This window comes from Dermacentor silvarum, chromosome 1, assembly GCF_013339745.2.
Source record: "Dermacentor silvarum isolate Dsil-2018 chromosome 1, BIME_Dsil_1.4, whole genome shotgun sequence".
In the NCBI taxonomy this organism is placed as follows: Eukaryota; Metazoa; Arthropoda; class Arachnida; order Ixodida; family Ixodidae; genus Dermacentor; species Dermacentor silvarum.
In genome coordinates, this window is record NC_051154.1 from 233,810,029 (window position 1) to 233,954,207 (window position 144,179).

The 144,179-nt window shown below is 46.3% G+C and overlaps 3 protein-coding genes and 1 long non-coding RNA gene across 4 annotated transcripts; 3 read left to right on the forward strand and 1 right to left on the reverse strand.

The window, feature by feature from the left end:
• Window positions 1-8,578: 8,578 nt before the first annotated feature.
• Window positions 8,579-66,560, forward strand: LOC119436934 (polycystin-2-like). Its single transcript, XM_037703977.2, has 16 exons — window positions 8,579-8,908; window positions 19,222-19,335; window positions 21,068-21,198; window positions 23,264-23,514; window positions 28,631-28,855; window positions 33,525-33,687; window positions 36,139-36,204; window positions 40,557-40,787; window positions 43,845-43,966; window positions 44,393-44,513; window positions 46,592-46,690; window positions 52,590-52,720; window positions 54,832-55,065; window positions 58,305-58,452; window positions 62,673-62,777; window positions 65,105-66,560. The coding sequence occupies exons 1-16, from the start codon at window positions 8,662-8,664 to the stop codon at window positions 65,123-65,125; spliced, it is 2,409 nt and encodes an 802-aa protein (XP_037559905.1). The 5' UTR covers window positions 8,579-8,661; the 3' UTR covers window positions 65,126-66,560.
• Window positions 66,561-68,657: 2,097 nt separating this feature from the next.
• LOC125942099 (uncharacterized) lies at window positions 68,658-76,891 on the forward strand. Its single transcript, XR_007464790.1, has 2 exons — window positions 68,658-76,580; window positions 76,616-76,891. It is a non-coding gene; the product is annotated as an uncharacterized LOC125942099 (long non-coding RNA).
• Window positions 76,892-98,055: 21,164 nt separating this feature from the next.
• On the forward strand, window positions 98,056-126,532 carry LOC125942236 (uncharacterized). The gene is made up of 7 exons (XM_049660408.1): window positions 98,056-99,294; window positions 100,936-101,134; window positions 117,733-118,095; window positions 118,160-118,309; window positions 118,382-118,500; window positions 118,719-118,884; window positions 126,386-126,532. The coding sequence occupies exons 1-7, from the start codon at window positions 98,240-98,242 to the stop codon at window positions 126,530-126,532; spliced, it is 2,199 nt and encodes a 732-aa protein (XP_049516365.1). The 5' UTR covers window positions 98,056-98,239.
• Window positions 126,533-139,225: 12,693 nt separating this feature from the next.
• Window positions 139,226-140,303, reverse strand: LOC119437846 (kinesin-like protein KIF18A). The gene is made up of 2 exons (XM_037704750.1): window positions 139,853-140,303; window positions 139,226-139,764 (listed from the first exon to the last, which is right to left on the reverse strand). Exons 1-2 carry the CDS (start codon window positions 140,301-140,303, stop codon window positions 139,226-139,228), a joined length of 990 nt encoding a protein of 329 aa, XP_037560678.1.
• Between the last annotated feature and the right edge of the window lie 3,876 nt (window positions 140,304-144,179).

Genomic DNA, 144,179 nt, shown 5'->3' on the forward strand with positions numbered 1-144,179 from the left:
TAAATGTATAGGAGAGTGAGAGAGAAAGAAACGTTTATTGTTGAAACAGTGTTCTGAGCGAGGCCCGGAAGCGAGGCCCGCTTCCCTGAGGTGGGAAGGTTCCTTAGTCCAGGAACCCTCTGGCTTCGACTGCCCTCTTGGCCCTGGCGACGAGTTGTCGTTGGTCTTCCAGGTCCCCGAGGGCGAGCTTGGCCTCCCACGTTTCGACTAGGTGGTCTTCCTTTGCTTGTGGTGCTCGGTTCGCGTCCATTTCCGACTGCATTTCGCTGTCTTCAGGCCACGGGCATTCCAGGAGCAAGTGTGCCAGGGTATCGAGATCGTTGCTGAGAGGGCAGAGGTAGCCGTGGAGCATCGGGTTGAGGCGGTGCATTATAGTTCCGTGAGTGTACGTATTGCTTTGTAGGCGTCTGAGGACCATGCTTTCTTCTTTGACGTGTTTTGGGTGCGGTGGAGGGTACACGCGGCGCTCGAGCCTGTAGTGTTGCAATATCGCCGAATAGTTGTTGGGTACGGCTTCCGCCTCTCCGGCCGCGGGTCGGAGAGCGTGTGGGGCGAGGGGAGCCCGGCTGACATGCTCGCGGGCAGTGGTGTGGGCCGCTTCGTTCCCCTCTAGTCCCTCATGTCCGGGTACCCACGTTACGCAGGTGTACGGGAGCGGAGTGCTACGTCATTTTAGCACCTTGAGTGCATCAGCCGAGATGCGGCCCCTCGAGAAGTTTCTACAGTCAGCCTGAGAGTCGATGAAAATGACTGCTGCGTCTGTGCATGTGGTGGTGGCGAGAGCGATAGGTGGATAGCAAAATGACGATGTCGTCAGCTAGCGACTTCCGGTTCGAGGGCTAGCGCTTCTGTTGCTTCGTTAAGCCTTGTCAGCAGTTTCTACAGTGCGATTTCCCGCTGTTCGCGAAGAAAACATGCTTCAGCAACGTGATTATGGTTGGCTGCTCGGCACTAGGGTGCGCGAACTCTTCCGTGAAAGGAAAAAAAATGTTTCGTTTTCCATGGAATGAAGCGCACAAACGTAAATGGGCAGTTGCCGTCAAACGAGCGACCGTGAACGGCGAGCTGTGGGTACCGACCGTAGGAGCCAGAATATGTGAAGATCATTTCGTCACAGGCAAGTGTTTTGGCGAATAACTTCGTCTACTAACGTTATAGTACAAATACCTCCTCTTTAAGAATCAGTTAAATACATATAGGTGCACCCAGCAAGGATCCTCAGCTCATTGATTATGTGCCGTCTTCATTCCGGTACAACGAAAAGGCAACTGAGCTAGGCTGCACGAAAGAGGGAGGAGAGGTAAGGTCAAGGTAATTCGTGTACTTTTCAGATACTTAAATCAGTGCTTTCTCTCTGCATGTTATACACGACATGCGTCTCTTGAGAAAAAAACGGGAGACTGCGAAGGCACAGCAGCCGACGACATGGCGCGCGCTGGGCACCGCTGCAGACAAAACAGCGGACGAAGCGATCGACTGCACCGTTGTTATGGGAAGCGTTACAAATAGCCACTTATTAGGATGACTTACCACTTATTTAAAACTACTTCTTAAGTTAACGAACGTTTATTTGCACTCGACAAACGTTTGCGCTTGATAAACGTTATATGACTATTTGACGCGACACAAACACGTTAGGGAATCAAATGCCTACACCTAAAAATACACGAGTCTAAGGGTGCCAACATAAGTACGAAGGAGCGATAGCTCACACCTACGTTTTGGAACTGCCCAGCGGTGCTTGCATGGTGGTTTTTCACCAAATTTCCGCAGTATATAACAGACAAAGCGCGTGATGCATGGGCATGAAGTGACGGCGGCACAGACGGCGTCGTGGTCTCGAACCGGAAGTTGTAGCAGAATACGCCGTACCCCACAATCCCTTGCGACAACTGAGATTTTGCTATCCGCCTATTGCCGCTTCTTCCGCCGTTTCCGGGTTGCGTGCCTTGACGGTTGCCGGTGCTACAATACTTCTAGTTCACTGTACCGATGCTAACTCGCGGCCTCGGGAGTCTACGACGCTGAGAGCGTACGCGTTTCGATGCGGATACTTGGCCGCGTCGGTGTAGCGGGCGTCCGGGTCTTGCTTGAATCTTCGTTTGATGGCGTTGGCTCTAGCTTGCTTCTACTCTTGTGGTATATGGAATGCATGTTGCGTGGGATGGGTGCAATGCAGAGGGACTCTCGAACGCCCGATGGGATTAGTTCTTTCTGTAGTTCAGCTGACGGAGTACTGATCCCCCGGTAGGTGTGAGCTTGAGTCGTTCCAGTTGGCTGGTCTTGTGCGCTTCGGCGAGCTCTTGCCACGTGTTGTGGACGCCCATCTTAAGGATACGTGTAGTAGAGGCCACGGGGGGGAGTCCCAGGGTGACTTTGATTACCTCCCTTATCATGATGTTGATATTTTCAATTTCTGCGTTCATTAAAGCTAGGTACGGCATTCCGTATGTGATGCGGCTGTTGAGCAGTGCTTGTATTATTCTTAGCGTGTCTTGCTCCTTGAGGCCGCTTCTTTGGCTTGAGATCCTCTTAACGAGGTGCGTGAGTTGCGAAAGGGTGCGTTGTAGTCTTGGTAGGCTGGCCGCTCCGGATCCGTCCTTGTGAATTAGGGGTCCCAGTATTCGTAGCGTATCGACTTTCGGGATTGGCATCCCGTTGAGGGTGACGCAGGGGTCGGGCTCTTCGTAGCTGGGTGGCTTGCCTCTCTTTCTTGCTTTCAGGACGAGATGCTCAGACTTCTCAGGGGCGCAGCGGAGGCCATAAATGAATAAAATAAAATAAATAAAAAATAACGTCATTTGTTTTTGGCAACCGATTATTTGCGGGGGTGGACACTAGCTAGTGTGTAATAATCACTCACTAATCGGTCAACTAGTATTGGCTAAATAACTTTTTAATTATGTTTGGGGGGGGCACTTGTTGGTCACAGCACGCGGCACGTCCACTTAATAGGAGTCTTGAGACTAACCAGCTTCTAGACTTTCCTCAAACTGTTTCACCAAATGCAATATGACTATTGAAAATGTATAAATAGTCATATGGGTTAGCGCTGCACTTCGTTTTGCACAGGTATATATGCGCTGACAGCTCATGCCAGGGCCAGTTTCGTTCGTCGTTGTCCTCGTCATCTTCGTCTAGGCGACGGCGCTGATACTTTTTCTCGACAGGTACGTAAAACGTTGTCCCCGGTGGCCAAAGCACAGTCCCGGTGCGTCGCGTTTGAGATCCGGGGCAAGGGAAAAGGGGTGCAGATTTAGGGAAACGACTTACTCCACCTTCACTGTATACTGTAGGACAGAGAGGTATAGTTGGAGCAACAGGGCTGATCTCATAGGTAACTGGAGAAACAATATGAAGCAAAATCAATTCGCGAGGCCGGCGTCGGCGGCACAACATTGCAGCTAGAACAGAACAGGAAGAACAAGGCCGATGCCCTTATACAGCCTTAAAATAGTGGGCCCAAGCAACTAGCGTACTCAAGCGGAACGCGAGATTTTTGCGTCCTTATTCTACAACTCTCTGTTAATAAATGTGTGCAGAGCAGGGAAATGCCGCTATTGCATTTGGCATGGTGGATTAGCCCGTTTATGTAGACGGAGATAACGGGGAAACAAGAGCATAAGGCCTTGCCAGCGTAAAGGAACGACTGGCACCCCCTGACGGCATAAGGGGACAAAAAGACTGAAAGAAGAGACAAGGTAAAAGAGAGAGAGAGAGAAAAAAAAAACAGAGAGAACGTGCGCATACCGCGAGGAAGCGCGCAACAAATCTTTTACTATAGTCTATCATGCGGTCCTTATAAGCGTGCATTGTAACGCGTTTAAGACTCAGTTTTCATCATTCTGTGTGATCAGGATTCTTTATTCTGAAAATGAGTGATTTTTCAGTCTATCTAACATGGTTAGGAGCTCCCTATAGCTTCTTCGCCCACTGTTGCGAAAGCAGTCAGGAGATTCTCGTCCCCCCTCGGCCACAGAACTCACTCTTTAGTAAAGAAGTTGAATGTTTAATGACCTGTCTATTTCTAAGTGGCAGTGGAAACAGTAGATGTCGTTGTGCAGACAATGGCAGGCGGCTGCGTCATGTATGATGTGCTGACCTGCCGTACGTTAATCCCAAACGGACCTTTCTTGAGTTTCTCCGGTAACATTTTGAGGTCTTGTAGCAGGTTCAACTTCTCCCTATGATGACGCAACCGCGAAAAATTCGGAATATGTCCATCTGCACCCTCTCTCTTACTCCTCCTCCTCCGTTCTACCACATCTCCACTCTCTAGGCAAGAACATGCGGTGCTCTCGCGACAAGCTTTCTGGGCATGTGCATATTACGGTACGTCCGGTCCAGGCACGCCGATGAACATGAGACGACCCGTTCACTTCCTAAGCAGCAGGAGAAGGCGGGCCCAAATAACAAGTAAACGATTCCCTTGTACTGACGAGCTAAAACTGCGTTTTCTTTCTCCCCCTTTGGTTTCTAGCAGCCGGTACACTGTTGCACTTCTTTTTTATATAGATGTATACCTGCGTGCCCGCTCACAGACGTGGCTTTCCAATGGACTTCACGTCGACCGCAATCGCGCCTAATCTACTTCGCGCACCGGGCTGCACGCGAACTCACGGTCCGGTCGCGCGCGCGCGCCCTGCTTGGCTTGTCATGCGCCCTAGGTCGATCCATTAGCGGAAATGGCGCAGCCAACGGACCCTGCGCCGCTGCCGCCACGACCACGGCTTTGCACATCAGCGGTGAGCAGGTCTATGCTTCCACAGAGCCAGGGGAGACTGTTAGTTTGCCTCACTCGTTGTCCCTCAGGTGGAACGGTCACCTTGGCGCTGCTGGTGTTGCTGCTGTTGCTGCCGCGTGGCAGCACTCTGTTCTTTCTTTCTTTCTTTCTTTCTTTCTTTCTTTCTTTCTTTCTTTCTTTCTTTCTTCTTTCTTTCTTTCTTTCTTTCTTTCTGACATTCTTTCTTTCTTTTCCCACCCGACCGTGTTGCGTTTTCTCGATTCGCCTAAACTGAGCCGCCACTGCGAACCCCGCCTTCCCCCATCTCTTCTATACCCTCGTCCTGCCCCCCTCACGCCCAGCTCGGCTCGCAAGCGGTTCTCGGAGTGTGCACAGTAAGAGCAGTACGTGTGCACACAGTTCATTTCGCGCACTGACAAAAAGAAAATAGAGAGGCGGGCTTGCGGTGCTACTGGTTAAATGGGGAAGAATGCCCTTGGTGATCTTTTAGCTGGCTGACACGTTTGATCCCTTTAAAACAAGTGGGCTTAACGCTTACTTTGTTTTAAGCTTTTTGATCTTGGCTATCGTTTAGACCCTTTTTCGTCATGCATCGCTGCGTCACAAATATTCTCTTGTTTCTCCCTCTCACCGTGACAGAGGCCTCCATTTGTGTTATTTAGTATAGATACTGGGTTCGCTTCGTGTAGTGGTGCTGTCTTTCTAACCTTTTTTTTTCTTTTTTTTCTTTTTTTAAGGCTATATAGACGCATTTTTCTTGCTCAACGAGCAACGTTCAGATCATAACCGTAAGCATGCGGCTGCACATAAATAACACGTATCGCAAAAAAAAAAAAATCCAAGTCGTGTACGAATACACGTCTACACGAGCGCTCGTGATGCGTGTATGACCATTTGCCAGGAAATGCCGTATTCTGCGCAATACAGCAAGCGCCGACTGTGGTGCCGTCACGATACCTGGAAAAGTGGGCCCGTATTTGAAAGTATTTCTTACGCCATTATATCGGTTCGTGTAACAACAGGCGCTGGTGAGTTGTGAGATATAGCGAACGTGACATATCAGCGGAGGCGCAACCGACCGATGAAAAACACTTCTTGCGAACGAAAATATTTGTGAATTCGTCACTTTGCTTACTTGTCTATTCAAAGAAACGTATTGTGAAAGCGCACTAACAAACTCGCCGGCGCTCGTTCATTCTTTTCCATTTTTTTTCCTTCTCCCAGTGCCTTAGTGAGTGCACGTTATGTAACCCCAGCCTGCCAAAATGAATACGGAGTTTCCCATTACGTGCTTGCCCCATAATAATTATCTGCTATTGCCCGTGAAACCCCAAAATTATTTTTTTCCCTCCTGGCGCCTGGCTCCCTCGTTGTCCACTCTGACTACCGACACAGCCCGCCAATGCTTGAGCGAGAAAGCGACCATGCTTTGTCTCGGCCATCCCAGTCTTCCCTTCAAAGTTGCTTCATGCGGTTGTCACACGATTGTGCACCCGCTGCTTCCTATGCACAAAATCACATCTCCTCCACTCATTGAGAATTCTCAATATTTGCTACCGCTCAGATAACAGGAAACATAATTCTCGGACGGTCGCTTTCGAAGACATCACTTTTAGTGCTCGCTGATTGGCTGGTTGAACAAGACCGCTCGAATCATACAACTCGCCGTGTACTATGTCACGCGAAAGTGATAGTATCGCCGAAAGCGATCAGTCCGAGAATACGTCCCCTGGGTTTTGTAAATTTCGCCGTACAATACCACCCTGGAAACTGCGCGGCGCACGCTATTGTAGAAAACCAGACAGTGGATGAAGTGATTTCCCTATAGCATCAAGTATAAATTGCGAGGTTTGATGTCCCAAAACTACTACTTCTTCTTTCTAGGGCTTTACGTGCCAAAACCAGTTCTGATTATGAGGCACGTCGTCGTGGAGGGCTCCGGAATAATTTTGACCACCTGGGGTTCTTTAACGTGCACTACAACGCAAGAACACGGGCGTTTTTGCATTTCGCCTCCATCGAAATGCGGCTGCCGCGGCCGGGATTCAATCCCGCGACCTCGTGCTCAGCAGCGCAACGCCTTAGCTGACTGAGCCACCGCGGCGGGTTGTCCCAAAACTACACGTGGTTCACGAGTGACGCCATAGTGAAGGGCTCTTGATTAATCTTGACCGCCTAGGTTTCTTTAATCGGCACCCCAATGCACGGTACACGAGTGTTCTTGCAATCTGCCCCCATCGAAATTCGTCAGCCGTCTCAGGGATCGAAGCCGTGACCTCGAGCTCAGCTGCGCAACGCATTGCCACTGAGCTACCTGTGGGTACCTCAGCCCCTTAGAGGAGGACTGCGGGTGTGTAAAAGCGTTGTCTCTGGTATTTCCTTTATTACCGAAACTAATATGCAGAAAAAAAATAGAAAGAATGGCAATTTTTCCGCATCTTGCGAAATCTGTCCTATGAAATTTACAAACGCGAAAGGTTGGCGCAAAATTCGAATGAGGGCTCTTTTTCTTGATTGTTTCAATTATGTCGCAGCCATTGATTACTGCTTATGGGCAAGATTTTGTTTTGCTTTTCTTTGGTAGTGAACCGGTGTACTGCCTGACTAAAAAAAAAAAGGAAAAAAAAAGTTTGTTATGTGCGATTGCGACTACACCGCACTACTGGGTATATGTGACGAATATTTACGTCTCCTCCAGTCGGTTCAAGATTGACCATAGACAAGCGCAAGACCAGACGCACGTGAGCAGCTAAGACAAAGGGGGGGGATTCGTGCGGCATGGGGATGGTGATGGGCAATCTAACTGTTTTGATAACAAACTGCGGTATTTAAAAAATGTATTGCTTCGATACTTTCTGTATATATACTTGCGTTACTTTTTTTTGAGCTATTAATTCAAGTTTTCCTTCAGACAGGCACTTTTAATGTCGCTGTTGCTGTTTTACTTCCATGTCATCGATAAAACGGTCGAATTCGTTGCTGATCAACAGCCCTCACACGCTACGCATTTTCGGCACGGAACTATTAAATCACTCCTCACAGATGCTCAGTGTATCTGGCGTTCTGCTGGTGAGCACGAGCTCGTCGGTTCGATTTTACCGGGTGAGGTGGCCGCATTCCGATGGGGACAGGATGCAAAAACCATCGTACTCTGTGCTTTCAGGGAAAAGAAACAGAGAGAGTTCTGAAAAATCTGACTGTTAAGATGCTCGCGGCCTTGTCCTCTTTTTTCTCTTCCTGTTTACAATCTATTGGAGCGGCTGCTGCTGCAAATAATCCGGAGTTCCACACATCGTCACCCTTCGTAGCCCATAAATCGCTCCGGAACTTAAAAGCCCCGTAATTGAAATGTTACCAACGAAATCTGAAGCGTTTCAAAAAAAAAAAAAAAAAAAAAATCTTGTCATAAGTTCATAAATCAGGGTCGTTCGCTGCGATCAGCGAGGATTTGTTCGCGCGGCAGCAAAGTAGTTGCGTTTCTTCGCAACCGACGTCAGATCGTTTCCAACAAAAATAAAACGAAGCGCAACTAGCGCAACTCAACCTTTCCCCTCACTCAGCCGTGGAAACAACGGGGACAAGCTACAACCGACTACGTGCAGCAATGCCCTCGCACTCTGACTAAATGGACCTCAACCGTGATCCCACTCCTAACAAACACGCCGAGCACCGTCAACCGCTCTCCGGAATGACGTCACCGCACTCCTGGCCAATCGCTCGTCGAGGGCAGCCAACCTCGAAGGAGCGAATGCTGGGCGCTCTCTACTGCTACATTTCGGTTTTCTGATTCAGTACTCTGCCACTCTCCTGACTCGATACGAGTTGCGTCGCGCCGAGAGTTGGGTTTCGTCTACACCCGAAACGCGAGTCAGTGTCGATCGCTGAGTATTTTCTCGTCGCAGGAGTTAACACAGGGTATGAGCAACCCGGCAAGTAATCTTACCGACTCATCTCGGCCGAACAGTGGACGGAGGCCGCGCAGCTCCGTCCGACCCACCAGCGCCGGTCGTCCGGCCTGGAACACGGCGCAGCTCACGCGGGAAGAGTCGCGAGACTTGGAAGCTTTCGGCGCGAACGACCAGTTCGAAATCGTCGACGACAGCGAAGTCGTTACCGTTCCCGAGCAGAAAGGATGCTTCGCAAGCTGCTTAAGAGGCCTTCGAGGTGAGTACACGTATCTTTTCCATGGCTGCCCGCATGCACGGCCAAGAAGCAAACGATCGTTCGCTTCTTGACCACCTTGCGTGGCGATAATTCGCTCACAAGTCGATACACTGCCGCCTTCTATAATAGCGAAAGCGATGCGCCAGTCTGACCATAGCACAGTTCGAAGAAGCGCGCTACCGTTTACGCCCCGGTAGCGATTCAACGATTGGCTGGCGCCTGAACCGCCGTTACCCGCCGTGTCGGTGACGCCCTGCGATAGCAAATGGCGCGGACTTCGAAGGGGGAGAAACAGCTATTGTTTTCGCGGAACAGTTTGTGTTAAAGAAACGAGATGGCGCTCACGGCGGCGCGCCATTCGCGCCATTAGGGACTTTACGCGCCATACATCTCCTCAGTGACCGCGCACGAATACGAAACTATTACCGCTTCTACCTTGCTTCTGTGCGACAGCTGTCGGAAATGCAACTGAGTTTTCGCTAACACACTGTGCTCCAATCATGCTAGATTGAATCATGTGGATTGAAGACGTGTGCAGTAGTTGGCTGCAAAAATAGTGACTGGCATGTCAAGGAATAGAATGAATGTGTGTAGCCAAGTTCGCGGACCGCTGCTGCAGCTGTCCGAACGTGTTACCGGCACTTCGTGATGTACGTACGGCTTTCCTCGAGGATACAGAAATTTGCTCATCCGCCAGCCTTGTATCGCTAACCTTCAAAGAGAGGGCTTCATCCCCAGAACGTCGGCAAGTGTGAGTACCACTCGTTAAACAATGACAAAGGGAGTAGCGCCGTTTCCTGTCATTGTAAGTTTCGCGCACGTTATCTATACACACCTGTCCCAAATGGCAGGAAAACTTAAAAAAAATTAAATTATGGGGTTTTACATGCCAAAACCAGTTCTGATTATGAGGCACGCAGTAGTGGGGGACTCCGGAAATTTGGACCACCTGGGGTTCTTTAACGTGCACCTAAATATAAGTACACGGGTGTTTTCGCATTTCGCCCCCATCGAAATCCAGCCGCCGTGGCCGGGATTCGATCCCGCGACCTCGTGCTCAGCAGCCCAACACCATTGCCACTGAGCAACCACGGCGGGTCTAGCTGTAATATATATTTGCTACAAGGTATTACAATGTACAAAACAGCTACGTTTCAAGCCTTGTGCGCAGCAAGAACAAATCTATCGGAACTGAGCACAGCCGCGAGCGATTAGGCAGAAAAATAATCAGATAGTGGCCGCACCAAGGAACTTCACTGATCCAGAAACTGACAAGCCACTGCTTCAAAATATTTGCCGAATAAAGAACAAAGAGCAAAACGCACTAATCCTGACTGAATTCATGAGCGGAATGTTTGGATAGCTTGGAATACATATTTAGCCCCGCTTTTAGAACAAGCACCATATACGCTGCTTGCGCCGTTCGGACATAGCTTAATTAGCTCCGAAAGCGCTTTTGCATGTTCTCTGAAGCTGTGATCAAAGCTTCGTGTCGTCCACCTAGTCACCGTCTACAGTATCTCCGAAAACAGAGGTTTTCTAAGCCGTGCTGGTGTCATACACTTCCATTGTAAACAAGGAGGCAACGGAGGCAGTTGAGGCAAGCAATGGACACGTCCCCACGTGATCAAACATGACAGCGCCCACGAGATTGCCACGAAAAGGGGAGATGCGCGTCACTCGAAAGCGCTGTGGTCGTTCAGTGATGCATAATGTACTGCTGCGCTCTGTATGGCTTCAAGAAGCGAGCTAGGAGCTTTCATCGGGTAATGTGGATTGTAATCGTAAGGAAGACAATTCCCAGCAGGTGTTACAGTAGTCTCGGTCACCATCGTCGCGTTACACCTATAGTACAAGCACGACAGCAAGAAACCTGCTGATGTCGAATCGCCTTAGTGTTAAAATATCCTTACGCATGCCAGCGGACATACTTGGGCGAAGCGAGAGCAAATCAAGGAAATGCAGGAATGTTCATGGGGTTAAGTAGAGCGCACGTCTGCTTAGCACTTGGTTAAATGGATAAAGGGGTAAGAAGATAGAGCGCGTGTCAAGCCTACGTTGTTGCACGCAAATTTCGACGGGATCGTAAAACGTGGCTGTATGATCAAGGGAGGATTTGGTGACCAAGGAAGGATGAACTGTTGCTCACGACTTGAATGTTTTAGATGGAGCACGAAGCCTATTAAATGCAGTATAATTATGGTCCCCCCATTTGGGCACATGCGCTGCTGTCAACGTTCACGAGAGATGTCAAAACTGTCACGACTTGCAGCATTGCAGAACAAAAACGAAGCTTGGCCACTGGTATGGGCCTCTACCAGATGCCAATTTTTTTTATTTTTCAGCGCTGACTGAAAGGAAGTTACGTCAGTGGGCAGAGTACAATCGTACAATTGGAAGTCTCAGCATGTGTGTGCGCGCGCACGTGTGTCTGTGTGTGTGTGTGTGTGTGTGGATTTGGTGGAGGGGGGGGGCTTTGTGTGTGTTTTAATGCTCGGTTTTCATGGGAGCCTACAGGTCTCTCTAGTGTGCCATGATTCACCTTTAACGTCACCATCAAAATATAGCCTCTTAAATGCAGGTATTAGTTAAATGCAATATTTAAATTGCAGCCCCCAGCGAAAGCCACTTTAAATTATTGCCGCAAAATTTGGTATCCGGTCTGGACCATTTTGGTAGAACCTGAGCACGACCTGAGCAAGAGCTTCGGAACTGCAAGACCAAACTGACAGACTCCTAGAGAGCAAATCAGGCAGCTCCCCTATATGTGAGGTTGCTTCGGATTTAGTTATTTTTTTTTTTTTCAAGTACACTCGGCAAAGACGAGAGAATTTTTGTAATTTCAAAGTGCTCCATTTTGCGCTAGCCATGCTAATTATTCCAAATGGCTACATGTTAATTTGCCAGTGAAGCGGCATGTGCTCAACAAGATAGGTTGCTCAGCGTTGCCACATTTTCATAATCTGGCAATAATTCTCGAAACCTTGAATATCTGAGCGTTTCGTAGCACTGTTCAGAGAACCGGAGAAAACTTCCAAATAAGGCGCTATCTTTTCGGGAATGAAGTTCTGTAAGTGTCCAGTATGTGTACTGTCAATTTCAGCGCTCGCTAAATGGATTGAGCTTGAAAGCTTGCGTTGACGATTGGCGCCTGCCCTATCGACTCCGGGCTCCATGCAATCAGTGCGCACTGAAATGTACAATCCACTTAGTGGACAGTTACAGTCTCCCTATTTCTGGAAATACCCGTCTGGTCTCTTGATATTTCTTTAATATTAGGTGCGAAGGTTCGAACAGGGTATCGGGGTTATATGGGGATATCCAGCGCCCGGATTACATAGCGTTGCTCGAACGCAAGCTGGTACGTCAGCCCATTCAATTCTCCGCAATTATCAAAGGCATATATGACTGTTAACTTAATTTTGCTGGTACTACAAGGTACCACGGCATGGTATAGGTTGCCATGAAAAAAAATTATTAGTAGCTTATTTAGTAGTACTAAATTATTAGTAGGGCAAGTAGTATGCTTGTTCGTACAAAATCATGCTGACGAACAAACATGTATATTCTAATCCTTGATCGCTGTTCTGTAATTACCAGTGGATTGATTCACTGGGTTTATAACGTATCGAAGTGGCACAGTTATGAGAGATGGCGTAGTGGCGGCGGACTATAGGTAAATTTTGACCATCTATAAGGTTTTTGTAACGAGCCCCCATGATGCTCGGTGCACAAGCGTTTTACAGACAGCCACTGAGCCACCGTGGCGGGTGATTACAAGTATACAGCAATCAGGTTCATACATGGAATACATTACTTTGTGGGCTATAGTATGAAGTGCTAAAGTGAAAATGAAATCAGACATACAATTTTTATCTACAGGGACGACAGCAATAGTTGGATCTCTTGTAAGCACAGTCGTCAACATTCGAAGCCTCTCTCCCGACGTGGCGCCGTAGTGGCTATGGCATTCTGCTGAACACGAGGTCGCAGGTTCGATTACTGGCCGTTGCAGAATGCAAAAAACACCCGTGTTCTTAAATTTAGGTGCGTGTTAAAGAACCCTAGGTGGTGAAAGTTGGTTCGGAATCCTCCACTACAACGCCTCTTGCAGTGGCGCACCGACGGGGGGGTTTTGGGTGTTGTAACCGCCCCCCCCCCCCCTGAGGCCGAGTTAATTCCCCCTCCCCCCCCTCACACGTCCAGCCCCACCATTAGAAGCTGTACCTTCAGTGCTCTGTTCACATTGTCATTACAATTCAAGAGGTGGCTTGAGGTCAAATCTTCCTGATTAACAAAAACACTATAACACTGTCTTGTATTTATTTATTCCCTCTCAAATTACTTTGAGTAAAACGCTGAAGAAATAAACATCGTCATCATCCTTGGTGTCATTATATTATTATAATTATTAGGCCTTTTATTTGCGGTTGGATTCCTCTGGCTAAAGCAAGGAAATTTCATATTATGCAAAGTGCTTGCTCCCCCCCCCCCCACCACAAAAATTCACCCCCCCCCCTCCCTGGCAGGGATCCAGGGTGCGCTACTGGCCTCTTGTATACAACGTCTCCATACAGCAGTAAATGTTTGTTTATTAGAGATGGCTACCAAAATAACTATTAGTCGTATGTATTGTTACTGCTCAGCATTGTCTTGATCTATTTTTAAAGGCACGTCCACCCAAGATGGCTGCCGTGCATTTCAAGACCCTCCGAACAAAAAAAAATTTCAAAATAAATAGAAAAAAGAATGGGTGCTCTTCCGGCTTGCACCACAACGTTGATTCAAAAGGGCAGTTTCGAACTGGTGTTCCACAGGGCTCCAGTGCACCTTTCACATTCTGTATGGGCACACTCAGACATTGATGCTTCGATCGATTTGTGAAGTTTATCGTCCAAAAGCGACACTACGGTACCTCCAAATATATCATGAGAACTATAACTTTTGTAACAGGAAAGAAAAAAAATCGTGCAGATCGCTCGCATTGTGAGAGTCTGTCTAAGCGAAGCTACGGTAAGCAGGCATGACGAAAATTAAGGAGCATCTCGACAAGAGACGCACAGCGGACTTGGCTGGGAAGCGCAACACAGGGCCACCACCGAGCACAGCTTCGAAACCTTGGGCCACCGTAGCCAAGGAGGTTTTGCCACAGCAAAGTTCTCGCTCGAGACCACGTGCGCTTCAAAGAGGTCCAGTTGGAGTTCACAGGAGAGAAGCGCGAGTACGGCCACATACTCCTCCGACCACGAAAACAGGAGAAGGGGTAATAGAAGGCTATTCGCTTTAATAAAGGAATGATGCGCTTGAAGGCTGTATTTGTTGCAGCGAGTATCCCCATAACTATTAAGGTTGAATTTGTTGTTTCATTGCATAATTGCGTAGATAGGAGAGCCAGCCACAGGTGCATCTAAAGGAATATTACAGATGGCTACAGGTATAAGGCGACTTGTTATGCGTGTGCCTGTCGAGTGGCGCCTGTCAACTGTTAAAGGGACCCTGAAACAATTTTGACGATTTTGTACAAACACACTGAGTCATTAGAGTAGGTCCTTCTGATCATTAATTGACGCATCTAAGCGCTTCACGTAAAGCGTGTAATTTATAATAAGGTTTTAAAAAAGTACATCGCTACCGATTGCAGCATGCCAAGCGGCTGATTTTGTGCCCAGATGACGTGATTTGCCCAGAATACGTCACTGGGCCAGCTATCCGATTGGCTGCCCAGGGCGCGTCATCGATAATTTTTCCAACATTATGGTGAACAAATGTTGTTCGTAATAGCTTAGATGTTAGTTAATTTGTTTCTTTAAAATAAAAGTAACAGAAAGAGAATGCACAAGGACATGTATCACTACAAAAAAAGCACTTCCGGCCCACAGCAAGTGTCGTCTGCTTGTGTTACAACGTGCTCCGTGTTGACGAGAGCTGCGCAGTCAGTGTTGGTCTTGTTCTTTCTTTTCGCGAACACCACGGTTCGCCCTTGTTGCGTTGTGGGCTACAAACAATCTGCGACATCGTGCCCCGCTGCAAGGCAGCAGACGAGCTGAGTGGCTGCAGCGCATTGGACTTACGGTATCCAAACCAAACGGCGCCAGCATCTACGCGTTTGCGGCCGTCGCTTCACGTCGAAGGTTTGCCACAAGAGAGTTTAGCCTGTCCGTTATTCAAGTAAACGCAAGCGCAATTGTACTGGCCGCTTTACCACATTTTACGTGATGAACGGAGGTTCAAGCATGAACTGCTTGCACGGTGCAGCCACCTAGCGGCACAAAGCTCAACCAAACACACAGCTAATATAGCAGTAACCAAGTTTTTTTTCTACTTTGCTGCTGGCTCAAATTTTTGGCAGGAGCATATTATTGAACACGTTGTCATGATTAAAATGTTTACACTTGGTTACAGGAATATTAGCTCTGTTTTTGGCTGGTTAAGCTCTGCACCACCAGATCGCTGGACCGCGCATACCGATCAGGCCGCTCACGTACGTCTACGAAGCTCCTTCATCACAGCGGTATGGAGGGGCAGTTTACGCCTCTGGCTATCCGTCAAAACACCCAGCTCGCCTGTGGTTACCGGAATACTGAATACGCTCGGCGCTGCGACAGAACGCTCACAACGCATGCTGCTTGATCGCATTCGCTGGGGATTGACGGCCGGGCGGCTAGCGGAGAGGTTGGCGAGCCTTCGCGCGCTGGCTCCAAGACAACCGGAAATAGACGCAACGTACGTCACAACATGACATAGAGCCAGCGCAGGCGGAGCTTAGCCCCGATCACTCGGCGAGCGAGTTGAGGAGGAAATGCATGGCTAGGGAGGAGGGTAACTTGTAATCGTCCGTAGCTCTTTTAATATGAGACGCTTCACTTAAATTGTGACGCAAATGTTTTACTGTAGCTGCACCCTACACGTCTACAAAATTTGTCTGAACCGTTTCAGGGACCCTTTAAATAGACAGCAGGGGTAGCCGTTAGCTAGTCGGCAGAGTAAGACGCTCTAAAATTCGTGGCGAAGGTCAGGTTGGGAGGCAGTGCTTGGCACTCCTTACCCCTCCCCTGTTTGTGACCCTCTCTGTCATCAAAGATCGAAGTGGCTTGAGCGTATACCGAAGCTTTTTTATGGACGGACCAAGGAGGATCGAAGCATCCACTTTTATGCCCTTTAAATAACTGCTGACGATAGTTAAGGAATATTGGAACAATGTAGTGTCTGACTGGGTATGAAGGTCACAATGTGAAATTATATTTCTAAGCTTTTCTTTGCACTTTGTTGTCTTCTTAAGAACAATGAACGTGTCACTCTAACTCGTGCCGATAAAACGAGTTGTTGGTACCGTCAAAAGTTGCTGACCCGACATCCGTTTTGGGGTGAGTCAACACCATGGGTGCCCCTGGGTGGGGTTAGGTGAGGGGATGCCTGTTTGACTATGTGCTTCGGTGAGATAGCATCATTACCACAGAAAAGCGCCAACTTGAACGCACAGATTTGCGGCATCGTTTCATTGATTATTATCGTTTTCTCATATTTTTTTTCTCAATTTTGCTGCTCGTTGGAACGTAGACGGTGGGTAAATATAGACTGAATGCTTTCACCAATTGTGCTAGACTGTTTAAAAGCCCTTCAACTTTCCTTAGAGTCTCAATCCTATCTTCTCGCTGACAAAAAGGCGCCGTGGCACGTGTGGTTTCTGTTCGTGCCGTCTATCTCATTCTGTGTTGTTGCGTGCGACTCCAAATGTCAACCGCATAGTAACGTGATGCTTCTTGTAGACCTTCCCATAAGTAGTTTGCCGGCATCCGCAAAGCTCCTCTTTCAGATGATGAAATACACTTCTGTAAGAGAAGTGGAATTCGTGATCATTGAGTCGACATATTGGCACAACCCTTTGCAGCCGAAGGAAAGTTATAAGGAAGCTGTATGCGTAAAAATTTACTTAAAAGGAGAATAGTCGGCCTTTTCCTTTGAATTAACTTCTCTCGCTTTTGCAAACACATCAGATCTTGCTTCATGTAGCGTCGCCATCTATCACGTGTGTGGCTCCTACCCACGATGGGAGATTGGCCAAGAAATGGGTGGATTATTCCAAATTAATATGGAGCATAAATTTCCGAATATCTATAGAGTTAGCATTGGTTCCTGTGTCGCCGTAGCTGCTTGTTCTTCATTGCAGTCATCTTCTTTCTTTCTCTTCTGTGCTGGTTCGAGTACACAGTATTTCTTTTTTATTTTATTTTATTTTATTTTATTTCCTTTTTATGTTACGCGAGCATGGTGACGTCACCAATTTTTATAAGGCTACCAATCATCTACTATTACACTGTTATATCGCATCTCCCAATCAGCATTCTATCATTTTTTATACTCCGCAATCCCAAAGCAGGCTTCTTTGCACGCACACCAGTGTGTACAACGAAGCTTTCAGGTGTGAAGCAGAGGCAAGCGCTGGCTTCACCTCTGCTGGTAAGAATCTGTGGGGGCTGCCACTACGATTTTTTTTAACCTCCTTGGGCTGCAGCTGTACGTAGGCCAGGAACAAAGCAGAGCAAAGTTCGGTAATGTCCTCCGTTGCGACCCTCAGCGGGCTTCGTTTCAGTAAAATTACCTGAAATATTAGGTAATCTTCAGCTGTAATTATGTGTTCAATTCATAGCATACGAACGAGCATGATGTTTAACTTATGCTTTTCACCGATGGTAGCAGCCTTCTAGCATGGCGGCACTGTGGCTGCTGGCCACTGGTTACGGTGCGCTGGTGCTGGTGGCTACTAATGCCCCTACATCTATGCGCCTCTGACACTGCGGCACATTCGCATAAATATTACTCTTGATGAGGCAAGACGATGGATTCAAAGATTTCCCGCGCAATGGCGTATCAACCGCACCACTGAATTTGGCTAAGTTTGCTGCGGCGCACAGCTGGCCGTCAACATGCGCGGTAACGTGCTGTTCTTCTCAACATTCCGCAACGCGATGGACGGCGCATTTCTTGATTGCGTGTGAGTAAGGGCCCTGTGCGAAAAAGAGGAAAAGAAAATGCGGGATAAAACGCTAGGGCATTTTTATTAGCAACACAGAACGTCAATTAGCCATTCTACGTGTACGGCCACAAAATTATCCGCGGGAACGAGACATCAAGTCTGGATCCAGTCCAGGATATTTAACGATGATCTATTTCAATTGATTCCATTTCCTTTCCTATTTCGCATTTCGTGAGTGGTCCGAACCATCCATGATCCGAACGGTGCTGCGCCTAGATAATAACCATGCAGGATCAGTCTGTCATGAGCGATGGATGATAAAGGCTCATTCACACTAGGCCGACACGACACCGATTTTGGTCTGCCGACTGTTGATGACAGCAGTTCACAGGACGAAAAACGTTGTGGCTAACGGTTTAAAGGAAGGAAAACGCTGTCGTCAACAGTCGGCAGACCAAAACCGGTGTCGTGTCGGCCTAGTGTGAATGAGCCTTAAAGGAGTACCCCAGTCACACGGGCCATTTTCAATCGTTGCAGTCCAGTGCGATCAAAAGTGTCCCATAAGACAGGTAGAATTGAATCTAGCGCAAAAAATTGGCCCCACTGATTGAAAGTGACGAAGGCAGCACATCAACAGAAAAACACAAATTGCTGCGCAATATATTCCAACTATATATTTATAGTATATGATATTTTCCCGTTTGAATCACTACACATAACGACTTTTTTGCTTGTTTGTTCCTTTGCTTGCATGCCACCACCACGACCACTAAAAAAGCATCTGTAGCAACCGCCCTTCCACACTCGCTGTCGCGGCGTTTGAACATTTCCACTTCCCCTAAATTACACAGCCCACAGCTAGCTTACGTTTATAAGGCTATGAACTTCTTGTCCTTGTGGGAGAGGGAGCTATATAAATCCGGGCCAAGGAAAACTGCCATTAAACTCTTGCCAAGGCTAGTCGCGGCACTAATCAAGACAAATCCCCTTGTCATTTTGGCTGGCTATGCTCCTAGCTGTGTCTTCCCTTGTTCACCCACTGTTGATTGTCTCCATCTTCCTGTGGCCACTTTGTCTTGTTTGAACACCTTGCTCCGGTCTTTAGATTCTTGTATTTTCAGTCCTAATGTCAGAAAAAAAAATCTGACTAAGGGCTGAAATTCGTGGTCTCCTTGCATGACCTTGCTTGTTGCTGTAGCATATATATAGTCCATCTCGCTTACAGTACAGCTGTTTATTCTCATCACCAATTAAGAAAGGATTTATTATTTTTTGGACAAGTACAGCCTTAACCACTGTGATGTTATTCCTCAGCTCTTCCTTCTTTTTTTCATTGCAGGACTCTGGTCCACCCGTCAACTTGGTGGGGCCAAAGCAGATCGAGAATGGTACATTCGAACGACCCTGCGAGAACTGTTGATTTACGTTGTCTTCCTCGTAGTGCTCTGCATATGTAAGTTGTTACACTTATTGGCTGATGGTTAAGGCGGTGACAAGATGTTTACTGTAGGAAGTGTTAATATGTGGTTAGCTTGACAGAGGATGCATTCTTTTGGTGGAAGCACATAAAATTAACACTTGTAGCCTCAGAACGTCTCACCTTCATTACATCTGTTTTCATCACTGGATGATAGAATCTTTAATTCATATTTAAATGAAACTTAAAGGGCCCCTCACCAGGCCCCATTGCAAATTTTGGTTATGTACTGGAAGCTGTAAAAAGTCATCTAAGAAGTGTTTAAAAAAAATTCAGATCGGTTAATTATTGGAGGAGATAGAAGGAATAGACTGTCCTGCAGCTGTTACCATAATGCCAGGAGGCTAGCGTCACTGCCAACGGAGACAATCTTTCCCTCTGCCTCTAGTAGCGTTCCCTAGCGGTGTTCCTTCCATGCCTTCTCCCATACCAGAGCCAAGGGACATATTGCGGTGTCGAGCCCCTTTTCCTTCCTGGCAGCGTTGCGCCTTCCGTATTGGATGGTTAGTAATTGTGAGTGACGAAACACACACTGAGAAGAGGCATGTGTGCATGTGACCGAAACTCTCTGGCTGGGAGCAGGCATCCTCAAGAGGGAAGGAGCGCGGCATTTGGTTTAAAATTTTAGCTGTTTTTGCGTTGTGCATCATCAGCACATCATGTATACGTTATGCTTGTTTGTTAAAGATGGGCAAACCTAGCCAGAGAAATGCCAATGTTCACATTGCTTGTTCTCCTTCTGTTCAGGTACAATTTTTACGCAGTGGAGCAGTTTCTTTTCATTCCTACTCATCTGCCCGGTCTTGTAGCATAGTAGCGCGGATAAATTTTGGTTGTGATAAAATTTTTGATTTAAATGTTTAAATTGGACTTCAAGCTTCTGCTTAATTATATCACATATCTGGTTCGCAGTAACAGTGCACAATTTTATTAATTGCTTAAAACTACGCTCGTCATTGTGTAATAGTTAGCAAATCAAAAAATATAGATGTTAGAAGTGATACCTTAACTACAAATTTTGATTTAGGAATTTATTTAGTACTTGCTTGGGTCTATAAAGTAAAGTTCTATTGCTTCTAACTGGTTTGTGTTCAAACACGGGCCACAATTCAGTTCAAATCAGTGATACTGATTTTTGATAAACAGAGCTACAGTTGCATAATCTTTGTTTTTCATTTTGTTTTTCTACCTGCGGGGAAGGCAGAAAAAATAGAAAAATGGAGAGAAATATGCCAATGCCATGTCAACATAAAGGAGTTACCAATTTTTGTTACGAAGCTCAGAGATGTTGGCTTCACGTATCTCAAAACCATATTTAAATGGGATCTCAATTAAGCATACTTGATTTTTATGCACATTTCTTAACACCAAACTACTCGGCTATTTACACTAAGAAACATGCTAAGTGTTCACGAGAGAGCTAAGGTATGCCCATTTACTTTAAACAGTTTTGTCTCCATACCTTGAGCTTCTAGTAGATTGCTTTGCACATCCTGTTCGTCAAAGGTGGCTTATTCATTCATTTAGTATTAGTGCAGGAGGAGGCCCTGGAGTCACAAAACTTTCAGGGGGACCTCCTATGAGTATAAACCATGTGTATAACATGGTGCAAAACACCATGTTATACATGTAGCAATATAATACATGGTGCAGTGCACCATGTAATAATACACTATGTTATACAGATGTGGATTATTCCTCTTTGCAGTGACCTTTGGCATGATGAGCCCTACTATGTACTACCAAACGAAGGTTATGAGCGACCTCTTCTTGGACTCTACCTACAAAGACAACACCAGCAACCTCAGGGGCTCGACTAGTCTTGATAATTTCTGGTCGGTACGTACACTTTTGTGCTGTTCACATCACATTTCAGTTTAGAAGAAATACCAGTTATATGCAAGTTAACAGAAGGATTCTTTTGCACAGGGTGTGACATGGGTGCAACGAAAAACAACCTAAGCAAATGCAGCATCATTCAAAGCCACATATAACCATAGAACCCTTATGGTGTTCAAACTGTAAGAGAAAATACTCTGCAATTTTATTGACAACTATTGCATGAACTTGTGAAATCATAAGTAGTGTTTGTATCCTTAGAGGAGTACTGACACAAAATTTTGATGTTCAAATATCAGTACTGTTAAGTTTTTCCTTGTCTTAAAGTCTGTGTAGGGTGGCTTACGTCAAACTGCAGAACCTCATGACATGGGCATGAACACAGCAGCTTTAAGGCATCCTGTAATGTAGACAATGTACCTTCTTCAATTAGTCTATGGGTGAGATGCAGGCAGGCAGGGTGGAGAAGACAGAGGTATATATGGATGCAATTGACAGCAGACCACCTGCTGCCCTCATCTCCCACTCTGGCTAAACAGCCAACCTATCATTAAATTCATGCCATTGCTTCGAACTTGGGTTGCCCCCTCACCTTTTCTTCCTTCAAAGGGGCCCTGAACCATCCCTTGGGCTTGGTGAAAAAACATGGTCCACAGATAGCACACGCAGACTGATGATATGTTTGACTGCCGCTTCTGCTGAACGCATTGAAGAACTTTTTGCGGCAAAGTATTTCTGAAATAGTTTAATTTAGCTTCAAATGCATTTCTCTACTTCGATAAAAAGTGGTTCAGGGCCCCTTTAAGGTGGCTTACCATGTCATTTCAGCATGCAAAGGAACTTGAATTGAAGCAACTGGGAAGAATTACTTGTTAGACGTGGCATGAAAGAGCTTGATGTGCTTAAAGGCCGATTGCAACATAACTTTAAGCCACGTGAGAAGCCAAGTTTTAGATAGTGTAGACCTAGGGGAGCTTCTATGCAAAATGTTATTTTTAAAATACGAGTAAATATGTCATGGAAACCTAGCAAATATAAATGTTTTTAGTTCTGAAACTAAAAAGAAACAAAATGCCATCATTACCTCTTGCTGGAAATAACGCAGAACCAGCAACGTCAAGAAACAGCAGGGGCAGCTGGGCATGATTTGTGTTATCGGGCAGCACTCATGGTGCACTGAAGATCTTGGAGGTCATATTCAAAGATCTGAGTCATTTTCACTAATGACCAGGTGCCCCCATTGTCTGCTAAGGTGCTATTTAAAGGATGTTAATTTTTATAAATCAGGCAATTACCAGCCCTGCAGCTTTGCCAAAATTGTTTCTGTAGTATATAATACTACTACTAATTATAACCAATTTGGCCAAAGGGAAATTTTATTGCAGTTGGTCTAAGGCACCTGAGAAAGCTAATAAGCTTGTACATACTCAGCCTTCTGTGGCGCAGTGTGGATGTGTCCCATGTGTGTCAGCAGTTTGTGATACTATGTATGTCATAACCTGAGCTGTATTTTCTGTTCTCACTTTTGGGGATATATCACTTTGGGGAAAACAAAGACTGGCTGCAATGAAAGAGGATGTAAATAATCATTCATCATATGCAGGAGAAAATGAGGTGCCATACAGTGATTACGGGTTTAATAGCTACTAATTGCAGCAGAAGAAAAAAAAGTTCTCTTTAACATTTGAGCCAGTACACCTCTAAGGAAAACCGAAATATCATACTGGACATAGTACAGGCAGCAAAAGCTACTGGAGGGCTCCAATGGTGTCTATATTTCAGCTAGAAATATGTTAGGTTGCACAATTTGTATCTACTTCAAGGGGCCAAAATAGGTGTTTGCTGCCTAGAACGAATACTTATGTCTCGAGATAAGTGAGCAGTGCTGTACCAATGGAATAGTTCTGTGCAGCAGAGCACTAATTCAGACCTTTGGTGCACACTCGCATAATGAAAGAAACATCACTTTTGGACAGGCCCAAAAGTCAGACACACATGAGGGCTGGTGTTACTTGTTTAATTTTTTTTTAAATTGGTTTCATTTTTGTCTTTTTCACAAATGCAGTTTGTGGAGGATGTGATGCTGGGTGCTCTGTACTGGGAGAACTGGTATAACAACCAGAGCACACTAGCCGATGACCGCAACATCCTATATGAGAATCGGCTTCTGGGGAGCCCCCGTATTCGTCAATTGCGTGTGCGCAATGACTCATGCAATGTCCACTCGGACTTCAAGAAGGCCATCACCCAGTGCTTTGACAACTATTCCCCGCACTTTGAAGACAAAGGGTCCTTTGGGCTTATGAACGGCACTGCGTACGTATTTCGGCATTTGTTCTGCCACTTCTCTATGACTTTCTCCAGTACCTATTTCAGTAGGTAGGCCCAGGCCCAGTCACTCTTTGCAACCTTTGACAAGTACCTTATTAGGGACACTGATGCCATAGACTTAAGCTAAAGTTGAGCTCCAAGTCGGGCTAGTTGGTTGACATGCATCTTATATTTTAACTGCGCTAACCCACACGGACAAAGACGAGGCAGACTTGTCTGCGCACGTCTTGTCTGCCTTGTCTTTGTCCGTGTGGGTTAGCGCAGTTAAAATATACCAGACTTAAGCTAAACTGGTTCAGTAATCCTTTAGAACTCCCTCAGAATTTGTTCGGTGAGCAAATTTGACTTTATTAGTGGAGAAATTTACAATCGAAGGTTGAACCTGGTCATATATAATAGAAGTGATGTCATCATTTTGTTTCTTCTCAGATTTTGCAGTCTTTTCAGTGTTGAACCCTGGTTGCACATACGATACACATTTTTTTCTCGCTTATTATGTGTTCATTACGATTGCTTCTTACAGCACGTGTCACATCCGTGGTTTCTGGGGCTTGTGTAGTTTACATTCAACAAATTTGGAACAGTAAAAAGGGGCACTAACATTGCTGTAGATAATAGAGGAGAGGTTTTATCTTTTTTTCTAAAATCTGTTTGATGATTTGTGTATTTTTTTACATTAGTTTTACAAGAAGAATAATAAAAGCTTATAACTTTTTGTAGGAGTTTATTTTCACAATCCGCCTTTTGCATTACCCTGTGGCGCCACCTTAGCGGGCTCCGCGAGAAACAATATGTACGCGGTACGCAGAGGCACGCTGCAAGAAGCGAGCTGAAATGGGTTTGTGCATTCGTCAGTAGTTATAATTTTCGTTTTGTGTGAGTGGCCGCTTGTTGGACAGGATGCCTAGGCCAGCAATGACTCTGGTGCGACTTACAACCACAATTCGTCGAAATATGATGATGGGATTTCGTGCAGCTACGCCTAACAAAACCAGTCACCGTTCGATGTGCCTCTGAATGAATACATCTCATCGTAACGCGATTGACACACCGCCTACGCTTGTATTCATGTTACTCATATTTACTCGTACCGAATATGAGTCCAAACATGCTTCGGAAGTTGAAATGCACGAACGTAAGCACTCGCCAGCCGCCCACATCAAGTTTAAGCTGGGGTCGATTCCGCTCAGCGGAGGTTAGCCGTATCGTATATAGCAGCAGAGTTCATGCATTTGCCACTGTTAGACCTGCACTGAACGTACGCTAATAGGATGATAAAAACTGCTTTTATAGCTGAGTCTTGACCACAGTGGCCATATCTCTTTGAAGGGGCGACACTGCGGCCAGAGTATTTATGCAACGCAAGAACGGCGCATTTGTCTACATCGGCACGCGTTTGGCCACCACTTGCTGTTTGCTTCAAGTACAGTAGAAACCGTGCACCACTAACGCAAAATAATGAGGAAATGTTCAAAGCATATATGAACACTTCTCATGCACATATCAGAAGCGATCACACTGAGACGAGAAGGCATTAACGTCCCGGGCACATCGAAAATGGCAACAATGACCACCTAGCCGAAACTGCCGATGCCCGCCGTACTGGCGTGGCAACGGGCCATGTTGTTGCTTACGATGCAGTATCGAAAGGGCCATCACTTGTTGCCTGTTTAGCATAAGAGGCAAACTGTGTTTTCGGTAACTACTAAATCTGGCAGCATAAAAATACACTCTCCGTAGTTACACTTCGTCCATGGAAGCGCCGGTGACTGCGACCGACAGCTTTCGTTCAAGAACGGTGCCTGTACCGCGGTATTAGCACTGCACCATGTCGCCGCTTCCCACTCTGTGTGTGCATCGTGCTATGCTAAGAGTAGTTCACTTCAAGTCGGTAAGGTCAGTACCGAACTATATAAGCAGTTTCCTTCGTCATACTTGCTTATCCTATATTTCAGGTCCGCCGGTAGTGGACGAACTCGTAGGCTGTGTTAGGCCTGATGAAGCTGCCTGAACGAGATCGACACCGCCTCAAACTTAATGTGGAGGGCTGTAAAGGGCTGGAAATCGTGCATATCAGTGTCGGAAGCACGTTTCGATTCAATTAGAGCGTCAATAAATACATACACGAGCACATTTGCAGCGATATTAACGTTGTTGGTGCGATGTTCTCACTCGGCGGCCGCTCGCACGGCGGTCAGCACACTGCTTTTGTCGGCGGCGGCGGCACGAAAGCTTATCACACTACGATCACTCGCTGTCGGCGGTTGCTTCTTCATCATATACTCGTATGAAAATATAGGTCTCCCACTGGCACAGTATCATAACCACAGCCGGCCGAGCGTTGGCGCCGGTGTGAGGTCGACTTCTAACCGACATCGGTGTCGTGTCGGCATATATTGTGATGTACCGGACGTTAACCGAATATCGCTGTGAACAGCTGAAGTTTCTACCGAAACACAGCGCAAATACCGCGTCGTCGATCGGCACAGCGCCGACAATAAAGAGTTCACGTGCTCGACGGCTATATGCTTCATACGCGTGTGTCGTCAGCTGCACAAACCACCGGCGCCGTACAAAACGTTTTCAGCACTCGCCGCTAGGATACAGTGCATGCGCACTCGGGACATGCAAAAGGCGGATTGAGGTAGAAAATGTTAATCCAAGAGGGAATTTTGCAACTGACATGTCTTGCCTTTCTTTCTTCTTTCTTTCCATTGTTTTTTTTTTCTTTTATATTTTGCAAGCTTTCTTTAAATGGTAGTAAAAGCACCAGACAGGAGGTACGTTGGCACAGAAAACTGGACCGGTTGTTTCTGAACCCCCTCTCCAACGTAATGAAATGCACTTGGCCCTAAAGTGAATATTAAAATGTGTTTCATAATTCATCTTAGTTAATTCACCAATTAAGTGGCATATAGAAAATACCCTGAAGAGTACCACTTGACGGCGAACAATATGCTGTTGCTTGCACCCAGCTGAGGCTTACCTTTTTTTTTTTTTTTTTGTTAATCCTTGGCTCAAATTACATGGAAGAACCAGTATACATTAGACTCCCGTTAAGACAAACTCAAAGGGACCATGAACATCTGTTTGTCTTAGCAGAAGTTTGTCGCGGCAGAAGAATTGATCTGCAAAACTATAAATATACTATTCTTGGTGCGCCCAGATATACACGACATAAAACAATAAATGAAACAGCATTAAAACAAAAAGCGCATGTAAAAAGAGACGTTTAGTTTAGTTGCATGATACAAGGCATTGCTTCATGCGCTCTTGTTTTGGCCATTGATCGAGTAATTGTTGCTTGGCAGCACTCAGCAAACCTGTGCATTGAGACAAAATGCTGACATTTCACCTTGTGATATTTCACCAAAAATTCTTCTCTGCATTCATGTTATTAAAAAAAATGTGCCAACTTATTCAGGGCATTACCTGCTACATCATGTGTAAACACCGCCGGTTGTTGTGACTACTTTGCTGTGTCCTCACCATAATGCCTTCAGAGGCACATTCGAAGACTTCCTCAATTATTGTTTCTATGGTGTCTGCCCTGCAGGTTGCGTGTCATTATCGACAGTGGCATTGCCATTCGCGTCCACAGAAACACCATTTGCTTCTTGTGTAGCTAGCAGAGTCCCCACCTTCAAAACTACCCATGGGGTCCTCTCACTGAGCTGAGTCGCAGGCATCAGTGACTAGAAGTTTGGCTTAACCGAATTTATGGTTTGGGTTGGAACAGATATTTAAATTTAGATTTTTTGCATTTTATCTATGGAAAATTAACCAAATAGATGTTCACACAACATTCCTCACATATGGCTTATAGAAGTACTGACATGATATTTTTGACTGTTCATTTTTTGCGTTAAATAAAAATTCTAGACCCCTAAACCCTAGAAAAAATACTGGCAAAGCTCGGAGCACCCTAAAAAATTTAATATACCGTATTTTCTGTACTATAGTCTGTGTACTGTACAAGTTGGAAAGAAGGAATTTCACGCAGTGCAGACTATACGTGACTTCGTTTCATCAGATCGGAGGCGCGCTTGAAGATAATGAGGTCAGATTGTTCTGTCCCGTGCTAAATCACCTAATAAATCGGCTCGGCAATGGTCGTCGTTGCACGCGAGCAATATTTCCGGCTCATTCTGTCAGCTCAGGATATTGTTAGGGTGTATGAAATATACGCCGTAAAATATGGAACACTGTTTCAATATTCAAGCGAATGTGCACCGTCACGGCATCGTTCAATCTCAGTGTAGTCAACTGTATGCAAGAACTAAAGATTCTGAAGGCGATGAAGACATGGAGGAGCCGTTCGTCGAATCCGACATGCTCGTCTTGTTTTTGTTCTGGCAGCCCCAACAAAAGTGATTTTGATGACTTTTAGTATTGAGTTCTATGTGCAGTCTAATAAAGAACCCAGGCTTTTGCTGATTGAAAATAAAAGTTTTGTGTACCTACTGTTTACTTGTTGCACACGAGCTAAAACACCTAATCTCTGTCAAAGTTGGTCCTTGCAGACTATATAGTGAGTGCAGACTACATCAGAAAAACAATTTATTTTTAAGCCCTAATTGGCACCGGATGCGGTCTATAGTTCGGAAAATACAGTAATAGCTTTTCTGCAGCCAGTTTCGCTTCCATTTTTAGAGTGTCATGATGCAGAAGGCTTTTACGTGGGAGCAGGACATTGCAACATCTTGACACTTGGTGCGGCTCGCACAGTCGCCTCCTATGCTGCTACTGAATGTGAGGGCCGATGTAGCAGCATAGCAGACGACTGAGCGAGCCGGAGCGTGTGTCGTAACATACTTTTTATAGGATTTTAGAGATCCTGGACCTTCAATTATATTGCAAAAAAAAAAAATGAAGAGTCGAAAATATGTCAGTATTCCTTTAATCAGGTTCTTCTTAACGAAAGTCTACTACTGTATATTCTTATGCCCCAGGATGTTGCCTGCACTCACTTTGTAGCCTGTATTGTGCTGTAAACAGTTTGTCAGACAAGAGTTTATAGAATGCATTACTACTGTATTACTGAGGAATGCAGCCAAGCATGGGTCAGATTTTAAGTCCTTTTTTTTTTCTCATCTCCCAGCTGGACATACCATACTGAAAAGGAGCTGAAAGGGGCAGACCACTGGGGCCTGCTATCATCTTACAGCGGGGCTGGCTACTATGCTGACCTGGGCATCACAAAAGAGGCAGCAACACAGGTCATGGCTGACCTCAAGGAAAACCTCTGGATTGGACGTGCCACACGGGCTGTCTTTTTGGACTTCACTGTCTACAACGCAAATGTCAACCTCTTCTGTGTGATCAAGTATGCATCTTTTAGTTCATTGTCTCACGAGGATAACATGAACGGCTTTTTGTTTATTGCATCTCATGTTAATTTCGTGACGCATGGCTTTCCTATCCAACCTGTTTCCTGCACATTTTGGTCAAAGAGCACTTCTGTGAAGATCTAACACTTTTGGTGAATGTGTTAAGTGTAAGCTAAAAATCCTAAAAATAATTCACAAAATGACTTTTTTTTTATTGTTCATGGATAGCAATGTTTTTGCAGATTCGGAATATGTGTAGCAGGGGGGAGTCAATTCACAACTTGTGCCTGAAAATACGAAATAACAAGAACCATGTGCGTTGACTAGAAATGTCAGAGTTGATAGGGTATAGGTTCCGTCGCAACAGCTCGATGCTACAAGTACATTTTAGAGCAATCATTTGCTGAGAAAGACTGGCAAATCCGAGAAATCAAAGTTCTCATAGAATTGCTGTGGAGGATTAGAATGTTGGCTTCGTATAATAGACCTCAAAACACGGTACGAGCGAGGCAAAGTTCCACACCACACTACTTACACCAGAAGCATGTTACTTTGGGGGCTTTATGATCAGTGTTGCTTCGACGTTTCCAACAGACAATTCACCACCTTGCTTGGCATTTCTTGCCTGCAGTAGATAACACAAAGTCCACAAGGTGCCATGCCGCCAGATGGGTAAGGCCTGCTTCTGAAGAACATGCACGCTTGAGGGAGCAGCAGCACACAACTGGCAGCCACTATTTTTAAAATCTTTGTTGGACAAATAAAGTCTGTAGGTGCCTTAGCAGCCAAAGAGGGAACTCGCCAGAGCATCAAAATGGATTGGACAATCCCGACCCCGTTACCGGTACTTAGAAAGAGCGCCCAAACATGTGAATGAGTAAGATTCGTCCACGGCACTTAAAGGGTGGTTCTGGGTGTCAAAGGATGTTAATTCTAGCATTAGCAGCTGAGTTCTTACAGTTCTTTCTGTGGCACTGTCGCAATGACCGGCATATTATATTTTGTAAACTGTTGGGAACAGAAGGGCAGTTTTATGTAAGAAATACAGTAATACCCCGTTAACTCGAAATAGTAAAAACTGGAAATAATTCCGAGATAAGCAGAGCTTAGAGATAGCCGAATTCACGAAAATATAAGCACAACTACGACGTAAAGCCAACATGACACCTTTTCAATATGGCGCCGGTAACCGCTGACTTCCTCACAAAAGCTCAATGTACCAGGAGCGGCACTTATAGTAGATAATTTTTGCAATATTATGTGCAACCCAGCAACCGACACGTCGGTCGTTTATAGGCAACGGCGAACCTCGCACATATCAGCGCAAATGCAGATGCATGTTGACACCGTGTTCGAAACCGAGTCATGCAACAACTGCCAGCAGCGCCCGAAATGCCAAAGCCACGCCTGAGCGACTGCGCCCTCTAGATAAAGACACAAATCTTGAGGCCATTGTTCACCTTTGGACACAAGGTGGTGTGCAAAGCTTGACGTCTACAACGTATTTCCGGCTTCCAAAGTCGTTTTCGCCATTTGCAGTCAGCTGAACAATGGCCTCAAGATTTGTATCTCTCGAAAGCGCCATGCTGCACGTTGCGAGCAAATGCCGCGAGAAAGCGTTCGCCACCGCCCTGCTGAGTAACGTGGCCACCGCCAGCGTAGCCACGCACAACAGCCGCCTCCGAGCACAGGGCATCGAGGCACTGTCCGTGCGTAGCTGGCGTGTTTACAAGTGACGGCGCGCTCGCCTCTGGCCACCGCTACTCTTTCGCGCACTCTTTGCGCACATCAGCGGTCGTAGCGATGCTCCACCCGCCTAATCAATGGGATCAGCCGGCCGAGAGCTGTAGCTGACGGTGACGTAGAATCAAACAAAAGGCATTGGGGCAAAATTGCAGGCCTGGGCTGGTATTTTGTAGTGATGCGTTATGCTTTATTCTATGCAAGTCTTATCATCCACCACTCACGGCCGGCTGATCCCGTTGATAACGTGAGCGGACCGTCGCTCTGACCACTGACCATGCACGAAAAGGCATTAGCATCGGAAAAGGCATCTCTACAAAATACCGACCCTGGTTTCACTTTTTGGCAATACCACAGCTGCGCAAAAAGGTTAAAAAAAAATGTTTCGGTACTGTCTTTTCAGCATTTTCGCAGTCTAGGTTTCGAGATATCCGGAGTTCAGTGCAGTGGCGTTTCAAGATAAGGGGTGAAAAGCCCGTAGAGTTGACAGGACAGGAAAAAAATTCAACTTATCCGATAATTCGAGATATCAGAGTTCGAGTTAACGAGGGTTTACTGTATGTATAATTCTGGTTTTAGACCATAATATTTCTGCTCTTTAGTTTATGCACTTTGGGAGAAACAATTTTCATGGACAAGCACAGTCCGCATGTGCAAAATTAACACTTTGACTGCCAAGTTTATTTTCCGGCTGCTATACAGCCCCTGCCGGGTTCTTTCCGCGTGTTGGTTTAGTGAACATTTCATGCTTCAAGGAAGCTGGTTTTTTTATTGCCATTTTCTCCTATTTCAGTATTTGTAAACAGTTCATAAATTTCTTCGTCTGTCATAGTCCACACGGATGGACATGCCAAGCTGGTCGTAGCCACGACTGACCTTCCGATACTCAGGCCCAGCCATTTTATTTTTTATCTTGTTGGCTCAGCGGACATTACTTGATACTACATACAAACTGGTTCTCCATCATCAGTTTCTTTTGAGTCATAATTCATCAAGTATCATAAATCTCTTTGCCTGTCAAAGTGCGAACAGACCTGCCGCACTAGTTGGTCATGGCTGCGCTGCCTTGAAAGAGCGACAGAGCACTGGGACATTTGCTGCACCTGCAATCAGTAATTTAACTTTCGAGGTTTTTGTGTGTTTAGAGGACCTCTCCGTAGATGGAACAACAGCTAGGGAATGTTATTTTTCGCACGGGTTGTTTCTGTAGAGGCAGGGAGTACGCTAAAAACACAAAATGTGTATACTTGGGAGTAGCAGGGGCTGTGTGAGGGTGGGTGCTTGAGTCATCTCAGGATTGGCAGTAAAAGGGTTAATAAAAATTTGTGAATTTACTCTTTAAATTTTGTCCGGATGGCACATATGCTTCGGTTAGAAATTTGAAGACCAGTTGTATTTGAAGACAACTCTATTTTTGTTTGGTTCTTCTAGAGCGCTTCTATTTCAAGATATTCATAATAAAACTTGATCCTCAATACGCAGCCAATTTTGTATTCAGAGGCTGGAGTCTCGACACAATTGACAAACCCAGCATGTGAGGTAGCTGATTTCGTATAGCACACCAGTCTAGAAGCTGGGCAGAGCTGATAACAGCACTGCTCTTGACTGGCAAAAACAAGACAGACTTTCTTCTTTTTTCCACAGTAAGCTACACACATGGTGGGTAGCTAATAAAGAAAATCAATTCTGATTTGTCTGCTGCTTGATCTTGACTGCAGACCATTGTGGGGCATGAAAACCGCCTGCATTTATCATGTGAGTCATGTTGCTGGAGTGCACAGCATGCCACAGGACAGTGAAAGTGCAGAAAGTGCCCACAATGGGCAGTTGGTGGCTGGTCCCGTGGCAGCTCTTATGATTACCAGGCTCCTCAATTGATAGATAACATTTTAGCATTGGGTCTGATTATTACGACTAGGTAGGTAGGTAGTTGCAAGATTGATATCTGAATTGGTGAAGTTCCTCTCATCCGCAAGCTAAGGTTCCTCTCAGTGTTCAATGGTCAAGGCTTGGCCATGCTGAAGAGATAGTTGCCACTTGCTGTACACAGCTTGAGAGGTTGGCTGCATTGATGCATTCCCACAATGTGGTGTTGAAATGGGCATTATCTAGCAGACTTACTTTTATGATTCCACTCTTATTGATTTTTGCAAGGGGATGCAGTGCAAAAAGCCCAGGGTTAAAGAGGGGAATAAAATGCATTACAAACTTACAATGGCACTGTGAGCATTGCACAGACCAGGTATGACACCAATGGCATTGCCCATTTTGGTTGCTCGAGAGCTTGGCCACTCATGTCACCACCTTTGGCCTGGTGAAATGTTGGTTTTGTAGATTGCGCATCATGCATTATGGATGTGAAATCTTGAAAATGTGTACTTTCCTAAAATTTGTATCAGTAGTAGTATAATCATACAGTCAAAATTCTGCTTTATTGCTCGACATCGATCACATCCTCATGAGTAGATACTATTACTAAATCCTGATTTCACATTGTTCACCTTATCAACAATGCTCAGTCATTTACGAGAGTTCTTATACAAATGTAGTTTTCACTGACTAACATCGAACCCTGGAACTCAGTAGCACTGATATAGAGGAACATGCCTGCATCCACGATTACAAGCGTGAACCTTTATTTAAAAAAAAAATTATTCTGCTTTTTTACCTTAATTGATGTGAGCTGGCACTGTTTTTTGTTCACAGGAGCTGCACCATTTTTTTAAAGCCCTATTTTACTTCTTTACTTCTTCTGTTGCCACTACCTTATGCAAATTAAGTTATGCCTGGGTAGAGACATTCGATTATCGAATAGTGCGTAACAATATGTAGACACTGTGACTGAGACAGGTGATGTGGCTTGCGTTTCCAGAATCATTTAAGGCTGTAGTGTGATCGAACCTTCTGTGTGTCTGTGTGCAGGCTGGTGTTTGAATTTCCCGCCACGGGAGGCATGATTCCATCGTGGAGCTTTCGCACGGTCAAGCTCCTACGTTATGTGTCAGTTAGTGACTACTTCATCATGGCTTGCGAGTTCTTCTTCACGCTGTTCATTCTCTACTACATCGTCGAAGAAGTCCTTGAGGTGAGTGTCTTGCTGCTGAAGTTTGCACTTGGCTAATTGAGTGTGGTAGTCCAAAAAATGTTTACTATGAATAGCGGTTAGTGCAGCAGTCCGCACCAGATCTGTCTAGCCATGCTCTTCTGATGAGATGTGATCAGCATCATGTCATCTTGATGACAATAAAATAAGACTTCAAGAAAGTGACTCCACCAAATTCAGTATTGAATGTCTGACCTTGTCCTCTTAAAATTGATGCTCAAGCCGATTGAGCCACTACAGCATTGATGAAGCATGAGGGCTCAAAGCAACAATGGGCCACAGGGTACCATTGTGGTACCTTGTGACCACAAATGCAGTGTAGCTGCAGTTCACGAATCCCTCAGCCTCCTTACTGAGGATAAAGGGGAAGTGCAGCACAGCCCTTGCTCCTCATTGCATATACAGTAAAATCTTGTTACAAAAAACTCTCAAAGAACCCGGGAAACATGTCTCTTGTAACCAAGGTCTCTTGTAACCGAAAATTGTAAAAACACTGAGTAGTCAGACTAGATCACTTTATTATACATCACCATCAAAGTGTGTTTGAACACATCTACAGAAAATTGTTCAGGATGGTAAGAAGTCATTCTAAGTCATTCTAAGAAGAATTGCTAAGAAGTCATTCATAGTAGTTTGCTTTTTAGTGACTGCAGATTGTATTAGCTTCCATCCCAACTTCTGGCGGTAAAGCACTTCACTTTCCAAGCCTTCCTGTTGCTCGCAATACCTTTGAAGTGCTTTTAGATGTTCGTCAGCCTCAACTGTCGACACTTTCTGCCCTGCAATGTCCTCGTTGCCGTCCTCCTCCTCTGGTTCATCTTCTGGGGCACATGTACCATTGACTTGCGTGAGGATATCATGATCTGTAAGCTCTTCGGAGCACACGAGGTCCACATCTGCAGACGCAAACTCCTCGAAAGGTTCTGGAATGTCTGCGGTCGCTTGGATGCAGGCCCAAGCTTTATCTTCAGGGCAGTTTTCCACAGGATCTTCTATCCTGTGTTGGATGGAAGATTCGTGTGTGGGTTGTATTTCTTCTAAATAGTGAAGAACTTAGTCTAGGGACCTAAAAAGTTGTCCTTAGTAACAGAGTGTCTCTTGTAATCATGTCTCTTGTATGCGATGTTAACATGGCAAACATAGGAAAACCAACCAAAGCATTTTCAAATGTCTCTTATAACCAAGTGTCTCTTGTAACCATGTCTCTTCTAACGAGATTTTACTGTATGGTGATTGAGATGGTCATAACCAGCAACAAGGTGAAAGAAGTTAGGTGGTACTGGCAGCTGGGGTATGGTGTGTATGATGTGCAGCTTGTATGATGTGCAGCTGCTGCAAGCTGCACAGATGAAGCCTGAAGGCAATTTTGTCGTCCGATAGGCCTTGTGCAACAGGCTCTTTACATAATGGTAAAGCAAGCTTTTCTCCGAGCCAATTAGCCAATTTATTGGTAGCTTAGTGGTTCTAGTCAGTGCGTATAAGCACAGTTGGCTTGTCCTACGACAAGGAAAATGGAGACGTGGCTGTCGTGATGAAACGATGTGCAAGAAACAAGCCTCAGCATGTGCAGCTAGCAGTTCATCTTCATTGAACCATGACTATGTGCCACGATTAGTTGTGCAAATGTATAGTGCAAAGAAGTGCACTTGTAAATTAGGAAAAAGTATCTATAATATTACTGAGAAAACTGATAAAACAGAGTGCAGCTGTAACATTCAATGCTAGGGGGTTTTACCTCCCAGAGCTGCACAGTGGGCTATGAGGGACGCTGTAGTGGAGGGCTCGAGATTAATTTTGGCTGCTTGAGATTCACCTAAATATGCGTAAAAGAGCTTTTTTGCATCCCACCCCCGTCAGAATATGGCCATCATAGCTGAGAATCGAACCTGCATTTCATGCTTAGCAGTGGAACCACATAACCAACCAAAATAAAAACAATCGATTCATGGACGCTTTAATCATTTGTTATTAGATTTCCTGCATGAAACAAATCAGTTTGAGCACTTGTAAACATATCTGTATTATGCTACTGGTAAGCCCCTGAAGTTTTCGAAAAAAAAAAAAGCTATGAGAAAGAAGGAAGAGGCAATAGCATGCTAGCATGTGTGAGCCAAGCACTTAGGCAGACCCTTCTTAGCATTGTCCCCTGTTCCTCATCCTACGTATCTACAAGTTATTATTTACACTTTGGACTCTTATGATTGTTGATATTTTGGGTGTCACTTGAGGTAGAAACAAGCTGGTACTAATTGTTGATTTATACTACTTATAACACACAAGCATGGAGTAGGTATAGTGCATTTTCTCGCAAGCAGGTAATGTACTTCTTTCATACCTCTTGACATCCTACCCACCATTTGTACTCGCATCTGTTTTACACAAGCATCATGTAATATGTCCACATGTATCTCTTGTGGGGTCTCTTTTCCTCAGATCAAGAGCAACAGGACTAGTTACTTCAAGTCTATATGGAACATCCTTGATATCCTTGTCATTCTGGTAAGCTTGAAGCAGCTCTTTACTTTCCTTTTAATTGCTGCATGTGGTAATCTGCTCCAGGTCATGTATCAAACCTCATTACTCTTCATTATGAGTACAAGACCTATCTGAAAAGTATCCAATCTTATTTATTTTAAGAGAAAACTATAGGGTGTAGGTTGGCCACACTGTGTAATGTGGGGTTCCGTGGTGTCTTTAGCCTTCAGTTGCATCGGTTTTTGTATAGAAGCCCCTATGTAGTGCACTGTCATCTCGTCTCGGCGGGATATTGAGTGAGCGAAAATGACAAAACGAATTTCACAAAGACACTGCATAAATTTATGTGCAAAACTTGGTGACTGCCAAGCAGAAACAATTAAGAAGGTCTGAACAGTGTTTGTAGATGACGGTATGGTTATTATTCATATTAAAATGAGGTACAACCACTTTAAGGAAGGCCAAATATCTGTGGAGAGTGAGCTGCGCTCTAAGAGGCCTTCAACAAGCAATAATGATGCAGTTCTTTATGAGTTGCTAACCACGATAATAAGAGATTATCGGCTTATTGTCAGAGAAATTTCTCAGCTGGGGATAGCAACAAAGATGCTATGGGTGCCTTTTTAAAGGTGACTTGAGTACGCAGCAGGTGCCAACAAAAATTTGCCAAAGATTTCGACCGAGGAATTCGAAGACCTGGCAACTGCACCAACGGCCCCTGTTCATGCGGCTCAAGTTATTCCATCTCTTTTGCCATGGCACAGAATCTCATTGGTTCGTCAAGCTTCATAGTCTCCAGACATAAGCCTGCCCAACATTTGGCTGTTCACAAAAATTAAAGGCAGCTGAAAGGAGCGCACTTTCAAACCCAAGAGGACATCAAGTGAAACGCGATGGCTGCTCTAGCCGCACTTCCTGAGGAAGGGTTCCAGAACTGTTTTGAAGAATGGAAAGGGGCGTGAAACTTCGTGTTTGGAAGCAGAAAGGAACTAGTTTGAAGGGATTAGGACAACGAAAACACCAAGTGATGCTTATATTTTTTGAGGGAGCATGGTTGGATATTTTTAAGACGGGCCTTGTATGTTTTCTTGCAAAGCACATGAATTAATGTTGTGAGAAATAGCAGTACACATGCCTTGTCTACTTGACAGAGGCACATTTTGTTGGTGGTAAGATCCTTTGTTTTCAGGTAAAACTTGATTTGCCCTCATTTGTGCACCCTCAGTGATCCTTGTAAGAACTAGGATAAACCCAATTCCTTGCTCAAAGGCCACCTTCATAAAGATGTAATTGTCAACATTAACACTTCCAGAAAAAATTGGCAGTTTTGCCCGAACGGCAAAGCACTGACTACAACAGCAAGGTGTAGCGTTGCGCTTGAACTTCTCGGACGATGTTCTAACTCAGGGGTTCTCAAGTACAGTCATCCCACGGAACCCTGCTAAGCTCCATAAAGTGCCGAGGAAACCCCCCCCCCCCCCCCCCCCGAATTAACAGAATGTCGAGTTATCGAGGGTATCAAGAAAACAATAAACAAATACTTCACTATGTCATCGCGCTTCTATTTACTCAATGAATCGTCAAATCTTGTTTCTATTTAGCACAAGACCAGTGCGGAAGCTGACATTCTCTTCATCTCATGACTGATTAGCGCTAGCAGCGGCGAAGGCCTCGCGACATCCTTCGCGGCGCGCGTTTTCATCTGAGACGCGCATTGCACACCAACGGGCGCACATCTCGATTATTTTTTCGCCACTCAGCTGCTCGCCAACAAATTGTCCGTCCATCGCGATGTAGCTGGTGCTTTTTATCTTAGACAGCTTTGCACTGAATCAAAGCGAAACAACCGCGGCTGCTATCGACGATCATGGACGGCGACTTTACGGTTCAGAAAGCAGGCGGCTGACGCACTCACAAAGTCAAAACGAAACAACCGTTCGCTGCAAGAAGTGCGGACGAAACTGCGGCCGGTCGCTATCGACGCTGCCATGGGAGGCGACTGTGCAGTTGTGAAGGCACGCAGTCGACGCGCGCATCGAGTGAAAACGAAACTACTATTTGCCGCAACCGCAGCGGACGAAACTGCGGTGGTTATCGACGCGATTAGAGATAGCGACTACGCACGTACGGAGGCACGCGGCTAGCCGCCAACGCGGTGTTGCGCGCGGCGATAAACGCAAGAATAAAGGCTTTAAAGGATAGGCACGAAGCGCTTCGGCGTTGCTGTCAGTCACGTGCCGCTTACGATCGCCGCTGAGGACCACGGCGATGCGGACTACGCCGATTCGTTTCGGTTGGACGCTACGCCGTTCTTGCTCTTCTGCGGCACGCATTTGCGGCGCTCCGTGCATTTTTTTTTTTTCCTCCAACGTATACGTCAGTGCGCACACTATCGGCACCGACCCAATCTACAAATAGGAGAAACGCGCATGGTGGTAAGCTACGGCCTCCGAGATTCAAGTGTGAAAGCTTAGGCGCGCTGCCCGTTCTCAGAGGTTGGGTGGCTAAAAGCTGCTTGCGTATTTATTGCGCAGTTCGTGCGTTGCTGTTACGCACTGTGATGTGCTTTTTGACACTCGGGCATGGGTAATGGAGGTTCTTTCGATCAAGCGCACCTCGTGTTCGCCGTTTTAGACACTTGTCAAGAGCGGGACCAGGGAAAATTTATCAGTGGCTCGCGGAACCCCGAGCAGGGGCCTGCGGAACCCGTAGGTTCCGCGGAACCCACTTTGAGAACCCATGTTCTAACTATACACAGGTCCAACTAGTGCGGACGCAACATAGAATGTCATAGGCAGCTCATAGAATGTGACTCATGGTCGTAGAGGTCATAAAACATGCTTAAGAGACACACATTAAAATGCACTTCCTTGAACTTCAGGCAAAGTACTTGTGCACGGAATATTACAGACACATCAAGGTCACATGCCAGCATGTCTTGTGGAGCGCTCAGTCCATCCTTCTCTTAATCCAATGTTCTGCATCCAGAAACAAGTACCTTTATGGCTGAGGCCTATGCAGTTCTGTTAGCTGTGAAAAATATCAAGAAAAGAAAGATACAAAAAGTCATTATACTACTTACTGACTCCTTAAGTGTCGTACAATCTTTAATGCCTTTCCGTAAACATAAAAGCCTTGTACTAAATGACCTGTATTCTCTCCTGTGCACAACATACATGTCTAACCAGCGTGTCACAATGTGCTGGATGCCTGGGCATAGAGGCATTGAGGGCAAAATGCTTGCAGACGAAACCGCAATATCAATAGTCACAAAAGCCGGCAACTTCTCTATAGCTGTCCCTGCCATAGACTTCAAGTCTTTCCTATAGAAAAGTATTAGAAGCATCTGGCAGCACTTATGGGACACTGAAACATCTAATAAGCTGCATGTCATTAAGCCACATTTAAGAAATTGGCCAACCTTTAACGAAAACATGACGAACTGAGGTCATCATCTGCCAACTTCAAATCTGCCACACTTATAGCACACTCTTATACCTCTTGGCTGGTAATGAACCACCTATCTGTGGACTTGAGCAAGCCTAAAGCCAGGTCTGGGAGAGCTTATTGAAAAACTTGGATTTTTCTCCAATCAGCTAGGAAAATAGTACTTAATATTTGCCATTGAAGTGTAAGGAAGTGTGGAACCTGGAAAATGAAGAAACCCTTTGCCATAAATGAAGATAGTTCGCACAAGTATCAACTCCCTCCACGTAGAATAAACAATATGTCTCACTGCCTACATTGATTCGTTATAACCGCAGAAGCTTGCTCTAAATTGTATGCAAATGAGCCCACATGTGATGCCTTTGCTTAAATTGCATAACAGTTAACAATGATGTAACAGTGCTGATGTGCTAGTTGACTGTCATACCTCATTAGGTTTCAGCGTATCATTGGTGCATGAACAGCTGCTTTTAGACTTGACCCAAACAATGAATATGCATCTATTGTGGCTTAAATTTATTAATAAACATGGAGTGTAAGAAGCAAACATCAAATGCTTTGGAAGGAAGATGCAGCTAGCACATTCCAGGCATCCGAACCATAAATCTCCAGCACACCAACCTCAGGAGAAGCAAAAAGGCATTTAAGGCGCGTTTTGCTTATGTCTGAGTTACTGTATGCTTTTTTCATGATTTTGTGCAATAAGAATGTTTAGAATGTTTATTTCAACATAAGCCTGCCAAATTCATGTTGTACTATTCATGTCGTTTACATGTGCCATTCTACATGTAAACCCCACCTCATATGTAGTGTTATTGCAAGGTGTTTAAGGGATTAAAAACTGAAGTGAAATACTATTTTTAGTAGCAAAATCTCAGAAAAAATTTACCAAGGTGACTAATAGCATGTCACGTTTGTCTTCTTCTTAGATCTCTCTGGTGTGCATCGGATTCAGCATCTATCGTACTGTTATGGTGAATAAGCTTCTGGCTGGCCTGCTGGACAAGCCAGATGAGTTCGCTGATTTTGGTCGTCTGGGTTTCTACCAGACACAGTTCAACAATGCTGTAGCATTGGCAGTTTTCTTTGCTTGGATTAAGGTCTTCAAGTACATCAGCTTTAACAAGACCATGACGCAGCTTTCATCCACCCTTTCTCGGGTAATGTTTTACCCATTTCACAGGCTACCACTTTGGGCTTCTCACCTGTCTTTTGTGCCTCTTTTTCTCTTTCTTGGTGTTTCAATATTGAACCATTAGTCATGCGTGCGTTAATCTAAAATCTTCCCGAAATGTTTTTCGCAAGTTGCCCATTATATGAAATAGTATGATACAATTTCAACTTTCAATCAATGAAAGCATTTTATGTCAGCATACTCATAGAAGCGTCATTGTAAAGCATCTGTTGCTTATGTGTAGCTAGACTATACATTTTGGATACCTGTTTAAGCATTACAGTAGGATCAAGGTTTCCTAAAGCTTTGTTCTTTCTTTAAGCTATTATCCATAATAACTAGCAATACTATCTGTGCACCCTGACAAATTCATATTGTCAAATTGACACACACACACACTCACAGTTTCATGAGTCTATGTAACTCATTCGTTACAGTTTTGCCACTGTCTCGTTCTTCACTGTCACTACAACATGACAATACAGTGGAATCTTGTTGATACGATTCTGCATATTCCATAATAACTAGCAATACTATCTATGCACCCTGACAAGTTCATATTGTCAAATTGACACACACACACACACACTCACAGTGTCATGAGTCTATGTCACTCATTCGTTACAGTTTTGCCACTGTCTGGTTCTTCACTGTCACTACAACATGACAATACGGTGGAATCTCGTTGATACGATTCTGCATATTATGTTTTTCAGGATAATACATTTCTTTTTCTTTTCCCAATAAAACAATTTGGTTGGATAATACATTGGATGATACGACTTTCGGATTATACGCTTTATTTTTCGGTTCCCGTGAAGATCGTATCAACGAGACTCCACTGTATACTGGTTGCACAAAAATGTGTTTGGTACTTAGACTTTGTAATGTTACAAAGAAATTCTGTAACTTCTAGTGGTGGACAAGAGAAGACTTGTGTTCAATATTGAACTCCTCAATTGGCTTAATTCAAACAGACTTTTAGTTGGGCAAATTACCTACTGTGAATTAATTTAAAATCACTGGTTTTACAATGCTGCCTCGTTCATATATAGACAGAGGTTGTTGTACCAGCATGGATTGTTGAATATATCAAAACACTGTAAAAGGTTACAAGTGAAACATCTGTAGGAGTATACTGCATAAATGTTTGAAATTGTTGTGTTACAGTAGAACCTTGATATACCCCTGGGACGTACAAATTGCTGGTTTATATGGTCATTGTAGGAAACATTGAAACTATCTCAGTTTATAATATTTTCCCTGCATAGTATTGTTTCAACTTTTTTTTTTTTACAAAATGTATAAATACTTTATTTTAATTGTTTACTAAACAAACAAATGCCTCGTGTACACTGAAACCTGTTACTGCCACTTACATGTGTTACGTGCCTGAATGTGTTACAAACTTACACATTCAGGCTAATGACATGGCAAATCAGTTCTGTGGAAGCCTGCAAGGTGGAGGAAAGATCATGAAAGAGAAAAATTTAATTTGAAGACTTCTGCAGAACTTGTCTGCCTTATTCAGTGTCCCAATGCTTCAAGTTGTCAATTAATTTGCCCTTGCTCTGCAATCTGCTAGCCTCCCGGTTAGCACAGGTGGTAGAGTGACCGTGCTGGAAAGGCATTAGTTTCAGGTTCTAATCCCAGACCAGGGCGAACTTTTCAATGGCAAAGCTTTTCTTTCTGAGAAACCTGTATGGGTTTCCTTTGTAGCTTCGTTTTACAATTCGGGTGGATGACAATTTGTTCTCTGTCACCAAGTGACAGACACATTTGTTTTTCTGCACAGATATACAGATATATTTAACCCAGTGAGAACTGTCACTGTGTCTATTTGTTTGTCTGATAATTGAGTACTAATTTGAATTTTGAGCTCATGACATTTATAAGTTCTTTGTCAACCGAATTTTAATGCAAGTGGATTTGCTCATACTGGTACAGGTTATATCAAAAGCAGATTTGAGCCCAATTTCAGCTGCTGGCAAAGCAATTTTGCTTTAATTTTGTTGCAATGAAAAATTTGAGGACTGGTCATCATATATTTCAGTTGCAAGCGGAACTTCTTATTCCACTGGATGTTGTTGCGGCACTCACTGCCTCTCCAGAAGGCACAAGTTGTTTGCTAGTGGTAGATGACTTTAGGTAGAACGGTGTAAAGTTTACTAACATTGAAGACATTGGAGTGGTGAACGAAAAGAAAAAATGCAATGTCCTAAAGCTTCAGTAAGTTCTCAACTGAAACAACATCACAAATTATTCAACAGGTGCACATTTAACCATTGGAATGCTAAAAGAGTATCACTTGCCCCTTTTCTTTTTTTACACTGCTAAAGGCAAGTATGACTCGCCCACACACTGTTGCTCATGGACCACTTTCAAAACTACAAACAGCTGCAAAGCTGTTTTTCAAGCTAGGAATGTTGATCCTGAGACTACATTCATACGTAAAGCACAGCTACTTGGCTGTAAAGCATCAATGGGAAAGCACTGTTATAGTGTATAGCGTGCCGCACAGATAAAATGTGCCTGTCTTATGTAATTATTCAACTATCATATAATGTAGAAGCTAATCCGCATATAGCTATTTCCTTAATTTATTTTCACTTTGAAACTGAATAATCATACACTTTTTAAGTTATTGTTCTTCATTATTTGATCAAGATGTAGCATCCAGTGCAGATGAGATAAGCATGTCATTGTGTGCTGTGAGGTACACCTTCATTAATTCTTACCAGTGCAGACAAGTAAAAAGCAAATGAGTTATCATATCACTTATTGAATTAGGAAGATGAAACAGTAAAATGACACTTCTTTCACCTGGTGTCAAAAGGGCTCATTTAACCAGCGTTGAATAGGGTGAACCATTTCTTCTCCTTGTGACAGCATGACTATTTAAACTGGCTGTCAAGCTATATGTCTGTTTGCATTATTCACTACCCTTATATGAGTCTGTAAGCATTACAAGCTGTCGACTTCCTCGTTTACATTCACATTTTTGTGGTGAACACAGCTGTGCATTTGCATTCTTTCTTTACAGTGTTCCAAGGATGTGGCTGGCTTCAGCATCATGTTCTTCATTGTGTTCTTTGCATTTGCCCAACTGGGCTACCTTCTGTTTGGAACTCAAATCCAAGGTTTCAGCTCCTTTGTAAATGCTGTGTAAGTACAAAGCTTTGCTTGTGCTTTATCTCGCCAATCTTCATGTTTTCTATGTTCTTTGTTTTACACAGACCACCAAGGTGCACTGAAGAACTAAACATGAATACATCTCTAGCTTACCTTTCTTTATTTATTATTACATATGGTAAACATTTGAAGCATTTTGCTCGTCCTTAATAATTGCCACATGAACATGGCAGTTGGTTGTATGTGATGAGTTTCTTCGTTACGGGAACAGATTCTTTGATTTGTCAAATACTTGCTGTCACAATGAAATTTTCACTCTTTATGCAAACATATAGCTGTCAGATTTCACTCGTTTAACTTGCGTCTTGTGCAAATTTAGGTGGTCAGTACTGAACAGTGATTGGATTTTAGTGGCAGGATTCCAATCAACTTTCTTATGTTCTTGGATTAACCAAACAGGTTCACTCTACTGCGCCTGATCCTCGGTGACTTCGATTTTGAGGAAATGGAAGCTGCCAACAGAGTATTGGGCCCCATTTATTTCCTCAGCTACGTCTTCTTTGTCTTCTTCGTGCTCTTGGTGCGTACTTCTGGCTTTTTCTTTTTAAATTCTGCATATTTGTTGCAGTTTTTATTGCAAGCTGATGTTGTCTCCCTGAGCTTATTCAGTTTAAATGGAACATATATTGTATAACCCGGTCAGTGTGTATGTGCATAGTATTTCTGTGACTTGCTTTTTCCTCCTTTAAAAAAAAAATTGCCTTCATTTTGTGACCACCATGACTGAATGAAAAGAACTTAACTACACAATTCTCGTGTATAAGATGCCTTAACTGCTAGGCTGTGGTAGCTAATCATGTCACAAGCACAGCGCAGAAGACGAGAAAAAAATAGGGGAATCTCGATACGGGGAATCTCACGGGGTCACGAAAAATATTTGTATTAGCTGAAATTCGTATCAGCGAAACACAATTAAAACTAGCTAAATTAAAGTGTCAGAGGGCACACGCAAGTACTCACTCAGGCACACGTACGTAAAAACCATTTACAGTATAGACCACTTATAACGTAACCGTTTATAGTGCAGAACTGGCTACAACGCAGCCTTTTCCGACTCCCGTTTACCCTCCCATAGAACTCCATGTATACGCATACCGCTTACAGTGCAGCCGCGTGAGACGAAATACCAGTTATAATGTGGCTTCCACGGGAAAATCTCGCCGACTAGGGCGGTAGCGAGCACGCTTCTCAACGAGGTGTGCCCACCGATGGGAGAGGAGATCAACGAGGGCGATGCGGAGGAGGAGCATGAGAGGTGGAGCATGAGTCCAAGGGCAATAAAATCGTCACCGCACACCATATGTGTGAGTGAAAGCGCGCGGGGGACGCGCGCCTTCGCGGAGAGCAAACGCGACTTCCGTCGCGCAAAAGGCTGTGGGGGTATGGGAGGGAGGGAGGGGGGGCGACGCTGTGCTGCGGTACCAAATGCGTATCTTGCAACCGGTCGCAAGGGTAACTGGCGATGCAATCTCATACGCGAAACGAGCAAAGCGGGAAGGCAGGGAGGCAGGGGGGGCTTCTACTCTGCCAACAAATGCGTTCTTGTACTTTGCGCCTGTGCCGGCTGTCGGTGTTGTCGCGTGAACCGTATCTTGAAAGCGATCTCCACACGACTCTGACCTTTGTATGCGCTGTGCTTACGCCGCTCAGTTTCCGTTGGAAGTGATAGACCGCACGAACCTTCGCTCGCTGCGGCGGCCACGCTTCCCCATGAAAAGTGCAAAAGGAAAAGCACAAAAGCAACAAAAGCGCCACCACTTCAAACTCTTCGCGCCCAGTTGCGGCCTCCGCGCTGTCCGGCACCGCGTCTGTGCCTCCGCACCAGAAGAGAAAGGGAGAAAGCGCGTGACTGCGCGCTGTTCTCTTTCGCGGCCGTCAGTGGGGCGGCGTTTATTCGTATCAACCGACGCGGGTCGAAAATCGATTCGTAACAACCATTCTCTAGCACGTTGCAAAGTAATGGGGCTCGGCCGGGACCACAGAAAAATTTGTGTCATACGGAAATTCGTATTAGCCGTGATCATATCATTGAGATTCCACTGTAGAAAGTCACACAAGGTGCTGACTTTCAGCCTGTTTGCATTGGAAGTCAGTGCCATGTGTTTTTCTATACGATAGATTATGCTAGATCATCAACACACCCAAGCCTCTACCCTTGTCAGATAACTAATGTTTGATATTCATGGTTTATAAATTAAGAACTAATTATTGACTCATACTGTCTTGCTAAAATCACCAATACCTGTGTACAGCTTGAGCTTTTTTTATTTCTTTTTTTTGTGTGTGTTTTGTATGTGTAAAAACCAATCAGATGTTGTCCTATGTGGTGAAAATGAGCATAAGAATTTATGTATCAAATCTCTTGCTATATCTAGTACCTATAGCCTAGTGCATTTAGTTTTGCAACTAGATATTCATAGTAACTGCAATTCTTAAATGATTATATAGAATGAGAAATTTTCTGAAAAAGAGCTATAAAAACTCTTTTTGTCATAAACTTGCTTACTCTAATTGAGATGTTATACTATATGTACTAAATTCTTGCCTTGTTTTTCTGTGATTGTTGGGTCATCACTGTATTTTTTTTTATCCTCACAGAACATGTTCTTGGCTATCATTAACGACACCTATGCTGAGGTAAAATCGGAGATCTCGCAACAGAAGAACGAGTTTGAGATTGTTGACTACTTTAAGAAGGTAAGCCTTTCACTTTTTCTCATTCAGTGGGTGTCATTTTTCTTAAATATAATCTTTGTGAAATCATTGCAAACTCACTCGTTGCCACAGTCATAACTCCTGTTTTTAAAAGCGGTAACCGATTGCTATTAAATAACTATCGCCCAGTTTCCCTGACTGGCGTCTGTTGTAAAGTCTTAGAGCATATCATAAGTAAGCATATTCTCATTTTTCTTGAAAATAACAACTTTTTTTATCAGCACCAACATGGTTTCTGAAAGGGACTGTCTACAGTAACCCAGCTCATAGAAACTATTCATGATTTCACTTCAGCTATAGACGCCCAAGAGCAAAATGACGTTATCTGCGTGGACTTTGCGAAAGCCTTCGACAAAGTTTCACACAATAAATTACTTTTCAAGTTACATAAAGCAGGAATAAAGGATACTATTCTAAAATGGATTGAAGCCTACCTACACAATCGCAGGCAGGTTGTGCGTGTAGACGAGTGCTTGTCCCCTCCGTTAGAAGTGCTTTCTGGTGTCCCACAGGGGTCCGTTGTGGCCCCGTTGCTGTTTTTGGTTTACATCAATGACATTACTGAGATTGTTGAGTTTCCTGTGGAATTGAAGCTTTTTGTTGACGATTGTTTAATTTATTTTACGATAACACACATTGACCACCAAATCAGAATAACTGGGTCCTTCATTCCCTTCACCTTTGGGGTGAAAAATGGGACATGGAAATCAATTACAACAAATTGACTTTTACACATGTTACTAACAAAAGAAAGTGTGGCGCCATTCTTTTATAACATTGCAAGTAACAAACTAAGAAACGTAGATACATTCAAGTATTTAGGGGTCACAGTTTCACATAATTTAGAATGGCGTAAACATATCGATAACTTGTGCTCGACGGCATCACAACAACTGTATTTTCTGAAGAAAAAGCTGGAACATGCAACGGAGGATGCCAAATTAATTGCTTATAAAACTCTCATACGTCCTTCTTTAGACTATGCTTGTGTTGTCTGGAGCCCCCACCAAAAATTTTTAATAGACAAACTGGAAAGAATTCAGAGAATGGCTGCTCATTTTATTGCTTCAAGGTACCAAAGGACGGACTCCGTAACAACAATTCTGCGTTCATGTGGGCTTGAATTGCTGGAAACCTGAAGGAAAAAAGCCAGACTTAAGATTTTTTTTTACATACTTCAAAGGCTATTGAAGATAAAAAAAGGAAAAATACGCCCAGTTCCCTACAAATCGTAGCGAGAGAATAAACCACAGCAGAGCCGTCAAGCCTTATAACACAAGTGTTGATGTTTTTCGTTATTCTTTTTTCCCGGATGTAATTGAAATGAGGAATGACTTACCTGATGTTGTTGTACATCAGACAGATGTGCGCAAATTTGAATGCTCGATTGATATTTTGTATCTTGGGCACCCAACCTGATGCAATGAAATGTCAATTTTGCTTGTGTTCTACTATTTTCCCTCCGTGTAACAACCCTCAAGTGAGGGTAACAGTGTCAATAAAGAAAGAAAGAAAGATCCAGTCCAAACTTAAACGGGCCCTGCAACAATTTGTTGACTAGGTATGTAGACTTGCTTAGTCATTAAACAATACTGTCATGAACATCTGAGCCAAATATTACTATACTCGCAGCAGTAGGTAGCCTATAGTTTCGTTGTAAAGAATGTCCGCTCTTTCCTTCAACTTGCTGAAATTCCTGCTATTTTTCATGTGTATTCTTATCCACTTTTCTTCAGGCATCATGACTAAGCAGTCCTTCCCGCAAAAGCATAAGTGAGAAATCTCGTCACTAATGGGATGGTGGCACCATTTGGCAGTAAAAACTGACACCGCTGTGACAATGAGCGTGAAGAATAAGGGGATCTGAGGGCTTGATTTTTTGTTGCATAGGGGAAGTTAATTGTTATGTTTAATTTAAATGTAGAAATAATTAGCTAAAGGGCAATGAAACTGGACAAAGATGGATGGGTAGGTGGGAACTGAACCTGCCACATTACGCGTGCAGTGCCTTACCCGTTAAGCTACTGTGGCGGCCATCCTTCCACTGGGACGACAGTTGAAGGATGGCCTCCTAGATCAGGCAGGTGTGGGCGGGTTTTGCCACACGATCTTGAGGTCATGTTGACTAAAGCTCAGCACAATGATAGGTGAAGCACAGTAAATATCGTTCAGTATGGGCATATGGTACACCACAGGCTCTAGCATACTAGTTTGAACAGCAAAAGGAGGAGAAAGGCGGAAGAATGTGGCAGTAACAGCATTTGATTGCCAATAACTTTGTTCATACGCATTCAAAGCGTTTATGTTGGAAGAGATTCACCAAGAAATGCTGTTTAATGACACGCAAGTTCCACTCCTTTCATAAAAAGCGTTGCAGGGCCCCTGTATTGCTGCCGTTTTTTTTTTTTGTGATTGTTGCATTTTTAGGTCCCAGCCAAGTTAAGTATTCTGTAATGTCGAATCTTCTAAAAAAAAAAAAAAGTAATAAGGAACAAAGGCACTGGAAATGGCTGTAAACAAGGGCTTGATCTCAAGCTTTAAGAAAGCTTCTGTTTCATTTTTGTGTTCTAGGCATTTATTAAAGGGGCCCTGAACCACCCCTTGGTGAAATAACATAGTCCACAGGTAGCATACGCTGCTGTGAACATCGCAGCCAAGTTTTGCTGACGTACGCGGTGTGTGGAGCTCACAAGCGGAGCACGAAGTCACCTTTCTCTCAAACACTCTCGTTTCAGTTAATTTCAACAGAAGCCATGATCCTCACTCTCTTCTGTGGGCTTTATTACGTAATGAAGCACATTCCAATACGCGGCTGCTATTGGTCGCTGCAGTCGGCTACACCGCGGCTGCTGTGGGGTGCCACCACGAGCACACTGGCTAAGTGCACTGCGGCTTGCTGAGGACAACCGCGTTTGGCTTACGTTTAGCGTATCGTAGGCACCAAAATCAGAAGTCGTGGCGTCTACGTTAACTCGCCGAGGACAACCATGTTTGGCTTACGTTCAGCGCGTCGTAAGCATCAAAATCGGAAGTTGTGGCGTCTACGTTAACATCCAAAATAAAATTTGAACTGCGCACCACGGTGACATTTTTAAGACGGAGCGCTGTGGCCCCGCCCCACTCTGCTGTAGCCTTCCCAGTGCAAGGCATTGAGGAAGGAAGGGGTGCACAGTGGAGGCTGTGTTTGATTGCCAATAACTCCACTTCTGCTGAACACATTGAAGTACTTTTTGCTTCAAAGTATTTCTGAAATAGCCTATTTTCATTTCAGATGTCTTTTTCCACTTCGATAAAAAGTGGTTCAGGGCCCCTTTAACACTGCAGTTAGTGACAAGCCAAGATAGAAGGAGACGCTTCTTCCTACAAAAATTTCCTTCGCTTACTCTCCTTCCCTTTTTGCTCAAAGAAGAGTCCCTGTATGTCTCATGCAGACGTGGAGACACGGCATGCCTCTGCAGTGGACAACAAACACACCTCTATCAAGCATGCACAGCCAGAAGGGTAGGAAGGATAGTAGCTGGTGCCGCAGATGATAAGATTTGCTCCACAAAAGTATGTTCAAAGTGCAGATAACTGTTGTAGCAACAAGTAGTAGAGCTGGTGAAGAGACCACGCCCAGACATGCTGCTATACTCTGTGGACAACCTTCTGTGACAATGAAGGAATAGCTACAGGTACAGAGCTTCTATACATGTGTTACTGCACCAAGTATTTCAGCAGTGTTTGACAGCGTTCTGGGTTTCTTAGATCAGATACTGAATCAGAGTAGCTTCCATGTGCGATGGTTTTACATTTGCCCAAACACGGAAGGAAAGAACCATAAAAAGAAGTCAGATTTAACGTTAAGTGGTGTATTTTGTCTTATTTTTCGCGTTGTAATTAAGATGTTTATGTTTTCTGTTCCCTGGCTTAAGGTAATGCAATGCAGATAAGAATGTGGGACTATTTTCAGGAGCGCTCCTAGTACTTGCAGGTGCTTTGCCTCCGTGTAGCTTCCCCTTCATTGCCACAGAAAGTTGTCTGCGACTATAGCATTGCGTGGACACTTAATTAGCATTGAATAGGTTACAAACATACACACACAGAGGCAGTACACAGTGCTGGGCTGTGGTAAGGAGTGCAACAAGAGCTTTTTTCTTGCATGTGCCCAACCCAAATATATAGTCCCTAGAGAGAAATCTGGGACTTTTTGCTGGGGAATCTAAATGTGCCTTTGCCTAAGTACCTATTACAGAGGATGATACATTCTGATTCATTTAATGGACGCCTAAACTATCGTCCAAACGGGATCATAGCGGCCAATAGAGTCTGTAATGGAATAGTGTCAGCTTTTTTGGCGTCAGTGTTTGGCCCGTGTCACTGGGGTGCACGTAACATAAGGTTTGCCGCTTTGCAGCGCATCTTCGGTGCTCTGCAAGTGGCAAAATCGTCGGCGAAAGAGGAGTGCAGGCCACATGGGCATGCTCTGTGTATGTGCCACCCAGCCATGAACAAGAACTTCAGCATAACCTGCAGTTGAATATTTAACACTAAATGAATTCACAGTAACAACGTGTCATTATTAATTGGTCTGTGGTTGCTAAAGCAGCATCTACTTAAGTCCCCCCCCACCCTCACTTCTCTCCCCTTGGCAGGAACCCTCTGTGTCAGGCCGGGCACTGAAGCACAAGAAAAGAACATCTACTGCAGCAGTCATAAGGGGAAATGATATAACCATGCAAAAACAGAAAAAAAAAGTTTAAAAAGTTTATAGAACATGTAATACGAACAGAGGACCTCCCAGTTACGAGCGCAATGCTTCCGGAGTATTTATCTGCTGTTGCAGTAGTGCAGCTCGGGCAGGGTCAAACTGAGCAAAGACCGCCCTTCTCAGTAGTATAGTACAGTAGTACCTAGGGAAAGGCAGATTTCGAGAAGCAAAGCTCCCCGGATGTCTTTCACGCAACTCACTCATGCGCCCAACAGTCAGGCAAATGTGAGAAAGAAAGTCTCTTAGGAATGTGCTCTAGGGGGGGTACCCTGTAAGAGTCCACCTTATGGACTGTCAATTTCGACCGCCGCTGATTGGCTGAAGCATTATGAGCGAGAAGGAGACTAGCTGGGAGCACCTGTCTCCTTCTCGCTGATACAGTTCCAGCCAATCAGCGGCGGCCGAAATGGACAGTTCACCTGGTGGACTCTTACAGAATAGCCCCCCAGATCTATTAGCAGAGGGAATGCGTGACAGGTCACTGGCGTGACAGGTCACTGTTGTAATTAAATGGGTACAAAATCCAAGCACATGCTGGGACATGGCAAATGAGCAGATTGCCTGGTCACAACAATTGCAGCAATTCCTCAATTTTCCCACAGGACTTCTATTTGCTGTTTATTCTTCATGGTACCTCCACACTTCTTTCCTTAACATGAAGATTGCACTACACACCAGGTTATTCTAGGTTAATGATAAGATGATTTCTCTGGTGAAAGTCTCTTGCTAGTCAACTCGAAACTTTCATGTCAAAGGCGTTCACTCGCTGATTCACGATTCAGCGAATTCAGCACATTATGTTATGCGGTGCACATGTGGAGGTTGACAAACATTGCTCATCCGTGTGTACTGATGGTTGTCACTGAAACTGTTTGCACGTTGCTGTAATGATAAACTTAATCACTTCTCTTTTTATTACGTATCTGTGTCATCTAGCTTGTGCAGTATACTGAATTTCCAAGTGCACACCTGCTTGACATGTGTGTTAGCAAGAACAGTAATGCACTCGGTTAATATTCGATTCTAAAGAGTATTCTTAGATTGTCTCACTTTTTCTTTTTTTGCTGAAATCATCTATTTGTTTGCATCATGTTACATTATCTGTTCAAATGCTTTGCGTTTTGTTTCCAGGGTTACAACAACATTCTTGGCAAGTTGGGCAAGCGGGATCAAATTGTGGACATTCAGAATGCACTCAAGATGGCAGACACCAACCATGACAACAAACTGACCTTTGATGAAGTCCGCAAGACACTCAAAGCGTAAGCCATTACCAAGTAGATAGACTGGCAGTCTGTTGTGCCTTCTTCAATATAAAAGGACACAAAATGAGAATGGGAAGTTCGACTAGGTAATTAAATACAATGACACAAAATGGTGTGAAATTTGGCTAGTTTGGCTTTGTCTTGAATGGCAGGAATCTTGTGCACAAATTGGACAAGCACACTACTTGGAAAAGTCCAGAAAACAACATGTCATTTTCAAATTAAGCTAAGAGCTAGTGGTGAGTTGAGTCCCTGGTCCAGGAAGTCTGCATACGAAGTGCATGCGAATTGTCTAACCAATCACTGTAATACACGATGTGGCACTATGTCTGTGTAACGTTGCTCATATGGCATCAGTAAAGTAGCAAGTTGATACGGAGATTGACTAACTGGTTTAAGGGTGTTTTTGCAGTGACTAACGTAATGAAGTCTCTTCACCAGAACATACGTATACCATATATGTGTACTGACCAAATTTGTGGAATCTCTACACCTTTACATTTAACATCAAGCAAGCTAACATACAAACTGCAGTAGAGCCTCGTTCATGCGTCCTTGCAGAAAACGCGACAAGAAACATAATAGCCGAGAAAACGTACAACCTGAAGTCACAAAAAAATTTGGCAGACTCTACTGCATTGACATCTACGTAATGTGAATTGTTGCAGCAAGAGACAAGATGGCGACGCACACCGAGCAAGTGGGGCCCTGAGCGGCACGAGGCGCGCAGTGTTGGTTTTGCGGATTCGGCAAGCTTACGTTTGCGCTCCTCGAATTCAACCTGGGTCAGCAGCTTTTTGGGCTGGGCATTTTGGCTGGAAGTTTCAACCTGCTCATTCGGCAAAAATTGTTGCAGCACATGGCGCCGACACGCATCAAGCTGGAGAGGCCGAAGCAACTTGAGATGCACTTTGTTGTGTTCCTATTGCATAGTGTTTTAAGACAGTGATGGTGGGAAACCGATACGAAATCGAGCCACTGGGCAACGCCAGAATATGATGCCGCCAGAGCAAAACATGGCACTTATTTCACACCACCTGCAGCAGGTAACGGCGGCTCACGTACTGCTATATTGTATCTATGCCACATGTGCTGTGAAACAGATAGGGGAACATGCTTGTCGCAATGAGTTTGGCGGCGATAGCTGTCAATGCAACGTGCCAAAAACTGCGAGATTCGCTGGTGCAAGAAGAGGAAACTCAGTGAGTGCCGGCGTTTTCACGGGACACGGGTGTACTGCGTCGAAGTTGCTGTGGTGGGCGCCTTTTCGTGTTCACATGGGATCTAGCGGCTGGAAAACGTATCATGCAATCGCCGTTTGGTGATTTACTCAACATTGGTGCCGAAAGATTTGTGTTTTCCAAGAATGTATTAACCAGTAAGAAAGAAGTGTAACTGTATTGGGTCATTTTTTGTGTTCTTGATCACGAATGTTGGTGCCGGGAAATCGTATAAAACGAGATCGTATCGATGAGGTTCTACAGTACCATATTTTTCAAATCTGAAGTGCCTTCTATCTCAGGATAAAAGAGAAAGAAAATAAAAACTTTTTCATGAACATAAGCACCTTTTTGCCCTCTAATGTTGACTATTAGGGCTTGATACAATGTCATATGGTGGCATATGACAGGCTTGTTGGAACAGAAGGACAGTTTATTATGGTATGCTGGTAAACAGTGGGAACTTGAGAAGTGGAGCAAATGACACTGTGCCAAGTGACAGCACGAGTCGGCTGTCTGTGGATAAGTTTGGCAATGGCAAGCAAAGGAAATTTACCTAGCCAGCCACGAATTTTCTTACGTTTGAGATGACATCGAGCTGCCTTATTTGGAGTTTATCTATAACAGCTTTATGTTTCTTAACCGAACATCATAACATTGGTTTATTTGCATGAAATCTAAGCAGCTTCCTTGACTCTGACCATTGTTGATGCGGTCAAAGAAAGTGCACTTACCATAATTACTTTACCTGTGAGAAGGCTGCATCTCTGAAATTGGTCCTCAAATTTAAAAAAAAAAAGAAAACGAAAAGGTAAAATCTGATGTAATTACAGGTGTATGTTTCTTGCCTTGCTCTTGTTACTGAAGCTGAATATTGTCCACATGCAGACAAAACTTCAGTGATATGGAAATCGAGATGTTGTTCTCCAAATACGATGTGGACGGCAACCGTGAGCTGAATGAGCAAGAAACAAAGGAGATGATGGCGCACCTTGAGGGACAGAAGGTTCTGCTTGATGAAGAGATCCAGCGTGAAAAGACCTCTGGCAATGACAATGCTGGTGGTGGAGGTGGCAGCGGCGGCGGTGGTGATGGGGGCGTCTCTTCTGACGAGTTCAACATGTAAGTATTGAGCATTATGCATTGCATTTGTTCTCAAGGGTAGTAGTAGTAGTAGTAGTAGTAGTAGTAGCAGCAGCAATAGTAGTAGTAGTAATTGAGAAACAGAGACTGATTGCAGAGAGGAAGAGGCACTATTTTTTGCAGCCCTTTAGGGAGCACTGGCTCAGTGCCTTGGGGGAGGCAAGACAGAAAGAGGAAAGAAAATTTGGCAGAGACACTTAAGACTGCTTATGTGTGGGAATACGAAAGCATTATAGTCCCTTTGGTGAAGTATTTTTTTCCACGTGTTCCTTGTTCGCACAAGCTCTCTCCTGTGTTCTATCTGCGCCTCGGTAAGGCCAAATGAAAACGCGCCAAGCGTCTCAACGCACTCGCTTGCCTGCGAGCAGTTAATAACTCTAAGGACCACTGAGCGGCGTTCAATCTGCGACGTGACGTGTGCAATGACGTACGCACTATAGACACACCTTTAGTCAACCAGAACCGTGGAGTCGCCATTGTATTGGAGAAGCGTGCTTGTCTCGCACCCCGGAGGCCCGAGGTTGATTCCCACCCAAACTGAAATTTACCAAATTTTTTTTTCAAAGGCATTTATTTACTTAGTTTACAAGAACCTCCTTGAGAAATTTGACGTCAATCCGAGCAGTTTTTGACGTGCTTTTACTCTTTGCACTGTTGGCCATTTTTGGGGCCATCATTTAGTCACGCCGCCGACTACAACGCCGGATTTTTGCGTAATGGGGCATATAATGCTTTCGCATTAAAATAGGAAGAAGAGAAAAGGTTGTCAATGTTGCAGAACCCATGGCTGGCAGCAGCAGGCAGGTGGGACATTTAGAGCTTAGACACCAGCCCCATGTCATCCAGGAACCTAGTGAGGTGCCTGAAGGCAATGCTGTGGTGCCGGCTGGAAGAGAGAAGTTATGGCACCAAGTCTGCAGGAAGGCCCAAGCATTGAAACAATGTGGAGAGTCCTTTTCATGGAGTAAGAGGGGCAGGAGTGTAGCAATTGTCTCGGTCACACCACATTCTGAACAGGATCGTATCTAGCAATTTATTGTTTTCCAGTCGAGAAAAGGTGAAAGGAAAGAGAAAGGCAATGGGCGTCATAACTATCTCACTTTTCAGTGAACACCCGAACTGTCTCATGGCCATGGGTAAAATGCAGGGTAAAAAAATGCAGAAAGGGCAGAACAATTAAAGCTACAATAAATGATGTAAAGACAGGAAATAGGTCAAATTATAAATTATACTAAAGCAATAGTTTGTTACTACATAGTTGGTCCATGACTGGAGAAGAATACATTAACTTCACTCGGGATCGGGAAGAGATCAGCAAATGCATACAGCCTTAATTTCAGTGTCCAGGACCGGTGTAACGTAAAATCTGCTTTTATTCCAAATCGGCCATCAGGCCTCCGTGATAGGTCAAAATGGCTCGGGCTGGACCTGAACCATTCTGACCTATCATGGAGGGCTAGTGGCCTATTTGGAATAAAAGAAGATTGGACTAGCTTTACGTTATACCGGCCCTGGACCCATGCACTTGCATCTCCCTCCATGTTTTATTTCCTCTGCATCTTGCCCAGTCTGTGATCACATGCTTTTGCCGTCTATTCGCAATGTGGTGCAGCGATTTCCATGCAGTTTTTATTATTGCATTTTCTCAAGCTCTGTGAAGTTTGATTTAGGGAAGTCATCAGTTTTTCTAGTTATAATAAAGAAAGATTGGCAGTTAGCTGGTAGAAAGCACATTAGGTTTAGTATGCTGTTGAGAGAAGGGAAGACATGATGCATAACTTTTAAATTAATTCATGTCTTGTCGTGTGGCAGTCTCTTCTTGTTCCTTTTCACATAATGCACTTTTACATAGTTGTGGGCTGAACCCATTTTTTGAAGTTTTAACTACAATAATTGGAGCAATTTAGCATGTCGCTTGTTGTGTAAAAATTCTTAGCTCTAGTGTCTGTAGATTTTTATGCTTGCCTCTAAAATTAACTTTCATTCTTTCATCCATAATTTCCTCTTGTTAAAATATTGTACTGCCTCTCTCTGGATTGTTCTTGTTTTCCAACTCGCTGAACAGTAGAGAAATTTGCAGACCTTGCTGTGCTCTTCCTGCGTGATAGCATGCAGATGCATTTAAAGAACTAGTTTTAATGAAAGCGAGAGTGCCATCCTTCAGCTTTTCTTCTTTTGTCTTTGGTCCATGTTGGAGTCTTTACCAGAGAGATCATAGAAGTTTACAAAAGTTTGTACGGACTTTGAGAATGCTTTCCGCTGGCTACTTTGAGAAGGCCTTTGTGGTGCCCATTCATTCTAACAAGATCAATTAAATGTTTTGGTGATTAATTTAGGATTTTACCACACACTCTTTAGTGTAATGACCAGTATGGCACTATGCACACAAGCTCTACTCAGTTCCTGTGAAAGTTTACCTTTGATGGGTCTTCTCTTCTGCCTGTGGCAATCATTTCAATATTGCTCGGCGAGCATAGATGAGTGCTTAGCAGCTGACACTGTCATATGCACGTGCCAAATATGTACTACATGACACCAAAGTAGTAAACCCAGACAGGAAAGGACAGGATGCGACTGGTTTAGGGATGGATGATGTGATAGTGCAGGTGGTCTTAAAAACTGACGTAGTAAAGCTCTTGCTCAACTGCTCCACCACAACATCAACAAGGCATTAGCACTTTGTCAATGTTATGGTGACTCAGCAGCAGTGATTTAGAAGGCAATCATTGTGTTATGTAATATCGTGGAGCAGGTATAAACTGGCACCAAGAACACAAAAGTTAAACAAAGCTCCCAGAACAAAGCAAACAGGGGCCAAAAAAAAATGAAGGTAGACTAAGGTGTAGGACAAGAAAGGAAGAAAGAAGCAAAAGCTGTCATTCTCCACACATACATATAAGGCCTGACAATGATGCACGGCTTCTTTGTGTGCTGCTTCAAATGTTTTGTGCAACTTACAGTACATGTGAAACACTACAGGGCTTAGTGCATGTAGGTAATTATTGTGCTAGCTGTTGCTCTCAGCACTCCTCTTTTGACAAAACTGTAACGTTTTTTACATATATATGATCAACTTGTGGTGCCTCATAGGCTGTTTTTGACAGCATTCAAGCAGTGAAAAGGGTGATGGAAGGTTGTTAACCTACTAGATTTTTATAATTGCATCGCATGTCATCTCTATTTCTTTGAGACATGATGTATATCCATGTTGTGTGCAGTCTGACCCGGCGTGTGGATCGCATGGAGCATTCTATTGGTAGCATCGTGTCCAAGATTGACGCGGTACTGGTCAAAATGGAAGCCATGGAGAAAGCCAAAGCCAATCGGCGAGACACTATGAGCAAGATCCTTGACACCATCTCAGAGGTCAGATAGCCCCTTTGACTATTCTTCCAGTTTTGAACAGATGCCACTTGCATGTAAATTGCTGCCCCGAATGAATATTGAAAAGCAAGTCTTATGATACAGATAAAATGAGATTAACATTGTAGTTTTTGCGATAGAAGCATGAATAGTTCATATAGCTTAAGGTGGCGGTCCCACTCCGGCGGCACGAGCCCCCCGTTTTCAGTACTTTTGGAGCAACCGTGGCGGCTCTTCTACTTAGGATATTAAGTTGTCGCATAAACCATAAAAAGCTTAATCCTTGCAGATTCCAACTATATATAATATAAAGAAATTGATTGATGTGATTTAGAAATAAATGTTCAGGAACAAGCATGAGATACATGGTTTTTGCGAACTGTGTCTAGTTTTCCTAATAATGCGGCCGAAATTAAGCAATATTTAGAATTCTGGTTTTACTTTTGCCCATTTTTGCGGGAAGGTACTAAAGCTATGAAGCTGCGGTTTAAAACTAATAAAGGTACATGAATGAAATTTTGCGTCCTAAATGTAAATTCCTTGAACTCTACTTTACCCAAAATTTAGCTTCCTTGAGCATGTAGTTGCCAGGCTGTTTACAACAGAAGATCGTGATATTTGGCAATTTTCAAAAGCAAATTATCCAAAAAGTAAAAATTCAAAATTATTTTGCTACGTCTAGGAACTAGATAAATATGTCCTAAAGCTACAGAGCAAGCCGCAATGCAGTAAGTGCGGTAGTTTATTGTAAATATGGTCACAACTGAGACAGTTCGCAAAAACCATGTATCTCATGCTTGTTCTTGAATATTTATTTCTAAATCACATTAATCAATTTTCTTATATATAGTTGGAATCTACAAGAATTAAGCTTTTTATGGTATATACCATAACTTTATATCCTAAGTAGAAGAGCCGCTACGGTTACTCCAAAAGTACTGAAAACGGGAGGCTCGTGCCGCCGGAGTAGGACCACCACTTTAAAGCAAAGTGCACTATGTCTGCTGGTCAGTGGATGGTATCAATGTGAATGTGGTAGCATACTTAAAAGCTTTTTTCTATTTTCTCTTTTATCAAAAGCCTTTTTCTGGTTGTACTCTGACTGGAGCAGGGGCGTCATTATGCTCATTGTTTTAGTACTTATTGTATGCGGGTGTAGCCCTAAAAGGGCTACAGCAGGAGAGTCAATCAGGTTTGTTATAGAGAAGCAGTGAGAGTTAAGAGAAAAAGAATCTGTGAATAGAAAAAGCGCAGTAAAAAGAAGGGATGGGAACAAAGTCAAGAAGGCACACAGGTGACCTTGTCTGTGCCTCTTCTTTTTACTGTGGCAAAATTTGTGCTACTTATGTGCTACTTACTTGCCCAAAAATACAGCTTAAATAAATCTGGTTAAGAGAGCTTTAATGAATAGATGGAAAACCTCTTTATTGTGAACGGAGTACTGACACAAAAATTTTTGAACTTGTTTTTTCTGCTGTAATAAGTAGCTAATGACCCAGTAATCACGGCGCGATACCTCATTTGCTTCAGAACGCGACAGGTAATTATTTGGAGTCTTCTTTGCAGTGACCAGTCCAAGTTTCAGTTTCAGAGAGCAACGAGATGGGAGAAGCGGGATTTTAAACATATAGAGCACGTGATCGCACAAAACTGCGACATGTTCAAGCCAGCGCGCTCGCAGGCGAGCGAGCTTCGTGTTGCTAGTTCGTCTGCTACGCCTGCACGAGCTTTGCGATGTCGTCGCCGTCCTCGTTTTCGTCGTCGAGCAGCGACTATTTTCTCCAGGCGGGAGTCGCCACCGTATTACACGTGGCCAACCACTTTTGATTCGATCCACCACAGGCGAGCTGGCGATCACTGGGAAACGGTATAGGCCTAGCTCTCCTGGCCGTCTCATCCAGGGCCGACGGCCCTTGCAGTCTGTCCGCAGCTTGTAATAAAGCACCTATATTCGTCAACACAATCAACGTCTGCACATTTATGATGCTCATAACTGACAGTACAATTAGTTTTGCCGACGGCGTTGGTAGCGATAAGAAAACACGTTAGTAAGGCGAGCCGCTTCGTAGAGACGATTGCTGCGGCGGCTGCGCTGACCGCTTGCAAGCCAAAATCACACCAACGATTAACCATATCGCACAACGTTTCATAACATGCACACTTTCGAGGTCACTTTACTCTAAGAGTTATCTCGTGTCAGAAACAATTGAGACGATTTTTGTGCCGTCATCAGCGGTGAACAAGGCCAGCGTCTCGACCAGGGAGAAAAAAAAAGCACAGGGACAATCGGAGCAGTGAAAAACTTGCTCGCCGGCCCCGCCCCGACGGCAGCACAAACTCGTGACGTAGCGTTTTCTTGGTTATTTACAATCCTTCCTTGATGTCAATGTCGCGAGGTGCTGTGCTTTGCGGTTGGCTGCGTGCACATACTTATAAAATTGATTTTAAATATGTTCTAAGCTATATTCGCCGCTGATATTTTGTAGACGATTTGTGTGTGTGTCCATCTAAATCGACCTCACGAGTTATCTCAACTTCAAATTTTTGTGTCAGTACTCCTTTAAGTTCAAAGGGGAGCCAAAATTACTTTATTAAACCCATTACTTCATTGTAACTGTTGTCTGCCCTCGTAGCCAACATTGCTTGCCAGAGCAAGGGAAGTTACGACTGAGTAAACTGAACTTGTTGCAGCAGTCCACTGCACAGCACTGAAAAGAAGAAGAAAAAGAGTGCGCATGTGTTAATTTATTCTGCTAAATTGTGGTGCATGCTTTTCTTGACAGGGCGCCCGCAATAAACTGCTGCATACGTGCAGTCAAGTCAGTGTGCGGGTCATGGCTTTGTGTCCTGCTCTTTTGTCCTGGCTGATCACTCAGATTATAAATGTTTTGCGAGTGTGCCGACAGAATGTTGCAAGCCTCTGATTTCGTACTGGGCTCACCATTGGGCGCAAGCAGATGTTTTTAAATGACAACAAAAAAGCAAAATCTTTAACTGGCGATGACCGTTATTTGAAATCAGAGGCTTCCAGCACTCTGTTGGCACATTGCCAGGAAAATAAGACACAAAGGATGCAAACCCCTTAACTGTGCATGTGCAGCAGTTTATCGCAGCCGTGGTTAGGGGTTAGACTACAAAGCATGTACTGCAAGCCTCATGCTCGGCTGTTTGTGTTTTGTTCCATAATCTGGTGTGATAGTCCTCGACATTCAACCATGGTGCAGCGTGTCGTGTGCACAGAGTGCCGTAGTCGGTGACGGTGGTGGTGTCAGTGGCGAGGCAGTAGCAGTAGAGTGTGGGAGTGAAAGGAATAGAGTGCATAAGTAGTGTGTCAGCTAGCTTGAAACTGTGGCATCAGGTGAGTAATTAGCAACATCATGTTCTGCTTGATTATGGGCCTAATTGGCATGAAACTATCAGCAAGTTTTAGTTCTAGATTAAACAAAGGTTTATTGTACCTATTAGTAAAAAATTTGTGCTTTGTTAAAAATGAAAGTGTTAAAGTGGGAATTAAAATGCGTGAGTTTCCATGAGAAACTCAACAGGAATTACGATTACTTTGTTATATGGATCCATTAGTTCATTGTAATCAGTGTTGTTACAATGAAGTTTCACTGCACACATTCATGCAAAAGAAGGCTATATAACACTGCAGTCAGAGCTGAACTGCTTGGCTGCAATGTTCTCTGGCATGGCGCCTACTGTCTGTGGCTGTCATCGTAGTGGTGCCCAATAATTTACTTTGAATGTGCCTATTTGACGTTGGACAGCATGTGAATGCATTTTTACTACTGCTCCAATTACATCCAGATGTTCTATGGGACATTGATCAGATAGTATCATGTACGACAGGATCACTCAAAAAGGCTAGTGACATAACAAATGTTGCTGTACAGAAACTCAAAAAATTTAATTGTTGATCCTTTTGCCCATGCACTTATAGAATGGCGACTCACAGAACAGCCATCATTGCTCAGCACTACACATGTAAGATAAATCCCGTCATTGAGAGTCATGTGACAATATATAAAGTGTGGAATTTTGTTTCGACAAGTATATTTGGCTTGTTATCTAGATTATTCAAACCTTGAGTGCCTTCTATTCATAATTGCGCCAGGTGCTTTCTGGCTTGCATAAGTCTGTTCACAGACAGGGAAATAGAAAAGTTGTCTCCTGAGATGGTAGTTGATGAAAAGTTGTGATTTTATTGTTTGACTGTGCAGAATGAGGGTTTGGACGAGAAGGGCAAGCGTCAGCAGATGGAGAAACTGGTTCGCGAGGAGCTTCAGCATTGGGATTCTGATGCCTCACTGCACACTCCACGGAGGGTGAGTGTTTCCTTCTTGATACAAAGCAACAAGAGTATACTGCAGTTTCTTTTTTGCTTTTTTTTCCCCTTATAACCATGTGATGAAAGGATTACCTTTAATAGTCATGGCATTATGTATTACATTGCTTCAAACATACTAAGTAGAACCTCGCCAATACATGCTTCATTAATTATGTTTTCCTGAATTTAATCTCAATAAACTTCTCCCCTCATTGCACTAACAGCATTTTCATGGTGTTGTGTATGAATACAGATACCATTTTTTCGCGCGTATAACCTGCACAAAATATTAGAAAATTTTAACTGTAAGTCAGAGTGCGGATTATGCGCAAATTTCACTTCGAGGTGTGGCTTCACGTCAGCGCCAAGCGTGCTGCTGTGAAGCCACATCACATGCTGCCATGAAGCCACATCTCATGACAAAATTCTCCACCATCTGAAGTTTCGTTATCTCCTAGTGAACCCCACTCCCATGTGTTGAGGCTCCCTTTCCCCTCTTTCATGGTCGCCCATTCTCCTTTTCTTTTCGGATAATCATTTGGCATCTTTGCTGTTTTAGCAGTTGGCAAATAGTGCACGTGGTGTCAGTGAAACAGAACTCGGGTAACCTGAGCTTTGCTCTAAGGCAGTCCTTCACAGTGTAGCAGAATATTATCAGCATCGCCAAAGAGTTGGAGAACAGAGCTACTGGCCAAAGATATGACATCGAAGAGCTATATGTCCGTGAGGCTGTTATAAAGATTTGAGCATTGTTGTGTGTAGTTATTTCTGCTAGTTATTTGCGTGGATGATATTTTTTTTTTCCTTTTCAGGGCATTGTAATTGAGGGTGTGAGTTATATGAAGACGCAGGCAATTCGTGGAAAAATACAGTAAAAAATGTGACAGACAGGAATTCAGACTTTCAACTGAATTTATTTTATAGCCACTACGACGTACATTAGCATAAGTTGAAATGTAAAAACAAGAAAAAAAAACTACTATGAGCACCTCTTACGAGTAATTACATTGAGAATGTAATGTACAATCATTGCTTAGCCAGTTTATAAGGATGGTGCAGTGCCAAGTGTACAATTTGGGGCCTAAATTAAGCCAAGGTTACAAATGCAAGCGAACCTGGAAGAACAGCAATGCATAATGTTGCGCACACTGTTGTGTTTTCAACATTTCTGTGTTTGAATTCATGCTGACACAGCACATAATGGAAATGTACAAAGATATCAATGGTAAGATGTTTGACCACAAAAAATGTGAAAGTGCTGAGTGTGTAAAACAAAAAAGCAGTAAATGTGAAAGAGGCAGCACTATAGGAAACAAGAACTACAGGCTTCAATCTTTTTGATGCAGCCCTTGCGGAATAATCCTATTTTTATTGTTTTGCCATACTGCTAGTATGTATTGAATTCGCACATACACAGCTGTCTTCCAAGTGGTTGATCTTTGTAACCTCCATGATTTCCCTGGTTGTCGGTTTAGGTGTTTAGTAATAACCGTGAACTTTTCAAAGGGGGCTGGTTACACACTCCTGCCAGTGGATTCTTAGATGTCCTTTGCTTTGCGGAACAGTAAAACCTGTGTGCTATAATAAGCACACTAGTACCTTGAAAACGGTCATTATATTAGTAGTCCAGTGTACTATCTGGGCTTACTTCAGAAAAGATGTAAAAAGCAAACATAATGGGGCTAGTATAGTTGCAATGAGGCGCCTCTTTATGGAAATAACTGAGGGAAAACTGCTTCCTTTGGCACTGCAGTGCCTCGGGGAGCATGACCTAGAATATTCTGCTGGTCCAAATACTTTTCTGCAACTGTGAAGAGGAACACGCAAGCATTTGTAAACAAAAGGTGTTTGCATCTGCTAGGAAAACCTTTTGTCACCTTGAGTAAGCAGTGTGACACGCGGTGTGGCACTAGGCAATGTGAACTGTGGACTAGTGTGGGCACTTGTGGTTAGTGTGCCCGGACATGCACCCCATCGTGCCGTGATACAGCGGCTATTCAGCAGTCTGGCTGTATTCAGCGCACTGGCTCATATATCTATGAGCCAGTGCGCTCATAGACATATTGTTGCCTGGTCGAGTAGACAGATGTGGTAAGCCATGCTGCCATCGACATGCATGTATGCCAAGGGCAGCACATTCATTCAGCATTTTCACGTAATGTGTTTTCCTGGCTACTATGTTCTGTTTATCTGCTTACATAAAAAAATGTGTCAGGGGTTCTACTCTGCAAGAAATGCTGCACTGCCATAAAAGTTTCAGCTGCGCTTAATAGCAGCCAGTAACTGGACTGGCATGCTAATGCTGTAATTTTCTTCTTGTTTTAGGAGAGGAGCAACACACCTTGAGTCTGGACTGCTTACTTCAAGCTGAGCGGCTGTGGAGAGAGAGAGAAAGACATCTGCTTTGTGCAGAGCGAACAGCAGATATTCGCATGAAGCATTAATCTCTCGTGAGCTTTGTTGTGGCAAGCTCTGTTTAGTGTGCTACGTAACTACACTGTTGCTCACAAGCATAAATGCTTGCTTTGCCAGCTTGCAAATTACTATGTGAGAAAAGTTAACTGAAAGTTTACTTTTGGAAGAATCTGTACTACCAGTTTATATGTGCTATTGGCAGCTGCTCTATTACATGGTTCATCTGTTTCAGCATAGCTGACAGACCTCAGGTGTTCTGCCATGGCATTATTGTTATTGTCCCAGAAGGGTGCTGTTAGTACCATCAGTATCATATTTCTCCTGAAAGAGTTGTGGTGACTTAGAGTCGCATCTGTACCCATTCAAAATGGGCTCTTGCTGCCCTTATTGTTGGCACTTTGACAGAGTTTACTGGTTTGATGCGCCATGCAATTAGGCTGTGGTCTGCCTCAAACTTCTGAACTGTCGTTTTGCTTTATTGAGAGATCACATGGATTTGCACTACTGAGCTGTACTGTTTGTTTGGATTTAACTAGTGTAGCTTGAGCCTGTGCAGGCTGCATTGCCGAGTGGTTGTAGTGCAAATCAGTGTCAACTTTAGTGTGTTCATTGTGTGATTCTCGCTTAGCTGATTGCAAAAAATGGCACATACGTATATCACACAGCAACATAAGTGAACTTTCGGATTAAAAAAAAACGTTTTCCTCTTCTAAAGGACCTGCAAGTACAGTAAACATTAGTGAAAAAGCATGTGCTAAGCACCATCGACAGCATTTTAGCAATCATATGCATTCCTGTTTAGATGAGACAGCTATGCAGTCACAATTACACACTGTTTTGGTAGCTTGAGTAGTTGGCAGTTACCTGCTTTGATGTGTGCTGGTTTTACTATAGAGGGACAAAATGTACAATACTCTTTCTGGCTTTGCATGTAATATTCCCTTTTTCCCTCACATTTGCTGTCATTCACAATGCTAGCAAGTTACAGCTGAGAACTGTAGTTGAAGGAAGTCTGGTATTGAACACCTTTTGGCTGTATAACTTTGTTCGAAGCTGTGCATTTTTTGCTTGTGTTAATCCCTGCTGACTGTTGCTGCTATTGTCACAGAAGCAAAAAGCAGCCATGCCTTATTCGTCCGGTATCGGACTCAAAACTGCTGACCTTGAAGGTTCTGCAGGCACAACCACTTGACCCAATAATCACTACACCATCCTATTTATTGACTTACTCTTTTATTTATCTACCGTAAAAACTGGACTGTAGGTCGAACTGGAATATAGGTCGACCCCCCAACTAACCAATTCTAAAAATGAAAAAAAAATCTTTTCAATGGCAAAAGTACCGAAAGACACCCTTACCTTTAAACAAATGCGACTCAGCCAGTTGCACAATGGTGACAGTATTTATTTAAATGCTGCTCCGTGCCGTGATGATAAGGTGCTGACAAACACGCGGGTCGATGGTCGCACGATACGAAGCCCACGGCAACCTGGCGGCTTCCGCGTACTCAATCGCCTTTTCTTGAAGGCGACGGTGAATTGCCGTTGGCTTCCGCTCATTTTGAAACACAATGTGAAAAAGCAGCCTGAATGCGATGGCGAAGGCGGCTGTTTACTTCATCTGCGCATTGTTGCAAGACTTCCGTAGTTTTTCCGCTAATGTCCGGTATATAAGACGAGGGTCGACTTTTCGCAATGGTTTTTTGAAAGAAAGTTTGACCTATATTCCGGTTTTTACAGTATGTACTTAGTAATTTATTTACTTATTTATTCTGCATGCTAAAGCTCCTAAGGGGCTATTAGAGGAGTAGAGAGCGCAAAGTGCAATGCATGAACAGATCACACAACCACATATGAGTAGGCGCCAGGTTCTAAGTGATTAGGTCCATACAATCCACACAACAACATTTATTTTCATGGGGCCTCTCAACGCTGTGCCACACAGGTGTAAATGTTTAGCTAAAGCTGGCTGACATAATTGATTATTTTTGTATTCCCATTTGAAACAGTCAGCAACTACAAAAAAATTACTCCCATATGGCAGTTAGACAATTACCTAGGTCTGCTGGTCAGTTAGTTTCACCTGAAATTGTGCTTGTGACAGTTGTTCGAACCTGCAGTGAAACCTCATATTCAAGATCACTATAACGAGCAAGCTTGAAGAAATTGCTGCCTTCTACATCAGAATATTGCTCTTCGTTGTCCACTCTGCGTTTCTCAGAATGTTGCATCCCTTCTTCTAGCTTTACTGTAGATGGTGTAGTCCCAAAGTCCTCTTGAGGTTGCTCAGCTATATTAGGAATGCCACGGTTCCATTCAGCTTTGCTTCGGCATTTCAAGAGTGGCTGTTCAACTTGGACACTGCACCCCTCCTGTTGGTGTAAAAATGAAGCATTGTCGATGGACTCTTTCTTCACTTGGACATCCTGTAGCCACTCCGTTTTGATTGATATGGTCGAGTGGCACTCGTTTTCCTGTGCACCAACTGTGTGCTTCTCGTAACCTTTAATGGGGAAGGGCAAACAAGGCACGTCGTCGTCTTTCTTGACCATGCCTGACTTGTTGTCAATCCATTTTTCACAGTTTTTTGACATGGTCATCAAGGGGGGACTTTCTTCTCCAAAAAAAAATTGGTGTCCTTTTCTTCTCTATTGCGGCTATGCAGGCACAGTCAATGTTTAAGTGTCTGGTTGAAGGCACGGTAACTTCGCTAGGACAGATTCCTCGTAAATACTTGTGATTTGGTGTCCTTTCACCTGCTTCCTCGTTACAACTCTTTGGGAATGCACCTGGACTGACGTTAGGGCGATCCGCAAGCTTTTCTTTGATGTATATCTTCAAATCACATTAACCGACGAGTAGCTGAACCGGGAAATAAAGCTGGTAAACTGATGCCGCGCTGCGTCGCATTGGCGCCGTTTGTCAAAGGTGAAACAGTCAGCAACTACAAAAAAATTGCTCCCATATGGCAGTTAGACAATTATCTAGGTCTGCTGGTCAGTTAGTTTCACCTGAAGTAGTACTTGTGGCAGTTGTTATGGATGAAAACTGAGGCAGATCAATGTGAGAGATGAGCTAGAATGTGTGCTATCTAGCTCATAAAAGAGATCATGGCCTTCTTCCAGCGGACACGTGCACATGCAAGTGCACCCCTGTGTATGAAAGTAACAGACCCCTCCTCCGGCATTGACTTCAATTTTTGTGTCGGCTAGAAAAGGTGTCATTATTTCTAGTTGAGGATGTTCTTCAAGCATATGAATACGTACACCCTAAACTAGAGTGGACAGCAACTATTCCATCGAGTGATGCCCAATCATGGTTTGAAAAATGTTGGCGAATTTTTTACTTTTGCTCACGACAATACATCCTTGTCAAATTTCTACCCTGCTCTGTGGAACAGTGGCATGAAATGTCACCTTGGTTCGTGACCAGTTACCTCTTCCCTTACCGCACCGCACATGACCAGTCGATTTATTGGATGATTTTAACTGTGCTCCAAAACAAGATCAGAATAATTTGTGCACCACATGCCACCACATGCATAACCTGACGACTATCGTATTTACTCGAAGATAGGTCAAACACGAATATAGGTCGACCCCTATATATTGAACTCGCCGAAAAATTAAAAATTATAATTCAAATATAGGTTGACCTATATCTTTTTAGAAAAATGAAAAATTTAGAGCATGACACACCTTTATTTACCATAAGCTCGGCTACTAAGTCTTGCTAGTCAATGCGACAAGCTGCAACCTCGTGGAAAGTGCCAGTGAAGTCATCCTCGTCGGATGCTTCGCCGGCGTCCTCGGCACCCCAAACAACACCTGCCTCGGTGCAGTTGAGTTGGTCAGATATGCAGCATTCCCTAAAACCAATTTGAATGATCTCCACACTGGCTTTATGACGGGTGCTACGTTAGCTGTTTTAGCTCTATACTTTTGCTAGCTTTGTTCACAAATATAGGTCGATAGTTAACTTTAGGGTAACATTAAAAAAAAAAAGGGTTACCTATATTCTAATAAATATGGTACTCTCTTAGTTCTGGCGTCATTTGTCCTTTATAAGTTCATGGAGGAAAGCAAAGAAAACTTAGTTGGATGTAACCACTTCCATCATGAGACAAGAGCCCGAAGTGTAGTTTCCAGTATCAAAAGAAACAGCACATAACGTTTAATTTGGATAACTGTTTCAGATGCAGCTTTGTTATGCTGGTTCTTTGGTGTGTGAAGATTCAGCAAACTATGTTATGTTACCAAATTTACAGCTCCCGCTGCTAGCTTTACTTACCCTCTACGAGACAGCAATACATATTACATTTAACTTATAGCCAGTAGCAGTGTCGGGTTTTGCACAACCCGGAAAAGTATATCAAGCCTAATATGTTACGTTGCTATCTGCTAAATGCACAGGGCATCTATTGGTAGGATATAGGATTTTTGCCTTTGATCAAGTCACATTGGACATGTATAAGCTACTGAAGTTTCAGCTTGTTCTTGGCTGGAGCAAACCAAACACTGTACACTCATGTTTGAGCAGCATGGCAGAAGATCAATATGCACACAATGTTGTTCTGCGCATTTCTATGATGATGAGGAATGTACATGTTAAAGGTGGCACTTAAATCTGGTAACTTCGTTATGGTATTGACATTGTGGCAGCATATATGAATTTGTTAAGCTCAGGGCTGTAGCCTTTATCCTTTAAAGGCTGGTGTCCCTTCTTTCTCCAAGTTTGGCTTCTTCGTATATTATAGTGCTATTTAGGAAGAATGGAAGGTTGAATTTGAGCTTGCAAGCTTTCAGCATTCCGAGCCATTTAGAAAGTGATGTGTGTAGCAAATACACTAAATATCCATCTGCTGGACACATAATCCAGGAATTCCCAATATAGCTCAAGGTGCCCAGCTAGACCAGCTTGCTTGCATAGAGATGCTGGTCGAGTGGATCTTCAGTCATAAGACAAGCCGTGCATGCTTTCTGACCTCGTATTCAGTGCATAACGAGCCTGAAGAATGCAGAACAAATGGGACTGGAAGTTCTGCTATGCAGCAGTAAAAAATATATACTGCACAATGTTACACAGAATGTCTCACAGTATTCTCTGCAGTGCTGCACAGCATTGTGTTCTATATCAATATTTCACAACTAATAAATGGCTGCTTGACCCAATTGACATAGGTATCACATTGACTAACTTGCTCACAAAAAAAATGTGCATGATGTGAACTGCTTAAGATAGAAACCATAGGCAAACACGCCATATCTGCACTAACGCGTCCTTGCACGAGGTTACCACATTGTGAAAACAGCTCACACTATATTTGAAGCCATGCTCCAAATAATATAACGCAAGAGACTTTTATTCTTTTTCCTGCCTTAAAATGCAGCAAGCTTAACCGCTAGCGACTGACCTCAGCGCAGAGTCAACCTCTCGATTTCCTAGAGAGAATGAGACCCGCATGTGCAGGGTGGAGTGTGGATGGAAAAGCACAACAAAGAGGGGGGAGGGAAGTGGCACAAAGCAGCCTTAGTGGGGTGGGTTTGAGCGCATGGAACATTTACACTTAGTGCGATGCACCACTTGTTATCGCAATGCACCCTTCACAATTACCCAGTGCGTATGCAGGTGGCCTGTGTAGGTGCTCACACATGCTGTTCTAGTGTAAGCCCACAGCTTTTGTCACACTGTGAAGTGTTAGTTTGCACTTCATTGTGATACAATATTGCAATTGTGATACAACATTTTTTCTGAGTTGTCAAAAGTTCCCCCTGCGCTGACGTTCCGAATAATTTCTCAAAAACATTTGACTGCTTCTGCATTGACTACATCCAATTGGCAAATGAATTAGTTACACTTTGATATGTCACATAACATGTTCTGGCTAGCACTTTTTGAAATACTCTATAATACATCAAAATTTAAACCATCTGAAAATCAGTGTCTTTGACTGTGGTAAGGACAGATGTAACCATACAGTCCCACCAGGTGTTTGTTTCATGTGCTTTTGCTCTATATAGCTTGTTTACTGTGGTCTGTGTACTTCAAGCTATGGTGTAAACATGATTACAGTACTTGTGGCATTTAAGCTGCATATGCTTAACTGGCACTAAGAGACCATCACTTCAAATTTTTGAAATATATCGAACAGAGGTTATATTTGCATGTTACATGTGTGCAAATTTCTGGCATCTGAGAGCCAAACGAGAACTTATTGGAACACCATACATTGGAATGTGGTTGTCTGTATGGAAGGATTTTTGTCGTTATGTACTCTACTTATTCCATATTTATCGCTTGGTTTGTAGAGTTGACAGCCGATCAATGACTTGTAAGGAAATCAGTCCCTGTAGAAAGCAGTACAGAAGAGCGTTTTCACACTGTTTAATTGACCAAGTTTTATGCATGTGTTGGAAATGTGTGTTGTTGCATGTTTCATTCCTCACAAGGTCTAGGCAATTTTGTACAATATAATAGTATTGCCATTAGCTGCTGGTTTGGTTCATTTCTGCACTGACATGGTAATATAATATCAAGTGCTTTTATGTCAAAATATGTAGACCAGTACAGAAATGCATACTACAGAGTCCACAGTCAGGCATTAGAGTTGACGCATATGGCATAACATGGTACGTCTTCATTTTTCAGGAGCATAAGTTTTTTTTTTTTGTTTCTTTAGTTCTATACACCAGCTCCAAAGAGGCATGGTGACACATAGTGTAAGCAAAAACCAGTTAATTGACTGCGCTGACACTTCATTTCATTGCTGTACACAAGTTTGAACAGTGAACTTTGCCGATTAACTTTGGAAAAATTGCCCCCAAGTATGAGTCTAAGTATTAAGTTTTAGTATTAAGTCTAAGTATTAAGGTTGTCAAAAGCCTCATTTGCTTATGCTGAAACACTACCACTTATTCGTGACAACACATAGATCTACAACTCACCTGTAGGTCTCATTAATGAGGTTACTGCATGAAAGCAGCTCACATTGGACTGTATATATTCTTGACGGCCATGAACTATTACTAGTAGTGCTGCTACTTCCAATGGATAGAATTTGGAATTTCTGGCATATATTGTGTCATAAATAGCCAGCTCAAGTCCATCCACCTTAGTGGCTTGCAGTGATACTGTAAATGATTATGCCATCTTTGACATGATGCCACAGACTGTTTCAGGCATCACATGTTGTACTGCAATTGTTTTTAGTCGCATGCGAGAGTTTTAGCCTGTCTGTACATGCATTGCAGTTTATGGAAATACTGGAACGCCAGGGGCATGAATGGCAGCTGTATCGCTGGCAGTGACTTCTTGTGGTTTGTTCAGCCACAAAGCATAATTAATGTTTTTGGGTTTCATGCTGTTATCATTGAAGGGAAAAGGAAAGAGCCACTCTACATTCATGATTGTGTTGCTTCTAATGTCTCTATGCCAGCAGCTGACACAGGCCTGTCATTGCAATAACAGTTTCATTGCAAGATGGTGCCACTAATGCCACTGCTGATAATGTATTGGTGTCTTTTCCATTGCAATAGGTGATTGACAGATAAATTTCAGATCTGGCAAATACAAAATGTCCTCTAAGTCACTGGTGGCAAGGTGCTATACACTGGGTGCGGCTGACCCTGCAAGTCTCTTGCATGCCGCCAGTGCTCCAGTCTTCTTTTGGATTTCTCTGCTACGTCCCAGTACTGTTGTTTTTATGTGGGCTGCATCCCAGTAGAGATGCTTTTTATGTTAGCTCCTGGAAACCCAGCGCCATCACTAGCAACCACTGTTTCATTGGGCAGGTCCATGTTCCCATGCTTAGGTGTGTCCCCGGTGAAGCTGTGCAGTTTTAGTGACGGGTAATGTAGCATAACATGTGGTATAGACTCCTCAGTCAGGCTGCAGGGCAGGCACATAGCGTCAAAGTGGGTGTGTACTTTGCTCACAGCAGTCGGGTGTGCAGCATTCTGGATCTGGCGTCGCTTGGGAGCTTGCTTCTTTTTGAGTTTTCGTACAGTGGTTTTCATTCAATTTCTGGTTTTACCTTACTATATATAGAGATTCAAAGCGAGCTTGCTTACTGCTGTCACCTTCCTTTTTCTTTTCAACTTTGACGTGGTACCGCACTTTGCTTTGCCTATCTCGCTGCAGTGGAACGTGAGGTGGCTTGGTAGAACTCCATACGGCTCAGCGAGACGATCCATTTGGTGTTTTGGCATTTCATGTGGATGCATTTTAATGCCTTACGCACTCAGCACCTGTCCAGTATCTGGCTTAGCCTTCTTTTGTACATGAGTTTTGCGACTGTAACTCGTGCCTCAAAAGAGGACTATCCCATGTCTCCTCTGCATTGCTTCCTTAAGTACCCCACCGTAGACTTCCAGTGCCATCCTACCCACTCATTTCTCTCGTGTTTCTAGGCATTGGCTTGTCACAGAGGACAGACACATCACAGAGTTTGCAAGCATCAAAGCTGGTGTTGCAACTGCCTTCCAGAGCTCTCTGGTGACCTCAAATTTGTTCTAAGGCCAGAGTGGCCCTGGAGCCCAGTAACGCATATTTTTAGATAGCTTTTTATGTCAGGTCAGCTTCATAGTGTTGAGTGTAGTTCGTTGCTGGAGACAGCGCCACTCTCATACACTTGTGGGGGGTCATACATTTAACAGTGTTGCCCTGGAGTATAAGCTTCATTTTTGTGCCTTGTGTGGTCCTCTCTTGGTTCATCACCATGCATGCTGACTTAACAGAGCTGAAGAGTACGCTGAGGGTTCGCGCCTCCTTCCAACACATGTCCAACAACCGCTGCAGGTTTTTTGCATTGTCGGCCAGGAGCATGATGTCATCAGCATAGAAAAGGGCAGGCAGGAACGAGGGCAAACAGTTCCCTGATCCCAGTAGCTGAAATCAAGACCTATGTCACATTCCACCAGCTTTCACCATGCCAGCAACAAAAAGCATAAAGAGCAGGGGAAAAAGAGGGCATTCCTGACACAGCCCTTTGGGTATTCTTATTGATTGTGTCCTTTCGTCTTCTCAGTGAACTACTGCTTCATTATTCCTGTACACTGCCTCTAGGATTTGCTGTACGTTTGCAGGCATAGCTTGCTCCTTTAGCAATGCCTACAGCAGGTAAAGGTCCACTGAGTCATTGGCACGTGAGATATCCAGGAAAGCTAGTACTAGAAGATCTCTTTCCTCTTTTGCCACGATTTCAATTGCTTGTGTCACCACAGACAGATTATCTTCCAGGCAGTGTCCCTGTCAAAAGCCATTTCGAAGCTCACCAAGCACCCCCTCAGCAAGATCCCCATGCGTCTCCACATGATATGGCAGAAGAGCTTGTACAACGCCAATGTAGCAGCGATTGGTCGGTAGCTGTTTTGCTGGTTCTTAATGCTACCTTTCTTCAAGATCAGCCTAATATGTGAGCACTTCCAGCTCTTGTGGATTTCACCACTCATCAGAACTATGCCACCAGTATTCTGTAAATGGTAATATACATATATGGACAAGCTAAAACCCTCTATAGATAGCACATGGTATTTACAAAGGTTGTAGGCTTCTTAGAACAGAGTATTTGATGAGAGATTATATGTATGTTTTGAGGTTGAAAACTCATGAAGAACAGTCTGTTATCAGCAGTTTATATTTCTGCAAAGTTAGTAGGTGAACGATCTTATTCACAAGAGAATGTTGGTTTCCTCCAGCTTTAACCAAATTTTCCTTCATTTTTGTTTCATGCAGAGGGGGAGTTGCAGTAATCGTTTTGAACAAAAATTAGTTCTAATGGCTACTTTACAAAATCTCACAGCATCTGCACACTTGTTTCGATATAGTATGATCAAAAGGAGCAGGCATATTAATAGTACTGCATTTTCTTTGCTAGCGTCTATTAATACGTGATCCATTAATGTGACTTGTTGCACTGCTAAGCACTAAGCACAAGGTTGTGTGTTTGATCCAGCCTATGGCAGTCACGTTACGATGGGGGCTAAATGAAGAATTCATGTATACTGTGCATTGAAGGCACTTTAAAAAAACCTCAGATGGTCAAAATTAATATGGCACTTTGGGGTCTTTTTAACCCACTGTGCAGTTTCAGAATTTTAAACCCCACAATTTTTTTTGCATTTAACCATTTTTTTAAATTATATAAAACTAAAGCCCTCTAGACACTTTTACTTTGAACTCTGGGTCGTTAGAACCTGTTTTGCATGCTGTGCATGCTTTTTTTTTTTTTTTTATTGTAAGAGATTGGTAGTACTAGATTAGTAGTAATTGGTGCTTCAAATTTGATTGTGCTTTTGAAGTCCTTGGATGTCTTTATAGTACCTATTGTTCCTTGATCTGTGCGTGCTTTTTAGCAAACTTGCATTATTGTCATACACATGAGGTGGCTGTCTTTTTGCGAATGTCACTGACTGCTCACAATGTGATCGTAAGAGCAAAATGTTTGAAAACGTCCTGCCGTCTTCTTTTTTGAAAACAGAGCTGTCTTGAACTACATACTGAGCAACATGTTTCTTTGGTTAAAGGGGCCATGACACAGTTATCCTACTATTCTCAGTTTATCATTGTAACTGAGAGAATGGGGGCCAATATGGTTACACACACGAAAAAAACTGAGCTCTCAGTGCACATTTCAACTTGAAATTTCAATTTGAAATTGCTACTTTGTAGCCCCTTCTTTGGACAGTGATCACCATTTTTGCTTATCAACTGTGTGATTTTAGGAAGTGTGGGGGCACCACTGTGCCATGCGCTCCAAAACAGTCCAAAATCACATCAGACATCTTGAACCGAATGCTCTGGCACACAATGGTGCAGAAAGGCCAACATCATTGAATTTTGCTCGCTAGTCTTTCACTTGTGTGATAAAAGCAGCATATACCAGAGAATAGATGCAGGAACTATCTCGGGCTGACTGTGGAGATGCACATGCAAGAATGAAATGAAGCATTGCAACCATGATTTATTTCCAACTCCTGCAATCACTTCTGGCATTTGCACTACAAAAAAGCATGGCTTTCGAGATTGGCTTCTATTACTTCGAAGGAGCCACTGCTGGGGATGCATTGTCATTTCGTCACCAGTTACTGTTGCCAGACTGCGGTGTGGTTGAACTGCGTTATAAAAAAAATTCAAATATAAACTTTCTGTAGCACTGAATACACTTAAATTATGCCAGCTTGCTGCAGGACAAATATGGTTTAACATGCAATGTATAATTCAAGCTAGAAAATTTGGTGTGATGGCCGCTTTTGTTGCCAGATTCATGTGTTACCCACTTATTTCATATACAGTACCTGTTTGGTTTGAGTGTCATAATTTATAAAGTGCCTGCATGCTGATCCCAGATATGTTCTTGCTATTGAAGCCCGGACAAAGTGAAATGTTTGTGTTTTTTCCCTTAAGTTCAACTTGTAGCAAAAGGGCTTTCACATTACTGTGATCATTGTTGTATGTATGAGTGATGCAGCTACATGCCCCAGATGCTTGACCAGTGCTCAGCACTTTACGGTCTTGTAGCTGCACATGCTTGAAAAATACTAGTCTACTGCACACGAACATTCTCACTCAAAAATATAGCTCAGACTTGTGTCCCTCTGTACATAGTGTTGATTTCATAGTCATAAGCAACCATTTTACACCAGCTGTATATGTAGATACGGATTGCATCACTGACAAATAAAGTGGTTCTTCACTGCAGCCTTCGTTGATTTCTCTAAGTCTTCTTGTGTGTATATATTCTGCAACATTTACTATGGTAGCTGCGTCAGCGACATTTTACGGGGTGTTTGGCATTTTCAGTTACTCTACTACTAATGCAGATGGTGCACCATAACCTATATGATGAAAAGCAATAGTGCCCACACGATTCACACTCAAGTCCTAGAGGCTGGAATGCTGGTGTGGCCACTTGATTAGGCCAAATTGAGGCTCTTTGCGGTGATTAAACAAGAGATTACCCTCATGTTTCTAATTGCAACAACTTAGGTGAAGGGAGTGCAGATATGTGGCATCTCTCTGGCTAGCTGGCAGTGGCATGTGCCCACGTACCGTGGTAAAGGCGTCGTATGTGCATTTTTTGCGTTAGTCTCCGTGTTTTGTGCCGACGTGTTAGCTAGACCATGCTCTCCTGGCTCAAGTTGTGGCCAGGTGGTACTCGAAGAAGTAAAAAAGATCAGTAGCCCCTCCCCTGTCGAGGAAATGGGGGTAAGCGAAGCTTGTGTGTTTCTTCAGTGTTCCTCGGAAGGAGTTGCACTCACGAGTACCACGTTGTGCTAGAACCGCAACCGGTCACACGCACTGCAGCTCGCTCCGAAGTTCCGGTTGAGAAAGTCGCGTTGAAACCTGGCCGTCGCACCGGGGAAGTTGGCGCTAACATTGCCGAGGCGTGCACCACCGTTGTCGGGGTTCCTGGAGGGCAAGACGGCGCTGACGTTTGGCCTCAACATCGCGTTCCCGCAACTCGGGGTCCACGGCTCTTCGCTGACGTTTCGCCTGGGCTTCGGAAGCCCTCACTCTAGAATCGACACGTCGACGACGAGCCCTTTCCCGAGCGCGTTCACGGAACCGTTGCTGAAACGCAGCCTGCTCCTCGGCGGAACGCACTACGCGCGGCCTTCCCATCCGGACGCCAAAAGTGATCTTAAGGCGAGGGAGCCCGGCGGAGAGCACGCCTACACCCTTTCCTTCCCGCGGCACACCAAACGACCCTGATCCGGCGCCGGCGCAGCTTTACCCGCACCTGCTCTTCCTTCCGTCATTCCTTTCTTTCTTGTTCCTGGCTCATACCCGCATATCGAATTCGGGTATGCGCCACACGTGATTTTTTGCGTGACTACAACTCCACCAAAACTTGTGAGCCAATACAAGCTTCGCTTGAAAAGCGTGAAACGAACGCGCATACAACGCTGTACACCACGTACCGAACCACGGACGAAGGACAATCTGGGAGTATTGTTGCCGTCTTCGGGCGGATTCTCCTGCGGTGGATTCGCTCGATTCTCGTGCGTCCCCTTATGTTGTTTTCCCCGCACGGCTCTCGCATCTCCTGTAATGCGGCTTCGCCGCTTAGCTAAGCGCCGCCGGCGGTCGGTGCAGTTGCGAATAGTGCGAGATAAGGCGCGAGTGTTGCGCTGCTAACGCCACCTAACGGCGGGGTTACTAGGCCGCAAAGGGGAATCGGCGGCATCTCCTTCTCTTCCCTTCCTCTCACCTTTATCTCCCACTTCCCCTGACGCTGCGCCGTGCTCCCTATTGGGCAGCAGAAATAAGCGTCATTTTCCTCAATAAACCACTACTACTATTGACCCTTTCCGCGGAGCAGTTTGTTTTAGAGAAACGAGATGGCGCTTACGGCGGCGCGCCATACCTCTCCTCAGCGACCGCGCACGAATACGAAACCATTACCGCTTCTACCTTGCTTCTGTGCAATCAGCTGTCGGAAATGCAACTGAGTTTTCGCTAACACACTGCGCTCCAATCATGCTAGATTGAATCATGTGGATTATAGACGTGTGCAGTAGTTGGCTGCAAAAATTAGTGACTGGGATGTTAAGGAATGGAATGAATCTGCGTGGCCAAGTTCGCGGACCGCTGTTGCAACTGTCCGAACGTGTTACCGGCACTTCGTGATGTACGTACGGCTTTCCTCGAGGATACAGAAATTTGCTCATCCGCCAGCTTTGTATCGCTAAACTTCAAAGAGAGGGCTTCATCCCCAGAACGTTGGCAAGTGTGAGTACCACTCGTTAAACAATGACAAAGGGAGTAGCGCCGCTTCCTGTCATAGTAAGTTTCGCGCACGTTATCTATACACATCTGTCCCAAATGGCAGGAAAACTTACGCCCACTCTATCGCCGACGTATCAAGAATAAGTGAATGAGCACACACTTGAATATGTGCACACTGTATACGCACAATAAATGACGGCCTACACCGATGGCGCACGAATGGTCGAAGCTGAATGTTTCGTGACGGTCCACAGGAGTAAGCGAGTTACTAGCTGTAATATATATTTGCTACAAGGTATTACAATGTACAAAAGAGCTACGCTTCAAGCTTTGTGCGCAGCAAGAACAAATCTATGGAAACTAAGCACACCCGCGAGCGATTAGGCAGAAAATAATCAGATAGTGATCGCACCGAGGAACTTCACTGAGTGAGAAACTGACAAACCGCTCCTTCAAAATATTTGCCAAATAAAGTACACAGAGCAAAACACACTAATACTAATACAATTCATGTGCGGAATGTTTGGATAGCTTGGAATACATATTTAGCCCCGCTTATAGAACAAGCACCATATACGCTGCTTACGTCGTTTGGACATAGCTTAATCAGTTCCGAAAGCGCTTTTGCATGTTCTCTGAAGCTGTGATCAAAGCTTCGTGTCGTCCACCTAGTCACCGTCTACGATATCTCCGAAAACAGAGGTTTTCTAAGCCGCGCCGGCGTCATACACTTCCATTGTAAACAAGGAGGCAACGGAGGCAGTTGAGGCAAGCAATGGACGCGTCACCACGTGATCAAACATGGCAGCGCCCACGGGATCACCGCGAAAAGGGTCAATACGGTTGTCTTGCAGGCTGGCCGCCACGCTTCGCGGGAACGTCCCGAGAAAGGGTTCGGAGTGGGGCACCGGGAAGGACGAACTCGATGGGTCGAAAGCGACGTCGTTCGCGTGACCATACACGATTAGGCGTTGGTGCCCAGCATCGAAGCGAACATATTCACTCGCTATCCTGTCGCGTTGAGTCGAACTTCCTCGATTCGTCAGCGCCCATCGGCATGTTCAATTCGGCTGGTTATAGATTGGTGTATTAAAGGCGCAATACATGCCCTTTTGATATATTGTTCCCACTACTGTCTTGTCGTTCCTTTGCCCCAAGAGCACATTTGAGACATCACAATGCATGCTAACGGGCCATCACAGACTTAAACCGCTACGCCTCAGAATGTACGATAAACCTTGCAAGTCAGTGGCACTTGTCAGTCAATATTCCTGTCTTTCACAGCAGACGATGCAATTGTGGCACGCGCAAAACAGCCATACGGAAGGATGGGAAAGAAGCTAGTATAAAAGAAGTATAAAAATTATGCGGGATTCCTACGCACTGTGGGAATCGACGTAAGCGTAGCTTTCGATGCTGTTTGCTCTAATTAACCATGATTGACGGTGATATCGACGGCAAATGTTAATTGCATTTGGCGTTTAGTGCAATACGAGAGTTGATGTTAAACATTACCTTGCGTGCACCGCTGCTGTTTGTCTGCGTAGTACACAGAACACACAGCGAGACGTGATCGTTTGAGGCGTTGTGCGCCATTGTTCATAACCTTCCGAGAAAGTTAGCATTGTCATTGCTATACACGGCACATCGCATCATGGCAAAAGTGTTAAACTTTAAGTTAATTATGGGGCTGTGCGTGCCAAAACAACAATCGGATTACGAGGCATGCCGTAGTAGCGGAATCCAGATTGATTTTCACCCCGCCCTAGATCGAGTTGTTTAACGTGCACCTAAATCGAAGTACACGAGCGTTTTTGTATTTCACCTCCGTCGAAACGCGGCTGCCACGGTCGCGATCGAACACGTCACCTCGAGCAATGCCAAAGCCGCAAACCTACCGCAGTGGACTCAGGAGTGTTGATTAGACGTGCGGCTGCTTCCGTAGTGTCACCTGGACTCAACGGTGTCTTAATGCGGCTTTGCGTCTACACGCCCTGCGTTAGTTTACCTCTTGACAAATTGGCGCGGTGTTTATTTTTGAGAAATAGCAGAAACGTACCGTATCGTACATTGAACTTAAGTTGATCCACTTTGTCCGCAACCGCTGTCATGTCTAGTAGTAGCGTTTTCTTGCCTTCTTACGTCGCCTTTTCCCTCTTCCGCCCTCCCCCCATGTATGCGAGCGAAGAGTGGCAAGGCTGTTAACTCGTTTCGTGAGTGCGTCATTCCTACGCATTCTCTGTCTCCTCTAGAGATGGGTCGCTCAGGAGCGAGCCGGATCTTGTGAGCGGCTCTTTTTAAAGAGCCAGTGAGCGGTCGTTCAGTAAAAATGAGCGGCGGTTCTTTTGGAGAAAGGGAGCCGGTTCTCTCGCGTGCCGTGCCGATGCGTTCCGTCAGAGCCGGGTCTACTGCTGGGTGCGACTTTCGCGCCATCTATTAGCGGTACGAGAAAGCAATTGCCCTCCCGCCCTTCCTCGCAAGAGTCGCCTTCGGCTGAAGAACGAAAGAACGGCCGCTCACTTATTGAACAACGGCTCCCTCGCTCTTCAAAAGAGCGGATCAAAAGATCCGGCTCGCTCCTGAGCGCTGTTGCGAATGTCGATGTCCGAGGGTCCACGAAGGGTTGCATGTGTGATGCCGTGCCAGGTGCCAAGAGGAGGAGTTATCCAGGGAGATTAGAAAACTGTTTTATATACACTGTACATGGTATATTACAAGATGGGCTCCATGATATTGGAGCCGTCTACGTGCTAACATATTTGCATGTAGTAGCGTTTACATCTCCGAGCGTTCTGCATGGTCGAGTGTCTCTACATGGTAAAGCCTCAAGCGTCCCTCACAACACTCAAGTCCCCTGTTTTATCCCTTTCGTTTCCCTCTTTCACTCAACGAGGGAATACACTGTAGTTCTTTTAGCCAATCAGCATCTTGGATCAGGTGGCCATATCCCGCACGTGATGTGTCGTTGTTTCCCGCCGGGCTCCGCCTCCAATCTTGTTAGGTCGCCCCCGAACACAGGCAGCGGTTGACACCTTGGGAACCGAACGTTGATGTCGTTCCCCCGGGATTGCCAGACACGGGCCCCTTTCAAGATTCGCCTCTCCATAGCGGTCAGTTCGCGGAACCAGGTAGGGCGGTGGCTGTCTCGAAAGGGCGCCAGTTTGGCGCGTCGCAATCGACGCCGGACCTCGTCGTGGTTCGGGCGGCGCTGGTAATTCACGGAACCGCACCAAAGGGCGACGCTGCCGTTTAGCGACGCATGAGGTAGCCTGGAGACCAACTGCTAATCCCTCAGTCCCAGGTGACAATTCTCGGTCGCGAGAAAGGGCGCCAGGTTGGCGCGTCTGAGTCGGCGCAGGCCTCCTTTGTCCCGAGGGACCGCCAGACACAACAGCACCCCCGCCGCCAGATGATGCATCGGGAGGTCGAGTTGTTCCATGCAGCTCGGCCGGTTTGATGCCTGCTTCGCTCAAAGCCATGGGGCCGCTGCTTCCAGGAATAATGATCTTCCCGCCAAAGGCCTCTTCATAGGTGGGCTCTGACTGGGCTGCAGAAATGACAAGCTCCAAGCTCCAAGGAGCGACCTTTGTCAGCCACACACAATGCTGCAAGCGCCACTGTAAGCCACTCTCATCGCCAGACTTTACCAATTCCAAAAATCTGACTGCCCCCTATCTAAAGAAAACCCTGAAACACAAGGTGCGCGTTGATCCGGACAAGTACAAAAAAACTTTCGATGATGTGTCTTCGGAAACAGACACCAACTGGGTTAATGTAATGAAGCTAAGTTATTATGAATTAGAGCTTCCACATATCAGGAAGGCGAAGGGAGAGCTGGCCTTCAGCAATTCATAGTCTGTAACACTTAGCACAAAAGAGCTACTTAATGATTACATAATGCCAATATACTAAATAAACAAATGCGCAAACCATCTACGACTTATTACAAACTCGTGCAAAAGCGGAGCTCACTAACTTGCGCAACTTGCGCAGTGACATGCCAAACTATATGCAACTGACATTTTGCATTTCACTTCTATAGCTGTCGTCGCGTAAACACTCCCCTTTAAATAGTTGGTCTATCCTGAGCCGAAGAGGTTAACAACATAACAAAACTGCGGCATTCTTTACGCCTGTCAAACATTCAACACGCATCTCCCATAAAATGAATACAACAGAAGAAAAATTTGCCACCCGTCTTCCTTGTTCACTTATTCTCGGGCCCCAAACGCACTCCTTACTTTCAAACGCACTCGAGGGGGTCGCGCATTCCGGGGATTTCGCAAGGTGTCGCGAAGAAGGCAAAAGCCGCTGATTTGCCTGACACACCTTGTAGCTGCCACTTTAGGACAGCCGCTTCCAAGTGCTGGGAGGGGGATGCATTGACCGACCCGTGCGCGCACTGTCCCATTATCTGCGAGGCAGACCCTCTTCTTTTCCCCCGCCAGTGATCGGCCATTGTAACCGCCTACAGGACGCTTCCCTTTGTCCCTCTGCTTACAATGCGCTGTACGCGAGGCGGTTAGGCGACCTTTACCATCCCTCTGTCTACAGTGCACTTTATGGCCCATACGCGCTCAATCAGCACGCCCGCTCCGCATGCATGCGGACTGAGGCGGAAGCCTGTCCGATCGTCTGGACGGGCGGACGCACTTTTCCATCCGCATGCCTGCTCGTCTCTCATTGGCTGGTACGAGGCGGACGGCGTAGGACGTCATCACGGCAAACATGGCGCTTGCTCGAAGCGAAGCGAAGCGGTGACGCGAGGCCTAGGCTACAGCCGCGTCAGAAACAGTCTATTTTGCTCGTTCTTGTGATTCTTACTAGAGTTATCCAGCACCCACGAAGATAGTCGTTGAAGGCAGCAAGCCGGTGTACCCTCCCAGGCTTCATCAGTGCGGGCGATCGCCGACAGAATCAGACGGAGCGGAGGAAGTGTGTTGTGTTTGCGCGAGCGTCGGAAGAAATATTTCAAGCCGTCGACTTCGTGATTTCTTGTGCCGTGCTTCGCGTGTGAATTGCAAACGAGAAGGCCATCACATACCCGTGTGTTCTGAGTATACAACACATATTCAGGGCGTGGCGAAGTGAAAAGTGTCCGATCGGCACACAGCGTACGCGACTTGTATGTGTTCTGTGTATGCAGTTTGTTGCCGCGCAGTGGTAAACGCCAGTCCTTTACAACCTTTAGAAGTGATGACAAGATCAGTAGCGATAAGATTTGTTTCCTCGTTATCGCTGTCATTCCTCGTGTGCTATACGGCGTGAGCCGTTTTGCCGCCTGCGATGCGCCGTGGTGACCGCGACGTTCGAGCTCTGTTGTTGCTGTTACGAAGTGTTCGCAAGCTACAAATCGGGGATATATATGTTCCGCAGTGGTACTAGGCGTAAATGTGCTCGTTTTATGTGATGTGCGTATGCTAAGAAGTGAACTGTGCATAAGTGTTGCCGATCGCGTTTTCTTACGTAGTACCCCGAAAGAGAAGCCCTATCACACCGACCTTTCTGCTTCGTACATGTGTCGTTTGTTGCAAAAGTTGTTACGGCACTTTTGAAGATGCTTCTATCGGTGAGGGTAATATAGGGAACATCATAATAGTTACATACGTCAAGACATACTGTGCTGTCCTGAAATGTGGATGCGCCTGAGCACTAATGCTGTGAATGCAAATTTCTAGCAGCCTTGATTTGTATCATGTAGGCAGTGTTGTGAATATCAGGTATTTCTAGATTGCACGAAGGAAATAGCTTTATATTTTGTGATGCAAGTGGCTTGCATACCCAAGAATGCTAACTGCTTGGTTTTTGCTGGTGACTAAGCGGAGTCTGTGAAGAAACCAGTGGTATTGTAGATGAATATGGTATGAATGAGTATTGGATACTTCCTTATGATTAAGTACAAATTTACGTTCCCTGACAAAAAGCAATATGCATGTAAAAAAAAATAAGACAACACAGGTGTGGTGATATATTCTGCTAGCAGCCAGCAGAACCGCATGCAAGAAATTTTGCCCAGAGTTCTTCCTCACTGGCTAGCTATGGTCACGTTAGTAATGCAGGCAGAATAAGCTAAACGAAAGTTTGCCGTTACTGTGTGCATCCACCCTATTTCGTTCTCTGGTTCGTGTCACCTGTTTTGGCACAAGCCTTCAGTTTAATGCAACATTATTTATCACAGGGACCAGCATTATCTGACTAGGAAGTGCTATATTTTTTATCCTGTTGTTCGTTCTGCCCACAGTCATTACCAAACAATGTGTGTTAAACTGACTTGAGCCTGCAAAGTATGTCCATTAGGTGTTTTTCCGGTGCATTTTCATCTAGCTGTAAGTGTACTGATACCTATTATTCGTGGATGTAGGATGTTGGACACTATGAGTGGCCATCTCGGTGATCTTTATTTTGCACAGGCCATGCTTCCACTCATTAACTGAACATTCTTCAGCTGCGCTGCCAGACTATGGAAAGAAGTGCCTCACCTCATCATTCTTAAGCATTTTCATGGCCACAGTGCATTGCACCTGAGAATTAAGCTGCTATCACAATAAAAAGGGTGCCTATTGGCTGTCATGAGAATATTCTAAACAGAAATTTCACAATTATGTCAGCACTAGATATGTGATTGAAGAGAGCCAATGAGAATGAATTGGTGGCAAAATTTTCCAAGTGACTCTGCCGGCAGAATATTTGCTTCCTATGTTATATTAGTCGCAGTGTTTTGGTCAGTGTGCTGCATTTTTTTTTTGCACAAGTTTACTACCCAGGCAGATAAGATATTGTCAAACCATCAATTTTAGTCATACACATGGACATTTCTTTATTTTGTCATATTTTGGAAATGGTAGCCAAGCCCAGCATATATTAGCAACATCAGCTTAACGTATGCATGCAGTTGAGTTGCTGCATGTGAGAAATCATTGCGAAACTAATAGTGATTAATCCAGTAAAAAAAACTTATTCGTATTTACGTATTGATTGTGTAAATTGTGCTGTTCATTTTATGCACACAGTAACACGTAAACACAAATTGCATGCGTACATTGCGTTTACATGCATGCGTGTGAATAAAACAGCACAACTTCTAATATCAAGACCTGTCACTACAACTTGACCCCATGAAAGATGCTCTATATGGTACTCAGCTGGTCTTATTTAAATTTTATCACGCGATGCGGTTACATTTCTTACCTGTATGTAAACCAGTTTATGAACTGTATCTGCTGCATGTGAGAATGCATATTTTTGGCCAATGACAGTACCTGAGGCAGCAGCTTTTTATTTATCCTTTGCCATCACTTATTAGAGGGGTCTTGTTGATTATGCCGTCTAAACAACTCGTATAAAGTTCTGTGTTTAGTATACCAGCACTGAAATACTGAACACAGCTGCACTACTTTGCACACTAGTGAGATATTTCCACTGATCATCGTTCTGTCACATGTTGTTCTTCAATCATAAATGGTGACTGCATTTGGTGTCATGACTTCTAGGCTCATTTTCACTTGGGCCTTTCGATGAAGTGAAATCTATCCAACAGCGAATTTAGTGGAAAGCTACCACTGAACCAATAGCTCCAAGACGAATTCCTGCATGCTTTTATCCAATCAGATTGTGTGCGGAAACTATGTATGATACATCACTTCAGCTACACCAATAATCACACAGCTGAAGCTGCTACATGTAGTTAAGTCATTGATATAGGCAGATGTAGATGTACTTATGCAACTGTCACTCATCACTTGAAATGGGAATGACCCAAACCTTTGTGAGCTTATCGGATTGCAACCGTATGACAGCACAAGGGGGAAATAAGCTGTACAATAGTGCCATCCATCTCAGCTGGCTTGTCATGATGCTCTTGCCTGTTGGTTTCTTGTTTATATTTAATAGCCTTTCTATGTTATGAATTCACAGCTTTCATAACGGTTACTGCACTAATGAAGGCACTGCACACGTACCCCTTCTGAAGGAGGTATCTGTACATGTAGAGCAGAGAGAATTTATGGGTAAGTAAAAAAATATACAGGTGTAAATACGTCAAACTAAGAACACATTAGAAGATATTCCACCGGCAATGTATGCACATTCAGAACATGCAATAAGTGCCATGTGAGAAAAATGGAGACGTATGGTGCTGAAAACCTGCTTGCCTTTTGAATATTGATGTGAATGAAAATTCCAGTCTACTTTTGTCTTCTGTGTCGGAGGGTAGAATGTCAAAGTAGAAGTGAAAAACGGGTGTTGTATGTAGCAGTCCATTATATGTATGCTACTCAAGTTGCACCAAACACAGCTATCAATTTGCAAAGCAATGGACAAGTGACCGTGTCAATGTCTGACGCACTAAAAATCTCTTGCACTGATCATTTTGAGCTCTAAATGTGAAATGCATGCTGTTTTCAGCTACAAATAGTGCATATATATATGCACCACAAAGAGCTGATGTGACAAAAAATTGTGTACACCTGAGTGTTATATTGCTTGTCGTGCAGTGCTATGGTGCATTTCATAGTGTCTTAGTTTACTTAATACACTTTCGAATTTACAGATTGCTTCACATGTTTACAGCTAAAAACCACAGAGGAAACCTCGGGAAACTACTTGCATTATGACTGAGAGGTCACAACACGAGTATTTGTGTGGTGTCCTTCCTGTTCAGTGATGTGGTTTTGCACTATAAATGTAAAATGTCACACCAGCAATCACCCTTACATTTCAAACGCATTTTTGAATGCTAGGCAGTTATGATGATAAGCACATTTTGCCAGCAAATCTGCACCACCTTAATTTAAGTGTGATGGAAAGGGATGTTTGTGCATAGCCAAGCTGTTCTCGCGTGCCTGGTGGCACCGTATAGTTCCAAGCGTAATAGTGAACAACTAGTAAAGAAATCGACTGATACTAAGCTGACCCATATGTAGGAGCATTATATTACCTAAGCCACACGCAAAGTTGCTTTCAGTGTACTGAAAAGCCACAGCTTTGATTTGTCAAGTTATTTTACTGCACAAACACTACAGCGCTGCAATAAAGTCTGTACAATGGTGAGCAATGCAGCAAGCAATGAAAGATTACTTGTGATGTGCGGATTTGAATAGTACATGTGAATGCATACCCAATTCACCAGTATTGTTTTCTTCTGGAACGATTTTATGTTTTGTACAGAGGCTGAGCCACTGTGGCCTCCTGACTACAAATTTCAGTGATCTCTTTCACGGTGTTCATGGGGGTACCATTCATTTGGCTACTTGAATAGTGAATAGATAGATAATGGAGCGCACCAATCTTGCACTTTTAGGCAGAACACGTCGCGCATTATTCACAAAGCTGAACCAAAATAACTATTCGTTGGTTTGTTATGAAACTAAAAATTGGCAATAAATGTTTCCTCACTTTTTGTGCGGGCCTGTCTTCCACCATATCATTGTCATGTGCATGTTAAATTGTCATGTGCATGTTAAATTGCTTCAATTCATTGTCATGTGCATGTTAAAGCAGCTACTAATTAAGAAAGACAAAAACAAAACCACTTACTACATCAGATACCTTTTCACACCACGAGTGATCACTGAGCTCACTGCGAAGCTAAGTCATTTAATAATCTTGGTTTGCTGTCAAATAAAATACAGGTACTGGCCAACTGTTTGTTATGGTATGCATTTTTTTCATGGTACTGTTGGTACTATCATGGTACTGCTTAATTTTTGTGCACTTTGGTAATGTGTTTTACATTGTGTAAATGCTGAATTAGTATAAGTGCAGTATAATAGGTAATGAAAAGGCGGATGAGTTAGCCCGCAAAGGACATGATCACATAAAATTTATAAAAGTGTTTTTCACTAAAAGTGAGGCTTCAGCTTTGGCGAGCCGATATGTACTTAATGAACGGCATAGAAGATGGTCTTCAACTTCAGGTAATTGCAAGTTTTTGTTCTACATCAACACAGAACTCCAATCAAGGCTACCACAATGTCTACCACGGCATCTGGAGACCTTGTTTCACCGGCTTCAACTGAATGTTGCATACATGAACAATCTTTTTTGCAATGGCCAGTCCACAAACCCATGTTGTGACAACTACATGTGGCACCGTGCAATCTCTAGAGCACATCTTGCTGGAGTGCCCAGCTTAAAGAGACGAGCGACATTGATATAAAATGAACATAGAAAAGCTCGACCAAGGCCCATTGACATGGGTGTTGGGTTCCTGGCTTTGCCCATCAAAGCAGCCCTAAGCCCTGGACTTATTGCTTTAATGTATTAAGGTTTGCTGTATATACTAAGACTCATGCGCATCGTCTCATCAGGACTGTTATCTTATTTTCTTTTGCATTGGCCGTCTACCTTCATCACCTCGAACACTTACTCTACTGCTAACATGACACGAGCTGCATGTTTTTTTCTTTTTTCATTTTTCTTCTGCTTACCCTTTTCTACGGCCTTGCTTCTTCGTCCCATTCGCTGCAGAGTAGCATGTAGGCAAAAATATTCTTGCTGAACACTCTGAATTTTCAATAAAGAGCTTTCTCTCTCTCTCTAAATAGTAAAGGGGCAACAGATTGGCCACCCAGGCTGACAAGAAAGAATGTAATTATTTGATTTCACTCGAAATAAGTTGTCTTATCAGCAATATAAATTATTATTAGCTTTCAAATAAATATTCTGCTTGAAAACATCTCATGAGTATGTGTCTGCATAAGGTGACCACTATACGTACAGTCTGTTTCACACTTAAGGGAAAACTTGGAGCGCCCGTTTTCCCCCTAAGTGTGAAACGGACTACATATTGCTTTTATGCCTGTCGTAATGAATTGTACACTTGCTGCTTAACCTTCAATTCCTTGCTGCGTCAAGTTAACCACTTATGCACAACCTTTTTACACACTGTGAGAACTTCATCCATGACTGAGCCCATCTAAGGTTTTATTTTGTTTAGAAAGCTTACAAGCAGCAAGTATTCAATTTCTGAGAGGCACGTTTTATGCCGCGCTTAGTCTTCGGTGGTTTTATATATGCAAAAAAAAAAAAAAAAGCATGAACAAGCAGATGCAAGCATTTGCTTGCACAGTCGTAAAACTGTATGACGAAACTGATTCTTTATTGGGCGAACCTATGCCCACAAACGCAAGTATTTACACTCGAAGCACAACGATAGCGGCGAACACACTCGGCGATCGTCGAAAATCTGATCAGCGGCGAAACGCGTCGGCTTTTACGCATGAGTCATCGAAGGTTCCAGATTATTCCCTGGTGCCCGCTTGTCTTCCAGGAAGTTCTAGACAATTCGCATCCGTCATGCAATCACATTACGTAAGCGTCGGTGACAACAGACAACGGATAGAAGCATCGATAACGTTCGAGAAACTTCGGAAACATGCAGGCGCGTCCTGCGCCTATAGCTATAACGTTTAACATTTGGTAGTCGGTGAAAAGCGGTCACCGGTGAAAGATAAACACGTACACGTGTCAATATCAGCAAAGTGTACTCGGAGCCTCAGACGCGTGCTGAATAGTTAAGAGGGGTGTCGTGTCGACTACGCAGCTGTATTCCGTGACAGTTGTGCGTGTGTTCTGTTTTCTTGCAAACTGTCACTAGGACTACAGAAACAGCGCCATCGCACCGAACACGGGGATATTGGTCGAATCGCTCGGCGATACTATCGCTTTCGCGTAACGTAGAACGCGGCACGTTGGATGATTCTAGAGGTTTTGCTCAACCAGCCAAGGCAGCGTGCACTAAAAGTGATAGTGCGAGAATACGTCCCATGTTGCGACATGAGGCGATTGCAATACATTTTTTAAAGGTGGCGCAGATAGGATGATTATGCGGTGTTTGGATGACGGCGCCAATGCAACACATGCGGCTGCAGAACAGAATGTGACAGCCTAGAGCCGCATTTTCACCGTGACGCGGAAACTTGAAGTCGCATTTGCAAAAATATGCCAGTGTCGTCTGCTGTCAAAGGTAGTTGCCAACCTTAAACACTTTGCTCCGCCGAATGGTTGCCAGCTGTCAACAGACCGCGTCGTCCAATCGGAGTGCGCGTGCAATCCGCTCGTGCGGATCAGTCTAGTGCGGATGCAGCGAACGACGACTTTTTCGACACGATCCGCCTTTTGGCCTTCCGCCCTGGTCCGCAAGAGGGCGGAGGCATGCGGAGCGGGCGTGCGGATTGAGCGCGTATGGGCCATTACGCGCTGCGGTCAGGCGACGGTCACTACGCCTGAGTCTTCGGGAAACTTTTAGTTTCGCGACGTGTGTCATGCCGATCCCCGATCTTAGCAAACGCCTAAGCTTGGGGTTTACCCTCCGTCGCTTTTTCGCCGTCTCTGGCTGGATCGTGACCTTAGTGCATCTACTAATGTCGCCTTGGCGCTTCGCAAGTTTGACTCTAAGCGCCTCGACCGCGTTCGCCTTTCTCGTCCTGCGCTTACGCCTTTTACGTTTGGCATGCTTCGCAGAGCCTGCGGCATCGGCACACGCACTTGAAATTCCGTTGCCCTTTTGGGTTTCACAGTGAGACTGCCGTTCTAATAGAGCATAACCAGATTTGATCTTTGAGCATGTTAGTTCGTCATCAAGTCTATCTTCAACTGGCCTAGCTCCATTACTGCCGTCGATAGCATGCAAAACTTCTCGCTGGCCTTCGAAGTCGGCCCTTGCTTCCAAAACAGCCTCGCTAAACGGCGAAACAAGTGTTTTTTCGCGCTTGTCACTATTTCCGTTAACGACGGGCCCCACAGCCCTCTCAGCGCTGTCTGAACAATCTTTGTCACTGCCATCTTGGCCTTCGAAGTCGGCCCCTGGTTCTAGGGCGGGAAAACCACCGCTCTCTTCGGTGACCGCATTCACCTCGCTTCCGGCTACCAACACGTCTAACTCATCACTGCTTACAGCTGCCTCTGGAATCGTTCCATGGTCCTGTGACCGCTGCTCAATAGGGAATAAGCCTATCAGTCTCTGAGTCTCCTCACGTGCTTTTGCCCTGAAAGCTCCCTTGCTGGAGATGGATTTTCCCGGTTCCCTCAGCATTTGCTCCGACCTATTCGAGAAGCAATGCGTGACCTTGTCTGGCAGGCTGGCCGAAATTGCTGCCGCCGTACACACTTGGCCTAAAGGGCCTTCCGTTTCTGGTGCGGGAAATCCGCCGCTCTCTTCGCTTTGTGTGTGTGCCATTTGCATCACACCTTTTCGAAAGCTTTCTACACTAGTCCTCTCAGTGCTAATGTTATCTTCAACAGGCTCGCCTTTTTCATTGTCTTTTGGGCCTTCGAAGTCGGCCTGCCATGCTACACCAAAGCGCCTGAACAAAGCCCTCTTAGCCCTGTCGTAGTCGCGCGCTTTCTCCTCGGACAAACAATGCATAAAACACGCGGCGACACTTAACGGGAGAAGTGCTCCTAATCGCTCGGCCCACAAGTCCCGGCTGACACCCTCTTTCTCACACACTCGTTCAAAACCGGCGAGGAAATTAACAATACCCTCGTCTGTCTCGAAAGTGTGGAGCTGGCGTCGCGCTGTCCGCCATCTGAGCATCTGATTTTCCCGTTCGAGCTCTTTCATCCTAAGAGCGTGCCGTTGCGCTGCCTCTTGCTCGCGCCTCTCGCGAATTTCGGCATCGTGCTTGCGCCTTTCTGCTTCTCAACAGCTTCAAGCTCGCGCCTCTTGCACTCCTCTGCCTTTTGGTTTCTTTCCTGAATTGTCTCCCAAGCCTCATCAGCTTCCTCGACCGTCACCTCTTCTACCTTCATGACGTCGAGAACCGCTTCTTTCGTTTTTGCGGAGTCGACCGAAATGCCTAACTCATCGCAAATTAGAAGGAAGTCCTGCACTCTGAATTTCTCCATAGCGATCTTGTTTACCTTCAAAATTCACCCTTCCTAAAATTCGCTATTTAAAGAAGGTGAATTTCCCAAAATGGTGCCCGCCAGAAAACACACAGTTACTCTCCTAGCAACTACCTACTTGTACCAGATAGTTCTGGCGACATGAAGCGCAAACTCCGGCACTAAGCCCGTCCTTATCGCTGCCACTTTGGGAGATTGCAGAATTTCCTCTCTTCGCTTACGAAACAATTTTCCTGGCCTCTCCGGCCTTCTCCCCACTCACTTCCTCATTCCGTAAAAGCTCCAATTGTTGACTTTTGCCTACCGCAGGGACAACCAAAATGCCCCTCGGCTCACAACCTTTGAGGAGTTCCTGGATTTCAAACTTATCCGTATTTACAGTGCACCCTGTGTTTCTTCCCCTTAGTAACCTAGCCCACGAGACACTATATTCTTGGTCTGCGAGATGAAATCACTAACAACACCAAACCACCATTACCGACTTAGTCACCTGCGCTAATGAGTCTGGCGAAAAGAGAAGCAAACACGTAGCACTCACCACACCGATGTAGCCAACGCCGGCCGATCCCATAAGCTGCCAGCCACTGTTGCGAATGGTGATTTTTCGTGTGTCCATCAAAGGGTTCCATGTATGGTGCCGTGCCAGGTGCCAAGAGGAGGAGTTATCCAGGGAGATTAGAAAACTGTTTTATATACACTGTACATGGTATATTAAGATGGGCTCCATGATATTGGAGCCGTCTACGTGCTAACATATTTGCATGTAGTAGCGTTTACATCTCCGAGCGTTCTGCATGGTCGAGCGTCTCTACATGGTCAAGCCTCAAGCGTCCCTCACAACACTCAAGTCCCGTGTTTTATCCCTTTCGTTTCCCTCTTTCACTCAACGAGGGAATACACTGTAGTTCTTTTAGCCAATCAGCATCTTGGATCAGGTGGCCATATCCAGCACGTGATGTGTCGTCGTTTCCCGCCGGGCTCCGCCTCCAATCTTGTTAGGTCGCCCCCGAACACAGGCAGCGGTTGACACCTTGGGAACCGAACGTTGATGTCGTTCCCCCGGGATTGCCAGACACGGGCCCCTTTCAAGATTCGCCTCTCCATAGCGGTCAGTTCGCGGAACCAGGTAGGGCGGTGGCTGTCTCGAAAGGGCGCCAGTTTGGCGCGTCGCAATCGACGCCGGACCTCGTCGTGGTTCGGGCGGCGCTGGTAATTCACGGAACCGCACCAAAGGGCGACGCTGCCGTTTAGCGACGCATGAGGTAGCCTGGAGACCAACTGCTAATCCCTCAGTCCCAGGTGACAATTCTCGGTCGCGAGAAAGGGCGCCAGGTTGGCGCGTCTGAGTCGGCGCAGGCCTCCTTTGTCCCGAGGGACCGCCAGACACAACAGCGCTCAGGAGCCAGCCGCTCTTTTCGCCACGGCTCCCTCGCTCTTGAAAAGATCCGGCTCGCTCCTGAGCGCTCAGGAGCGGGCCGCTCTTTTGAAGACCGAGGGAGGTAAAAAAAAAAAGCGTTGCTTGCTGCATGGAGGAAGGGAAAAAAAAAGCGTTGCTTGCACTGGAGGCGCAATGCTAAAGAAACAGCGGCGCTAATGGGCACCTAGCTAGTCCTGGCTATTCCGGTTAGGCTAAGCACTACCAAGTCATCCCCAGCATTTTCCGGAATTTATTGATTGTTGATTGATTATCGATTAGCTATCGATTGGCTATCGATGACTGACTAAGCTTAAGTAGTCCCAACCATGTTAAAAGTTGAGAGGCCCTATACCCAGTCGGCACGCCAGGAGAAAAAATGTGTGCGAAGTCACGTGTTATTATTATCATTATCATCATTATTTTGCTGTAGTGGTTATCTCCGTTCAGTGGAGGGTGGGCACTCATATACGGCGACGATATATATATATATATATATATATATATATATATATATATATATATATATATATATATCACGATCACGATGCTGCTGCTGTTGGTGGTGCGCATCATCTTCTGTGCATGGTGCATACGTCTTCATCAACACAATCACTCCCGGGAGAAAAAGCAGCCATCCTGGCGTCTCAAGCAGTAATGACCACGAGCGGCTCACGGTAATGCTTAAGGCGATAGACGTGAACAACGCCACGTTCACGACGACGGAGGTCAGAGGGGGGCGGGGGGGGGAGGTCTGTCACAGACCCCGTGAACGAGGCGCAGACGCTGGACCACATTCCAAAGCCGACTTATCAGCTTCCGAAAATAATCCCACGAAAGCAAGGACAATTAAGAATGGGCCCTCTGGTGCGCCAGCAAACGCCGGTTGCTGTCCAAAGACCGAGTCAGAGCCCAGAGCTGTCAAAACACAAAATATATTCTTCACACAAGGCACTCATACGACACACACGTGCACACTTAGGCTAGACACAATACAATTCAGATGGGTATTGACAAACACAAGACAATAATTCACGACAAGCATTAAGAGTCCAATACGTAAATTACAAAATGAGATTCTGTGAGGTACAAGGCCGCTTCCTGTTTGCACCGCGGGCACCGCGTGTCACGCAATCCAGCGAAAGAACACGCCGGCCCCGCTGCAACTTAGGGGGAGAGCGCATACGCCTCAAACAGCAGCGCGAACAACAGCGCCTAGACGTCTAGAAGAGCATAAACGAAGCGACGTTAACCAGAGAGAGAGAGAGAGAGAGAGAGAGCACAAGCGCGCGTCGGGACACCTTCTCACCCGCCGAGTCGAGAGAGATGTGAGCGTGCGCCAACAGCATGTGTCATCACCCCCCTTGACGACGCTACGACGGCGGTGGTCGAAGGTACGAGAAAACACTAGAAGTTTCCCAGGCTTTGGCTATGCTACGAGATCACGACACCGATAGGAAAGTTCGAGAACGCTTGTGGAAGCTATATAACCGCCGTGCGAGAATCAAAAGAGGAGTTCAGTCCGCACCGGTGAAGTGATGTAATGTGAAGACCGAGCGTCTGCGGAAGAAGAGGATTCCCCGAGCAAGCTAGTCGACGAGTTCATTGAGCGTCTGCATTTCCGGATGAAGTTCCTTCTTCGAGATTTACACCGAGCTACGCCGAGATCGTTGGACTCCAGGACCAGCACGGTGAATACGATTGGACACAGTGTTCCTATTCATTTTGTAATTTGCGTATTGGACTCTTAATGCTTGTCGTGAATTATTGTCTTGTGTTTGTCAATACCCATCTGAATTGTATTGTGTCTAGCCTAAGTGTGCACGTGTGAAGAATATATTTTGTTGTGTTTTGACAGCTCTGGGCTCTGACTCGGTCTTTGGACAGCAACCGGCGTTCGCTGGCGCACCAGAGGGCCCATTCTTAATTGTCCTTGCTTTCGTGGGATTATTTTCGGAGGCTGATAAGTCGGCTTTGGAATTTGGTCCGGCATCTGCGCCTCGTTCACGGGGTCTGTGACAGACACCCCCCGCCCCCCTCTGACCTCCGTCGTCGTGAACGTGGCGTTGTTCACGTCGATCGCCTTAAGCATTACCGTGAGCCGCTCGTGGTCATTACTGCTTGAGACGCCAGGATGGCTGCTTTTTCTCCCGGGAGTGATTGTGTTGATGAAGACGTATGGGGCACCATGCACAGAAGATGATGCGCACCACCAACAGCAGCAGCATCGTGATCGCTTCACGAAAGACGACGCCGAAGGTACGGTTCAGAGCACTGCCCGACGTGTACTGTTACTGTTCTATAGCCGCTACCCGCCGTGGTTGCTCAGTGGCTATGGTGTTGGGCTGCTGAGCACAAGGTCGCGGGATCGAATCCCGGCCACGGCGGCCGCATTTCGATGGGGGCGAAATGCGAAAACACCCGTGTACTTAGATTTAGGTGCACGTTAAAGAACCCCAGGTGGTCCAAATTTCCGGAGTCCCCCACTACGGCGTGCCTCATAATCAGAACTGGTTTTGGCACGTAAAATATCATAATTTAATTTTTTTTGTTCTATAGCCGCCCGTTCCGTGCCAGCTATCCCGCGGATCTATATCTACGCCTGTTCCGGCTATATATATATATATATATATATATATATATATATATATATATATATATCGTCTATATATACGGCGACGATATATATATATATATCGTCGCCGTATATGAGTGCCCACCCTCCACTGAACGGAGATAACCACTACAGCAAAATAATAATGATAATGATAATAATAACACGTGACTTCGCACACATTTTTTCTCCTGGCGCGCCGACTGGGTATAGGGCCTCTCAACTTTTAACATGGTTGGGACTACTTAAGCTTAGTCAGTCATCGATAGCCAATCGATAGCTAATCGATAATCAATCAACAATCAATAAATTCCGGAAAATGCTGGGGATGACTTGGTAGTGCTTAGCCTAACCGGAATAGCCAGGACTAGCTAGGTGCCCATCAGCGCCGCTGTTTCTTTAGCATTGCGCCTCCAGTGCAAGCAACGCTTTTTTTTTCCCCTTCCTCCATGCAGCACACTCGAACGCGCTAAGGCGCGACGCCTTTCTAGCTAACTGTAGGTTAGCACGGCGATTTTAGGTGACTGCGGCCGGGAATACTAATTAACGCGTCATCTGACGAGTGTTATGCCGCGTCCGCATCCACTGCATTTCGCGCGCTTTGTGCACATGGCACCGCTAACACGCTGCTGCAGTTCTTGATCGACGATGACGAGCTCTGGGAACTCGACGTGCCGCGACGGAGGCAGGAACATGTTTATGATGCAAGCTGTTCGCGCTGCTATCAGAGGTACCGCACCAACCAATTGTTTCTGCGCGGTGGTATACTGACTATAGTAATTATTAATTGCAGTAGTAGAGTAGCACAAAGTAGCGCTTGTCTGTCTTTCTTCCTGTGTGAGTTGTCTTTTGGATTGCGATAATTTTTCCGTCGCCAGCAATTCATTGCAGATGGCAGGAGGACCTTATGATTCGAGGCATTGATAATTATGCGATCAACCAATCACATTCGTACTCACGTTTCTTGCGCCAGGCAAGCAGAAAACATGAGTACGAATGCGAAACCAAACAACGCGTGCAACGCGCCAATCACGGGCGCCAACTTCGCCTCGAAAGAGTGAGTGAAAACGCAACGGGGGCGGAAACACGTCACCTTGCCGGAAGCCATACCAGGAGCGCGCTCCCTCCGTAAAATTTACAGCTCGCTCTACCGATTAGAGGGCGCTCGAGTTTCTCGTTGGAGTTGTGCACTCTCGCACTGCGTCTGCGCACGGCCGCGACCACGCCATAGCCTCCATAGCACCCATGGTCGACAGAAGCATGGAGACAACAATGGCGTCCGCGGCAGCAGCATCCGACTGGAAAGAAAGCCTCTTGCAAGAGCTGGACTTCAGGTCGACCTTGCAGCGCGGCGCTGCCTGGCGAAAGGTGCTGGCTCAACAGTGATTTGACAGACTGGAACCGAGTGCTGCACCAGCTCGCGTTCGAACTCATCGAGACAATGCGAGGCGGGCTGCGCCTTGCTTGGGAGAGCATGACTATTGCGCGGGACCCCGACTCCGTGTCTCGCGATGCGGCATTCCTTGCTTCACAGCTCCTCTGTCACCACGCCTGCATCGACGAACTGGCGCTCCGCTGCGTCGCTAACACTGGCCGGTTGGAAAAGCCTGCGTTCTTCATTGATCTGCGTCCTTCATCGTCAGCAGGAGAATCCGTTCGAGTGATACGCTCGCTTATCGTTTGCGAGATGCCGTTCGAAGAAGCTCGACGTGAGGGCACGCTCTACACATTGCAAGGTGTCGACGCCATCGGCTGTCTCGAAACCCTTCTCTTCCGCAGCCATGGATACAAAACCAAGTTCACATCAGACCTTGGTGCGCTATTACAGCACAACCGGAACTCCCTCAAATTTGTGCATGGTGTGTGCTCCGAGGAAGCGATGCATTCTAGGGACCATCAAATACAAACCGAGCGCTTATGGGGCCAGTCGTTTGTAGGGCTTAACATTTTTGACACGTTCACTGCCATAGACGCGATCAAGCCTCTTTTGGAAGCATCGACGCATTTAACGGAACTGACCGTGAACGTCCACGGAAGTGAGCTTTCGGTATTTGCTGAAGCCGTTGCGGCAATGAAAACTTTGACCAAGCTGGTAGTGATGTTACATAATTCTACCCAACTGATCTCCAACCCGAGTGGAGATCAGTGGTCTACCCCAGCAGTCCTGTTTGATGTGCTCAAAGTTAACTCAACGTTGAACTGTCTCTGTGCGAGATTTTCACTCCTAAGTCCAGACTGCGAACGGGCACTGGCATCTGCACTGCGCACGAACGCGACCCTCCGACACCTGGAACTCAGCGATTTCCAATGTACGTCCAGCCTGGCGGATCTGGCAGAGGCACTGTCGGACAATACCACTCTCGAATTTCTGGAATTGAACACTTCCTCCCTGCAGATTACATCAATCGCAGCGCTGTGTCGTGCACTTAGTACAAACAAGACGCTGAAGACGTTGGCGCTTAGACTGAAGAGCGGATTCGGCACCCACGATGAAAGGTATGAGTCGATCAAAGCCTTTTATTGCGATAGCAATTATATGTTGGCGGAACTGTGATCACGAACACGCTAGGGGGGTGGAGGGGGGGGGGGGGGGGGGTGAGATGCAGCTGTGCGTGCGGCTCCTTAGCCCGGCCGTGCGCCGGTGGGTAAAAGGTAACGGGCCGAGGTGGCTGGCGGCTACACGCGCGCTGCTTTTTCGCGTGCCTGGTGCTAGATGTCGCGTAATTTCCAAGTTTTGGAAACGCGTTGAAGGGAGAGGCAGCCGAAGCGTTCGCTCCCCTCGTGTTGCGCTGTCAGCCACGCCAGCGTTTTCACGGCCACGGTTCGCGGTCGTTGAGTGCGAGCTGTTCATGTTTGCCTGTGCGCATGTGACTCCGTGCTTGCGAATTAGTAAGCGAATGCTCACTGCAGTCTTTACTGCCGATAAAACTACGAAGTTTACTTCGCGTACTTGTCTAACACTTTGCGCTCGCTATCAACGCTTCGCCTTTCGGGTGGTATTGCGAGATTTTTTTACTACAACAAATTTTGCTTTGTAGTTTTACTACATATCTTGTACTCGTATACTCTTGTTCTTTGGTCATAAAGCGAAATGATGCGAATCGTAGTTCTGAGAGTTACTTATTCACGAAGGAAGTGAGATAATAGAAGATCAGTACGGAAAACCATACAGTTCAGCTGTGTAAATCATATAAAGTAGTGAACAAAAAGATATATTTTGTATTTGGGTCCTTTGAGCTAGACTGCTCAACTAGGGGCTGCGTTATGCCATGAAGACAGCCAGCCTAAAGCAATAGTCGCTTGGACACGCGCTGCCATCTTATTTTATTCACACCGCATAGCCCACGTACCGTGCACATAACTTGCGTATTCCAAGAATGTATCACAAGGAAACCGTATATATCGACCTGTATGCGAAAATGCGTGCGCGCTGCTGAGATATACCTAATTATAGGTGGAGTAGTTGAACCAGCCTAAGGCTTGGTATGCTGCTTGGAGGCAGGTCTCGGCTTAGCATACTTGGCAAGGATGAGATAACATTTTCAAAAAGACGCACATGTATCCACTCGCGCAAAAAACTCGGAAAGGGGCCGCAGTGTATGAGCACCACGAAACGAACAAACTGCAAAAGTGGAGCTATATGGCACCGTCAATGCATCTGTCCCTTTGGCTGCACCACAGAGATGGATAACATTTCGGTTATTGACGGTGCCGTAAAGCTCCACTTTCCAGTTTAGTCATTTCGTGGTGCTCACTGCGGCCCCTTTCGAAGTTTTTGCTCGAGTGGATGCGGTGTCCGTTTTAATAACACACATATGTTTGCTTACTACTGTAATGGAGGGGTGGTGCAGGGGCGGGCGGGGCGGGGGCGAATATCTTATAGCAGGGTTTTCCATGTACGTTCACTTTGACCCGCGAAAGCTGACCTACCTCTTGCTCACTGCAGTTCTAACGTGTGTGTGTGTGTGTGTGTGTGTGTGTGTGTGTGTGTGTGTGTGTGTGTGTGTGTGTGTGTGTGTGTGTGTGTGTGTGTGTGTGTGTTTGTTTGTTTGTTTGTTTGTTTGTTTGTTTGTTTGTTGTCACTTATGCCAGTGCCAGTTCGCAATAATTTACGCTGATAAATTTCTTTTACAACAGGGTCGCCTTGGCGGACGAGCTGACCCACAGCGGAAGCTACAGTCGCATCTGTGTCCCGTTGGCAGAGCCCGACTTGCCAGGCTTGACAGCGATATTGGCCTCCGTTACGGCGTGCCCCCAGGAGCTTGACTGCAGCGATATCTGGCATTTTAAGAACGCCCTGCTTATTTCTCTCTTCGACGCCGTCGCTACGAGCTACGTTAGCTCTCTGAGGGTCGTTGTGCCGAATGACCCTGGTGCAAAGGGTGTTCTCTTCTGCAAAATGCTTAAGAAGGTCGGGAACCTTCGCTGTATGGACCTCGTTTGTCGGGAGCTGTTTGCTCGAAAAGTATTACGCGCTGTTGCATTAAACAGCAGCATTGACAGATTGATCATCAGTATCATAGACCCGGTGTATTTGAGAACTGCTGAGGCGCTCTCGTACATGCTAGCTCACAACGAGTCGTTGACCGAAGTCAGCGTATACACTGCGAAAAACTGTTTCGGTGAAAGTGCAGCGAGAGGAATTGCTCGCGCACTGTCTCAAAACAGGCGCATCACGCACCTTTCGTTACCGTTCACGTTCAGAACTGACAGCAGCGACAGTTTCGCCATCTTGGAGGCACTGCGGAACAACCACCGCGACCTTCACCGCGCAATACATTTTGCGATTCATCCCACGGCAGACAGGCTGTGCGCAGAGGCTTTCGAGCTGTTGTGTGGAAGCCCCGTTTTCCGGCCGCCAATTGGTCGCGGTAGGCGGCGCGCCGCAACTAGAGGTGACGCAGATCTTGAACTCTGCTCGTAACTACTTGTTAGACAACTACCTCGTCACCGCTGGCGTGGTGCGGCAGAACGTCGTGAGATGTCACCCTTCGAGTGCTGCCACTCAGGCGGATGCGCTCACAAACGACTGCTGGCGAGCGATTGCGCGATACTTGAAGGTATCTGACGTGATTCTGAACTGACGGGACAGATGAACTGTTCAAAAGCCGGAGGACAGCTTATGGTCGAGAGAAACCCAACCCAAAAATGGTTTGCCTTCGAAAACAAGGGGCACGATTTTTGTAAGCAAATATACGTTTATTACTCGCTTTCAATAAACTTTTTCATTGTTTCGCACTTGAATGTTTACATTTTTGGGGGAAAAGAAAAAAAAAAAACACACGTAGAGTTGTAAATGGTGTGAAACCGATTTTAAAGCTCCCGCTCACTACAAAATAATAATATTTCCTTTAAGTGCAACTGAAAGCTTTCTTTCAGCTTAAAGAACAGGTACTACAAGTCATTCAGTTGATACACGTTTAGGGGCACAACTGGGCATATTTGTGGAGAAAAAAAGTACATATACATTTTTAACCAATAATTGCTACACTAGATTGATTACATTTCATACGTATATCCCCCCCAAAATATTCTAGTATTCTCTGTGACTAAACCAAACCCAAAAGCCTACAAATATTCCGCGCATTCATAGCCAATGGTGCCTGGGAACATATAACGTCCTTATCCCGCTGCCTTCATGGTGGAAGCCTTCATGTTTTGAACGCTTGCAAAGATGTAATTATTACTAACCACCCGTCTTGCATTAGAGTCGTCGTGTAGAGGAAAGAGGTCATTACTCGATCATGCATTTGTCGCGCATGACACAATCGCGCTCGGCGTTTAGAGAAGCGCAGCTCGGCAGTGTGTCCTTCCGAGCAGTAATGTTTGAGACGGCTCACTATGCAATAGTATACGTGTAACTAATCTCACACTGGTGCTCATCGGGAGGCCTTCGAGTGTTGCAGAAACTTGCTCGGCTATGACCCCCCATGCTGGCTGAACCGCCCTGCTTACAAGACAGACACTAGCGCCGCAGTTCCTTCTAGTAATTGTATTATGTGGACCGCCACCACATATTCGCAAAATCGCAGATGCATTGCACGTACTTCTACGTGCTACGGGTCACTTTCTTTTTGAAGCGTTAATGTCGCAATATAAGGACCAGAAAAACGGTAGTGTCGATAAAATTTGCAGCCCCACGTCACGTTTCGTCATCTTGATGAAAAAGCAAAATTGCATTTTGCAAAGCTTCCACTTCCTCGCACAAATTTTAAAGTCTCGACAGGTAATCAGAGAGGCGGATAATGGCGGCAGTGCTAAAGCGAAGCTTTCTTTGCCTCTTCGATTTTTCCACTGCTGCTGCTGCCTTGCACCCCGCTTCGGGAAATGGTTCAAGGCGTGCGTGTACATGGCAGGAGCGTGGCAGAGAGGAAAGGCGGCGCGAGAAACTCGTTTGGACCTTTCTGTCGACGGTCTTCGCAATGCACTCAGGAGTTCCCTGGGCTTCGCTACAATAGCCTCTTGACTGCTGTACTTATCCGTGATTAGCATTGCAGAAACTGCAGCGCTTACCTTTGTACTAACGGGCAACAGTCCCAAGGGGGGATAGACTGGTAGAGAGGAGGTAGGGAGAGGAGACAGAGAATGCGTAGAAGTGACGCAGTCACGAAACGAGTAAACAGCCTTGACACTCTTCGCTCGCATACATGGGGGAAGGGCGGGAGAGGGGAAAGGCAACGCAAGAAGGCAAGAAAACGCTACTACTAGACATGACAGCGGTTGCGGACAAAGTGGATAAACTTAAGTTCAATGAACGATACGGTACGTTTGTGCTATTTCTCAAAAATAAACACCGCGCCAATTTGTCAAGCGGTAAACTAACGCAGGGCCTGCAGACGCAAAGCCGCATTAAGACACCGTTGAGTCCAGGTGACACTACGGAAGCAGCCGCACGTCTAATCAACACTCCTGAGTCCACTGCGGTAGGTTTGCGGCTTTGGCATTGCTCGAGGTCACGTGTTCGATCGCGACCGTGGCAGCCGCGTTTCGACGGGGGCGAAATACAAAAACGCTCGTGTACTTCGATTTAGGTGCACGTTAAACAACTCGATCTAGGCGGTGAAAATCAATCTGGATTCCGCTACTACGACATGCCTCGTAATCCGATTGTTGTTTTGGCACGCACAGCCCCATAATTAACTTAAAGTTTAACACTTCTGCCATGATGCGATGTGCCATGTATAGCAATGACAATGCTAACTTTCTCGGAAGGTTATGAACAATGGCGCACAACGCCTCGAACGATCACGTCTCGCTGTGTGTTCTGTGTACTACGCTGACAAACAGCAGCGGTGCACGCAAGGTAACGTTTAACATCAACTCTCGTATTGCACTAAACGCCAAATGAATTAAACATTTGCCGTCAACATCACCGTCAATCATGATTAATCAGGGCAAACAGCATCGAAAGCTACGCTTACGTCGATTCCCACAGTGCGTAGGATCCGCATAATTTGTATACTCGCAGCTTCTTTCCCATCCTTCCGTATGGCTGTTTTGCGTGCCACAATTGCATCGTCTGCTGTCAAAGACAGTAATATTGACTGACAAGGGGCACTGACTTGCAAGGCGTTTATCGTACATTCTGAGGCGCAGCGGTTTCAGTCTGTGATGGCCCGTTAGCATGAATTGTGGTATCTCAAACGTGCTCTTGGGGCAAAGGAACGACAACACAGTAGTGGGAACAACCAAAACGGCATGTATTGCGCCTTTAATACACCAATCTATAACCAGCCGAATTGAACATGCCGATGGGGGCTGACGAATCGAGGAAGTTCGACTCAACGCGACAGGATAGCGAGCGAATATGTTCGCTTCGATGCATGGGCACCAACGCCTAATCGTTCGCGTGTATGTTCACGCGAACGACGTCGCTTTCGACCCATCGTGTTCGTCCTTCCCGGTGCCCCGTTCCGAACCCTGCGTTCCTCCGAAGCGTGCAAGACAACCGTATAGTAGTAGTGGTTTATTGAGGAAAATGACGCTTATTTCTGCTGCTCAATAGGGAGCACGGCGCAGCGTCAGGGGAAGTGGGAGATAAAGGTGAGAGGAAGGGAAGAGAAGGAGATGCCGCCGATTCCCCTTTGCGGCCTAGTAACCCCGCCGTTAGGTGGCGTTAGCAGCGCAACACTCGCGCCTTATCTCGCACTATTCTGCAGCTGCACCGACCGCCGGCGGCGCTTAGCTAAGCGGCGAAGCCAGATTACAGGAGATGCGAGAGCCGTGCGGGGAAAACAACATAAGGGGACGCACGAGAGTCGAGCGAATCCACCGCAGGAGAATCCGTCGAAGACGGCAACAATACTCCCAGATTGTCCTTCGTCCGTGGTGCGGTACGTGGTGTACAGCGTTGTATGCGCGTTCGTTTCACGCTTTTCAAGCGAAGCTTGTATTGGCTCACAAGTTTTGGTGGCGTTGTAGTCACGCAAAAAATCACGTGTGGCGCATACCCGAATTCAATATGCGGGCATGAGCCAGAGATATGCGGGTATGAGCCAGGGACAAGAAAGAAAGGAATGAAGGAAGGAAGAGCAGGTGCGGCGGCGCCGGATCAGGGTCGTTTGGTGTGCCGCGGGAAGGAAAAGGGAAGGAAAGGGTGTAGGCGTGCTCTCCTCCGGGCTCCCTCGCCTCAAGATCGCTTTCGGCGTCCGGTTGGGAAGGCCGCGCGTGGTGCATTCCGCCGAGGAGCAGGCTGCGTTTCAGCAACGGTGCCGCGAACGCGCTCGGGAAGGGGCTCGTCGTCGACGTGTCGATTCTAGAGTGAGGGCTTCCGAAGCCCAGGCGAAACGTCAGCGAAGAGCCGTGGACCCCGATTTGAGGGAACGCGATGTTCTCGAGCTCATGGTTATAAAACCAAGTTCTTGCGACGCCGGTGAGGTAGAAGGCGACGTGCCTAAGTTTTTCAGATTCGTTCGAGTGGTTAAAGTCACTCACGCGTTCGTATAGCTCCAATCAGTCTTCAACGTCTTCACCGGGAAGTCCAGCAAAAACCGGTGGATCCTTCTGAGCGGTGGTGACCGTCCAAGCAGGGGTTCCCGCCGGAGCAGGCAATGTGGATGTCGCGGTAGTGACCTGCTGGTCGAGTGCGGTTGGTAGATGCGGCGACCCGAGCGGAGCTCCAGGGATGTAGCGTAGGTGAAGCTGGAGAGAGACCGACAGCGAGATGACGAAGGTACCGGACAGCACACTCCACCACTTCTGAGACGAGGTTTAGGCAGTCAGACTCTCATTTATTCTCTCGAGCGAGAGCCCCACTACCAGGTTCCAAAACGGTGATGATGAGAATGTACAGATGAAAATATGAAGCGTATGAATAATTCTAACAATATATATATTGAAAGGAAAAAAGAAGGAAAGGCAACCGATGGAAACAAGGCCAATAGTTGTACCCTACGTACATAAGGTTGCGTACAACCTTAAGAAGGTAGCGAATAGGTACAACGTCCCAGTGGTCCTCTCTGCACCAAGGAAGCTGTCAGGCCTGTGCCCGCGGAATTCCAAAGCACCCAAGCCGCCTATATGTGGCAAGAGGCATGTAAATCCCGACGTCACCTGTGCGGTGGGTATGGTTTACGAAATTCCGCTCAGCTGTGGCAGGGTTTACATCGGCCAAACGGGACGATGTGTTAACGACAGAGCGAGAGAGCACGCACTTTCCATTAAGAATAACCTTTCGACACATTTACCTGTGCACTGCAAATCATGTAAATGTAACGCAAGATTTAAGGAGATCAGCATTCTGGGTAGAAGCAACGAGGTGCTGGCACGAGAAATGCTCGAGGCTTATTACATAAAAAAATATATATCTGCATTAGCGATACGTCAGTGGTGTTGCGCGGCGCCGAGTTTGAATTTTTTAGATGCTTTTTAAACTAGCACATGCTTCTTATTGACTCATCTGGGTGGTATGATACTTGGAACCTTGCCGCGCATGTGTTAGCTTAGCTATATATTGCGATGCTTTCTCGGAATAAAGTTAGTTGCGAGTGACGCTCTTTCCTTTCACCTGTCTTTTTTCCTCGATGTGTTACGTCTTTTCGTTGCATGAATCATGTACCAACTATTCCAACAACAAGTTTTATTAAGGTAGTCTGGGTTGCAGTGTTGTGCGAATGTAACAAATGGTAGGATAAGGTCCCAATCTGTGTGGTCAGATGGGACGTACATGGCCCGCGTGTCACTCAGGGTCCGGTTGAAACGTTCGGTGAGTCCATTGGTCGGGGGGTGGTAGGCGGCGGTGGTTCTACGAATAACGTGGCACGGAGCCAGAAGAGCTTCGACAACCTCAGACAAAAAGACGCGCCCTCTGTCGCTGAGAAGTTCACGAGGTGGGCCGTGACGGATGATGAAACAGTGGAACAGGAAGGAGGCGACGTCGCGTGCCGTGGCGGAAAGGAGTGCCGCATTTTCAGCATATCGCGTAAGATGGTCGACGGCGATGATGATCCAGCGGTTACCGGCGGGTTTCATAGGAAGCGGACAAGTGGCTGCAAAGCAGGGAAGTGGCTGCAAAGCTCTAGCTGAACGGCAAGGCGCAGATTTCCGACGTTGGCAATCCGGACATGAGCGAACGAATTTGTGGACGTATGTAAACATTCCTCGCCAGTAAACGCTGACGAAGTCGTTCATATGCTTTCAGGACTCCAGCGTGGGCGCACTGCAGGTCAACGTGAAAGTATGCGCAGATAGTGGAGCGCAGGCTGCGCAGTATGACGAGTAGCCATTTGCGGCCGTCGGATACGTAGTTACGTCGGTGGAGAAGGTCGTCGCGAATGGTGAAGTTAACAGCTTGGTGGCGGAGTGCGCGAGAGGCTGACAGCGTGGGCGTGTCGGAAAGTAGGTCGAGGAGGGCCGCTATCCAGGGGTCGTGGCGCGCTGCTCTGGAGCAATTCTGTCGATGTTGAGAGGCGAGACGACGGGTGTTAGTGTTGACAGGCAACTAAGGTCGGCAGGCAGAGGAGAGCGCGAAAGAGCATCAGCATCCGAATGCTTGCGGCCACAGAGTGGTAGACGATGTTGACGTCGAACTCTTGAAGTCGAAGAGCCATTGGGCAAGGCGGCCACATGGGTCTTTCAAATCGGCATTGCGCATCCTTTTAGTGCTTCCCCCGATGCCACCCCTTCATCAGCGGGCGCCTACCTGGCGACGCGGCCCGACACCGGCTGTGACGCGATGACAAAGAAGCTCACTTAGAAGCGACCACAACGGCCACCCTTCGTGAAAGCGGGGACCAGCACGAAGGTCACTCTCCCGACCCTGGAAAAACGAACATCACGGAGAGCAAGAAACCAAGTCGACGACTTTCGTGGAAGGAATGCGAATGCCCTGTTTCCAGATTGCCTCGTCCTTGCTTTGAAGGTTGTACATCAGAGGCGGAGTTCTGTGGACAATAGACCCCTCTGATTGGCCGCATCAAGGTCATCGCATTCCCTTGCGTAGGGAACTAGGGAAGACGACTGCGTTATAAGCAGACACCATGGGTGAAGTGGTGTGTCCTGACGTGTTCTGATATGTAATCAGACATGCAGTAAGCTGAGACTTTCAAGTACTCCCCCATGGAGTGGGATCCCATATTTGGAGCCACTGTAAATATGCAGAATAAACGCCTTTTTTTCTCTCGTTTGCTCCCGGACGTACTCATCCCTCTGGCTGAAGGATCACCGACCTAAACGCTACCCGAGTCCCAACACCCGCCAAAATATCAAGAACACGTAAACGCCGGCTTTGTAGAACTACGAAATGGAAAAAGAATTCCGGTAGTTAATGCTGTGATGACACCACGCCCAGAATTTCCCGTTAAAGGAATGCTTGTACTTGCCGGAAGAATGAAAGGAAAACCAATCACGGTGTTACGAGATACCGGCAGCAGCACAGTGATCGTGCGAAGGGACTTGGTCAAGGACAATGAGCTCACGGGGGAAACCAGGTTGGTCTACCTGGTCGATGGTACGGCTAAGAAGCTTCCCGAAGCCAAGATTGAGGTTGAGACCCCCTATTACAGTGGGAATGTCACAGTTTTTTGTATGGATGGCCTACTGTCTGACCTAATCTTAGGAAACATCGAGGGAGTTCAAGCCCCACACAATCCGAAACCCTACCATCAAAACACCAAGGACAGCAATTTCAAATTTAAAAACCGTTGACGATTAGTGTGTGGTGCGAAGTGTTTTGATGACTGTACTAGCTGTTTGTTTATAAATGCATCATGAACAGAGTGTTTTGTCTGGGCTATGTAAACTACACTGTCACAGTTTTGTATAATTGTACATGCTTTATTTCATATTTTTGCCTTGTTATGCTAGAGATGTGCTGTTGTGTAGTTCAAGTGTACTTGTTACACGAGGGATGTGTTATTGTGTAGTAGAAGAGTACTTTTGTGACTTGTGTTTGTACCCGATGTATCAAGTGATATGTGATATTTGGGGTGTACTGATTTATGGACTTACGGACTCGTACGTAGTGAACTTTTGTGTGCGGCACTTTTGTGTTTTTTAATATTTTGCATAATATTCTTAAAGCGGGGGGCAGTGTCACAAAAGAGCGCATAATCTAAGCGCGCGCCGTGTGTCACGCAAGCCACCGAAAGGAGCACGCCGGCCCCGCGGCAGCTTCGACAGAGGGGGAGAGCGCATCCGCCTCAAACAGCCGACGCGACCAACGGAGTCTAGAAGCATCGACAAGTTACGCGAAGGCGACGGTAACGAGAGAGAGTGCGCGCCGAGACACATTCTCACCTGGCGAGTCGAGACAGAGAGAGAAAGAGAGTACTACAGCGTGAGCGTGCGTATAAGTCACGACCCTCCTCGACGACGACGACGCTCCGACGGCCGCGGCTGAAAATGCGAGAATTGACTAGAAGATTCCCAGGCTTTCATTATGCTACGGTATCACGACTCCGCTAGGAAGGTTCGAGAAGAGCCGCTGAAAGTTACAAAAGAGCCGTGCGGGTATCGGAAGGGTGCTCAGACTGCGCCGGTGAAGAGATGTAACGTGAAGACTGACCGTCTGCGGAAGAAGGGGATTCCCCGGCAAGCTAGTCGACGAGTTCTTCGAGCGTCTGCATTTCCGGAAGAAGTTCCTTCTTCGAGATTTGCCTCGAGCTACGCCGAGGTCGTCCGGCTCAAGACCAGCACGGGTGAATACGATTGGACATTGTGTTCCTATTCATTCTGTACTTAACGTGTTGAACTCTTAGTTCTTGTCGTTAATTATTTTCCAGTGTTTGTTAATACCCATCTGAATTGGATAGTGATGTGCCTAGCCTAAGTGTGCACGTGTGTATGTGACTGCCTTGTTTGGCAGAATATATTTTGTTGTGCTTTGACAACTCTGGGCCCTGACTCGGTCTTTGGACCACAACCGGCGTTCGCTGGCACACCAGATGGCCCCTTATTAATAGTCCTTGCTTTCGTGGGGTTGTTTTCGGAAGCCTGATAAATCGGCTTGGGAATTTGGCCCGGCGTTGGCACCTCGTTCACGAGGTGCGGGACAATATATATATATATATATATATATATATATATATATATATATATATATTGTAATGAAGAGAAGCGGACAATCGGCTGCACGCCAGAACGCCTGTTATGCTTTTTCTTTTCGCGCCCCGGCGGTCCGAGCGGGCAAGCCCAAGTGCGCATCTTTGTCTTCACGCTCGGCCACGCTGCGGACTTGAAAAAAAAAGTCGCAGTTTCGCCCGAAAGGCGAAGCATCGATTGCGATATCAAACCAGTAGAGATCTATACGAACCAAGGGTAGTAGTTGAATGGGTCGTATAAAGTTGTAAACGTTCGCTTACTAAGTAAATAGAGAAGCACGGTGTCACGCGCGCACACGTAAACATGAACTCATCTCTCTCGATGACCGCGGAAAATAGCTTTGAAAATGCCGGAGTGAGAAAGCGCCCCAGCAGCAGTGGACAAATTGACCTTCGCACTGTCTCCCGTCTCGCTTCAACGCGAACTAAACGTCGAAAGCAAAGCGCATACGAAGCTATCCAGCACTCGACGCATGCACTTTGTCTCCATCGCAGATCGCTTTGAAGATGAGGCCCGCGCAGGTGCGCACTTCGCCGACGTCGCAGATCGCTTTCAAGATACGGCACCCGCGCGGCCGCGCTGTGAGCAGCAGCCGACTAAAGCCCCTTGAAAGTAGCGACACTCCTCCGTGCGCGCGCTTTCCTCCTCAAGCTCCTCGGATTCCTCCGCGTGCGTCTAATAGCGTCCTCGATCACCTTGCCCCGAAACCAGAATGGTGCGCTGTGCACCGCGGTGGTGGCGCACTGCGGAGGGTCAACATCTAGAACAAAACTGCACCCCGTGCAGATGCTTGCATGCAGTGCCATTTTGCCCCTGGCGCGCAAAACGTGCGCAAATCGCGCGCGCACATTTTATTGTTTGCAGGTGCAGAGCATCCGCGGCAAGCACTCGAACCTTGTCAAACTGCGTGCTCCGACATACCTGGTTGCAAGCACACACCAATGGATCTTATAATTAATGGCAAGAGACATCATGTGGCGATGTCGGTGGATGAAATGAACGACTTTATGGCGAGTAAGTATTCGTTTTTAGCAACGCACGCGCGGGCAGTCAAGTGTATTGTCAGCAACACAGCGCGGTGCGCTTCCGCGGCCCGCTCCCAAGTTCTAGTAGCACAAAGATGGGGAGCCAGATAATCTCCTTACTCTGGTGTCGTCGAGGCGCCTAACGACCCGTTCAACGAACCTGTCCATTTTTGGCCGCTCTTCACCAGTACATTGTTTTTGGACGAGGTCGATCAGCATGTTGTCATCGCTGTCAGACGAACTTGAAAAAAGCTCATCGATTGCGGCAAATAGCAGCGCTTCCTTTCTCATTGCCAACATCTCGACTAGTTAACTCCGTCAACTCTGTGCAACCGCAGCTATCGGGCTAGAGCGTGCGCGGTTCCGCAGTTGGCAGTACAGTATTGGCGGTGCGCGCGCGCCGCGCGTCCCGCAGTGCTTGCTGGGATTGCACCCCGGCGCACCGCCGATTTTCTCGGTGCGAGACGGGGTAGGACGGGGCAACGGAAAACCGCCCCAACAGGGTGCGTTTCCGGTGATCGAGGATGGTCGGTGCGCACCGGTGCCGTGCGGTTGATCGAGGATGAAAGTGCGCAGCAAGATGCCCCGGTGCGCACCGGTGCGGGTGATCGAGTACGAGAATATCTTACGTGACCTGATCCTAGGCACCTAGGGCAATGCCTCCTTGCCTAGGGACACGATAATTTAGGGACTTTTGAGAAGGCGCGATGGTGGCGCCAAGCGGCGATGGTATGCGACGGCGTGTTCGTTCTCGGCGTGATCGTTCTCTGTCCCGCTATGGGCCCGCGCCGACTGTGCGTTGTTCAACATTGCGTGTGTGATTGTGCTTGTGTGGCAGTGCGGCTTTGGCCTCGGTGAGCTCTGGCAATACAGAATCTGCGTTGTGTGATCCGTGTTCCTTGACAATGCGGCGGCGGTGACGACTGAAATGTCGAAGTGGCGTAGCGCTTCGGCTGCGCAGTTCAGTGAACCGCGATATGTGGCGTCGCCGTGTCCGCCTTTGCTTAACGGACGTCGTCGAGGGATGTGCTGCTCTCTACAAGTCACAAAAATGTGACTGCGTCGACCGCCCACGGTTTAGCGCTGAATGTGTGGTTTGAGTACTGTGCTTGAAACGAGTGGTGCAGCTGTGGTGGCAGAACGCCATGAGGCCTCAGTTTGTGCTCTGTGCTTGAAACGAGTGGTGCAGCTGTGGTGACAGAACGCCATGAAATCCGTGATGTGCAGACACTCGAAATATCCAATTCACGTCGGCGTCTTGTCAACGGCCAGTTCGCGAACCGGCTCCCTGGAGCGACGCCTCTGTGCCTGCCCTATTCGGTAGCGTCGACGCATTAATATTTGGGCGTGGATATTGTGCCGGCATTTTAGCATTCACGGATATTTTGCCGGCAGCCGGCATTCCGAATTAACGCATCACTGTTTTGATGATCCAAACATAATCTCACTATCAGGGAGGGAGCAGTCTACCTGACTGGAGCAGTATTTGTTTATTTGAGGTGTTGCTTGTGGGGATCGAGGGGCCTTCCCGCGCCTCGCCCCCCAGCTCGCGCGTGGCGCTTAGCTCAATCTCCGGGAACCGCCGCCATAACGGCAACTAGGCGGACATGGCGAGCGCGCCGGACTTACTTTCCCGCGCAAACCGTGCTTCTCCCCCCCGGGATTGGACTTGCCCCGCGAGAACACGTCACCGGGACGCGCCCTGATTGGCCTCCCGCGCGGCGGCCCCCGGGCACCCTCTCCACCCGAGCTCTCGCCCGCGGAGCGCTTCCTCGCCGCGAGAGAGGCACACAGGCTCGCAACGAGGTGGTTACATGAGACCTTTGTTCTCGCGACTCCTCGTTATCGCGCTTGGCGGACCGCTACCCGGTTAGCCCTAGTGCAGCGGGCGCGCGTACTCGATCGGTCTTGCGGCGAGCCTTGGCCTGTAAGCGCCGTGACTGTAGCACTGAGCTGTACCTTGGGTGAATAAACCCGTGTTTGTTGGCGATCTGGCTCCGGAGCCTTCTCTGCGCCGTGTCGGAGAGTCGACGAACCCTGCCGTAGCGCCTTTGTGCGTCGCGGAGTGGAGGAGCGTCGTGCCCTTTCCTGACCGTCGCTCGTAGGGTAAGCCTTGTGCAAACCCATCTCCACATGCTACACGGCGCGCCGCAACACCCCAACGACCGCTGCTTCGCGTCCGCGCCCGGAACCGCGGCTTCCGCCGCGTCGCCGGTGCTCAACCGACCGCGCCGCCAAACTGAGAGAAAAAAAAAAGCAAAGCGGGATACGAAGAAAAAATAGCCAAGGCGGGATTCGAACTAGCATATGCCTGTTCTCAAGGCGAGTGTCGTAACCACTAGGCCATACAGCCACTTCTTTTTTCTTGTATCACATAGGAGCAGAATCTTCAGCAGCACAACAAACAAGGCGCTACAGGTACATATTCAAAAGTCAGGCAAGCATGTGCACGCGTCCAATAAAGGCATCCAGTCCGGCGCTGTTTCTTGAGCAGCGTACACACTACGAGCGTAGGCAGCAGATTCCCGAAAAAACGACCGAGTGCTTCGCGGTGGTTCAGCATGCCTGTCACACATTGTACTACGCCAAAGACTATGTAGACCAAGTACTATAAACATGTTATATGGCGGGTCACAGGGATCTTTAAAAGGTAAGAAACGAATTGTGTATGGTGTGATGTCTAAATCTTTTTTAAGTGTTCTTTGGAGAAGGTCCCAGAAGAACACGGCATCCCTACAATCGACAAAACAGTGATCCATCGTTTCAGCATGTGGACACAAGTTTGTAGAGCACGGCACGAAACAGCCCGTTTTTTCTAACCAGGTTTTGACAGGAAAGGTTGCCGAATGAAAGTTAAAGAAAAAAGGTTTTGATTCCTGAAGGAATGATCATTTGACAGACACGCTTAAGTACATCTAAGTAGCAACATTCCAAATAATGCGCACGATAATGGGGAACAGGAAACAATGTGTCTATCAGTGCAGCAGAAATTTCTTTACGGGATGCAGTGAAAATATCCAAGCTAAAGCAAGCTTTAAGAAAGTGAAAGCCTTCAATAACCTCTTTCAAGAAGCCTCAAGGAGCAGGTGGTGCATCTCTGACAGATGACACAACTATTTCTGGAAGGTAATTCATTAATCGAAGTTGTAACATCTCTCTTAGAAAAGGACTGTTTACATCACGAAAGAAGAATAACCGGGAAACAAGACACCAAACAATGATCACTGAAGAACACAGGGTGCACACTGTAGCCATATAGTCTAGGGAGGATAGGTAAAGATACATAAATCTGGTCAAGCCTTGCATGAGATGTACCTTGGAAATGTGTGTAGCGAAAAGGGACTTTTTCATGATCCCCTACATCAACAAGCTGGTAGTCGCATGTCATGGCATTGAAAACGTCACCGCTGGTATCATGGTGTTGCCGTGTAAACGACCGATCCTGACCACTACACACACAATTAAAGTCACCTAAGACAACTAATACACAGTCATTGTGTACGTGCTGGGTCAATGAGAGAAAGTAGTCCTCTCGGTCGCGTGCCTTACTTGGCGCCGTGGTGTGAGGCGCCTAGTTCTCCGTGCCACCGCAACGGCGCCACTGCTCCGGGACAGGCGCGTGGGTGGGAGCGTTTCTTTGGGGCCGTCCACATGCTTCGCGCAGCGGCCGCGCTTCGTGTTTACATTTTATTGACGCGAGAGTTGTGCTTTTTGTTTCCAAAATATAATATAAATTATCAACGCTGCCTGCAAGGGTATCAATGTAGCAATAGTGCACCAAGTTGGGCTAGTTGGTTCGTATACTGGTTGGTATAGTTGGTATCAATATACCCTGGGAGTGGGCTATTGGGCCGCTAATAGGCTCACATAAGCCAGGACGGCGCACTTCTGCCGCTGGTTTCGAGCCTTTTGACCATCGTTTAAGAGAACTGGCCAGCTCTTTATCGAGAGGCAGTACTGCTGATACAGTGGGCGCTTTTTTTTAGTGTGCTTATTTACTTGCCTCGCTTGACGTGCTTGTTTGCTGGTTAAAATAAAGAGAGAGAGAGAAAAAAAAAACGTCAAGTGGAACTTCTTACAAATGCGTGCATAGTGACATAGGTTTGTATAACTACTTATGCTGGATTTCCTTAGTTTAACCTTTCTAGAAAAATGGGGTAGCTAGCAATTTATAACAGATCGTACATTCAGCCACATTGCCGGCGCGTGGCATACTTATGTAAAGACAATGCAGTGAAAAAAAGTTGTTCAGCGTGAATCGAGCACTTGCAATGGCAAGAAAAAAAAAAAAAAACAGCCCTGTATAATGAAACTTCTTACAAATGCGTGAATAATGACATAGGAGTGTATAACTATTTTCTGCTAGATTTCGTTAGTTTCACCTTTCTTTAAGATGGGGTAGATGGCAGTTTATAACGGATTGCACATTCAGCCACATTGCCGATGTGTAGCATATTTATGTAAAGACGATGTAGTGAAAAAAAGTTGTTTAGCGTGGATAGAGCAATTGAAATGGTGAAAAGAAAGAAAGATCGAGGGAGGCTGTGTCAATTGTTATTTTCTTTATTTGCACGATGTGAAGCCACGGAAAAGTGCCTCGTTCAACAGCTTTAAAATCGTACTACCTTCCGTGACGGAGGCTTAATGTAGGCGACTTTTAACCACTCCAAAGTTGCATTCAGGTCCCCGGTCCAGTTCGCCAGTAGCGGCTGTAACAATTTGCTTAGAAACACCTTGCACAGTTCCTCGGTGTGGCCGTCGGTGAAGTGAAGTGAACACACCAATTAAAAACGTGTCCCTCGGCTCCCAAATGCTTCCTTTGCCACTTGTCCCAGTCGCGAAGTGTTTTTCAGCCATGCTTTACGGCGTTTTATGTCGCTTGGAAATTCGGGTTATCGGAGTAATGGTTCTTTTCTTGCGTTAGTAACACACAGCGGCACGCAACAGTTGCGCGGGATAGTGCCACATGCAACACGACAAGGCCCTCGACACATTTATACTACCACGTATGCGGACAAAAGGCGTGCAAGCAAGACGCGAAATCTCCTTCCCGGAGGGAGAGCAGTCGCGCAGCAGTAGCACCACCCCTAAAAAGCGGTGGCAAATGTCAACTTTCGCTTCACAGCTCCGCCAATACATCGCCGCGCGACGCGGCAGGCCGCACCTCGTGCGTTTCATTGTTTCATCGAGCGGCCGTGGTGTGTGTGTGTGTGTGTGTGTGTGTGTGTGTGTGTGTGTGTGTGTGTGTGTGTGTATGTGTGTGTGTGTGTGTGCGTGTGTGTGTGTGTGTTCGCGCGCGCGTCACTGTACGTGTATGAGTGTGAACGCGCGCGTCAGTGTACGTGTGTGTGTGCGTGTGCGTGTGTGTGTGAGCGCGTGCTTTAGCGTACGTCCGTGTGTGTCAGTGTAAAAATTTAATTAATCTTCATCGTATAATAATTCTTAATCTTAAAATATAATTAACTTTGTCCTGTGTATATGTTTAAATGTATATTGTGTCTGTGCATGGTGTACGTCTTCAGTGCAAATTAAAAAAAAAAGTTGAAGTGAAAAAATACGGATGCGGCATATAGCCGCCACTGGTGCTTATAATGCACTTGTCCTCCTAGTGTCAGGATTTGCAGAAATAAAGCTAAAGTATGGATTAAAAGCCGTGCATGTCCGCGCTAACAACGATTCAGTAAGCTTGTAGCCGTAATAAAATTGTAAATGAAGAGGTAGCGGCAGCTCAAACGCAACATTAAATGATGTGAGTAACAAAACTCTAGTAATGACACTTTAGAGTCTCCCCCAATACGTAGGCGGCGCCTATGGTTCTAACGGTGATGAAGAGGACAAAGTAAGCCGAGCACGTGGTGGAGCACGCGCCCGGTGCCTGACTGGACGATCGCCATCTTAGATCATCACGCCGGCGCCTTTGGTCTGGCCGAATCCCTCAACATCGATGCTCTAGCTCTACCACGAAGGAATCTACAGTGGTGCCGCCAGACCTCAGGAGGCGTTCTAACGAGACCACGCACTCATCAGCCCCGAAACGACGCCGCTCGAACAAGGACCCGCTGTCGCCCGGGGTACGGGTGAACTTGGCAATGCGCGTGCGTCTACTAAGCTATATCGTGACTCCGCGACCGACAGCATCGTCCTCGTGGTCATTACGCCGGCGCGCATGGTAAGGCCGACTCCCGCAACATCGAGGCACCTTACCACGGAGGAGTCTGCAATGGTGTCACCAAGCCGCAGGAGACGTTCTAACGAGGCCGCGCAGTCGTCAGCCACGAAACGTCGCCAATCGAGGAAAGACCCGCCGTCGCCCGGGGTACGGGTGAACGTGGGAGTGCGTGTGCGCCTACTGAGCGTTCGGGACTTTCAGGCCGCAAGCATCGTCCGCATGCTGGACTACAGGTGCCATGTGTTCGACCCCAAGGCCGAGCTGGAGTCTTTCCATTTTGAAGACGGAGGTAACGTCAAGCCCATTGAAGACCAAACGTTCATGTTTTGTCAATTCTTTGATGAAACAGAAGACCATGTGTATGTGTTTGAGAACACCACCAGGGCCATGCTGACGATGCTCCTTGAAGGGTGCAATTGCTCTGTATTGGCGTGCATTTCTACGGGCACCGACAAAGATTTCGCAATGCTGGGCTCCAAGGAATGCCCCGCAGTGGTCTCCCTCATGGCCAGCGAGTTGTACCAGCGCGCGCCCAAGCTGCAGTCAGAGGGCCAGACATGCGACGTAGCAGTCGCCTGTCTAGAACAACCAGGTTGTTCGAGACCTGCTGTGCTTCGACCCGGTCAAGAGCACTGGCCTATTCCTCAGCATACAGAAGGTGAAGGAGGCCGGCACCCTCCTCGAGCCGCTCTTGAAAGGAAAGAACCGGACGCAGCATGCCACCGACGCTAATGCTGAGTCTTCATGGTCGCACGCCATCTTCCAGAGCTACGCCACAGTGACGAAGAATGCGACAAGCACGAGCAAGGAAACTCGAGTCTCGATGTGCTCTGTTGACCTTGCCGGCTAGGAGCGCGCAGCTGCGGCCAGTAGGGACACAAAGGATCAGATGCGCGAGGGTACCAAGCTCAACCTGTCGCTCCTGGCCCTCGGCAACTGCATCAACGGCCGCTCGAAGAACGGAACCCAGCAGGTGCCATACCAGGACTAAAAGCTCACCCACATCCTCAAGGACTCGCTGGGTGACTCGGGCAACACCCTTGTGATTGGGACAGCGACGGCGTTGAAGCTCAGCTGCACGCGAACGTACAACACCGCGAGTATTCGCTGAGCGGGCCATGAAGATCGAGCTTCATGTCACAAAGAATGTCCTCAATGTGAACATGCGCATGTCCACCCATCTTCAGCGCGCTCATCGAGGAGTACAAGGAGAAGGTGGAAGGCCTTGAGCGTAACCTCGAGAAGGTGGAAATGTGGCAGTCTGTAGTTGAGGCTGTGGTGCGAGAGCTCAGAGACCATCTGGTAGCCAAGACGCCCTGCTGCAAGCTCAGGAGACCAGCGGTGGTGGCAGTGGTACAGCGACGTCTAACGACGTCCTTTTCACAACTCCCGTCCTGTCGCCCAGCGCGGAGATGGGCCCACTCTCGGAATCGCGAGCACTCGAGCCCAGTTCGTTTTGTGTCGCATAGTGATATGCGTTGAACAACAGGCATGTAAAAGAGCATCCTCTCGAGCTGCTCGGGACTTATTGGGGGAGACTCAGTGCACCTCCTGACTAGTTTTCGATAGAGTGATTTCGTGCTTTCGTTTAATCGTAATAATTGCTATATAAATAAACAATGTGTAGACACTCGGATCAGCCGTCTTTGCGCCTGTTTATCACTTTAGCAACTTACGCTCAATTCAACGATGTATCTTAAGTACGACAGGAAAACTCAAAGGATAAAGAGCAGCAATACTTCTCTAGCAAAGCGTTGTTGCGAGCACTGCTTTGTAAGAAACAGTGAAACTATCACTGAGAGCAAACATTTAGCGAGTGCGATGACTCAAAGTGAGACATCGTGCCGTCTGAATCGTGGACTAACCTATGTAGCGCGGACACCTGACAAACTTGGACCATTGTCACAATCATAGTGATCCTTAATGAAGATCCGCCGCCGTGGCCCAGTGACAACGGCGGGCTGCTCCTGTGCGCTTTGTCGAAGGTGTGATTCTCGGCCACGACAGCCGCAACTTGGAGGCGCAAGTTGGAGGCGCAATTTAGAGGCGCAAGTTGGAATCAGCTATCGCTAGACAGGGGTAATTGGAGATCGCTGGAAGAGGCTTTCGGCCTGTAGTGGCCATAAAAATAGGCTTATGATGATGATGATGATGCACCGGCTGCATAGCAGGAGGGCGCCGCGGTAGGCAAACTTTATTTACGCTGATATTCGGTGACCAGTTTCGCCTTTCTCCGCTACGTTATGTACTCGTCCATCTCGGCGGTCTCCCGCCATTATGCCAATGAAACATGGGTCTTAGGATGAGAAATTTGAAGTTCACCAACTTTAGTATATAATTATCCAGTGGGCTGGTTTCCCGCCGTGGCACATGGGCATGACAAACGATGCGCATGTTTAACAAAGATTTCAATTCTTTCGCCGATAGACCTATGGAGGGAGAGCAATCGCAGGTGTCTTTGTTGCACAGGAACCACGAACAAGGCCAACTTTCCCCTCCTGTCGAGGAGCTGGCGAAGCACATATTCACAGTAGTTGACGCCGTCCTTTTTTGTTGTTTTCGTCGCGTAAGCTGTGTCATACAGTGGCAACGCCTCGACTCCCCCCCCCCCCCCTTTAAAAAAAAAAAAAAAAAGAAAGCAGACAGAGAAAAGAAAACCTTTATTTTTTTGCGATGTTGCAGGCGATCTTGGTGCAGTTGTTTAGAGTATACAAGCTTCTATATTTAGCGGCGCCTGACTATCTCGGTTCCCTCTGAACCCCTTAACTGCTGTGCAAGAGATGGCTTGAAGATTTAGCAAGACTGAACAGGTGAATGATATGTTGTAATATGTGAGCTTTTATACACTGGTAATGTCGAAAGCTACTGATTATTAAATGTTTCCTTTTTTTTACTAGTACTGGTAGCTTCCCGTCCAGCGACTACCAAGACAAGTGTACACGAGTGCTTCTTGCATTCTTTCGTGCGTGTCTCAGTTTTTGTGGTTCCATACACGAGGTCACATTTGTGCGCCATTGGATGCGTTGGCGATTCCTGTGTGCGAGGGCTCTCTGCGTGAGAAGGAACCATTTTGGCGCACCTGCAAGTGGGATGCTGCGGTCGATGGTCAGCGAAGCGAATATCGGAGCTAGCACCTGCTGCGTCTCGTCGTCTGCTACTACAGAGCCCCTCGCTACTTACCGCGAATAATATCGTACACGAGTGAGGGGTTCGGCGATAGGGGGGCTGACATTTATTCCCCCCTTTTCTAATACGTGGCAAGAAAATATCCTGCCTGGGACCGACGGTCGCATCTTAAGGCTGTTTCACACTAGGCCGACACGACACCGATTTTGTCTGCCGACTGTTGGCCACAGCAGTTTGCAGGACGGAAAACGCTTTAAAGGAAGGAAAACGCTGTCGCCAACAGTCGGCCTAGTGAATCAGCATTTAGCGGGAGGGCCTTTATAACAATCAGTGTCAGGCGACAGCTTCGCGTATATCTTCACGCTCATCGGTCGCTTAATTATCTAAGAGAGCACACTCATACGGCATTCCTATTGAGGTCACCAGAGAGAAAGCTGTCGAGAAACACACGTGACCTTGCAGCATCATCTTATGAACGACGAGCGAAGCTGTCAAACTTTCCCATCTGCCCTGACGCAGTGCGCTGCTCACGGGATGTCTCTCTCAGCTGCCGCCTCTTAATGGACCCAGCGCTGACCATAGCGCGTTTAAATAAACCTGTCTGATTTCGGAACGCCATTTTAAATTCCCACATCAGCTCGTATATGGACGTCCAACGTCTCGGCTCCAAATATTTATACCACTCTCATGGCAACCGAGATTGCAAGCAAGCGCTTTGTCGGAGGCTATGCCTCAGCGCACGGCCGGTAGGGAGTACGTGCTCGCGTACTTGAGATCGGCCGATGCGGCTAGCGCACTGGCCATGGCATCTGCTCATTGGCTTCGTGCGCGACGGAATAGGGGCGCTACGAGCTAGTAGCGCTCCATTATACAGAGTTACTGTACTAGGTACAAGAAAAATAGATTTACTTATATGGTTGACTGTTTGGTTTTGTACAATGTTTTCATTGCCGCAGAGCATCAGCGAGGCTATGAGAAAAGGCGCAGTAGAAGGCTGTGGATTATATTGAGACGTGTGCTTGTTTATTTCTTTTTTCATGTGACATTGACATCTGGTGTAGGTGCTTCGTTGTGTACAGGACACCGGGGCTTAAAGTCTCCCTTCACTGGAGGGGGGGGGGGGGGGGGGGCTCATATGTTGGCGACCAGTATAGCGCGCACACACACTAACACCGCCTCATATATACCGGGTGTTTCAGCGAACACTTTCGAAAATTATTAAAGGTTGCCCGTGGCAGATAGCACAATTCTAGTTCATGAGCTGGTCTGCACAATATATATTTAAACATATACGCAGGACAAACATAATTATATTTTTAAGAGAAAGAAGTAGTCAACTAACAATTATTTCTACTGGTATAATTAGCATATTCCTAGAGCATGAATATGTTGCTGTATGTTCATATGGCTTCAAATTGGTTTGCATGCTTTTTTTGACCCTGAAAAAACCTGCAGACTTCAGTGACCACTTCGGATGAGTCTTTCACCAACGGCATGTAAAATTCCCGTTAATGGTATGTGTCTCAGTATTGCTTCTCTTTCCAGTAGGCAATGCGAACGACTAATGAAAAAAAAAATGACTCGACATCACGGCCCTGCGAATGTCGATGTCAAGCGAAGCTATTCAGAACCACCGCGCTACAACTGCTCAGGGGGACATGCTATGCTTTATGGCTTTAGAGTAATGGTAGTAATGCTATTTTAAAGTAATGCTAGCAATGGAAGTATACTTTTGACATGACGCCACCGCACATAGCGGTGTTACAACAACATTGAAATCAGTTGATAGGCTGGTTATTTTATACACGAAAGGCTAAGGACGTCACTCGTCACGTCGCACGCTGCCGTCGCCGCGGCAACAGTAATCTTTACCGGGAAACGTATGCGAGGAGCGCTACGTGCTTCTCATTGCATGTATAGGCGCAAAAGCGTCTTATCAATTATGTGGTTCGGATGCTGGTTTTGAGATTGTTGTTTAGTGAAACGTATGCTGTTCTGTATGTTGTATGCGTGATTCGAAAGAATGTATGCATTGTTCGCTAGACTTTGCTGAGTGCTTGTAGCCTCTGCCTCATGTGGGTATGAGCCTTTGCATTTGCTGGTATCAGTCATAGATGATGGTAGTTGTCTGTTGACGTTACGCCACGAAAATCCCGGGAACCTAGCCATAGACAGTTTCGCTGTAATGCATTTCACTACAAATTTGTTGTAAGTTAGCGCAGTGCGTGTGTGGTCTCACTCGTATTGTGTCACCCCGCTGTCGTCCAAAAGATTCTCAAGTCTCTTCTCCACTTCCCTTCCCCGCTCCATTTCTTCCTCCTCTCCAACAGGTCGAATGGGAGGCGTGGGGGAGAGTTTAATTACCGAGTTTGACAACTGAGTAAAGCATTCATTGGCGATTTCGTGCAACTTCTGATTTGCCACGGCCAAGAACGCTGTTTCGGAAAAAAGAAAACATAAAGAAGCATTTCAATCCAGGTACTTCAGGGCACGAATGGCATGCGCGTTATGCGCATTCTTGACAGGAAAGTAGCGAGCGCAGAATTTTGAAGAAAGCAAGTGCAAGCAAGACAGATGACGATTATTGTTTGGCAACAAGATACGGCCCAAAGGGTGCAAAACTTTTATAGAGTACAGTGCACTCTAGTAAACATCATAAGTCCTGTTTCCCGGGTGAATTTTCAGTTATTCAACTTGCCCTATTGCACTGCCCTGCATGTAATAAAGTTATGCCTGATACTTACTATCGCCTTCTCAATGCAGACATTACTGGTGCTTGATGATGTGAAAGACAGAAATACGTTAAAAATAAAAACGGTAGCGGTTAACGCCGAGCAATCAGGGTTACAAAGGAATATACAGTATGGAACGCGTCAAGCACTATATATAGCCAAGTGCTCGCCAGGGCTGTGGTGCGTGGTTGAGCGTCAACGGTCCATTAATTACCCGCCACATCTTTGTGTAACTGAAATGTGCCCCATTTACGGCTAATCCAATGGACACGAGCAACAAGTTTCCCACTGCCGACGCTGCAGCCTGTTAACTACCTAACATTATTATCGTACCACCTTGTCGCCCGCACTCTGCAAGCATATGAACCTCCGAGTGCAGGGACACACACAAACACGATCAAGTCACCGCACTGCAGCACGCGCGCAATACACATACTTCGCGGTAACGTGCATTGCAACGAAAACCCAAAATTCTTGAAATCGTTTTGAAACCGTTCCTTGAAAGCAGGAATGAAAGCAAAGTTGTGGCTATTTCGACGGCCAGACGGCAGCCTTGCCAGCTCATTGAGCCGGAAAAGAGTCGTCACTTCCGTAAAACCATTTTTTTATTGTTCCCTTCAAATGACGTACATTAAACTCCTCCAGAGGCCACTGGACAAATATCGCCGAACAAGTCATTTGGTGACTGGAAAAAGACACGTAACGCTATGGTGATCTCAGTCACTGCGATCACTCGTGTGGACATACGATATTATTCGCGGTAAGTAGCGAGGGGCTCTGTAGTAGCAGACGACGCGACGCAGCGGGTGCTAGCTCCGATACTCGCTTCGCTGACCATCGACCGCAGCATCCTACTTGCAGGTGCGCCAAAATGGTTCTTCTCACGCAGAGAGCCCTCACACACAGAAGTCGCCAATGCATCCAATTGCGCACAAATGTGACCTCGTGTATGGAACCACAAAAACTGAGACACGCACGAAAGAATGCAAGAAGCACTCGTGTACACTTGTCTTGATTGTCGCTGGACGGGAAGCTACCAGTACAAGTAAAAAAATGGAAACATTCAATAATCAGTAGCTTTCGACATTACTAGTGACTAAAAGCTCTCATATTGCGACATATCTTCACCTGTTAAGTCTTGCCAAGTCTTCTAGGCATCTCTTGCACAGCAGTTAAGGGGTTCAGAGGGAACCGAGGCAGTCAGGCGCCGGTAATATTAGAAACTTGAATACTCTTAACAACTGCACCAAGATGGCCTGCAACATAGCAAAAAAATGAAAGTTTTTTTTTTCTGTCTTCTTTCGTTTTTTTCTTTCTTTGAGGGGGGAGGGAGTCGAGGCGTTGCCACTATATGACACAGCTTACGCGACGAAAACAAAAAAGGACGGCGTCAACAACTGTGAATATGTACTTCGCCAGCTCCTCAACAGGAGGGGAAAATTGGCCTTGTTCGTGGTTCCTGTGCAGCAAAGACGCCTGCGATTGCTTTCCCTCGATAGGTCTATCGGCGAAAAAATTGTAATCTTTATTAAACATGGGCATCGTTTGTCATGCCCATGTGGGACGACGGGAAACCAGCCCACTTGATAATTATATACTAAAGTTGGTAAACTTCAAATTTCTCATTCTAAGGCCCATGTTTCATTGGCATAATGGCGGGAGACCGCCGGGATGGACGAGTACATATCGGAGCGGAGAAAGGAGAAACTGGTCGCCGAATATCAACGTCAATCAATTTGCGGCGCCCTCCTGCAATACTGCCGGTGCAACATCATCATCATCATAAGCCTATTGTTATGGCCACTGCAGGCCGAAGGCGTATTCCAGCGATCTCCATGCAATTACCCCTGTCTAGCGGTAGCTGATTCTAACTGGCGCCTCTAAATTTCCTAATTGCAAATTTCCTAATTGCAAATTTCCTAATTGCAAATTTCCCTTGGCGCTCATTCTGCAACTCTAATGGGTATCTAACATACTCTTTATATGACCTGCAAGAAATTACTTGGCAAGATACATTATTACATTCTCTAACGCTTCAAGTCGCTCCACTCTTGCTAACAGCGATGTCTCTTATCCACGCTTGAGCCCCCAGCCAATTTTCTGCAAGCGTGGAGAACTACCCATTTTTCTTATCAAATCAAATAATGGGGTTCAAAATGCAGCAGCAACACAATGGCCGTAGTGTGGGGCTAGGGATTAATTTCGACCACCTGGGGTTCTTTAATGTGCACCTCAGTGTAGAAGTTTACAGAAGCGTTTTGCTTTCTGGCTCCATCGAAATGCGGCTGTCGTGGCCGAGAATCACACCTTCGACAAAGCGCACAGCAGCAGCCCACCGTTGTCACTGGGCCACGGCGGCGGTTCTTCATCATTTGAGGTCACGATGATTTTGATAATGGTCCAAGTTTGCCAGGTGCCCCCGCTACATAAGTTAGCCCACGATTCAGACGGCACGATGTCTCACGTTGCGTCATCGCACTCGCTGAATGTTTGCTCTCAGTGATAGTTTCACTGTTTCTTACAAAGCAGTGCTCGCAACAACGCTTTGCTCGAGAAGTATTGCTGCTCTTTATCCCTTGAGATTTTCTGTCGTATTTAAAATACATCGTTGAATTGAGCGTAAGTTGCTAAAGTGATAAACAGGCGCAAAGACGGCTGATCCGAGTGTCTACACATTATTTATTTATATAGCAATTATTATGTTTAAGCGAAAGCACGAAATAACTCTATCGAAAACTAGTCAAGAGGCGCACTGAGTCTCCCCCAATGAGTCTCGAGCGGCTCGAGAGGATGCTCTTTTACATGCCTGTTGTTCAACGCATATCACAATGCGACACAAAACGAACTGGGCTCGAGTGCTCGCGATTCCGAGAGTGGGCCCATTTCCGTGCTTGGCGATAGGACGGGAGTTATGAAAATGACGTCGTTAGACGTCGCTGTACCACTGCCACCCCCATTGGTTGCTTGAGCTTGAAGCACGGCGCCTTGGCTACCAGATTGTCTCTGAGCTCTCGCACCACAGCCTCAACTACAGCCTGTCACATTTCCAGCTTCTCGAGCTTACGCTCAAGGCCTTCCACCTTCTGCTTGTACTCCTTGATGAGCGCGCTGAAGATGGGTGGACATGCTCACGTTCACATTGAGGACATTCTTTGTGGGCTGCAGCTCGATCTTCATGGCCCGCTCAGCGAATACTCCACGGTGTTGTACGTTTGCGTGCAGCTGAGCTTCAACGCCGTCGCTGTCCCAATCACAAGGGCCTTGCCCGAGCCACCCAGCGAGTCCTTGAGGATGTGGGTGAGCTTGGGCTCACCTGCTGGCTCCCGTTCTTCGAGCGGGCTTTGATGCAGTTGCAGGGGGCAGAAGCGGTAGGTTGAGCTTGGTACCCTCGCGAATCTGATCCTTTGTGTCCCTACTGACCGCAGCTGCGTGCTCCGAGTCGGTAAGGTCAACAGAGCACATCGAGATGAGAGTTTCCTTGCTCGTGCTTGTCGCATTCTCCGTCACTGTGACGTAGCTCTGGAAGATAGCGTGCGACCACGAAGACTCAGCGTTAGCGCCGGTGTAATGCTGTGATCGGTTCTTTTTTCCTTTCAAGAGCAGCTCGAGAAGGGTGCCGGCCTCCTTTACCTTGTGTATTGTGAGGTACAATATGGAATGACCTTGGCCGGGTCGAGGCAAAGCAGGTCTTGAACAACCTTGTTGTAGACTTCCAGGCAAGCGACTGCTACGTCGCATGTCTGGCCCTCTGACCGCAGCTTGTCCACGCGCTGGTAAATCTCGCTGGCCACGAGGGAGACTACGCCGTTGCATTCCTCGGAGCCCAGCGATGCGAAATCTTTGTCGGCGCAAGTCGAAATGCACGCGAACACAGAGCAATTGCACCCTTCAAGAAGCATGCGTCAGCATGCCCTTGGTGGTGTTCTCCCACCCATGCACATTGTCTTTTGTTTCATCCAAGAACTGATCAAACATGAACGTTTCGTCTTCATTGGGCTTGGCGTGAGCCCCGTCTTCAAAATGGAAAGACTCTGTCTCGGCCTTGGGGTCAAACACATGGCACCTGTAGTCCAGCACGCGGACGATGCTTGGGGTCTTAAGGTCACGAACGCTCAGTAGGCGCACACGCACTGCCAAGTTCACCCAAACCCCGGGCGACGGCGGCTCTTCCTTCGATTGGCGAAATTTCGTGGCTGACGACTGCGCGGCCTCGTTAGAACGTCTCTTGCGGTTTGGCGACACCATTGTAGATTCATCCGTGGTAGGGTGCCTCGACGTTGCGGGAGTCGGGCTTACCAAGGGCGCGGGCGTGATGACCACGAGGACGATGCTAGTGGTCTCGGAGTCACGATCGCTCAGTAGGCGCATGCGCACTGCCATGGTCAGGCGTATCTGGGCGAAAGCAGGTCCTTGTTTGATCGGCGGCGTTTCGGGGCCGACGACTGCGCGGTCTCGTTAGAACGCCTCCTGAGGTCTGGCGGCACCACAGTAGATTCTTGCGTGGAAGAGTGTGTCGATGTCGAGAGATCCGGCCTGACCAAACACGGGGGCGTGATGACCTAAGATGGCGATCGTCCAGTCAGGCACCCTGCGCGTTCTCCACCACGTGCTCGGCTTACTTCGTCCTCTTCATCACCGTTGGAGCCATAGGCGCCGCCTACGTGTTCGAAGGGGGGGGGGGGGGGGGGGGGGCTCTCAAGTGTCATTATCATTACCAGAGTTCTGTTAGCCACGTAATTTTATCTTTCGTTTGAACTGCCGCTACCTTTTCAGTTACAATTTCATTACGGCTAAAAGCTTACTGAACCATTGTTAGCGTGGACATGCACGGCTTTTAATTCATACTTTAGCTTTATTTCGGCAAATCCTGACACTAGGAGGACAAGCGCATTAGAAGCATCCGTCGCGGCTATATGCCCCATGCGTATTTTTTCACTTCAACTTTTCTTTTAATTTGCACTGAGAACAAACACCATGAACAGACACAATATATATATTTAAACATACTGACTGTCCCAACGTGGGAGCGGCCCGCTGCGCGCTGAGTCGCGTACCTCAGGACGTTCATTAAAGTTTTCCATCCATCCATCCATCTATAGACAGGACAAAGTTAATTATATTTTTAAGAGAAATAAGTAGTCAACTAACAATTACTTCTACTGGTATAATTACAATGTGCCTAGAGCTTGAATATGTCGCTCTATGTTCATATCGCTTCAAATTGCTTTGTGTGCTTTTTTTGACCCTGAAAAAACCTGCTGACTTCAGTGACCCCGTCGGATGAGTCTTTTACCCACGGCATGTGAAATTCCCGTTAATGGTATGTGTCTCAGTGTTGCTTCTCTTTCCAGTAGGCAATGCGAACGACTAATGAAAAAAAAAAGATGGATGTCAAGCGAAGCAGTTCTTCAGAATCACCGGTATACAACTACTCAGGGGGATATGCTACGCTTTATGGCTTTAGAGTAATGGTATAGTAATGCTATTTTAGAGTAATGGTAGCAATGGAAGAATAGTTTTGTCATGACGCCACCACCCATAGCGGTGTTACAACAACATTGAAATCAGTTGATAGGCTGGTTATTTTATATACGAAAGGCTATGGACGTCACTCGCCACGCCGCACGCTGCCGTCGCCGCCGCAGGTTGCAATCTTTACCGGGAAACGTATGCGGGGAGCGCTACATGCTTCGCATTGCACGTAGGCGCAGGAGCGTTTTATCAATTATGTGGTTCGGATGCTGGTTTGGAGATTGTTCTTAAGTGAAACGTATGCTGTTCTGTATGTTGTATGCGTGATTCGAAAGAATGTGTGCATTGTTCGCTAGACTTTGCTGAGTGCTTGTAGCCTCTGGCTCATGTATGTATGAGCCATTGAATTTGGTGGTATCAGCCATAGATGATGGTAGTTGTCTGTCGACGTTACGCCACAAAAATCCCGAGATCCTAGCCAAAGACAGTTTCGCTGTAATACATTTCACTACAAATTTGTTGCAAGTTAGCGCAGTGCGTGTCTGCTCTCCCTCTTATTGTGTCACCACGCTGTCGTCCAATAGATTCTCAAATCTCGTCTCCGCTTCCCCTCCCCGCTCCATTTCTTCCTCCTCTCCAACAGGTCGAATGGGAGGCGTGGGGGAGAGGTTAATTACTGAGTTTGATAACTGAGTAAACCATGCATTGGCGATTTCGTGCAACTTCTGATTTGCCACGGCCAAGAACGCTGTTTCGGAAAAAAGAAAACAGAAAAAAAAATTATTTTTAATCGCGAAAAGCTATGCCCAAGCAAACTTCCCTATACATCTCGTTTCACCCAAAAAAGATGACGGACGTCGCCTTCGAAGTGGAAATAAAAGAGGAGCGCACGATCTATAGTGCCGCTATCCGTGCCACTACGTCTTCCTGACTACATCCTCGGTGCTTGCACGCCTGCCCTCGATTGAATGGATCGCGTTGAAGATGCTTTTGAAGCGTGACGTCAAATACAGGAGACTAGAACACGTAAAAATAGGACAGTGGTAGGTGTCACGTGAGCGGGCCCGGAGGTTGGTCATTTTGTTTATATAGAGCAGTCTAATAATGCGACATGAGGAAAGAAGGAAAAGAAATAGGGAGAAAAAAGGGAGGGGGGCATGAAGCTTTTGCGAAACGCCGAGCTTAAATAGGCGTTCGAAACTTCTACCAGGCGTTTTACCGCGCTTCCAACTAAACTGTAAGCGTTCCCACTATGCCACGCTGGAAAATCAATAAAAGAAAAAAATATCTATCAATTTCAAATAAACGTCTCTTTGCAGTTATCCGCGGCTCTGTTAAGTCACCTTATTGCATTTCATTTTGCCATACTAAGGCACTAACGTACAGACCATCTTAGGGCAGTATGCAGCGACCCCTGGGTTCTGCTCGCTCCTCAAAGGGAAACTGAAGAGGTTTTAGAATTAGAAGATTTACGGAGGTTTGGAAGACTGACACAGTATAACTCAACTCCTGCAGTTATTTTCTCCATTATGCGCGTAGGAACGCCGCAATTGCACTTTAACCTTAAATAACCTTAACCTTAACCTTAAATATATAAAAAAACGAAATATATTATTTTTAAAGCACTGAATAAACAATGTGACTTCGAACTCTCCCTAAACTTTCAGGGAATGCCCCTGCAGCGCGTTGCTTCCGAAAAATTTTTGGGCGTTTGGTACGAAGAAACAATGTCTTGGAACATGCATGTTAATAAGCTCACGACTGAATTAGGCAAAGCAGTTGGTTGTCTCTACAGACTGACGGAATTAATTCCAATGAAATTAAAGTATGCAATATATTATGCTAATTTTTACTCACGTCTTTCATATTGTACTTTAGTCTGGGGTACTACAACGACAACCAACTATAACAAACTGGAGCCGCTACAAAAGAAGGTACTAAGAATCTTTGAGAACTTTAATGGACACACGAGCCTATTACCCACTGGTCCTCTATTCATTAAACATAATATGTTGAAAGCGTCGAAGTTATATGATTATAAACTATCTCTTCATATGTATAAAAATAAACTTCCAAGCGATACAGAACATTCCCCGTATGACTACAGCATACGTAACAGGCTAATACCAGTTCCGCGTACACGCACAAATTACGGTAGATCTAGGTTGGATTACTGCATACCAACACTATACAACCTCTTAAAAACTCGCATTGATTTCAGTGCCCCTGTCAGCACGTTTAAATCAGAGGTGCGTGATTACCTAATGAAGCAATGATCTTTTTGTCTTTTCTTTTCCTGGCTTTTTAATTTCCTGCAGTATTTATGCAATCTGTGATAGTGTCCACCATGTATGCTGTACCTGTATCAAGCAAGTTCATTTCTTCTTCATATTAACTGTTTGTATTGTTTATAATATTGTTCATATTGATTGTATGTATGTACTGTGTACTGTATAATTGTTTCAATTAGTGAAATCCACTGCCTGTTGCTCTCTGTAGGCCCCCAGGTCCCGTCAAGCTGTCTGAGACAGCTTTTTGCCTGGGGGGCCCCCAACTTGTCTGTTGGAAATAAAGTGGATTCTATTCTATTCTAAAAAAATTTCGTTGAAGCTCCCCCCCCCCCCCCCCCCCCCCCCTTCGCACGCCGAGCGTAGCGGTGAAAGGCCGGGCGTGAGGATGACGTCAATACAAGGGTCACGTGCGCGCTCTGTTCGAATCACACTCCTCGCGGATACCTAAGATGACGTCACGATCGTGTTCGCCATCAGAGCCCGTTAAACGGCCCGCGGCGTTTCCCGCAGACGCTGCGGCTTGTTTTTTGCTAAATTAAAGCAACTTGCGGTGACTTCTGGCCTCTTAAACTATCATTTTCGTATTCAGGGGGTGAAAAACTATAATAATTCGTTCAAAGCTCACTTTTTTCGAAAAGTGATTCAGCTGCCCTTTAATTTCATCTGAGTGTGTGCTACGGCAGTGAGCACCAGGGATAACACAAAAGTGACACTAGCGCATATCGCATCATCATTCAGCCCATCATATTCGTACAATCGTGAACAGTTATCGGGGGTATCTTCGTGCGTATATGTGAAGCAGCCTTTAACGAAGTCAAGTAAACAGCTCGCGCATCGCATTAGAGATGGGCAAAACGGCTCACTTCAGTGAGCGGCTCGGAATGGCTCAGCTCACTGAAATGAACCGGTTCACTTGAACCGCTGAGCCGTTCACTTAAACGTGTAACGTGTGTTATGCATATTCTATAGTTATGTGGCTTTGTAAAAACAACGATATATGCATAATTTAATAACCGTGTTATTGGTTTTTTCGCTATGTTTAGAGAATATTTTTACATATATTAAAAGCGTGAATTTTTAGTTGTAATGAAGCTTTCTTTTGTGATATTGGGGTTAAAATGCTTATGATACTGTGACAGGCAGAACGCGACGTACTTTTTTTCAGAAAAAATATGTAACTTCATCGTCATTACAGAAGCTTGTCTGTTTTTGTGGTACTTTAAAATCAACTTCTGTAGAAATAAGAACAGAGATGATTGTACATTATGTTTCAACTTTATTCATTTATTCACATACGCACGTTCACTATAATATGAGTAAGCTGTAACGCCATGCAACATGAATGTAGAAATCATTTCTTGAAGTACAATAGAAAAATCATACGAAAGGTCCACAAAACTGCCGCACGTAGCGTTCGTTTTTTCCCTCTTGAATGTACGCGCGATACTGACGATCATGCCATCATACGCCAGGACAAAAAAAAAAAAAAAAGAAAAAAAAAGAAAAGAAATGAAGTTCTATTACAACACAACAGATCATTGGCCTCGTTTTAATGACGTGCTAATGATACACGCTCAGAAAATGCACTGAAGTGGATGTCATGGGCGACATTTTCATGACTACACTAATTAGCACAAATGAAGACCAGGACGTAAACTGTACGTTCACCTGTTGTCTTTAAAGACACGAAAGACCATCTACGAGTGTTATTGGACCAGCGCACGATGTGCGATCGGTGAGAGTCGTGAGACATCGTTCGAACAGCAGCAGGCAACGAACGGTATACCATCCTTTGCCAATTAAGACTTCTTTATGTCTCCCCTCAGTGGCATTGGGTGCCACACCATAGGACGCACAAAAAACCAAAGGGACTGCTGCTCACACCACACACTGCGAGCGAGTACCAGTAGCGCGAGTCTGCCCACACCGGCCACCATTCGTCGGTCAGAAATCGAAACCTCGAAACCCAGCAGAAGACCCAGCTCTGACGGAACGGTTCGGCACGGCTCATTCAAGGAGAGCGAACCGGCTTCCTCACTCCCAAAGAAACGCCGCTCACTTACTGAACCACGGCTCAATCGCTCTTCAAAAGAGCGGCTCAAAAGATCCGGCTCGTTCCTGAGCGCTCTTAGGAACGGTTCCTCACGCTCACTGAACGAGAGAGAGCCCAGCCGGCTTCCTCTCTCCGAAAGAACTGCCGCTCACCACGGATCCCTCGTTCTTCAAAAGAGCGTCTCGCTCCTGAGCGCTCAGGAGCGAGCCGGATCTTTTGAAGAGCGAGGGCGCGTGGCGAAAAGAGCGGCGCGCTCAGGAGCGAGCCGGATCTTTTGAGCCGCTCTTTTGAAGAGCGAGGGAGCCGTGGTTTTAAGTGAGCGGCGGTTCTTTCGTTCTTCAGCCGAAGGCGAGGGGGTGAAGGCGACTCTTGCGAGGAAGGGTGGGAGGGCAGTTGCTTTCTCGTACCGTTAATAGATGGCGCGGAAGTCGCACCCAGCAGAAGACACGGCTCTGACGGAACGCATCGGCACGGCTCTCTGAACGCGAGAGAACTGGCTCCCTTTCTCCAAAAGAACCGCCGCTCATTTTTACTGAACTACGGCTCACTCGCTCTTTAAAAAGAGCCGCTCACAAGATCCGGCTCGCTCCTGAGCGACCCATCTCTACATCGCATCAAACGCCAGGGAGAGAAATCCGAGGTGCCACGACGTGAGCTGTATCTCCCGCATTCGCAAGCCGGTGTTGTGCCACACGTCTTTGAACCAGCATTCATCGCGGTTACTTGAGCTTCCTCGCACTATGCTGGTGCCCAGACTTATACGCAAGACGGGTTAAGGACCCATAATTTAGTTTAATGTTAGCGTAATAGCGAGGTTAAGGGAAATAGAGTTACCGTTCCGCACACGAGCTTTGCCAGAAGCGAGTTTTAGTATAGCGTGATAGCGTACTGTTCGTGTGGAACGATATTCAGCTATGCTGTAAATTTCGCGTACGAAGTGCACATAAGTGATTTTATCTATTTTCCAAGCCTTGTGAGTGCGTCCGAAAAGTGCGAGAGACAGCGCAATGACAGTTGGGAGCACGATGTAGACCCTAACCTCGTTATAACGAAACGGGATATAACTAAATACTGGTTGCAACGAAGTAAATGAAGTTCCCCTTGAAATTCACATGACGATCCATGTATTAAAACATCGTTTTAACGAAGTGCAATTGTATTGCCAATTGATATAATGAATAAGATTAGTTTCTGAAACCAAAAAAATACGCGATTGCTGCGTGCCGAGTATATATATATATCACTGTCCGCGGGGTTCTGTACTCATTTGCCGCGGCAGTTCCAAACTCCCGCGGCCCCTTGTAGAATACGTCGACAAGCAACACTGACTGGTCATTCTCACCGCCACGCATAGATGCGCACCGGCGCACACGGAGCAGCTCACTGTCGCAGCTTGAATACACTTGGTTACTACAATAGGTTTGTTCCATTCAGAAAAGGTGCACGGTACCCCCCCCCCCCCCCCCCTTCTCAAAAAAAAAAAAAAAAAAAAGCCCAGGTGGTGCATTTATGGTGCGCTGGGCTGCACCCCCTCACAGCAAAGTTCAAGGGCACACTGCATGCACCGCGGCGGCATCTTGCCTTGCACCCCGTGTCATCGAGCACGGGCGTGCAGGGTGCACCACTATAACTCGCGGAATCGAAGACCTAGGTGCAGTGCACCGTTAATAGGTGCAGAAGATGCAGAGAAATTTGGCTGAATCCAAAAAACCTAATATTAGCTGTGTTTGTCTGGTTCAGCTCGACGCCACCAGGTGACCACTGTGCAGGCCGCTCACGTTTGCGCCTTCGCCTCACGTTTGCGACTCACAATGGAAGAGAAGGCAGCTATCTAAAGTAGAGCACTGCACGGGCCGATTTTTGCGACCCGGGCCCGGCCCGGGAACCCGTTTTCACATTGGGCGGCCCGCCCGAGCCCGATCAAAACATTTATGGCGAGACCCGGGCCCGGCCCGGGCCCGGAAATAATCTACGTTACCCGCCCGGCCCGGCCCGCCACCGCTTTACCTTAAGCCCGAGCCCGGCCCGAGCCCGACTCGAAACCGGCCCGAACCCGGCCCGAGACCGGAAAATACATGTTTTTCAGAGTTGAGAAGCCCGAGAATAACTCGCAGAAAGCCCAAGCCCGGCCCGGGCCCGCGTCAAAAAACCCGAGCCCGGCCCGGGCCCGGGTCAAAAAGCACACGCCGTGCCCGAGCCCGGCCCGAGCCCGTGAAAAAACTCCTCTACCCGGCCCGGCCCGGCCCACGGGCCGGGCCGGGCCCGGGCTTTCGGGTAAGCCCGAGCCCATGCAGTGCTCTAATCTAAAGGCTGTCGCGTCAACTGCTAAGTCGCGTGTTCCACACACAGAAGATTCTTTTGCTGGTTTATTCAAACTCCATCGCATGCGTTACAGTGTAGCGATTGCGTGGGCCGCAATGCTGTCTTCGGATTTCCATGTGTACGTCCCACTGAGAATATTGCAGCGAAGCTGTTTACCTCTAGCCCCAGTATGCACGCCCCGCATGTGTTCCCAGGGGGGGGGGGGGGGGGGGGGGGGAGGCACCCTGGCAGGCATAAGCCCGTATCGGGGACACGGCGAGTGGACCGACATGGAGACCGGCAGGGGAGAGGGAGAAACAGTGTGGCGACGGCACTGCAGCAATGGAGACTGGTAGGGGAGAAGGGGAAAGAGTTTGGCGACAGTGCTCCAGGAATAGAGACTCGTCGGGGCAGACGGGGAAAGAATGTGGCTACGGCGCCTGTGAACGTGGCCTGCGCTTCTGTGGTTATTCCTTTTCGCGGTGATCCCGTGGGCGCTGCCATGTTTGATCACGTGGTGCTGCGCTCATTGCTTGCCTCAACTACCCCCGTTGCCTCCGTGTTTACAATGAATGTGTATGACGCCCGTGCGGCTCAGGAAACCTCAGTTTCCGGACATATCGTAGACGGCGACTGGGTGGACGACACGAAGCTTTGGCCACAGCTGCAGAGGATATGTAAAAGCGCTTTCGGAGCTCATTAAGCTTTGTCGAAAACGGCGCGAGCCGCGTATATGGTGCTTGTTCTAAACGCGAGGCTAAATATGTATTCGAAGCTATCCTAACATTCCGCTTATGAATTGAATCAGGATAAGTGTGCCTTGCTCTTCGTTCTTTTTTTGGCAACTACTTTGAAGCAGCGGCTTGTCACATTTCTGACTCAGTGAAGTCCATCGCTGCGGTCACTCTCCGATTATTTTCCGCGCAATCGCTCGCGGGTGTTCTCAGATGCAATAGATTTGTTCTTGCTGCACAAAAGGCTTGGACCGTAGCTGTTCTGTACTTTGTAATAGCTTGTAGCAAAAACGTATTATCGCTTACTCCTCTGAACCGTCACGAAAAATTCAGCTTCGACCACCCGCGTGCGGTCGGCGTAGTCGCTGTCACCTATGCTTATTCAAGTGTGCGCCCATTTGCTTATTCTCAATAAGTTGGCGATAGAATGGCCGTAAGTTTTTTGCGCTAGTTGGGGCAGATATGTGTAGACAACGTGCACGACAAATACTAAGCGACAAATACTAAGTGACCTTTGCTAACCTTTGTCATCGTTTATCGAGCAGAACTCGCTTTTGCCGACGTCTCGGGGTTGAAGTACTTTCTTTAGAGGTTAGCAATAAAGCGCTGGCAGATGAGTTATATTTCTTTATCAACGAGCAAAGTCATTGCGAACGGCCGCCCACACAGGCGGTCCGTATGTAGCAAAGGTCCGTGAACTTGGTCGCACAGGTTCATTCCATCACTTAATATGCCAGTCACTATTTTTTCAGCCAACGACTGCAGATGTCTTAAATCCACCACTCCACATTTTGCAGCATGAATGGAGTACAGTGCGTGAGCGAAAACCCAGTTGCATTTCCGGCAGATGATCGCACAAAAAGTGGGCAGAAGCGGTAATGGTTTCGTATTCACCCGCTTTCGCTGAGGCAATGTGCGGCGCGCCACCGAAAGCGCCATCTCTCTCATTTCTGGAGAACAAATTACTCCGCGAAAAGGGTCAATAACGTCACGCGCGTCGGCGCTTGTGTCGGCGTAGTGTGGTGCCGTACGAAAAAAAAAATGTATGATTTCATAATGCATGTATGCACTGCATGTATTCACAATAACAGCTTCACTGGTAATCCGTCTCCATATGAATGTTGCGGCCCCAGGAATATTTTTTAAAATATTTTATAAACGAACGACTTTGTAGGCTGCCGGGGCCGCGGCATCTTATCCAACCACAGTCGAGAAACGTATGCGAGGAGCGCTACGTGCTTCCCATTAGTAGCCGGGCTAGGGACGTCACTCCTCACTTCGCACTCAACCGTTTCCGCGGCAGCTTACGTAACACCAATCTTACGGGGAACTCACGCGGGGGATCGGTACTTGCTTTGCACTGTTCGCGCGGACCTATTCATCAATCATGTGGTTTTGATGCTGGTTTAGTGCTTTTTCTTTATTGAAACGAGTGCGATGCTGTACGTTGTATAATGCGTGATTCCAAAGAGGATAGACACTTTACCCTTCGAAATTCATTGAATGGTTTTTCCTGTCGCCTATTTTTCAGTTTTCTGTCGACGGAGACGAAAAACTCCCGGGATTCGAGCTGTAGGCAGCTTCGATGTAAAATCTTTGCCATTTCCGTGGGTATGAGTGACTGGGTATGTGCCGCGCTTCAATGAACTGATGCCAACTTGGATCGCTGGGTAATGTGGGCCGTTCCCACGGGTATGAAAACAAGAAGCTGCTTTCACGTGAAGCACGACCGGGAGCGACAAACTTGGGTGGGGTAGGCATCGTGCAAGATGCATTATCACATCCTCTAGATCTTCCAGTCGCTCCACTCGCGTATTGGCCACAGCGCTTGTCTCTTGTCTACGCTTAAGCCCCTAGCCTATTTTCTGCAAACGTGGGGAACTACTCGTGTTCTTATCAAATCAAATGATGGGGTTCAACATACAGAATCAACACAAGGGCCGTAATGTAGGGCTTCGTATTTACTTCGACCACCGCAATCTATAAGTACAGAAGCCTGTTTGCTTGTTGTCTCCATCAAAATGCGGCTGTAGTGGTCGAGAGTGAAGCCTTCCACCTAGCGCACAGCAGCATCCCGCCATTGTCAGTGGGCCAGCATGGTGGATCTTCTTCATTAAGGGTCACGGTGATTGTGATAATGGTCCGCAAGCTTGTCAGGTGCCCCCGCTGCATAGGTTAGCCCACGATTCAGACGGCAGGAGCTTTCACTCTGCGTCATCGCATTCGCTAAAAGTTTGCGCTCAGTGATTTATGACTGTTTGTTGCACAACAGTGCTCGCAACGACGCTTTCCTCGAAAAGTATTGTTGCTTTTATCCATAGAACTTTTCCGTTGTACTTAAATAGACAGTTGATTTGAGCGCAAGTTCCTAAAGTGATAGAAAGGCGGGAAGACGGGTGATCCGAGTTTCTTCAGATTATTTATTCATATATCAATTATTATGATTAAACTAAAACACGAAATAGCTTTATCTAAGACACGTATAAAGGCGCACTGTGTCTCTCCCATTAGTTCCCAAGCGCCTCGAAAAGATGCTGTTTCACACGCTGTTTACCATCTCCGCGCTTGGCGACAAGACGGGAAATGTGGACAGGACGTCGTGAGACGTCGCTGGACCACTGCCGCCCCCGCTGGTCGACTGAGCTTGTAGCAGGGCGTCTCGGCGACCAGAACGTCTTTCAGCTCTCGCACCTCATCCTCAACTACAGCGTTCCTCAATTTCACCTTCGCGAGCTCACGCTGAAGGCCTTCGACCTTGTGCTTGTACTTGTCGATGGGCATGCTGTACAGGCGTAGAAATGAGCACGTTCACATTCAGCAAATTCTTTTTGGCCTGCAGCTCGATCTTCAAGGCCCGCTCAGCACACACTCCAGGGTGTTGTACGTTCGCGTGCAGCTGAGCTTCAACGCCGTCGCTGTCCCAATCACAAGGACGTTGCCCGAGCCACCCAGCGAGTCCTTGAGGATGTGGGTGAGCTTGGAGTCTTAGTAGGGCACTTGCTTCGTCCCGTTCTTCGAGCGGGGGTCGATGCAGTTGCCGAGGGCCAGGAGCGACAGGTTGAGCTTGGTACCCTCGTATATCAGATCCTTTGTGTCCCTACTGGCTGCAGCTGCGTGCTCCGAGCCGGCAAGGTCAACAGAGCACATCGAGATGCGAGTTTCCTTGCTCATGCTTGTCGCATTCTCCGTTACTGTGGCGTAGCTCTGGAAGATAGGGTGCGACCATGCTGACTCAGCATTAGCGTCGGTCGCAAGCTGCGACCGGTTCTTTTTCCTTTTCAAGAGCAGCTCGAGAAGAGCGCCGGCCTCTTTTACCTTGTGTATGGTGAGGCTCAATATGGCAATGACCTTGGCCGGGTCGAGGCAAATCAGGTCTTGAACAACCTTGTTGTAGACTTCCAGACAGGCGACTGCTAGGTCGCATGTCTGGCCCTCTGACCGCAGCTTGTCCACGCGCTGATAAAACTCGCTGGCCACGAAGGAGACCACTCCGTAGCATTCCTCGGAGCCCAGCAATGCGAAAGCTTTGTCGGCGCCAGTCGAAATGCAAGCGAACACAGCAATTGCACCCTTCAAGGAGCATCGTCAGCATGCCCCTGGTGGTGTTCTCACACACATACACATTGTCTTTTGTTTCATCCAAGAAGTGATCAAATATAATCATTTGGTCTTCATTGGGCTTGGCATTAGCCCCGTCTCGAAAATGGAAAAACTCCGCCTTGGTCTTGAGGTCGAACACATGGCACCTGTCGTCCAAAACGCGGACGATGCTTGCGGTCTTAAAGTCAGGAACGCTCAGTAGGCGCCCACGCTCTGCCACGTTCACCCAAACCCCGGGCGCCGGCGGGTCTTTCTTCGTCTCGCGACGTTTCGTGCCTGACGACTGCGCGGCCTCGTTAGAACGTCTCTTGCGGTTTGGCGACACCATTGTAGATTCATCCGTGGTAGGGTGCCTCGATGTTGCGGGAGTCGGCCTTACCATGGGCGCAGGCGTGATGACCACGACAACGATGCTGGTGGTCTCGGAGTCACGATCGCTCAGTAGGCGCATGCGCACTGCCATGGCCAGGCGTACCCGGGCGAAAGCGGGTCCTTGTTTGATCGGCGGCGTTTCGGGGCCGACGACTGCGCGGTCTCGTTAGAACGCCTCTTGAGGTCTGGCAGCACCACAGTAGATTCGTGCTTGGAAGAGTGTATCGATGTCGCGGGATCCGGCCTGACCAAAGACGCGGGCGTGATGATCTAAGATGGCGATCGTCCAGTCGGGCACCGGGTGCGTAGATGTAGATGTAGATGTAGAGCCTTGAAGTTACTGGCACATACCCACCCTGGGGGATTGGCCAAGAACCGGGTAGTTTGAAATAACAATCAGAAGGGAGATGTATAAAACAAAACAAACATAAATGTGGGAATATATACGCATCTGAGAATGAATAATTAGAATATATCAAATGACTTGAATAGAATAAGGAGTAAATGATGAATTAAAAAAAAAAGAAGTAGATAGCAAGTCATCAAATTTGTAAAAATATTTTGGTACCCTAAGCCGTGATTCTGTCATCTAAATCTTTCTGACCCTGTAATGTAATTCTGGATGGCATCTACAACCTTCCCGTCGCTGTGCCCAAGGGTAGAGGCCCCCAATGATAGTAAATTTTGAACATTTAATTCTAATCTAAGAAGGCGGAACGGTGTTTCTAAGGTTCTTTTTTGCAATTCAGAATATCTTTGACAGGAAATGAGAAAGTGATCTAATGTTTCATGTTGTCCACAATAGGAACAGTTAGGTGAGGGAACCAGACCAGCTCTGTGTAGGTAAAAATTTAAAAATGGAATTCTGCAGCGTAGTCTAGTGATTGCGACTTCAAGTGATCGCGTTTGACAGAGTTTGGTATTCCAATAATGCGACAAGTGCTGAAAATCTGACGAGTTTGTTAAAGAAGGGGCGTGAAATTCACGCAGCATCATTTTTCTCCGAAATCTAGCCCCTATGATGAAAGCTGAAATCGGTAGGATATGAATTACCGGGCCATTCAGGGACGCTTTCGCCAACGAATCTGCCATTTCGTTTAGAAATAGGCCCTTATGCCCTGGTACCCACACCAATCTAATCAAAGCTAAGTGAGGGGGCACTAACGATTTGAAAGCTCGCAAAACTGGGGAATTATCGGACGCTGTGAGGGAGGAGCACAGAGATAAAGCATCCGTCACGATTACTGTAGAACATGTTGATGTATTGACCGGGTGCGTTCTCCACCACGTGCTCGGTTTACTTCGTCCTCTTCATCACCGTCGCAGCCATAGGCGCCGCCAACGTGTTCGGGTGGGGGGGAATCCTAAAGTGTCATTATCAGAGTTCTGTTAACCACAGCATTTATTGTTTCGTTTGAACTGCCGCTACCTTTTCAGTTACAATTTCATTGCGGCTAAAAGCTTACTGAACCATTGTTAGCGTGGACATGCTCGGCTTTTAATTCATACTTTAGCTTTATTTTAGCAAATCCTGACACTAGGAGGACAAGCTCATTAGAAGCATCAGTGGCGGCTATATGCCCCATCCGTATTTTTTCACTTCAACTTTTCTTTTAATTTGCACTGAGAACACCGTGAACAGGCACAATATATATTTAAACATATAGATAGGAGAAAGTTAATTACAATTTTAAGAGAAAAAACTAGTCAACTAACAATTATTTCTACTGGTATAATTACCACATGCCTAGAGCTTGAATATGTTGCTCTATGTTCATATCGCTTCAAATTGCTTTGTGTGCTTTAGTGACCCTGAAAAAACCTGCAGAGTTCAGTAACCCCTTCGGATGAGTCTTCGGATGAGTCACATGCCAATAGCATGTGAAATTCCCGTTAATGGTATGTGTCTCAGTGTTGCTTCTCTGTCCAGTAGGCAATGCGAAAAAAAAGTTGGATGTCAAGCGAAGCTGTTCTTCAGAACGACCGCTACAACTGCTTAGGCGGATATGCTACGCTTTATGGCTTTAGAGTAATGGTAGTAATGCTATTTTAGAGTAGTGGTAGCAATGGAAGAATAGTTTTGTCATGACGCCACCGCCCATAGCGGTGCTGCAAAAACATTGAAATCAGTTGATAGGCTGGTTATTTTATATACGAAAGGCTATGGACGTCACTCGCCACGCCGCACGCTGCCGTCGCCGCCGCAGGTTGAAATCTTCACCGGGAAACGTACGCGGGGAGCGCTACATGCTTCGCATTGCACGTAGGCGCAGGAGCGTTTTATCAATTATGTGGTTCGGATGCTGGTTTGGAGATTGTTCTTAAGTGAAACGTATGCTGTTCTGTATGTTGTATGCGTGATTCGAAAGAATGTGTGCATTGTTCGCTAGACTTTGCTGAGTGCTTGTAGCGTCTGCCTCATGTATGTATGAGCCATTGCATTTGCTGGTATCAGCCATAGATGATGGTAGTTGTCTGTTGACGTTACGCCACGAAAATCCCGAGATCCTAGCCAAAGACAGTTTCGCTGTAATACATTTCACTACAAATTTGTTGCAAGTTAGCGCAGTGCGTGTGTGCTCTCACTCGTATTGTGTCACCCCGCTGTCGTCCAAAAGATTCTCAAGTCTCGTCTCCGCTTCCCCTCCCCGCTCCATTTCTTCCTCCTCTCCAACAGGTCGAATGGGAGGCGTGGGGGAGAGGTTAATTACCGAGTTTGACAACTGAGTAAACGATTCATTGGCGATTTCGTGCAACTTCTGATTTGCCACGGCCAAGAACGCTGTTTCGGAAAAAAGAAAACAGAAAAAAAAGTTTATTTTTAATCTCGAAAAACTACGCCCAAGCAAACTTCCCTATACATCTCATTTCACCCAAAAAAGATGATGGACATCGCCTTCGAAGTGGAAATAAAAGAGGAGCACACGATCTTTGGTGCCGCTATTCGTGCCACTACGTCTTCCTGACTACGTCCTCGGTGCTTGCACACCTGCCCTCCATTGAATGGATCGCGTTGAAGATGCTTTTGAAGCGTGACGACAAATACAGGAGACTAGAACACGTAAAAATAGGACAGTGGTAGGTGTCACGTGAGCGGGCCCGGAGGTTGGTCATTTTATGTATACAGATGAGTACAGGAAGAAAGAAAGAAAAGAAAAAGGGAGGAAAAGTGAGGGGGGGGGGGGGGCACGAAGCTTTTGCGAAACGCCGAGTTTCATAGGCGTTACCCACTTTTACCAGGCGTTGCGACGCCAACTAAACTGTAAGGGTTCCGACCATGTGACACTGCAAAATCGATAAAAGACTGAAAAAAAATATTTCAAATAAAAGCCGGTTTGCAGTCATCCATGGCTCGGCGAAGTCACCTTATTGTACTTCATCTCGCCATAGTAAGGCACTAATGTACAGACCGTCTTATACCCCTGACACACGGGCAAAAGTAAAGTCCTTTGCAGGAAACCCTTTTTGTTAACCCTTTGCAGAAAGGAGTTGCGCCGGTGACACACGGCAGCGCACTAACGTCTGTAGGTGGTTCCTCAAATGAACGCCGAAAAAAAAAAAGCGCTGCTTGGTACAGCAGCAAGAGAGGAAACATTTACAAGAAGCTGCGCATGTAGATTACATCTAGTGATTGTACAACCTAAAATCATTTTCCCCCCATTTTTGATGGCTTATAATGCGCTTATTCGGAATTCAACATAGCGGCGCTAGCGACGTGGTGCGATCGTTTGAGAGCGTAGCTGTAGTAAATCTGTACTGTTTGACAAATCACATTACCACTAAAGATTAATACATTTTCCAAGGTAAAAAGATACTTACGGGGCACCGAAGTTATGTAACACGTTTTCGTCTATTGATGAGTTGTGCACGCTGTATGCGAGAGTACACCTTTCCGCTCGAAAAGTAGATGCCCGACCTTTCCCGCAAAGGAACTTTGCCGGGAGGGAGATACTTCTTTGTCGTGTGT

Coding starts and splice junctions, on each gene's coding strand:
- LOC119436934 (XM_037703977.2), top strand. CDS start 8,662: ATGAGCAACCCGGCAAGTAATCTTACCGACTCATCTCGGCCGAACAGT. Junction 21,199..23,263: donor GTCTTGATAATTTCTGGTCG/GTACGTACACTT, acceptor TCACAAATGCAG/TTTGTGGAGGATGTGATGCT. Junction 43,967..44,392: donor AGCTCCTTTGTAAATGCTGT/GTAAGTACAAAG, acceptor TTAACCAAACAG/GTTCACTCTACTGCGCCTGA.
- LOC125942236 (XM_049660408.1), top strand. CDS start 98,240: ATGCGAGGCGGGCTGCGCCTTGCTTGGGAGAGCATGACTATTGCGCGG. Junction 101,135..117,732: donor ACGCCGTCGCTACGAGCTAC/GTTAGCTCTCTG, acceptor CGGGACTTTCAG/GCCGCAAGCATCGTCCGCAT. Junction 118,310..118,381: donor TCTTCCAGAGCTACGCCACA/GTGACGAAGAAT, acceptor CTTGCCGGCTAG/GAGCGCGCAGCTGCGGCCAG.
- LOC119437846 (XM_037704750.1), bottom strand. CDS start 140,303: ATGGCAGTGCGCATGCGCCTACTGAGCGATCGTGACTCCGAGACCACC. Junction 139,765..139,852: donor AAAAGACAATGTGTATGTGT/GTGAGAACACCA, acceptor GCGCCGACAAAG/CTTTCGCATTGCTGGGCTCC.